The sequence below is a fragment of the Amia ocellicauda genome, chromosome 19, assembly GCF_036373705.1.
Source record: "Amia ocellicauda isolate fAmiCal2 chromosome 19, fAmiCal2.hap1, whole genome shotgun sequence".
Taxonomy (NCBI): Eukaryota; Metazoa; Chordata; class Actinopteri; order Amiiformes; family Amiidae; genus Amia; species Amia ocellicauda.
In genome coordinates, this window is record NC_089868.1 from 25,231,808 (window position 1) to 25,374,460 (window position 142,653).

Sequence of the window (142,653 nt, forward strand, 5' to 3'; positions counted from 1 at the left end):
TACAATACATTGCTTCCTTCCACCACTGCCCTCTTGCCTACTCAGAGGCAGAGCCCCAATAACTAGCAACACCCCTGTATAGTTAGGTAAAGAATATATTAAATAAACCTACCTGTCGGTCAGGAAGCATTTGAGGTTTTGATCTATGAAGCCCAAGACTTCAGACACCAGCCCGAGACACATGGGGGTCAGGGGGCCGGAGGGCATGGCTAGGGGATGTACATCTAGTGTAGATTACTCATTCATTCTTGCATTCATTCAAAAACATTAAAACTAATTGGAACTATACTGCCATCTGTTGGTTATATTAAGTAGTTCGCATGTATAGATGGATTATATATAAACTAATATATATTACAGATTAGATTAATTTGAAACATGTTGATGAACATGTTACCAGATCATATTCATGAAAATTATGTTAACTCTCCCCCACTGACCCTAGGACCTCGCCCAGCTGTGTTCCGGATGTGGACATGCTTAATCCACCCTCCTACGATGTGGCCATCGAGACCACGAAGAGTACCACACAGATGCGTCGCTGCTGCTCCGACTCCCGGCTGCCCACGGAGCCGCTGTTCAGCGAGTCGAGACGGGTCAGCTTCAAGGTGTAGGACCGGAGCAGTGCTGTCCGCTGACGCTGGGCTGGGCAGGAGCCACCGTTCATGGGATCCCTGGAGGTTCCTACCCTTCCCAGGAGCTCTGACCCACATCTGGACAGACTGCAGGACTCAGGACAGGGTGGTTTACACACAGACATACACTGAGACACACAGACACACTGAGACTCACCTACACATACTCACACTCACCACACACACACACACACACACACACACACACACATACAATCACCAATCACGCATGCTCAGAGCAGCAAAAAGTTCAATTAGGTTTAATTGCATTAGACTCAGCATTAACATTGACTTCACCACAAGCTGCCTTTGCGCTGCTAATGACTTCCTGATGGCAGCTGAACCACAATGCAACAGCAAGACCAAACAACCCCTAATGTATGCAATTAACTGCCAAAGCCCTTCTCACATTCTCAGTGTTTCGGTGAGTGTTGTCTCATGCTCTGACCCCCACCTTAAGGCTCAAGGTGGGCAGGCCTGGGCCAGGGGACTCACACCATCTTATAATAATAATAATAATAATAATAATAATAATAATAATAATAATAATAATAATAATAATAATAATATCTTTATTTATAGAGCACTCATCAAGCTCAAAGCACTAAGTGCTGCACCATCAATTAAAAACCACTAAAGTTAAAACAGGATATACGAGGAAATAAATTAAAAAGAACAAGATGCATTAGGAATGTACATTAAAAATGTAAAACAATAAGCTCATGAAAATAATCAGAGAACAAATGCAGCATGTAAAATAAAACAAAAAAACAATGCTTTGCATGTGATTAGTAAAACATTTAAATCAATTCTAAAGTGTACCGGCAACCAGTGTAGAGAGGCTAGTACTGGGGTCGTGTGTGAGGATGTTTTGGTCCTGCAGCAGAATTTCTAAGTTGGTAAAAACATGACTGAACCAGTTTTTTTATATGATTTTCAAAATGTAAATTGGAGTCAACGATCACTCCTAGATTTCTAAAGACTGGTTTAATGTTGGGGGCTTGGGACCCAAGATTCACTTGGAGTCATCTGGAGATCTTCTCAGGGCCGATAATGAGAAATTTTGTTTTGTCTGAGTTCAGCTGAAGACAATTATAGGACATCCGGTGTTTTATATCTGCAATACAGTCCTGTAAAATAGCAACTTTGCTGAAGTCATTAGGTTTGACTGAGAGGTAAAGCTGAGTATCGTCCGCATATCAATTAAAATTTTATTTTTGCTGATGAATGATATGACCCAATGGTAGCATGTATAGTGAGAACAACACAGGCCCCAGTACCGAGCCTTGCAGCACACCTGACCACACGCAAGTACGACTGTGGACCATACATGATTGCCAATACAAACTGAATTCCCTGTAGCTTGATTACTGAATCGGAGGCTGTATTTCCAAAACTGAACCAAATTCAGCATCCAGGTCATCAGAGAGTGCCTGGCAGAGTCTGTGGGACTGAGGGGGGTCACTATGGGGGTCCCCTCAGGACCGCTCTGCCCGCCTGTTCACACCAGAGCACCCGACACCCGAGAGACAGAGAGATTGCCTGAGGCTTCACCCACCTGAGCTGGGAGTGAGTTAACCCAGTTAATGATTCTCTTAATGGGGTCAATTGAAGCAGTTTCCCGAGTCCAGTGGAGACGCAGAGAGTTTAAAAAGCTCACGGGTTGTGGCCTTGAAAGAACAGGTTTAAAAATATTGGCATAGTGTGTTTTTTTCAACGACCTTTTAATATTAAATACAATCATTTCATATGGGTATTTTGATGGTCAGTGTTCCCCTCATGCACTGAGAACTGAAGAGCTCTGTCCTGGAATATCGCACTGCCTTACTTTAAATGTCTGCCAGGCTGTTACTGTTTGATATATCTGCCAAAGACAGAGAGGTTCGCCTTCTGAATGAAAATAAAGTCAACTTGAATTGCTGCCTCGCTTGTAATGTTTCTAAACAAGAGAATGCGGACTGTGACATGATGCTGCTTTGAAACCATATCTTTTTTGTTTCTCTCCATGTTATTTAACCTGTGCATTGCGGTATAAAGTTATTTATTCACACATGCATTCATTGCACTGTGTGTGTGCATGTTCATGACGTTTCCTTTTTAAATTTCTACAAAATGTATTCAATAAAGAGCCAGTTGATGTTCAGGATTACATCTTTCTTTTCATGTTAATTATTGTCCATAAAACACTGAAAAGCGTGTAATCATAATAATAACCCGAACAGGCGACACAGGCAGAGAGTCGGTGTATCTTTCAGATCAGTCAGTGAGTGCGTGTACCAGTCAGTCAATCACACACATGTAGCTGAGGGCAGCAGCATGTCCTCTGGGACGGGGGTGTCTCAGTGGACCAAAGTGTCCCAGGCGCTTCAGCGCAGTGTATCCTGGTGTAACAGTTAATACTAGCAGCAGGAGCAGCAGCAGTCGTGTTTGGCTGCAGCGGCCTGGTTGTAAAGGTCACTGAGAATATGAGACAAAAGCACTTCCATCATCATAAAGATCACCAAGTTTCATTTCCCCATTAGTGTATCAGTCAACAGGATTTAATCAGCGTCGGATACGAGACAGCAGGGTGTGTTGTCTGAGTAGAGCTATAGAGTGTTCGTCACATTTGTGGGACAATTCTGATCAACTTCTTAAACAAGAGATACATTCATTGTTAACTTTTTTTAATGTACAGTTTCAGTTTTCTCTGATAGTTAAAAAATCACAAAACAACCAGTTCCAGATGTCTACCTGCCCTTCGCAAAGGATCTACACACACACAGACACACATCAGTCTAGTCCTCCATATCCTCGTCAAAGTGGCCTGGTGTCGGTCCACAGCCTCTGACAATCTGGAGTCAATAACTATTCTTGCTGCTCTATCAGAAGTGCTGTCACATCTGATGATGTTACTCCTGTGCGTAATGAATCCAACGCCACGTGTGACCATCTTTCGTGCTATGATCAAACCTGTTCACTCAACAGTTTTCATTTCCTTCTCATTTCTCCAAGTCCTACAATTTAACCTCACCGAGTTTTTCTTCCAAATCTTGACATTATGCCTTACCTTGTACATCCATAGTTACTTTCACCACACCAAGATCTGGTGCAGCAAAGTCAGTTTATAAACTGAAAATGAAAAAAACATCTAAAATCATAGCCTAAATGTTGTTATTGTGTGCTGGTGTTACTAAACTAATATAAATATATATGTGATATCAGGCAGATGTGTGGCTTCTTAGAGCCAACCTCAGAAATGTTTTAGCTGAAACAAGGCCTTTAATGAGATATATATACACACACAAAGTTTATACTCTGTTTCAGACATATGTTAATTAATATTTATGATATTTACTTTTTAAAAGCAGTTAGCAGTGGCATCCCATTCGGATGACAAAGTGGAGAGGATGCGGGCAGGGGCGGTTTTATGGTTATATGTAATGGTAGGCTATAATCATGCACCCCCAGTGCAGAGGTGGTCCTGCTGATGGACTCCAACGGGAAGCACCTGGATACACGCAGGCTGTTCCCGGGCCGTCGAGGGACCAGCGCGCCCTGCTTGTGGGCCACAAGAAGGCTAGTGGACTGAATAGCATCAGCCATGAGATGTTCAAACACAGCAGCCCAGAGTTGCAGGAAGCTGTGCTTCAATTATTCAACCTGGTTCTGTGTTCAGGCTGCTTCCCTGACATCTGGACCCAGGGGCTGATCACCCAAATATACAAGAGCGGAGACAAATTCGACCCCAACAACTACCGGGGCATCTGTGTGAGCAGCAACCTGTGGAAGGTGTTCTGCAGTATCATTAATGCCCAGATACTGGCCTTCCTTATCGAGCACAGTGTCCTGAGTAAGAGTCAGATTGTCTTTGTACCAAATCACCGCACTACAGATCATATTTACACCCTACACACCCTCATAGACAAACATGTAAAACAAAAAAGCAATGGTAAAAGATTTGCCTGTTTCATTGACTTCAAAAAAGCTTTTGTTTCCATTTGGCATGAAGGACTATATTATAGATGACTTCAAAGTGGTGTAGTGGTTAAAGTTTATGATGGAATAAAATCAATACAGGGAGAAAACAAGTGTGGAATAAGGATTGGGGAGGTCTGCAGCCCCTGGCCTCACCCTATACGATGAGGAGATCAAATTCCTGCTCTGCGCAGATGACCTGGTGCTGCTGTAGCCCACAGAGCAGGGGCTTCGGCAGCAGCTGGCACTGCTAGAGCAGCACTGCCAGACCTGGGCCACGAAAAAGACCAAAATAATGATCTTCCCACAAAAGCCCAGATGTCAGGAGAGCAGATACCGCCCTGGAACACACCCTGAGCTACGATTACATCGGACTGAATTGACAAATATGAGAAAAAATAAAAATGGCCCTGGCTGCCCAATATGTGGCCGCCTGCCACAGCCTGAGGGGCACAGAGACACAGCAGCACCGGCTGTAAATAAAATGGAAATACTCGTTTGTACTGTACGTCATTGTATTTCAAAAAGGAATCTGGAAATAGTAAACCTATTTGCTTTATTTCTATGTAAAAAAGATCATTTATATTTGAATTAAGTTTTTTTCTGTACTTTAATACATCTTATTGTGATTTATAATTATATTGTTTATTTTCCATATCTGCATGTATGACCAATTGCTTTGATAATACAAATGTGTTTGTCATGGCAATTCAGTACCTTGAGTTGAATGGAATTGAATTGAAAGAATTACAATAATTAAATAAAGAATTAAATCAGAATTAAAATAAAACCCAAACCCGACACGGGCGGGGCTGTTGAGGACACAGACAGGGGTTATATTATAAAAGTTGCTCGTTTATGCCACAGAAAGTGGTTTTCAAGCAAATCCAATTTTCAAAAGGAGGCGCATCCAATTATGGAAACCGGATGATGTGGGCTGGGGCAGCTGCCTGTCTGACTGCGCGCACTTGTGCCGAGTTAGACCGACTTCCTCCGGCAGCTGGGCAGGGTTTCTCCGCAGACGCAGCGCGATGTAAGTGGCTTCATTGTGCCTCATTGTGTTACTTTGTTTCTGCAGATGTTGCGTCTGAATGTGGCTGCTTTTCTGCAGACGTGCTGCGGTTGTGTGCTCAGTGTCGGGGTGGACAGCTGTGGGCGCAGCAGCTCGTCATGTTTGGGGCGCCACGCATTTCTCTGGCTGTTTTTGTGTTGTTTTTCCCAGTTTCTTTGTCCACTGGACGTGTGATTTCCCACACAGTCGAGGTGTTGCGCTGAAGGCGAATGGGAAGAGTGGAGCAAAAGTGATAACGGTTGGGAGGCTGGATTTCATAAACATGGAAGCAATATTAATAAGCACTGTTTAAAAATCTTACGGAGAAACGGTTGATCGGCATTGATCAGAAGTGAACGCATACAGGCGCACATTGTACGTGCGCTGTGAGAAGTTAACGAACAGGGGGGCGACGTGTCGGACGGGACGCCCCTCTTATGCAACAAACAGTCGCGCTGCCGTGTTGACACTTTCTGTTGCTTAATAATAATAATAAGAAGAAGAATAGTAATAATAACTGCATTGTTTAAAGTGATAATAATGTATTCATCTTTCCAAACTACACTTTTAGTACAACGGCAACTAGCACTACAAACTCATTTTCCGAAACGCATGGATTTGCCGATAGTATCTTTATTGAAAGGTGAACTGTACTTGCTTTGCACAATACAAAATGGATACATGTGAGCACTTAACGTTTGCCCGCTAATCGACATGTGTGGGAATACATCTATAATAATAATAATAATGCAAATTATAGCGAACAGTTTTTTTAGATTATGTAAATGACAAGCCACATGACCTGGGTTATCAGCTGGTTATGTATTTTATACTATAATGTGATCATCCAATTACCTCTGGAGGAAAACTATATGATACACAGTGATCCTCAGCCCCTCTCATCTCATGGTGTGGAAGAGAGAACCTTTCCTTTCAAGCTGTTGACTGTTCTGCACCCCCCTCAGCACCACTCCCAGCCCTCCTGCTCAGAGCGACAAGGGAGTGCCACACCGGTATCCACTCCAGACTGCTTTATAGCTCCGATGACAGTGCAGTTATCATAAGAAAGCCCAGCAGCTGCAGCAAACATCAAAGAGCCTCTGCTGGTGCCAGACTAATGATGTTCTGAGTCTCTGCTTCCTGTGTGCGTGCCCAGCAGCCACGCCACCACGGTCAGGGTTTTCATGTGCTAGTCATCATATATATATTCTTTCCTTACAGAGTTGTCCCCGTGTGCCAGCTCTCTTCCTTGTCGGACGTTTCTGAGCCACGCTGCCCCTGGAGGGAGCCAACCTTCTTGTCTCGTGCAGATGGCTCTCCTGTTCCCAGCCAGGCAGTAGTAGGTGCCCTCGTGGTGCCAACCCAGGGCGGGGAGACTGAGGTGCTCGATATCCTGACCGATTGGCACCAGACAACAATACCCGTTATTAAAGCAGCACGAGAGCCAAGGACGGGAAGGAGGTGTTCCTGTTCAGGAAGGGAGAGAACAAGGGGGTGAGGGGCGTATGGGACACAGCTACACACTCGCCTTGCGGTTGTGCTTTCTGACTTACGAGTGTGTGATGAGACACCTGAGTGAAGAGGAAATGCCAGGCTGTCCGTCTGTGGGGGCCGAGTGACCGTGGAGCCCCGGACGCCTCCCCCAGTGCAGAAGAGACGTGGGGTCAGCCACCTGCTTTGACAGCAAGTCAGACTCATTATAAAAGAGTTCCTCCAGTTCACAACCTGTCCGACTTCCTCCAGGAATTACCTCGCGCTCCTCAGGTGGGACCGTGAGCCCCGACGGGCCGGCGCTGCTCCGTGCTGTGGAGTGGAACACGCACAGATTCCAGTTCTAGAGCTCGACCAGCAAACACAGACAGTCGTACAAAAACTGTACAGCTACTCCCATCGGAAACAACAGCCACAAGCACGTGATTCCCGGAGCCCCGCAGACAGGGAGGAAGAGGAGGAGCCGGGGAGTCTCACCCGAGCCCGCCTGCCGGGATGCCGTGCGCACACAACGCGGTGATCTCCGTTGGGGTGGTCTTGATGGTGGCGGGGGTGCTGATGTTCACGTGCCTGAACACCCCCAGCGGCATCTTGCCCAGCGTGGTGGGCATGTTCGGGCTGCCGCTGGGCCTGTTCGGCACCATCCTCATGGTGTTCGGGATGTACATGGCCATGAAGGCGCGCAACGTGGCCACCACGGGTTACTTCTCCCATCACATCGGCAACTGCACCCGCTTCCACGACAACCAGTCAGACATCATCCAGAGGTGGGTGGGGGCTGGGGAGGCGTTCTTATTTATTTCTGTTGTTGGGGGTGAGGGGTTTCTTTCAGTGCCTTGTCAGGGGATGTGAGGGGAGCCATAGGTTCCACATTGAGCTTGATCCAGTGGATCCAGTTGTCTTAGGGCGTTAGTGATGTAAGATCCTCTTTACACTGTGCTGCACTGTGGCCCTGCAGATTGGCATTTAGACACCCTTTAAATGGACGAACGGACACACACACACACACACACACACGCACACACACGTTTGATCAGTGCGTAAGATCCATGTTTTCAGATAGGTGAAGCGTTGAGCCCTACAACCCAGAGTTTGTTGGCTTTGGCGCAGGAGCCCAGGAGATGCCCCTAGTTCGGCACAGTTTATGCAGACTGCTGCACTGCAGTAAACATAACTCCACTCTGAAAACGGCTCCGTCGTCCTGCGGTTCACTGTGGATTCCCGCTCAGACTGGGATCCACTGTCACCAGCTAGAGGTGGCAATGTTGTGGACGGGCACTAAACTAGTTGCCCAGGGTGTTACCAGGTCAATGAGCAAGAGCCAAGGAGCCACACTGAACCAGTCCTGGTTAGTTTTGAGCTGCAGCGCAGGACGTGGGGTGGTGGGGTGTGTGGCCCTCAGGAGCCACTCGGCCGCCCGTCTCTGTGTTGAACCTCTGAGCCATGCAGCAGCAGCCTTGTCCACAGCCCCCCCCGACTCCCAGAGAGAGGCTGTGTTTGTGATACAGGCGGGGCTTCGGGCTTTATAGGAAGTGTGATTTAAAGGGTGCCATTTTGTGACTCAGGAGATTTATATTTAAATCTTGATTGATTGATTTATTTTAATCACGCATTCTTTCAAAAACAAAGACGAAAGACAGGAGCTCCCTTAGAGACACTGATATCTTGTTTCAGTGAGAATCTCGAATCGGCCGGTAGAAGAGGCTCCTTATCTTCAGGATAAACACAGCGACGCTCCCGGCTTGAGCCCAGATTCCTCAGATCCCTGAGAGACAGGAGCCGTGCTGAGTGATTCCAGCGGGCGCTCGGCCTGCCTCCCCACTTCCTGCCTCCACACCGCTTTCCATAAACACCAAAACGACTGTTAACACTGCGCTGTGCAGGGTGCTGAGTCAGCATTTCAGATCCCTCTCCCTCTCTCTCTAATTTGTGCTGCATGGTTCTCATAGCCTGATGAATCCCTCCTGTCTTGACTTTCCAGTTTCGTTTCATTTTTTTCCAAATGATTCTGTTGGACTCCTTCACCCCCTAGTCCACTATGCCCCCCCACTGACTCCGACCACAACAGCGGCTGATCTAAAAACAGCGCTCTGCATCTCACATCGCACACCAAGGCTCTCCAGCTGCCTCTCGGTTACGCCTGGCTCCACTGCCAATTGAAATGACGCATCTCTGTGCCAGCGCTACACAATAGAGTAGACCCGGGAAACTGCAGACACGCACATGCATGCATACACGCGCACCCATGCACGACAACTGGAAAATGAAAACAATACACACACACACACAAAGGGCAGTTTAGTTTCATTCAGTGGAAACACATGCTAGGGGTGTCAGACAGAACAACAGAAAACCCCAGAATGCCGCTGGAAAGGCAACCCTAAAAACGAGGGAAGAGTCTTCTTGCCTGATATCGACTTTCCTTCCCTTCCAGGAGGCTGGAGCGGATGCGGTCTCTAGTGTCGGACAACAGGGAGCGCGCCCCGCCCCCCCCAAGGCACAGCCAGTACAGCGTGTCCGGCCTGCCGCCCCTCTGGGACCTGGACCCGCCTCCATCGTATGAGATGGTGATGAAGAGCACGATGCGCAGCTCTGACCTCTGACTCTGACTCCACACACAGAGGGGCTGTACGGGGGGGGCAGAGAGAGAGAGAGAGAGAGAGAGAGAGAGAGAGAGAGAGACACTCTTCACAGTCTGTTGTGAAACTCAGTGTAACCGTTTGTGTTTAACGTGTTTTCTTGCGATTTTTGGAATCACTGCTGTTCCAAGTCGAATTCCAGTCCAGTTTGGAAAATTGCTCTGATGCGTGTGTCCTTGAGACGCAGTGGACTGGAAAAGAGACGGCCAGGGGCCACACACGCCCGAATACTCGCTCACTCACCATTACCTGCAGGGTCAGGGGACTTTCCTCCCACACATTTGCCCGCAGGTGCCCCGCAGCCCCACACGTTGCCTGGCAGCGCTGCTCTGAGGCTGACGAGTTTAGGAGAAGCACAGCCGACGGGGTGGTATAGTGACACCGTATAACAGCACAGATTCTTGAAACGTGATACGAGCTCTCCAGGAAAGCACAGTCCAGCCGAGAGGAGGCAGAGAGTCAGAGGGGTAAGCAGGTGGAAAACATGTGCCAGTTTACCAGGGTGAACAATTGCCAGGGTTGTTCCCTTAAACAGGTCTCGTACAGTAGCGTTGATGCTGGCTCAGTGCTGGACAGCAGATTGGTGGCCACAGCTCTGCCAGAGACCGGGCTGCATGTGTGTGGGGGTTCAGCGTGGGTGGTGTGTGTCTGTTCCCCAGTGTGTGAGGGTCTCCCACTCCCTTGCCCCCAGGATTTTACCATTGTGTACTTTGGGAGGTCTCCTGTGGCCCTGGCCCCGCTGTGCAGGAGTTGCTCGTGCTCATCCAGGACCAGGGGCTCTACAAGACAGGGGGCCGTGCAATCTGGAGAAAAAAAAGATAATAAAGAGTAGCGGCCCGAATGTTTATTCCTAAGTGCCTCGGACCGCAGCCTTTTATGGACGAACTCCCAGTGGACCCGTGACGGCCGGGCGCGTTCCTCATCAATCAGCCGTGTTGTTTGCAGGGAAGGGAAGGAGGCTGCTGGTATTTGGAGCCTGAGGTAATTCCCTGGCTCGTGCTCAGGGGTTCAGTCAGGGAGGCCGGCCCCCGGCCCTGTCACACGTCATCTTTTGTACCTTTTTTTGTGTGTTTTTGTGCCCTGAGAGGTGCTCCAGCTGTAGACTGTGCCCTTAACATTTTAGAGAGTAATAATCATGATAATTTGGTACAGTGAGCATTTTGCAAGCGCCCAATGCAGAAGACAGGTAGCGCATGAAACCCAGGTCACGTTTTGCCCGCCTGGACGATGAGCGCTGATATGACATGAGCTCATGTGGATGTGGTGCTGAATGTCTGAGCGCCGCTCCCTGCCTTGGCACGGTGCCGCCTGCCTGGCCGTAGGAACACGTCTCTGGGGCAGTAAATCTTTTCTCACTGATTGCCTTTCGCTTCCCTGTGTGTCCGGCTCTGCATCACGTTCCTGTCCTGTTTGTCGTTGCTGTTTTCACTCCGATCGGGCCTGACGCTTGTGCGTCTGTGTTTCCACAGCCCTGCAGACGATTGTATCATTATTTAAACGCACATTTATCAATAAAAACTGGTAAAACAAACATTTAGTGTGTTTTTCTTTCTTGATTCCCTCTGCTAAAGATAAATCTATATAAATCGATTGGCAACTCGTTTCACCCCGTGTGGATCCTGAGAATGGGCTGGCTGTGACCCTGGCTCGGTGACAGGTGCCAGTCATGCATCAGTGCAAGGGGCTCCCTGCTCAGAGGGGCCTCATCCCGAAGGTTCCCTGGAGCCACTGGAATCTGAGCTGTGCAGCATAGGCCCCCCACACCACCCCTGCAATACACAGCGCTCTCCTGGTGGCCGGTGGTGAGCAACAGTGGGGCTGGGTCTCCCAGGGAGGGCACCTCGGTCGGGACAGCCTGCAGCAAGGTCACATTCTCGGGCCACATTAGTGGCGCACTGTAGCGTGCGGCATCACGTCAATTTGCATGGATTACAGTCCTGGCCGGCTGCAGCTCGGCTCGACCAGGCTGAACCAGGTCTCTCTGTTTACCAAGCAACACTTTTACAGTTTTCTCAGAGCGAGCGGCAGGCAACTCCCTCTGCACTGAAATCCTGGGCTTTTCTCCGATTAGTTTTTCCTTTTTGTTGTTGCTGTTGTCTGCCTACCTTCTTCGACAGACACTTCCCCGGTTCTCCGTGTCTGGCTGCCAGGGATCTCACTGTGCTCTCCCTCCGCCCGCCCGCCCCACCCTGCCCGTTTGCCGTGTCTGGAAGAGCCCCTTCCCCAGGCAGCATGGCCGGAGGTAAGCAGTACCGCCACAGCCTGATAGTGCTGGGGCTGTTCCTGGTGGCGATGGGCATGTTCTTCATGAACGTGGAGGAGCCGCAGGTCTACGCCACCTTCTGCGCCGTGGGCGGCCTGATGGTGCTGATCGGCGTCATCTGGAGCATGTGCCAGTGCTACCCCAAGGTAAGGGCTCGGAGGCGCAGCAGGGGACATGTGTTTCAACGTGCTGGCTTATTGAATTGATCTGTGAGGTGTGTCTCTCCATGTATCTGTCCGTCCCTGTTTCGGTCTATATATCTCTCTCCTTCCCTTTTCGTTGAGTCCATCTGTCCCTCCCGTCTGTGTGTCTATCTGTCTGTATGTCTTTGTAAAATGATTATATTTATAGCTGCAACCCTGTGGTCCTGATTTTTCAAAGCTGTTAAAAGATTTACTCAGAGTAAGACCAGCACTTCAGTTAGTCTACCTGTGTCGCTTTTTCAAATTAAGGACAATTTACAGGAGATTTTTTGCAACTATTCTCTGTGAGAACATGAGCTGTAAGCGTGTGACAGGACCGGTTATAAGCATGTGTTAGAAAATCAGCGTTTGCTCAGCAGGCAAAGCACTATAGAGGAGGTATAGGCAGTTTGCACAGCCAAAGACGCTGTCAGAACAACAGAGTTTACAATCCATGAGTTTTACTGGCATGACTGTTCATGTTACTCTTGGCAGTGTGTGTTGGCTCATGTTTATATAAATCTCCAGGAAAGTTTAATGACATTGAGAATAGTGACATGCTTAATAACGTTAAAGAGACCAGAATATATAATATAAATGTGCCTTGTGTTCAGGAATGAGTCATGTAATCCCAAGAGTTTCTGTCCCCTGTTTGTTGCGACTGGTTTCGGGTTTCACTCTGGAGTAGGTCTTTAGTATTTTTGTGTGTGATATTTGTAACATTTGTAGTCTGTTTTGTCAATAAAGCGCGTGGCACATTCCACCACCTCTGTCTTCCAGGTAACCCTGTCTCCGTATTTTGAGGAACAGGACGAGTTCTTGACGTCAGAGAAACTCAAGCTGTGCCCTGGAGCGGCAGAGACAGCAGCCCTGGAGCAGAAGAGGTGCAGTACGGGCCCAGGGGATCATTTACTAGACAAACCCCAGGGTTTTATCACAGGGCAGTGCAGTGCAGAGCAAATGTGTTCAATTCTGGGAAAAGACAAAAAAACATATTGATCTATTAATAAACATTGGAAAGCACTGTGAAATTGAGGTAGAAATTAAAGGAAACCGTGACCAGGACAATCACATTTCCATTCACACTGACCTTGAGTTTGACTCTGTAGGGGGAGGAGAACAAATCACATTCTTGCTATTTAACCCCACGGACCAGGAACATGCACTGGAGTCCGTTCTGTGGCGTTTCTCTGCACAGACAAGCTTGCAATGTTTGAATTTTATGGCAAACCATGTTCAATAATATTTCAAGATATCCAGAATTAATTTAAAGATATCTGAAATATGTTTATAGATATCTGCAATTTAATTTAGACACTTCATTTAGTGATCTCTAAATCACTTCTAGATATCTCCAAATGACTTCCATGTAACTGAACAAGTATACCGGAAGTGATCATCTCAGCCAACATACAGCACGTCATTTACAGGTTTCTTTAAATTAACAGGAAGATACTTTGAAATGATTTGCAGATATATTTAAATGTATTCAATATATCTTTAAATGAATTTCAGATGTCTGTAAATGGAGTAAAACTAGATATCGTCAATTCATTTAGAGATATCTTGAAATGCAAATTATAATTTGGCTTGCCATAATATTGATAGTGATGTTTTGAAGTGGAGTATCACCCTGTGTTGTGTGTTTGTAGCTCCCCAGAACAGCAGACAATGGCTCCCCTGGCAGGCTTTCATACAAAAGCTGACAGTGAAGTACACAGCGATCTGGCCCCCCAGGGCCCGGCGCCGACCCAGGCCCAGACCCAGACCCGGCAGGACCTGGAGAAGTGGGCGTCCGGCCACAGGCAGCCCAGCTGGGAGGACATCGGCATGATCGACTGCGAGTCGCGCCAGAGCAGCGAGGAGCCGAGCGGCGCACAGGCCGAGCCCCGGCCCCCACGGAGGGACTCGGGTTCGGAGCCGGCCGAGCTGTATTATGGGATAGTGGAGGAGCCCTGCCATGTGGGCTCTGACCTGGACAGTGAACTGGGCGACAGGCGCTGAGATTTCTGTCAGGTGTACAGGAGCAGGATACTCTGATTCACAACAGGACTTTTACACGTATATATCATTTATAATTATGATATAATAATATATACACACAAACACTTTAGACAATACATAGGCTACATACTGTTTTTATATAATTACTAGAGTATTTCATTATAATCAGACTTGATATTGCATGGGTTAATAATTCTGCACAATTGTTGAATCCCTCCATCTGAAATGCACATGATGAATGCTGTTCGATATAAATATTTTAAAATAATGTCCTAAGTGTCTTTCTGTGCTGTGTCTCCTTGTGTCAATTACACACTCCAGTGGCGGGGGGTCGGGGGGTCGGGGGGTCGGGGGGTCGGCCACCAGCAGACTGGAAGCAGAGCTGGCGTTGCTGCAGCCTTAATTCAATCATGGAGCAGTACTATCCTTTAACGTCTGGGACACTTCACCCCACCCCGCCTCACTGTCAGCAGCTGGATGTGAGAAGCACCTTCTCGATGGGACTGAAAGCCGTCTTTAAACACAGCCCCGGTGTACTGCGCAGTCCGGCCAGCAGGGGGCAGCGGTGCCCCAGTGTGGCAGCACGGGGGCCTCGCTCCGGGGGGGTGAGAGCAGAGACCACAGAGAGGAAGCGCAAACGCACAGCAGCGCCCCCATGTGGTCCAGGCGACCCAAATGAAACTGAACCCCCGCGATTGAGCTCCTCCGCAGAGACACACACATGCTAACAGGGCGAGTTTTGTGTTGAGTTTTTTCATTTTCTCTCCCTCTGTCTGTATGTAAGCATGCATGTCTGTATGACTGGTGCACGACACTGATTCTCGCCTTTCCGCTGACATGCCCGGTGCGGGTCTGTCTGTCTGTCTGGGGGCTCGGGGGGGGGGGGGGGCGGTTTGCTGATGGCATTTTCTGAAGTTCTGAACTTAATGCAAAACTAGAAGAACCCGTTCAAGGAATTGATGGGGAGGAGGAGGAAGAAAAAAGCGAAGAAAAACGCCGGCCTGATCCCGTGCCTCAGACGAGGCGGGTTGAGCAAGTGAAAGAGTGTGTGGGGGGGGGGGCTCTGTGAAACCCGACTCCGCAGGTAATTCATTAACAGACAGGATCGTCCGATTCCGCGGGGGTGGCGTGACCCCCCAGGACGTCACCAGGCCCCGCCCAGGGGGGGTAGCCCAAACCCACGCGCTTATTGTCCCAGAAACAGATTTTTTGTATATTGGGGGAAATAGCTGCCATTGTATTGAAGTGTCATTATCGCCGCCTGGCGCACACACCTCGGAGCCCCGCAGGAGCAGTGTCGCATGTCGCATGGACTGAGCGAGGGATCGCTGCTGCTGCTCCGGTTTGTCGTCGTGTTTGCTGGGACGTTGAGGGGCATGCCGCGCCGGGGCGCACATTGCGCGCTGCTCTCCGCGCTGCTCTGCGGGGCGCTGGTCCAGCTGGCCGTCCCTGCGGCCTCGGAGGCGGACAGCGAGGATGACGAGCTCATCCTGTCCCTGATCCTGCAGGACGACACGCAGCCCGAGCCCGGAACCGAGCCGTCGGTCCCTTTCTACCGGTGCCACAAGGTAGGAGACCCAGTGGAGGACGGGCTGCCCTCTCTTTGTACGGAGAGGACGGGGGCAAAGATTGTGGGTAGTTTGTTGAGGTTGGGGACGATTAAACCAGATCTGTCTGAAGTAGAAGTCAACAGTCCATATGTTTGACCCAATTTTAAACCAGTCTGGGACAAATCCAGCAGCGCATCCTATTCCCACTGGGTGTAACGGGTACAGCGACACTTGCACTCCAGTATCACAGATCCAGGGCTCGGGTTTTGGGTGGATTAGAGGGATCCAGCTCTCCATCAGGTCGACTTGTGTCTTCTTCACACCCACTGACCACCAAGTGACCACTGGCCTCATCGCAGGCGGTTGGAGTGGTTTATGGGCGGGTGGGTCGGTTTAACCAGAGGTTGATCATCCGTGACAAATGCGCAACAAAGCGGTGCTCTCTGCGCGCTCTCACTGCGGCTCTTTCATAAGTTTGTCATTGTAATTACAGAGACGAGCCTCGGAATTGAGGCAGGCGCTCATTAGTTATTGCGCTGAGAGCGCCTGAATAACTGCGCACTGGCGACCTTTAGTCCCGCCGCTCGGTCCGGTCTGTCGGAGCAGCGCCGCCCTGTGCGCCTTTGGGACGAGGGCTCTGCTCGGCCGAGGGACTTGCTTGGCAAAGGCAACCACTGTTTGACATGGCAGTTTATTGTCTGTTAATGTTGAGGTTTGTTAATGCCTCTCTTTAAGACACTTTGAATGCTGTTCTCATGAATTCCCTGCGTCGGTTTGCTATTGCGTACGAGCTCCTTGCCACACTAATAATACTCTTCACACAAACAACAACCATCACAATAATTTGTATATATAAACGTGTAATGTAAGACGGCTGGGTCTCACCTGTCTGCGCAGGAGGGGTGGAGGCTGCCCGGGCAGTACCTGGTGGTGATGCGGGACGGGACGCATGAGTCGCAGGTGGAGCGCACCGGGCGGCGGCTGAGGGCCAAGGCGGCCAAGCGAGGCTACCTGACGGACATCGGGCAGACCTTCTCCGGGGCCTTCCACGGGTTCCTGGTCAAGATGAGCAGCGACGTGCTGCACCTGGTAACCCGTCTTTATGCAGTCTCCCTTAGTTTTCTTTTTGTGATGTAATGTATTTTATGGAAACGCACAGGACTGCACTCAAAGCTTGTTGTATGTGTATATATATATATATATATATATATATATATATATATATATATATATATATATATATAAATATTTCTATTTCCAATAGCGCTTTCTTTTGAAACAGTTTCCCTTGCACAGGGTTTTACGATCTATTTTTGGAGCTTTTCTTCTTTAATGAATGAAAGCGCTGTAATGTGACTGTCCTGCAGGCTCTGAAGCTGCCTCATGTGGCCTACATAGAAGAGGACTCGTCCATCTTCGCTCAGAGCATCCCCTGGAACCTGGACAGGATTGTGCAGACGCAGCACGCAGCTGGCAAATACACTCCCCCAAGTGAGTACCACTATTTGGCAGCAGGACTGTTGAGTTGTGAAGAAGGAGGAAGTCTGAGGAAATTATTAAAAATAGGGCAAACGAGCATCTCTTCTAATCACGGCAATTTCCGTGGACTCATACAGTCACAAAACATGTAATGGTTTCATCAGTGGCTCATTAACTAATTCAGCACCATGGGAGGATAATGTTCGACATGGAAAAGAAACAACACCCACAGCCCTGAGCTTCGGAAGGCATGTGTCGATCACACAGCTCTGTGACGTGTTGTGGCGAGACGTGTAATGATCTGCAGTGGTATGTTGTGGTTTGTGTGGGCGGAGTGTGGCACGCTGCTAGTTTAATTCCTGGTCATGGAGGGGATTGTGGGGCAGGGGGGTCACAACTCATTTTGCACCCAGAGGAGTGAGGCACAGTCATGATGGTCCGGTGGGAAATGAACCTAAAGGGCTGGGCTGTGCCGGTTAGAGTGTGGTGCAGCAGTGCAGTGCAGGGCCGGGGGAGCGCGGCGCTGAGTGTCTGTGTGTGTTCGTCTCTTGCCAGACGACGGGGGCCAGGTGGAGGTGTATCTGCTGGACAGCAGCGTGCAGAGCGGCCACCGTGAGATCGAGGGCAGGGTCCTCGTCACCGACTTCGACAGCGTGCCCGAGGAGGACGGCACCCGCGTCCACAGACAGGTCAGACCACATGGGACAGACAAAGGGACATGAGCAGAGTGGTGGCGAGACAGGCATGTCAGACACACGGACAGGACAGACAGACAGACATGGATTTTGGCAGTTAGACAGAGAGCTAAGACGCATGGACACACAGATACTGGGACACACAGAGGGGTGGCTGGAGAGACAGACAGGGTGGCCACACAAATGGAAAGACGTGCCACAAGGAAAGACAGAGTACAGAGACACACATGGGGAGGACAGACACACAGATAAGTAGGATAGAGAGACAGACAGACAGGAGAGACACAGGACAAGCTTCAAGCAAACCAATCAGGTTCATGCATAGACATGTTGTATCATTCAGTAATGCCAATGCCATCATTAAGGGCCATTGTTATAAGGACACGAATACGAGTGACCTCTCTCTGTTTCTGCACATCCGCCTCTCTTTCCCTCCCTCTCACCACCCCTCTCTCACATCTTCATCCGACGTCTCCCACTCCTCGTCTCTCCCCCTGCATCCCCATCCCCCATTCTCTCTCCCTCTCTTTCCCCATCTGTCCACCCATCCCCTCGCCTTCCCCCAGCCTAAACCCTCTCTCCGGTCCCTCTCCTCAGGCCAGTCAGTGCGACAGCCACGGCACACACATGGCGGGGGTGCTGAGCGGCCGGGACTCTGGCGTGGCCAGGGGGGCCGGCGTGCGCAGCGTCAGGGTGCTGAACTGCCAGGGCAAGGGCACCGTGTCGGGGGCAGTGGCCGGTGAGAACACAGGCTTACACGATGATACGGATATTGTGACATATTGTAATATCTTATACATGCATTTATGTTGATTATGTTATGAGGATGATGTATGTTCATTCATGTCAGTGTGTGACAAGGGCGAGGGTGTGTTTCAGTGTGTGACGGAGGTGATGGTGTATGTCAGTGTGTGTCGGTGTTGAGGGTGTGTGTCCATGTGTGACAGTGTTGAGGGTGTGTGTCAGTATTGAGGGTGTGTGACGGTGTTGAGGGTGTGTTGGTGTGTGTCAGTGTTGAGGGTGTGTCCGTGTGTGACAGGTGTGAGGGTGTGTGTCCGTGTGTGACAGGTGTGGTTGTGTGTTTGCAGCGCTGGAGTATATCCGGGCCTCCCTGATCGCTCAGCCCTACAGCCCCCTGATCGTGCTGCTGCCCTTCGCTGGGGGCTTCAGCCCCTCTCTGAACGCCGCGTGTCGGGAGTTGGTGAGACGCGGCGCGGTCCTTATCGCTGCTGCTGGCAACTACCGTGATGATGCCTGCCTGTACTCGCCGGCCTCCGAGCCCCTGGTACTGCGGGCGCGAGAGACAGGGGGATAAGTGGGGAGAAAGAGACACACACACTCACACTCTCTCTCTAAAACACCTTGGCACACTCCGTCCCTCTGATTGGCCCCCTGTGCCTCGTCTTGCAGGTGATCACGGTCGGGGCCACGAACTACCAGGACCAGCCCATGATCGTGGGCAACCTGGGGACGAATTTCGGCCGCTGTGTGGACCTGTTCGCCCCTGGGGACGACATCGTCAGCGCCTCCAGCGACTGCCCCACTTGCTTCACCTCCAAGAGCGGCACCTCACAGGCCGCGGCACACGTGGCTGGTAAGACGCAACCCGGGGCTGAGCCGCTGTCCTTGTGGGGGTATTATAGACTCAAACTATCAGATCAACCAACCAATTGCACAACCGTCTCTGTGTTCAGGCATTGCCGCTGTGATCTTTAACGCCACCCCCAACACCACGGCGGTCGGGCTCCTGCAGAAGCTGCTGCACTACACGGTGAAGCACGCCATGGACGCCCATGTCCTGCCACCGGAGCACCGCCTCAGCACGCCCAACATGGTGGCAGGCCTGCCCCCACCTGGCGCCACAGGTCAGAGGTCAAGGGTCACTGGGGGATTAGGGTGAAGACCCCAAGCTGGGTCAAGAGAGCCATCGTTTTTGCATGCGTGTGTGTGTCTGTACTCGATTGTGGTTGTGGGCCCTCGATTATAACGGCTCCTGCTCGCTCTCTCTCTCTCAGGGGAGGAGCTGCTGTGCCGCTCGGTATGGTCCCCCCGCTCGGGCGTGTCCCGCTCCGCCACCACCTCCGCCCACTGCCGCCCCGGTGAGGAGATGTTCAGCTGCTCCAGCTTCTCCCCCAGCGGCCGCAGGAAGGGCGAGCACATCCAGGTACCACCAAACACCGGCAGGCCTGTCTGTCTGTCCGTCCCTCCCCCGCCCGTGTCCTCCTCTCTCTTGGGCCGCGGTTCTCGTCTGCTCTTGTGCAGTAGGGAGGGAAGAGGACGGGCCTCATGGTTCATGGTTCCCTCTGCTGTACGTCACGGGCATGACCTCCATAGCTCACGTGCATTACAAATAAATCAGCCTAATAAATGATAGAGGAAATGGAACCATCAGTCACGATATTTACTGCTCGAACCCTTCAGAGCTCGGGTCGATGTTCACGTCACAATCAGGCTTGACTAGAATATAGTATTGCAATTTCCAGAGCTCTGTATCCACATATTACTCCTGGTATTAAATTTGATGTATAGGAACTCAGCCCCTTGACTAGTAAGGGAAGATTGTAAACTACGAGTTAAAGCTGCTGGTGGCGGTGGTGTCGCCATATTTACAACCTTCATAAACAGGGACAAATGAAGATTCATTCATAGAGCCAGTTAAATATATATTTTAGTCATTTCTGGTTTAAATTGAGATCCCTTTCCTCTATCACTCACAACCCATTCAAGTCAAGGGTTGTATATACTGACCCAGTAGCTTGAAAACTAGAGCCAATCAACAATGTTAAGCATCATTTTTGTTTTTAGTTTATTTCGGAAGCATTTCGGCTGTAGACCGTGTAGGCAGTGTAATCAGTGAGGCCGAGGGTGAAGGTGTCGTTGTTCTCCGTGTCAGCAGGAGCAGGACGGGCAGAAGCAGTGCGTGGCCCACAACGCGTTTGGGGGAGAGGGGGTCTATGCCATCGCCCGCTGCTGCACCTGGGAGGGGGCACGGTGCCAGGTTCATGCCAGCGAGGGGCCGGGGGGCGCAGGGGCCGAGTGCGAGAGCGAGGACCACCTGCTGACGGGTGAGGAGCGGAAATGAGCCGAATGACTCCGTGAGCCTGTTACAAACCAATTCACTCTCTCAGAAACGGATCTGATGTCTGTGTATAACAGATTTGTGCAAGGTCGTATTCTCTGCACTGTTTGTTTTGAAGGCGCTACACTAATCAGTTACTCACTCGACTCCCCCCCGCAGGCTGCAGCTCCCGCTCGTTGTCGGGGGACACATCAGATGCCGTCCGCCCTCTCCACGGCACCCGAAAGGCGTGTTCGGGGGGAGAAGACGTAACCACACACGCTTCCTGCTGCCACGCCCCCCGCCTGGAGTGCCGTGTGAAGGAGCACGCGCCCCCCGGGTTCAGTGAGGAGGTACAGAGTGGGCACAACCTGGCATTGTGGGGTAGAGGGGTTAGATAACTAGACATGGAGCAGGAGTGGGGTCAGTGGACCGGACTGGACTGATCTGGAATGGCTTTTTGACATTAGACATCTGGCATGTTTTGTGGAGTTGGATTACCTCTCTCTCTCTCTGCAGGTGTCCGTGTCGTGTGAGGATGGCTGGACGCTGACGGGCTGCAGCGCGGTGTCGCGGGGCTCCCTGACCCACGGCGCGTACCCGCGGGACAACAGCTGCATGGTTGCCAGCTCGGGAGGGGGCAAGGGCGCCGCAGCCATCGCCACCTGCTGCCGCAACAGCCAATCACAGAGCAGCACGGCCGGCAGCAACCACAAATAGCCCCGGCCCCTCAGGCAGCCTCATCTGAGCTCCAGTCTTCCAGGGCCGTGGGGAATTGTTGTCCCCCATGGTTTTAACACACGTGTATTTTGCTTGGCCATGGTTCGTACCCAGGTGCTCCACACTATACCTCTCCGGGTCCGATCACCACCTCACTTTGCCTTCCTGTTGGTCTCACCACTGTCACAGCCGTTTCCCAACCTTGTCAAACCCAAGACACCCCCATTGAGTTCACACCGTGTGTAGTGGGGACTCTGGGGTGACCGGTCCATCCACTCTAAACATCCTCAGGCTCGCGTTCCTACAGTTATGGGCTCAATTCATCTTCTAACGAACACCTATAGAAATCCACTCAGACACTCCTGTACTTTGCCCGCCAGCAGATATAACTGGACTCACAAAGCGTGGGACAGAACCTCTCCAGAGATTTGTAGATTGACATGCGTCATCATATTCAATTCGATATTTACTTTGGAGGAATCAAGTCAGGGCAAATAATATTGAAAATGATATTGGCATGTATGCTTTTTTATATGGAAACAAAGTAACTATTATTGCGTGAGTGGGTTTTTTCGTTCTCCTTTGTGCGGCATGTCTCAATTATCGCTGGCGGATTGTGTTGTTCAGATCATCTGTGTTGAAACTAAAACCACAATGTTACAGGAGCAGGTGATGCTGCCTGAAGCACATTATGAAACCGGAAGGTCCTGATTTTGGTAAAAACTTTTTGTTTGTTTAGATTATAATTTGGAAATTAAATAAACCAATAAATGACTAAGTTAACCTGCGGAGCTGAGGGGTAGTGAAACAAACTACTAAGTTCATGTAATTTCATTCTTCATCATATTCAGCATGTGTGTTACAATTGTAACCAAAGCCGAAGCCATCGTAAATTAAAATTGTGAAGCTCAAATTATAGATGGACAATAGACAAGGACAGAGAAATTACAGATTTGATAGTTTGCCGCAACACTGCCAAAATGACGACACTATATTGCATAGTCTATGCATGCAGCGAACCAGAGTCCCCATGTGTCCCTTGTAGCATAAAGTTCACTGTGTTTGTACATATTTTGAATTATTTCTATGAATCTTTTTAAATAAATGATTAAAAGAATTACAACAGTGCTGTGTTCCTTTCCCATGACCTCTGCGCCCAGGCCGGTTGACAAAACAAATTAAATCACACAATATTAACGAATCATCAGCTTTGTAAAAGGTTGTGCATTCCAGTTTATTACTTCTTTTTTTTAATCAAATATTCCCATAATCAAACTCTGTTGTACAAATTAAACTGGGTTTAACATGCATTACAGAATCCTGACAGTTCATACTCTCTCAGCAACACGTGAATGTCCGGAGCAAAATTACTTTTACTGAATAAAAACCCGTATGTACGTCAACACCCACCCCATAACCCCCGGCTAAAAACACAGGACCGACGGGCACCTTCTGAAGGAGACTAACTGCGCTGGAGAAGCAAGATCCAAAAGGAACAGAGAAACAGTGTTTATTCAGCCTCCACTTTGCAAAACCCCCCTGAAGTCTGAGATGCACTTACTACTACTCTACTACAACTACTATGACTACATGTTGTCTTCAGAATGTCTGAAATGTCAGAGTTGGCCGCACGATGTCCGAGGAGATGCAGCCAACACTCGTTAGATGAAACGCTTTCCCGCTGGTGGCCTTGGGGTCGTGTGCCGTCCTCGGGGGGCACACAGATCGGCTGTGGAGGGGCGGGTGGGATAGCAGGGTGCCTCTGATCAAGGCACTGAACTGAAACACTTGTGCGGTTTTTAAACCGTTCTGGACGACACATGCCCACTACTGTGCCGATCCTCCAGACAGAGAGGTTTGGTGAGGATCGCCTTATAGAATTCGGCATTTTCACCCAGAGAGAGCAAGGGGATAAAAAGGTCCTTGTATATTCAGGTTTGATCGATTTATTTTTAATGAATGAATGAATGAATGAATGAATGAATGAAGGAAGAGCACCAACGGACAGGGTTTGTGAAGCACAGCGGTGGAGTGAAGGTGAGAAATGATAGCTGCTAGTTTTTAAACCACGTCAGAGGTCCACTAAGAAGAAACACACTTTAGTTTTTTGGTGACCAAAAAGAGGCTGCATACGAGTGTCTCCCCGACTCCCCTGCACAGAGGAATCCCTCCTGAAAACCGCACTCGCACCGCTCAGCTGTGAGGATTGGCAAACTGAGCTCAAATAATCCTTACACAATCGCACACAAGCACACAGAATCTGACACCTAATCCGCTAGAGAGAGAGTGTGTGGGAGGACGAGAAAAGAGATCGAGAGTTTAAAGTTTTTAAAAGTGTGCATAGGACACTTGCTTTAACCGTCGACTCTATTATAAAAACTGTGATGTCACTGTAACCACTTATGTCACCAGCAACCACCCACAGAGAGCGCAGTGACATCACACCTCTCTGATGCCCGCTGCAGGCAACGCCACTGACGCACAACACCGAGCCTCCTTCGTTTCCTTTCTTTGTCATTACACATCATGAGTAAAAATAAAACGGCGAAACCCATGTCGTGACGCAAGCGAATAGTAAGCAGCACCGGGGATTACGCACCTCTGCGGTCTTGGCCTGCATGTGTCTGTGTGCGTGTGCAGCAGCAGGGTGAACTTAAAGGCACTTGCGGTGGACGGTGCCCGGGCGCGTAGTGATGCCCCTCTTGCCGCCCCATCCCTCCCCGCCAGCCCGAGGACAGCCTCTCTCTGTCCGCGGCTCCCTGCCTGCGCTGATAAGGCAGAAAAAGCAAAATAAAGGCAAATGTGTGGAAAACAAAAAACAAAACGTTGGCAAAAGAGAAATCACAGCCCCAGCAGTACGAGACACGGAGCACATCGTCAAAGCTACAGCCCTGTCTGACCTGTGGCATCACAAACAGGAGCGATCAAGGTCCGGGGGAGGATTTTATTTGAATGTTTCCTCTCCTGCAGTTTGACCCAATGTCCCAACCCAATGTCCTTGATTGTGAATTCTTCTGCAATGGCTTTTAAAAGTCACAAGGAGAAACGGGAGATGGCCGAGACTGTGATGGCAACTAAGGACAGACACAGAGCAGCCCCCAGCTGCCCCCCCGCGTACGGCGTGTTCCTGCCAGGGATCATGGAAAACAGCTCGACGGGAATAAGGTGGGGCTGAGGGTCGCGACCCTGCCGGTCTGTATCATTGCACATAAAAATATACTGCAATAATCAAAAACATGATATCTGTAAATTATTTGGCACCTAAAAAACCTGCATTCTCTCAGATCGTGGGCCGTGCGCTTGGCCAGCGGCAGGCCCGGGGTCAGAGTTAATTGCCTATGAACCACGTGGCCCCGGGGCGAGGAGCTGCGGCCCTGCGACACCGTGAGACACGCCCCCCCCGGCGTGACAAAAACAGATGACCTATAAGACAGAAGACCGAAAACCAGTCCTTGCAGAACCAGAGGGGGCGGAACGGACCCCAAGCGGAGCTCGGCTCGCTGCTCCTGCGTTAACGCGGTCCATTTTCAGGCCCGGTACCGAAGGCACCACGACACACACGCGGGACGAATGCTTTGTCGAAACCCTTAAAAACAGACCATCTCACGTCATCGTACATGTTTCCTTTGCTAAGATACCGGCTCAGATCCTTAAAACACACAGATCATGTGAATGTAAAGGTTTTCTACTAAGAACAGGCACCTCAAAATGAGACCCCTGCACACCCAGTGCTCACCCCCCGTCTCGGCCCACCAGCCCCTCTGCTGCTCAGGTCTCCTATAATCTTGACTGTAAAGTGCATAAAAATAAAAAAAATCACATCAGCTCAGAAATGATTCAGCTCCCCGCCGGCCCGTTCCTCCTCCAAGATGAGGCTCAATCCGGCGCCGTCCACTCGCCCCGCAGAGACGCAGAGTCAAAGGATGCTTCTTTAAAATATCTTACATTTGCAATAATATCTATGAAACAAAATCTTTACAATATTATGAATATCTTCTATATTTAATTACACCAGCAAAAAAAATCCAATCAGAACCCCAGCTCCGTCGCTGCGCCCTCCGCGATCCTAAAAGACACATAAGCAGATCTTGGCATCCGTCTTCCCTCGGGAAGGAAGTGGATGCTCTTCTCCAGTCGCTCCTCCTCGTGATGATAAAAGTGTTCGGCCCCGCAATAACAACAACGATGATCCTAATATTAAAAAGTCCGCGGTCGACGCCCCGCGGTCGCTCAGCAGTCGCAGCTCGGCTCTTGCTGACGCAGATTGGAAGGCAAAGATGTTTTGTTTTCTTATTTTCTGTATACATAGTTCTTTTAAGTTTTTATTTTGTTTAGTGTTGGAGAAGTGGCTCCAACCGCGCGGTCGTCTCCGACTCCTCCCCCTGCCCCGAAGGCTGACACGGTCCTCCGATCGGCCGCAACGTCGCACCCCCCGGCGGAATCCACAGCTCCGCTTTGACTTCGCTATCCGTCACGCTCCCTCTGCTGGGTGGTGGGGGGGGTGTGGGGGCAGGAGTTAGGGGTCCACGTCGTCCAGGTCGCTCTTGGAGTCGCCGAGCATCATGGGAGACTCTGACCCCTGGGGGAGAGAGAGGGGAGAGAGAGGAGAAAACCGACACTGGGGTCAGTACAAGGACCAAAACGCACAGCTTGACAGTCAACAGGACCGGACGCAGTGCATCGTGCGTACCTGTCTCAGGCTGCGGTCCGAGTTCTCATTGGCCGGGCTCCCGTCCGAGCCGTTGCTGCTGCCCGACTGCTCCTTCTCGTTCAGGAGGGCAGTGGCGTAGGCCAGGGTGTCCTGGGGGTCAGAGAACAGGGGTGTCAGAGCAAAATCGGTCGTGAGAGAATCTTAATGAGCACAGCGATAGGAGAAATAATCTACATTGACAGTCTCTCACACACAGACCTCGGCTAGGCTGTCTCTTGGACATACCTGTGCTGAAATAGTGCGCTGGAAGGTCTTGGCGGTGGACGTCTCGTTGGACACGTTGCTCTGAGGCGTCCAGTAGTGTTCAGACATCTGCAACGAAAGCACCAGCAGGGACGGTGAACGTGGCGTGAGATCTGGGGAGCTGGCCAACGCCATGCGAAAGCACCGGCAGGCACCTGGGGCCACAGGCAGGGACAGCGGGGCATGCTTTTCATGGTTTCCCCCAGGGGTGGCTTTTGATTGGGTACTACATGGTGTGGGGTAATAATGGTGGGAGCTGCTCTGTTTGAACACACTGCCATTGTGCACAACAAACTAAACACCCAGACGGCGCTCTGACCACGAGGCTCGGGCACAGTGTTGACCACAGGGGCGCGTGTGGACACTATGGCAGCCCTCCCTGCGTGGGGATTCACAGGCACGGTACTCGGCGAGACACAGCTCCAGACCGGGCCCACAGAGGCCGATCCAACCCCGGCTCTTACCTTCTTCTGCAGCCACTGCACAGCCCAGCTCCAGTGACTCGAGTGCTCCTTGAAGTAGTCCTTGGCGGCGGGGCACCTGGGGAGAGACAGGCATTGATTCCCAGCCCTGCAGACACAGCAGCCTCTGTCGATCCGCTAATGATCTCATAAACAGAACGTCCTGCTCCTATAAATGCCGGACACCACGCGTGTTTAACAGCGATATTATTGTTCTGGTGTTGAGACTCACTTCTGGGCCAAGGTCACCAGGAACTTCACACACTGATAGCAGCGGCTGCTGTCCACGTTGTTGCTCTGGTGCATCAGCGCTGTGGAGGGAACAGAGAGAGGCCTTGAGACGAGCACGAGACGGGGACATTGCCAACACAGTTCACATCAGCGACCATTTCAGCCTCTGGACAGTGGATCTGCGTGTTCACCGTGCAGACCCTACAGAAACAGGCGGTGAACAGATGCCTACCCAGCAGGCCCTTCTCCGACTCAAAGGCGTACTTCAGTCTCTGAGACTGCAGGGGGTCCTCCACCACCTGAGGAGAGAGCGCCACAGCGTTTAGCTTCATATTCCAAAGCCAACACTAATGCAATGAGCCGAGGGGCGAGGAAGAGGAGGAGGAGGAGGAGGAGGAGGAGCGTCTTGACTCACCAGGATCTCCAGCAGCAGTTGGAAGATGTTCTTGAGCTCGTGGGTGGGCGCCGTCTCCAGCTGGTTCTGCAGAGGGGGGGACAGGACAGAGTTACAGGGACGCCACGACCACAGAGCGCTGTGTTAGCACAACCCCTCATACAGAAACGGTGAGACGGGAGAGGAGGGACGCGGGACAGACAGCGATGCTGTAAGATCACCGGGACTGTGGTCCTCCCTCCTGGCCACGGGCCCCAGGGGAGAAACGGCCCACAAACACGATACGAGCAGCTCGACAAGCGATGGCCAGTGAATTCAGTGTTATTCACTGTGCTAGCTGCTCTCCCCGTCCTCGTCTCTTTCAGTCAGCCATCGCTTCCAGACCCTCTACCCCGCCACGGTACCTTGATGAGCTGCAGGACGCCCAGAGAGAAGTGCTCGTTGCAGAAGCAGCAGCTGGTGATCATCTCGATCAGGAAGGACAGCGGGCCGGACAGCTCCCGCATCGCAAACATCACCTGAGAGAGAGAGAGAGAGAGAGAGAGAGACGGTCAGAGACAGACAGGCAGACTGAGAGACAGACAGACACAGAGAGCACAGTACAGTATTACCTCCAGCAGGTAGGGCTGTCCCTCGGGTTTGAAGAGCAGGGCCTCGATATCCTCGTGCAGCGGGAGGAGGGGCGCGGAGGCCGGGACGCTCGGGGCTGCGCTGGGCTTGAACGACCCGGGGGCTGCAGGAGGAGAGGCGGGCAGTTAAACACAGAGCTCGGCAAAAACCTGGGCAATGAAAACACAAGGCGCTTATATTTCCACCTCTAGGGACACGTGACTAAAGACAAGACTGACCCACGGTCCGCTGGCCGGAGACATCCGAGTGCAGCACCAGCAGCGCCAGCGTGTTGTGGAGGTGCAGGAACTCGCGGGCCTGGGCTGAGCTCCAGCGCCGGTTCTGCATGAGACACACAGACAAATGTGTGAGAGTCCGTCACACACAGAGACGAATACGTGTCTTTCCCAGAAGGAAGGATGCAGAGACCCAGGACAGGCAGGGGGACAGGGAGCGAAGGGACCAGATGGGCGGATCCGGCTCCGCGGGTTTACCTGGTTGTTCTGCCGGTTGGGTCCCAGGAGGAAGATGAGCATCCGTCTGTACGCAGAGTGAGTCAACAGCAGCTGACAGGACCGGTAACCCTGCAGAGAGAGAGAGATAGAGACAGAGGAGAGACGCAGATTAAAATACAGTCAGCTTCAGAGCCCAGTGACACCAAACATTAATTCACTCCCTGCAGCAGTAAAGACTATTTTTTTAATAAACACACGGCTAGATGCATGTTTTATATACACAGGCCTACAACACTGCTGTCAAGCCCGTGCAATGCCAGTGACATCCGAGTCACACTGAGATCTGACGAGACAGACACGTCTGGCTCCGCACATTCACATGAACCGCAAACCCACCCCCCCCACAGTGCAGGGAGCGCTGTCCAAGTTACCGCCCTCCTCCAGTCCTGCAACTCACCCTCTGGACAAAGTTGCTGAACAGGGAGAAGTACTGGGAGCAGTTCTTGCAGTTCTCCGGGATGTCCTTGTCCAGCAGGGAGAGCAGGGCGTCCAGCAGGGAGTCCAGCCCCTTCTCCTGAAAGTGTAAGGCGCTCTCGAGGGTCTTCTCCAGCACAGTGGCCACCACCACACGCACCTCGCGCACGCTGGACTCCAGGAGGCAGATCCTGCCGGGGATGGAGAGAACGCTAGAGTGTGAGAGATAACACAGATGAGAGGAGGACAGGCGAGTGGCAGGAGCTGCCCGGAGATTAGTGTTAGTGCATCTCATGGGGGCCCCGGGGTGCCTGCGTCCGACACATGGCGTGGCTAACTGGCTAACTCTTGTAGCATCTGAAGTATGTGTGCGTGTCTTGTGTCTCGGTCTGTCTGTGTCACTCCATCTGTGTGTTGCTCCATCTGCGTGTACAACTGTCTGTGTCACTCCATCTGTGTGTTGCTCCGTCTGCATGTACATCTCTATCTGTGTGTCGCTCCGTATGCTCGTGTGTGTTGCTCCGTGTGCGCGTCTGTCTATGCTTGTGTGTGTTTGTGTGTGTGTGTGTCTGTGAGAAAGAGAGAGAGAGAGAGAGAACGATGGGGTGTTTTTAAAGTGTCAGAAAAAGCAGGAGAAAAACTAAAAACCCAGCACAAGTGAGAGTTTTAGAGACTGAAGGAGCCGCACAGCAGCGTCTTGGGACAGTGAAGTCGAGCCCCACATCTCTCAACCTCCTCACACCCAGCCCTGCTGCACCCCTCCCCCCCAGTGTCATGTGACGCGTGAGATCCAGGGGGCAGGCCTGGCTCTGGGCAGCTGCCTTCCCCCTCCCACAATCCCCGGGAACCCCATGGCGTGACAGCGGGGCGGCCCCACCGTTCGATCCGCAGCAGCCAATCTGTGCCTCGGGCCCCGCCCTTTCCGCCGCGTCTAAATATTTACATTCCTGAGCAGGCTGCTGCACGGCCCGGGGGCGGGGGGGCTCCTCCACTCCTCCACTGGGAGAGCAAACAGGGCTGCGGAGAGAGAGAGCTCCCACGAGTGCCGAGCGCACCGAGGCGAGGCCACTACAGCAGCTCGTGAATTTCTGGTGAAGATGTGCGTTTGTGAATTAATCCCAAAGGAGCTCAACAACACAAAAAGCACAAAAACCCGATTCCAAGGGCAATGAGTGACAGGTTGGAGATGGAGATTCTCTAACAGGGCAGATGTAGAGCAAGGCGGAGGGTTATCAGAAAAGCATTCGTCGCCTGTCACTTCCGGCCACACTCACTTGATGAGCTCCCGTCCTTCAGACCCGACCAGATACTCCATCATCCACTGGCACGCCTCGTTGCTCTTGGACAGCAGCACCTCGATGGTGGTGATCCACTCCTCCGTGTCGACCCTACAGGAGGAGAGGGGTCAGGGTTCAGGGGTCATCCACACGCAGGACAGACCAGTGAAAACCAAAACCTCCTCCCCAGTGGAACTGTGCAAAAGCCCAGCCCACCCCCAACCACTGCAGTCCACCCACAACTTCTATAATAAACATTTTTATTCCCTGGTCTCCTTTTGCCCAAAACCCACCTGAGTTTCTTCTTGGTGCGCAGGTAGGTGTGGAAGAGGAACTGGACAGCCAGCTCCAGGCTGACCTTGGCCATGGCCTGGTACGAGGCGTGCTTCAGCTTGGTCTGCAACGCAAGAGGAGACTATTGTTATCCCAGATCAACGCCGCCTGACGCGAGACCCCGTCCCTGCGTCCCGACGGTGTCGAACACAGACCCACATCGTCACACGTTTACACACACAGAAGACGCGACCGCAGAGAGGAAGGACCGGCCAGGCCACCCACCGCGTTGACGGACGCCAGGGACAGCGTGAAGTTGAAGTAGTCGCTGTTGAAGACGTCTCTGTTCTTCATGAACTTGAGGTTCTCGTCCCTCACCATCTGTGGAGGAAGGCAGAGCAGAGACTGGTGAAGCACACCTCTCTCTTATTGAGGGGGGCGACTCCTCGAGTTTCAAAATACTGTGAATCTAAGACAAGTGAAATACTAAGAGACGTGGGGATGGAAAAACACACTTGAACTGGAAAAAGCCCTGCTTGGGTGACTATTACTGTTTAACCCCCGGAGGGGTGACGGTGCAGATTAAGACGTTTCTAGTTTATTTCTGCTGGTCAACATAAATGTCAGAATCTCTTTTTCAACACAAATAACACAAGACAAATTGACACAAAAGAAAGCTGGTAAGATTAATAAACACACAGTAGTAATAGTCTTGTATTTCAACACGGCAACCCCGACTGGCCGATTTCTCCGCAAAGGAGTCCCGAGCCGAAAACACGTTTACCATCAGTGCAAAGTAAGCCATGTAAATGTATTATTATTATTATTAAATATTACTGGTAGTAATAATGACAACAACAATCTGTACATTTTGAAGATGTTTTTATATTTATTCAACACACAACACAAGCCAACCGTCAGATTAGTTTCACTCCTGTTTTGCCGTGTAATTCTGACTAGTTTCTAGACAGGTGCGCTCCTTGCAAAACTTATATCTCTTGAAAAGGTATTTGTAAACATCTGCGTTTTTTGTATTTTAAAAAGAACGTTCTGGGGATTCGTATGAATGTGACTTTCTAAGTGTTTATGAGGCAAGTTAATTCTGAAAACTGGGTTGTTTTGAAAATAAAAATGGTGTCTATAAAAGTTTAGTTTGTTAGCAATGCACATTTCTGAATTCAATGCAAAAATAAATGAATTATAGAATGAAAAACATCAGTGTCTTAAGTTTCTTGTGATGTATAGGTTTCATATTGTGCTTATATGTATTTATATAAAATTAAGTAATTTGCTGCGCTATATTAAGCGCTGTGATTTTGTTTCTAGGCCTGACGCATTGAGCACCCCCTGGGGGCCTAGTGCTCTGAGGGTTAAGAGGAATTAAACTCTGCGCAGGTTAATGCCGCCGGGGGGCTCCACTGGTTCAAAGCGGTTACCTGGTAGATCCTGGCTGGCATCTTCTCCACAAACAGGCCCTTCTTCTCCCCCTTGCGCACCAGCCGGGTCAGCAGGGACAGCCGGTCGTTGTTGGCCCTGGGGGGCCGGGGGGAGGACTGGGGCGAGATCTCCGGGGAGGACGGGGCGGACCTGGGGAGGGACGAGGAGGATATATAGCACCCTATGAGCAAACGCGTTGAACCATACATGCATGCGTGTGCGTGTGTGTGTGCCTTCTCCATGGGGGACTCACAGGGACAGGTCCTCAGCCTCCTGGCGCATCACGCTGACACGGCTTTTCTTGGGCAGGACGGGCGAGTTCTGGTCCGAGATGCGCTGGTAGAACAGCATGTAGGCGTTCCAGTAGCGGCGCCGCACGTCCGGATAGGGGTTGGCTGCAAGACAGGGCGGAACACTCAGTGAGGCCGCAGAGACGGAGACAGGAGGCCTCCTTACCACACACCGAACCCCTCCCCCCAGGCTGAAACGGCACATACACTGATCGTAGACTTTGGGCCGGTATTCTCCCCCGAAGCACTCGTACTCCAGCGTCTCGTCGTTCATGTCGAACTCCTCCACCACGTTGTCGTTGAACTTGTACCAGCGGCCCCGGGCACTGCCTCTGGGGGTGGCGACACAAACAGCACAGGGTGAGACGAAGAGAGACGGAGACACGGAGAGACAGACACACGCGCGTTCCCCTCCCCCGGCACTCACCGGCGGTCCTTGATGAAGGAGTAGTAGTGTCCGGCGTGGGCCTGGCCGCTGTGCACCACCACGCCCACCAGCTCGTAGTTCTCGGAGATGGTCACCTTCTTGCGCGGTGACCCCCCGCCACCCGCCTCGCCGCCCCGGCCGTTCTCGCCGTGGTCAGAGCTGGAGTCCTGCCGGGCCATCCCCGACACGGTGTAGGGCTCCATGTTCAGCACCCAGGGGAACTGAGAACCGACATCACGATATTAAAATCACCATGAGAGGACGAGGACGGCGGGACCGAATTAACCCGATGCGTGGAAGGGACGTCCGTACCCTGATCTGCTCGTCGTACTTGATGGAGCGGCCACTCTCCCAGTCGAAGCCGAAGCGCATCAGGTGGATGACCAGCACGCTGGGGAGGGACTTGATGCAGGTGCGCTTCACCGTGGTGCGCTGGAAAAGGGGACGGGCGGAAACGAGAGATCAGTTCCACTGTGAAAGCGCACGGAAACAACCCAAGAGGAGCCTCCGTTTATGAGTCAATTAACCAATTCACCAATTAAGGTCAGGGTGGGAGCGCACCTTCTCCTTGCACTTCTCGCAGTAGTAGGCATTGCTGCCCTCCAGTACCTCCCCGCGGACGAACTGATCCAGCGAGATCTCCAGGCTCTGGCAGGACGTCACCCCCAGGTTCAGCGCCATGAAGGTCTCCTCCCTCTCGTACCTGTGACCACACATGAGCACCCCACCGTTAAACACACGCCATCTCCGCTCACCACACTTCACGCAACAGGGCGCCGCGACGTTACCTGTGGGGACAGTCTTTGCAGATCTTCTGGTCGGAAAATATCCCCTGGAAGGTGTTCTTGAAGATCTGCTCTCGGCCGATTTTCTGCGTTTTGAAAAAAAGTTTCAATTTTAAAACTGACAGTTCTATTGTAAGCATTCTAATCCACTGGATATGTTCAAGACACGGCAACGGCACGGCAGGCCTGAAGCAAAAGATGGGATGGAGACGCAGCTTGGCCTACCTTGAGGTGCTCGTCCAGCTGATCCACCAGGCTAGTGAAGAACTCGTAGGCATCCTGCTGCTCCCGCACGTACAGCTCCTTGTTCCACATTTTAAAGATCTGCAGGGAGAAGGAGCAGCCGTTGACAAAGGGGGCAGCTAGAACGAGTGGAAAGCACAGCACGGGGGTTTTCCGGTGGTCTTTCTGTTGACCACAGCGGGCCAGGAGAAGGACCTACCTTCCAGAAGTTCTCGGGGACGTAGTACTGCAGCTTGCTCTCCATCAGGTGGCCGAACAGGGACTGGACCTGGTAGAAGACGCTCTCGTCAGGGTTCTCTGTCTCGTCCTCGATGGACAGGAAGGCCTGGACAGAAAACGGGAGGTCAGGGACACGCTGGAGGAAGCGCTCGTGTCCGGAGGGTCTGAGTTAAGAGGAACTGCTGTCCAGGAGTCCAAGACACTTGAGGAAACCCTTACTGAGGTATTGACTCATTCAAAGGGCTTCACTGTTGGAAAATCCCTGGTATCAATGTTTTTCATGTCTCAAGAGTATGTGGCGCAGCTCTGATGCCACCTGGTGGACTGCTCTGGTCAGGACTGGAGGATGTGAAAATAATCCCCCTCCTGCTGTTGACTCTGAGGTGCCTGTAAGTGCAGCGAACGGCGCACACCGATGAACCTGTGTCCACCACAGCCCCGCTCACCTCGGGCAGCCCCGGCTGCATGTACAGCTGCTGGAAGACGGCGTTCATGTAGCAGGTGGCCCCGCCGTTCTTCAGACCCACGAAGCCCGAGACGGAGCGGCTGTCGACGGGGGGAAGGTACTGAGGGGCAGAGCAGAGCGGAGCAGAGTGTTTAACATCCCCCAGGGGCCATGGAATTTACAGACAGTCAGCAATAAAAACATTCAAACAGAAAGCAACAGTGTTCAGTCCCTCAGGACAGACCGGGACAACAACAAATACACAAATGGAAATTGGGCTTCAAGGCATTCAAAACGGAAAACAGGAGACACTTCTTTACACAGAGAGTCGTCACAATCTGGAATAAACTACCCAGCGATGTGGTTGAAGCTGAAAGTTTGGGAACATTTAAAAATAGTCTGGATAGGATCCTTGGATCACTTAGATATTAATGAACACCAAACGAGCACGATGGGGCGAATGGCCCCCTCTCGTTTGTAAACTTGTTCTTATAACGGACACAGATCAGAATAGGCCTGAGCAGAGCGATACACAACTGTGTCACCCTCACACACACACACACACACACACACACACACACACAGCGATACACAAGTGTCACAAGTGTCACCCTCACACACAGCGATACACAAGTGTCAACCTCACACACAGCGATACACACACACACACCGGGGCGGGGGGGCTACTCACGTCAAACTCCTTGGTGAGGGCGGGGTCGGCCTGGTGGTGCATGGACAGCAGCTCCCGTGTGATGATCTGCAGGTTGGTGAGGGAGCTGTCGGCCAGCATCACCAGCACCTCGTAGGCGGCCAGGCGGCTGCTGACCGTGCTGCACCTGAGGGGGAGAGAGGCAGAGGAAGAGGGGGAGGGATGAAGAGGAGCGGGGACACCATCAGTCCCGCTTGTGTCTCAGCGCTATAACGAGTGTGTTCGCAGGGGTGCGGGGGCGCCGGGGGTCTCACTTGGGGTGGAAGTCCTGGCTGAGCGCAGAGGAGCCGGCCGGGTTGTTGCTGTTCAGGATGATGCGCGAGGCTCGGAACAGGAAGTCATCGAGCAGCTGCTGAATGAGGGAGGGGCCTGCGCAGGGAGAGACACATGGTCACTGGGGCTCGGGGGGGGTCACCCGATCGGCGGGGATGTGATGGGTTAACGGAGAGGCGGCGCACCCAGCTGCTCCTTCTCGGCACCGCACAGCGACAGCAGGGTCTTGATGAGCCGCAGGTGGCCGGCCTGCAGCGTGTTGTCCGCCTCGCTCGTCTCCAGCTCCGCCGTCCACGTCGGCTCGAAGTTGTCCAGCCAGTTGATCTCGTCCTCCAGCATGGTGGCCGGGCTGAGCTGCAGGAGCTCCATCTCCGCGGCTGGAGGGAGAAGAGGGAGAGAGAAAAGTGAGAGAGTAGAGGGAGAGAGAGGGAGAGAGTAGAGTGAGACCCAGCATGCCAGGGATGCTCATTTTAAAATGGCAGGGCAGCGTGCAATACGACACCAGGACCGGCATTCGATCGGACCCGGGGCTGGTTCTACTCACAGGTCAGGTCGTCCAGCAGCTGGCAGCGCAGATCGAAGTACTCGGTGCACTGGGACAGCAGCCTGGGGGGACAGAGACAGGGACAGCGCATCAGATGGGGGCTGGACCGGGCCAGGCCGTATTGGGCCGAGCTGGGCGGTGTGGCAGTCGGGCCCCACCTCTGGTTGATGCCCCTCATGATGCTGGTGGGCGACCACAGGGGCAACTGCGCAGTCAGGACGACCTTGAGGAGGAACAGGTTGGGCTTCTGCAGGTCGGGGAACCCAGAGGAGTCGGTCTGGCTCAGCGTGTAGAGCTGGTCACAGGCAACGCGGCGGATCTGAGAGAGGGAGAGAGAGAGAGAGAGAGAGGGGGGTGAGACGGGTACCGACCCGGCACAGCAGGGACAGTCGGGGAATAAACAGCACAGTCCAATACAGAAGGGATTGCATCATCACACGGGACTGGAAACTACGGCAGTGGGAACACAGAACAGGAGCGCAGAGAACTGGACATGCACGTGTTCATTGACAGAAGGACATGCCCACCTCTCCACTTGGGGACCCCAGCAGGATGTCGATGATAAAGTCACTGACGCACGGCAGGTTATAAAATGAACCTGAGAGAGAGAAAATGCACGTTATTTTTGTTTTAATCACAATATAGAGTCTCTATATAGAGTGCGTGTGTATGTTGCGACTCACAGAGCTGCTGGCAGCGCAGTTGCAGGCAGGTGACCAGCAGGGACAGGGCCTCTCGGGCGATGATGGTGTCCTTGATGGACACACAGAGCTGCTTCACACACAGCCCGGCGTGCAGACTGGTGGACTCGCCCTCGCTGCCCGAGCTGCAGTTACTGCCTGAGAGAAGGAGGGAACAGACTGTCATCTTCAGACCCTGCCTTTCATTCGCTCCTGTTCAAGTGTGAGGAGAGCTCCTTCAACACATATCGATCACTGATCAAATCGATCGAGACGACCCCCGCGCCCTCACCTGTGCTGCTGAGCCGGCTGCGCACGCCCTGTGGGAACAGTGAGTTGGTGGTCTCTCGGATAGGCTGGCTGCTGCCCACGAGGTCCAGGCGCCCGGCGGCCGCAGCCCACGTGAGGCGCATGAAGCAGGCTACCGTGGAGGTGAAGTCCGTGACCTCCATCGTCTGTGGGGAGGAGAAAGAGAGAGCTGGTTCAGTCTCGACACTGGGGCGGCGAGGGGAGGCATGGAACGAGGTCCGAACAACAGGACGCCCACCTGGATGGCGACGCGGGCGGCCGGGATGATCTCCTCCACGCGGATGGACGAGCGGTCGGACACGGACATCTGGCGGTAGGAGGACTTCTCAGGCGTGCCGCACAAGGACAGCTGCCGGCTGCTCTGCCGACTGACGTTGCGGAAGGGCCTGGAGGACAGCGTGTCCGGCCCGTCCTTGCCCAACTCCTCGTCCAGAGAGCTGGGCATGGTCTGGCCCACCAGCAGGAATCTGCGGGGACACGGTGCAGGACAACACTGCCAGTCAACGTGAGGACAGGGTCGTGTAGAGGAGGACACGGTGGCGCACACAGAGACACCAGAGTTTAGCACAGACGTCATGCTCACACGGGATGCACTCTGTCAGCAGGGAGTCATATTTATTCACGTCAATGTACTGAAAGCATCTCCACACGATCTCAGCTTCTATACATCTGCCTTCTAGAGTTTTCTGCACAGAGATAACAGATAGCAGGCACAGAGAGGAGAGACACCCACCTGGCCAGCTGTAGGCAGATGGAGTAGACGCCCTGCCTGGTCTCGTAGTCTACCTCGGAGGGGATGGAGTCTCTCTGCATCACGTTGACCACCAGGCTGAGAGAGAAGAGGACAGGAGCCATGGTCAGAGAGCCACAGGGCACAGCAAAGACGGCACCCTCCCCTGCTACCCATAATCCCCTGCACAGAGACCTCCCCTGCTATCCACAATCCCCTGCACAAAGACCTCCCCTGCTATCCACAATCCCCTGCACAAAGACCTCCCCTGCTACCCACAATCCCCTGCACAAAGACCTCCCCTGCTACCCACAGTCCCCTGCACAGAGATCTCCCCTGCAAGGCCTGACCGCCAGATCCTCACCTCAGTCCGCCCGCTTTGAGGAAGTTCTCGCAGAAGGACTTGACGCTGGTCTTGGCCATCTCGTCGTCAGAGGTCGGCATCAGTTTGGAGCTCAGCACCTGCGGGGGGGGACGGGACGGGACGAGACCGGGCAGGACGGCAGAGGAGGACAGGGATTATCATTCAGAACTATGGAAAATGTGGGTGTTTGGGGATGGGGGTCCGGTGCCGTTACCTCCAGGTTGTAGAGAACCCTGAAGGTGGACATGCCCGGCGCGGAGGAGCGGAACAGCGACTCCAGGATGGACGCGGCACTCTGCTGCTGCTGATGCTGCTGCTTGGAGGACAGCGAGGGGGACTTGGAGGCCTGGGAGCCCGAGCCCACGGTGAACAGGATTTTCTAGACAAGCAAGGGAGCAAAGGACAGAGTCAACAGAGGGATGGAGACGGACGCCGAAGGACACCAACAAGAACGATTCAAATAATACAAATAAGAATACATACATACATAAACAGTTGTCATTATAAAAAGCTGTACGAGTCCCTGGTGACCCACAGTATGCACTGCCTCCCCTGATTTAGAACTAAGACCTACAACACATGGCTGCCTTGCACCCCCAGAAGGAAAGAAACCAAACCAAACAGCTGGAAATGGACAGATGTAGACCACAAGGGAGACGGTTCGGGTGAGCAGGAGGCGAGTGAGGGCTACCTGGTGGCTCCAGACGCTGGACTCTTTAGGCACAAAGTTGTCGAGGGCGTCCTGCACCTCGGGGTCCGTGGGGATGAGCAGCAGCAGCTTGCGGACCCTCAGGGTGATCCTGGGAGACAGACAGACAGACACGGCAGGGTGCCAGAGGTGAAGAGCGTGGACGTCGCGGAGGTGAGCATGGACAGAAAGATTGTGCGTCCGGTGTTTATAAAGTGTTTATATAGTCATTGAGCATCCACGTGCTGCACTTGCTCACCTGGGCTCGTCCAGGTTGGCCAGCTGGTAGAGCATCTCAAACACGTTGCACACCAGCGCCATCACCACGCCGGGCAGAGACTTCTCCTGGGGGGACAGCAGCACAGCGGTCACGAGTCTCACAACGGGCCTGTACAGCGCATTCATCTACACATGCCAAGCCACGAGGGAAGCTAAGGTCTTAATATGTACAAGCCGGGCTTGGAGAACGACGACCACTTTAGCCGCCCCCGTCTTTCATCTGAAGGATACAAAACGGCTTAAACTACTGAAATGACTAAAAGACAAGTCACCAAAACAGCCTAACAGCGGCTCTGCGAGTGTGGAAGTGGATGTGGGTGTGAGGGGGGGGTCCGTGGGCCGGCGCCGGCGCTCACCTGCTCCAGGGCGTAGGCAGAGTTGAAGACGCTGCTGCTGCTGCTGCTGCTGGCGCTGGCGGACGAGTCGGCCGAGCTGCCCGAGGGTGTCCCGGTGCCCGAGCTCTTGACCGTCAGGCTCTGCTCGTCTGAGAAGCCCAGCTGGTTCAGCAGCTTCTGGTCCCGGTTCATTGTCAGCTGGGCAGAGAGGAAATACATTAACACAGACGCACACGATTGACAGATTGATATTTCATAACATTCTACTTCAAACACCGTCCCAGAGAAACACATCTACCCACCATACTGTCATTGGCAAATATCTGGACGTTGTCCACGGGACAGCTGAGCTGCTCTGCGATCTTCCACCGGATGCTGCCGATGGTCTCGTTGCTGTGCGCCTGCCACAACAACGACAACAATGACGAATCAGAACACAGCGGAGCCGGACTGTTAAAACTCTACCGTTTGCTCTCTCTGTCTGAGAAATTAATAACCCCCAGTCCGAGTCCAGGATCTGGACACATCGTCTGGCCTTCATTCCAGCCGTGCTCTTAATTACTCAATTGGAACCCATTACTCAATCAGCACGGTGATGTCACATGACTTTTATCTGGTCTCTTCTCCAGCCACATTCAGAGCGAAGTAATAAACCTAGGGGGCTTCTGCCGTCCAGGACTAGAGGGGCCATGATCACCAGATACGCTTGTTACTTTTCTTACGGCTTCCCGAGTAACAGGGTGGGGGGGCAGGCAGTACCTCCAGGGTGAAGGTGTCTTTGGTCGACTCGTAGGTGATGTGGAGGGTAACTGGGTGCCCGTGAAAGGAGGCGCCATGAGGTAGAATAGTCCGAGGAACTGAATACAAATCCTGGAAAGAAAGAGAAAATTGATTAATTGATTCGCCAACTGAGAAACCTGGACACACGGGACTGGATGGCATCTCTCTGGCTCCGCAGAAAGAAGCCGAGTCCTGTGTCAGCAACTTAAAACCCATACTGTTTAAAATCATTAAAAGGTTCTGATTTAGGAAATTATTAGTTCAATTAAAGTATCAATTAAGTAATCGAGAGCTCGGACACAAGGCGAGCACTCCGCGTCTCTTACCTCTATGGTGATGACGTAGCGCTCTGCAAGTAACAGCAATCGCTCGATGATTACAAGCTTTGTTGACCTGCAAGAAAAGAGGACTTTGTTACTAGCATGGCGTGGGCGGTGTGCGTGGTACGCGGGCCCAACATGTGCGGTATGTGGGCCCAGCGTGTGCGGTATCTGTGAAACCGTACCTGGAAGGAGACTGAACTGACGTGGCTACTGTTGGCATGGCGGTGGCGGTCAACATCTTGGTGGCCCTGGTAACAGCGTGTGTGAGAGTTGGGCCCCCGAGGGCCGAGCTGGCAGCCTGAGGAGAGAGGAGACGGTGAGGGGGGGGCCTGCGCACACTGCTTACACAGAAGGGGGCGTCACGCAGCGATCCCTGCTCACCTCCAATCTCTTATAACAGTCGGCGATGAATTTCTTGTGCAGCGACACCGAATCCTGCGAAGATGACAGATAACGTGTCAAAAGAGCGGGGCCGCGTTCAGGGATGCGATCAGGACCGCCGACCCCCCGCTGCACCTGAACACCGCCACCCTCCTCCCCCGCCCGGCTGTTACCTTCTTCATCTTAGGGTTGAGGTTGATGTAGCTGTAGGTGATGATGAGCTGGATGGCTTCGTTGGCGATCTCCTCATCCGGGGACTCCATGGCGATCCTCCAGATGAAGTCCATGCCGGCCAGGTCCAGCCTCTCCACGAACTGGACACACAACAGCATAACGTCACCACACAAACACTGAAGGCCATCAAGCACTACTTTCACAAACCAATGGGGAATCGGGATTGTGTCTGCTCTCATAGAGGCTGAACACTTTAGCTCAGTGGTTCTCAAGATACACATACAGACACACATATATTTGGTCTACTCGGCCACTGTAGACAGTTGTCTTCATGATGAAACCCCAGATGGGCTACAGGCTATAATTCCTTTAGACAGACGGGCTTTGTTTTCATACCAGCTGTGTTCCCTGCCGTTTCAGCCGATGGTCACACAGGTTCACATTCTCAAAGAAGGTCTTGAACAGGTTAAACCCTGAGGCACAGAGAGAGAGAGAGAGAGAGAGATTGCAGTATGAGATACAGGAGTCATGGGAGTGACAGTCTCTCCGCACTTTCACACCCCGTCAAAGGTGCTAAGAGTGCAGGAGAGGAAGAGCGCCCTGCTGTCGAGGACAATCTCAGGGACTCCTCCACCGCCCAAACAAACACAACAACAACAACCTCAAGGCCTGACTTCGTCTGTCTGTGCAAACCTGTACCTGCCCACCTGAGGGGAGGGCAGATGCTTTTCCACTGACTAGGACCATGAATAAAACCTATCTGGGATAAAAATGATAGCCTGAGTTCACTCAGCTCTGCACGTCTCAGCAAGAAGCCACCAATCAGGGGGGAGAGGGCCCAGTGTCTCTGGGTCAAGGGCCCTTACCGTTCATGGTAATCTCATAAGGCTCCAGTTTGAGGATCTTCTCCTTGAACAGCTGCTGCTGAACATCGCTCTCCAGGTCGTGCTGCCCTTTGGTGAACCACTCAAAACACATCTGCGAAGACAGAAAACAAAGAGCCACAGTCAACACTCGAGCTCCGGTGCTGAATCAACGACACAGCGCTGCACACAATGTGTACCGTAGAGACCTGCTTTAACACGCAGTCACTAACATTTACAACAGACGCCACGCCTCCCCCACCTCTCGGTCCAGTTCACACACGTCCAGGCCGGACACAAGGCACTCCCAGATCTCCTTGGCTCGGTTCCACACCAGGTACAGGCTGGCCTCCTGGAGGAAGAAGGCCAGGAACTTCAGGTGGCCCTCCAGGTACTGCAAAAGGTCACAGAAAGGTCACAGAAAGGTTCGGACAGGAGTTCTCATCGGGAGCATTGAAACGAACGCAAGACCACATCGCTGAGGGGAAAAACACTCAAATAACCTCTTAGAGGAGTGAGGCCGACCGCACCGCACCGGCTGCGTACCTCTTGGTATGTGTATCTGCCGTCCACCAGTGTGGAGCCAGACAGGCCAGCGGGCCCCGCCACGGTGACCGCCAGCCGGTGACAGGACACCAGGCTGCCCGTGATCAGCTTGACGATCTCAAAGTTCTTCTTCAGGTCCTGAATGATGCTCTGTGGAGAGGAGGACACGCGATCAGAAGCAGAGACAAACAAAAAAACACAGCAGTAAAGTGTAAAGACCGTGCACCATCGTTCTGCTCTTTTGGTTTCAGGCTCCCACCGCAGTGAGAGTCCCCGGTGACCCACAAGGACGAACTCCCGGGGGCCCAGAGCGGTGAGGGAGGGATCGGAGGGGCGCCCGGCCATGGACTCACCTTGTCTTGCTTCTGGTAGGTTTGCTTGATGAAGGAGCGCGTGATCTCGTGCAGCTGCCGCAGCGCCGGCACCACCCACACCGCCTGCGGGTTGCTCTGCTGGGACGACTGCCAGGGACGACACAGTTTGCACGGACACGCTTAAACATACAGATAATAACGGCAGCTCCGAGAGACACACAGGAGAAATTAACTCATTCACAATAAATACAAAAAATGAATACATGTGTTCAGGGTTAGATGCAGAAATGATTGTGCATTCTTGCTACAATTCCCCCCCAAAAGTGCATACATGAACTTACCATGATGTGGAAACTGGGGAAAGTTCTTATTTGTATGTTTAAGTAAATCAAAGCGTCTGTAAAGAGACACATCATCATCTTTGATTCCCAAAAAATTGGTTTATTTGGTAACGCACTTGTTTTTGAGTCGGATTCTGTAAGTATTTATTTCAAAGAGAAAAGCTTTCCATCAAAGACACGCAAATCCAGCTGCTGTCGAGACCAGGATTTCAAACCATTGACTTTCAAAAGTGCGGTCGACGGCCAATCTGCGTGTGTTCGATCAAATCTCTTCATTTTGGAAATCAAAGAGTAAGAAAAGGACACAAACCAACACGTGAATCAATCATACGGTGACCATTTCTCCCCGTGTAAAACAAATCAGAACCCAGAGGGTGATCAGGCCCTCAGATCATCGATTGCTCAGGCACTGCGGTGATTGATTTGAGATTGGTGCCCAGCTACTGATTGAGAGGGGACCCAGTCGCGTGTCTTACTTTGAAGAGCGAGCCCGGTTTCTTCTTGCCCCAGGACCCGGTGAGAAAAGACACCTGGGTCTCGCTGGCAGACTTTGTTTCCTCCTGTATTAGTATCTAGAAAAATAAACTTCAGTGGCATTTGACTGCTTCTCTGTGCAGTCTACCCGCGCTGCATTGCGGTTTCGTTAAGGTTTACCCAGCAGCCCCAGCGTAAACGTCACCCACAGAGAGGCAGACGCAAAGATTACATTCGAGTAAAATAAGGTTGCTGGACTGCGGATCAGCAAGGCCAGCGATTCTGGGGTATTTTTACACAGGCATCCATCAGTGTTTAAAACAATGCCTCTCTGAAGGATCTATACAGTTTAAGATGTTTAAAAAGTTGTTTTCTACAGGAGACAAGCATGACCCCCCTCCCCTCACACAGTACAGTGTTAAAGAAAATTAAAACTTCAATGTAAACCTGGCTTAAATATATTAATACACTTAAAATGTCTGTGTGCGCGCCTCGGTGTCCTCTCTCTCTGTGTGTGCGCGCGTCTCGGTGTCCTCTCTCTCTCTCTCTCTCTCTCTCTCTCTCTCTCTCTCTCTCTCTGTGTGTGTGCGCATCTCGATGTCCTCTCTCTCTCTCTCTGTGTGTGTCTCTCTCAGAGCTGCAGAGCCCGTCAGCCTCACCTTCTTGATGTCCTCTATGCACTTGATGATGTAGTTCCTCTTCACCGTCTCCTTGACGGCATAGGCGTCGCTCAGGATGGCGAGATGCTCGTCCAGGGCCTGCTGCACCAGGCTGGTGGGCAGGGTGGGCAGGTGCGCCAACTCCCAGAGGACCTCCAGCACCTGTCGCCACACGCAGAGAGAGAGAGACACAAGAACAGTGTCAGGACTCGCTCTATACTCTGAAACAAGAATTCTGAAGTTGGCAAGGTAACAAGGATAATTAATGACAAACTATCGTGTGGAGCTTTAAGTTAATGGTTTGGAAAAATACAACAAATTGATTAAGTAATGAACCTAAAAGTCCGCAAGCCTTGCCAACTGGGATAAATGAGGTACAAGTTCTAGGAGAGCTTTAGCTTCCCCCACACACACCACGCCGCACCACTAACCTTGCCCGTGGTGGCCTCGGACCGAGACTCGCGCCCGATCCTGCCGATCAGACTGAGCAGCTTCTGTCGAACCCGGTCGCTCTCCACCTCCCAGCTCTGTGTGGGGATGGGGGTGTTAAACTATAGTAACTAGAGATCGCGAACACAAAATCACACACACATAAATCGAACAAGAATTGGGATACACAAAGAAAAGAATAATGACTGCAAAATAATAAATTCAGCACAGAAAAACATTTCTAGTTTCCATTCCCACCCTGTTGAAGTGTCCTGCTGCGGGAACGGGCCCTTACCTTCTGGATGAGGACGAACAGGTGGCTGAGCTGGTCGAAGTTGAACTTCACGGCGGCCGCGGCCACGATGGTGTGGATGTTCTCGATGACGGTGGAGGACTGGCCGGACTGCCGAGAGAAAGAGAGATGGAGTCACCAGCGAGGAACACTCAATCTGAATTGTTCTGCATAGGTGGGATAACGTCCCTTCGAGGACCACAGTCGGGCCGGTCTACTACGAACTGCAGGCTGAGCAGCGCTTTTAATTTACTTACATTGAGTTGTGTGATTTGTATTACCCAAAGTACTCGCACTAAAAAATAAATGACTTGACTACTGCAATGCCCTCCTTGCTGCCCTGCCCTGTAAATACACACAGAGGTCGCAGCTCGTGCAGAATAGAGCCGCTACAGCCATCGCAGGAACTGTGACCACATTCCCCCTGCACTGGCTACCAGTTTACACAGGCTACACCGGTCCTCAGGATCTCCGTTAGCTTCCGTCCCACACGGTCTACCCGTCTGCTTCGGTCCGATGATCAAAGACCTGCCTTTGATCAAAGTCTGGGCTAAAGACTCATTTTTTACAGCTGGCTTTTGTTTAAATGTTGTTGTGGTTTCTTTTGTCTGTTTTATATTAAGTTTTAACTCTTAGGGTCTCGTCTTAATTTTTTGGTTTATTATTAACTGAAATTGTTGCTGATTTCCGTGTATAAATAAAAAATATTAAATAATGACAAGCTGTGCAGCACGACACTGCAGAAGAGAGATGTGATGATGAGCTTGTTGGATGCTTACAAACTCGCCCCCTTCATAGCTATTGATTATACTTTATATGAAAATGATAAAATCTTAAATAAATAATAAAATCTGAATGTTGACGTTATCAAAAAATGTAATGGGGGGAAACATAATTCTGGATCAATACTGGACGATGAAGAGATCAGAGGCCATCAGCAGTTTCATTACTCAGCTACAACTAGGCTGAGCATCAGCACTTCATCAACAATCCATCACGGCCGACCTGTCCCAGCAGGGATCCTTCACCCCGAGGACCAGCAGGTCCCCCCGGCACGGCTTATCACCTGTATCCTCCAGATCTTGGACAGCTCATCCAGGGAGAGCTTGCTGCCCAGCAGCTCGATGATGCCCTTGATGCGGTCGCAGTACTGCGCCTGGTCGATGTTTCCTGGGACACAGAAACAGAACAGTCATGGAGGTTTTAAAAGCAATGCCACAGCAGGAACAGGCTGGCAGGCCAGAAAGGGAGCAGTGCGCCAGATAAACAATTTTAAATCTAGAAGAATAATGTGTGAAAAGGATGGACAGGTCATCACTGAGTCAAAATGTCTTCCCTGCATCCGGTTGTTATAGGCAAAACGGCAGCAACAGACAACCGTCCGTTTCTGTGGATTGAAAAAATATACACGAACAAGAGGAATACCTTCCAGCGCTATCGACAAGACCGAGTTCTCCACCAGCCAGTCCAGCAGCCGGTCTGTGTCGATGGCGTTCTTCACCGTCTTGGACACGGTGCTCTCTTCGATCAGCTTCGTCACCTGCAGCACACAGAGGAGAGCGGAGACCTTCAACACACCCCTCTGTGCTTTACGAGGCTCGCAGAAGAAAACAAAACTAAACCCTTTTGACCTCAGCTGACCTCCGGCTCACGGCTGGCTCAGGAGAACGTAAACAAGCATAAACGTGAATCTGAAGCCCTTATTCCTCCCTTGGGACAGATTCCGAGTCGCTGCATACTTTCTACGGTTAAAGTAGGCATTACTCAGAATTAAAGTCAGGGGCGTCTGAACTGGGCTGACGGATTGATCCCTCTCTGCAGCTACGGTTGCCCCACAGGGTACGGGTCAAACCCCACACACACTGCTTGCGGTCATCCACACTGGCCGACAGTATTTACACCCCCTCACCTCCTTCAGGGAGTTCATCTTGGCGCTGAAGTGGGGGGTCTTCAGCATGCGGAGGAGGATGTCCAGCCGCAGGTCGTCCACCACGGTGACCAGCTCGCGCTGGAACCTCATGCACAGCAGCTTGATGGCGGACAGCAGCTCCGGGATACTGACCAGCCGCTGGGCAGAGAAGAAAACAGGAGCCGTCAGAAGGGAGGGATTACCACAGTATGTTCTTCTACAGTATACGAAGGCGGCTGCTGCTCCCGGGTCGCTCTGCCATGGGTCAAAGGTCAAAGTGCGCCTTGCTCTCTCACGGTACCTTGTCTTTCAGGTCCTTCTCCTCCAGGTTCTGCACATAGGTGATCATTTTATGGATGACCGGGTCCAGCATGGGCTGCAGAGGAACACACCAGGGTTTAGACAATCACAAGATACAAGAGCCCGTCGGCACAGAGCGCTGCCCTCTTGCCCAAGCCAAGACACAGATCTCCACCACACACAACACAACAGCACTGGAGCGTGCGTCCTCGCTGTCCTCCACTAACCATCACATGCTCAGGGCAGAACGTACCTGGATGAGACTGGAGTTGAGGTACTCCGCACAGACGCCCAGGGGCTGGACCAGGGCTGAGACGCACTGGAGAAACAAACACACACACCTCTGAGTACAGGCTGATCATCGGGGAACTCACTGCACTCACGCAGCACAGATCATAAAAACAACAACAGATACAGCTCCGTGTGGCACAAGGCATCCTAAGAAGATTGGAGACGGTTCATCCCGGAGGTATCGGTGCCAGACTGTGTGAAATCAGAGGGAACTAGTGTTAAATGTTCATCTGTTTCCTGAAGTGTGTCGATGCGCGAGCGTCTGTGAAACCCGGACTGGTGTCTGCAGCTCTGCGGAGTCATTTATCCAGCTAATGAATCCTCCAACAATTAATTATTTATTAAAATCACGTTTCCGTTTATCTCCCTCGCCGATGTACTGGGGTGATCGAGACTGTGTCCCCCGAGCAGCTGCGATAATTAGTGACGCAGCTGTGACTTGAACTGGAAGCAGAGGTTGTTTTTCTTTCACAAATTAAAAGAGGCGAGAGGCAGCGTAGCTCGATTGCTACGTGGGATTTATCAGTGACGGAGACAGACAGGGAGGCGGAGTCATGGTGTAAATCCTGGCTTGACAGGAGGGGGTTAAAGGTCAACAACGGAACAGAACACAACATGGCCAGGATGCCCATTGGACTCACTGGGGGCAACTGGAAAGATGAACCCCCAAGAGAACAACTTCCTCACTCACCCCAATTTCGATGTCTTCCAAGTTCAGCTTGGTCTGAATGGCAGAAAAGCCTCCCATCTCCCCGAACTGGAACAGAGAATCAACGTTACAATCGAGGGCTTGGCGCCAGAGTCTCACACATGACAATTGACCGCCTGCTGCGCCCCGTGCGAGATGCGAGACCGAACCCTGACCGGCCCCTAACCTCCCTCCGTTCACTCCCCTCCGGTCCACCCACAAAGGCTCATGGGAAGTGGGACAATGGGTGGTTATTTTCTATCAGTGATGTAAACGAGAGGCTCCATCGTTCCTGCTAGGAAACTCATTCCCAGCCGAGGTCTGACCCTGGGTGAGGAGGGGACTCGTGTCCGGCACTCAATAAGGGCAGGGGCAGGTCAGGGGGCCGGGCGCAGAAACGCCGAGACACTCACCCGGTTCACCAGATCGACAAGCCAGCCATGGGGCTCCTGTGTCAGAAACAAAGAAAGGAAGAAGGGAAAAAAAAAACAGTCAAGATCTTCAATATCTTCAAGAGAAAATTCCATTTGCCTTCCGCCGGTCTTTAAAACCTCGGAGGGGGGGAATCAATTCACATGATTCGTTGAAAGCATGAACATATGAACCCTATTTCAAGCGTGTACACCGTGATCATGGCACAAACCATCAGTCAACAAACCGTCTGTATTTAGAAGCCTGCGGTTTATGGTGAACGGGGGGGGAGGTGGCCGAGACCTCGTGACCAAACCAGGACAAAGGGAAGCCTCTGTCACAGGGTACGGCATCGTGTGGGGCTCTGATAGCAATTAGTTTTTTTAATCATTTTGATACTTAAAAAAATAAAAACAGTTGCATTGTTCGAAGCCTTCGTGTGTTAAAAGTCTTGTGCAAGTAAAGCAGATTTAACCTTTTTATTTGATAATCTTCCCGACGTTACGCAGCAGGCTAACTGGCACAAACTCAGGGAAGTTACATAAAGTGTAAGTCCGGCTCTGGCCGCGTCCCCCCCGTCTCTGGGAGCTTCCCTCACAGGGCACTAATACCGCCCAACGCTTGTGCAAGAGACATCTTGAGCAATAAGTTACTCAGCCCAGCCTAGGAACCAATTAGGCTAATCTCCCCCCCAGAAACACACGAGGACTCGAACCCCAGACACTCAGGAATCACTTGCTGACCTACTTGGATCAGCAGAATATAGACTATTTATTTATCTCTCTAGTTACCCTATGATTATGTTTTCTGGATGCTGATTGGTCAGTGATTTGGACGAAACTTAGATGCCATATGTAGCAGGAAGAATGAACCACAATTAAGCACTATAATTTGGGGGTTAGGCTGCAACATAACTTTATTATAGTTATATACAGGGTGGCCCATTTCTATTGGACAAAGTTTGTATATTACTATGAAAAAGCGGTTCGTCTGCATTACTATTTGTCCTCCGTTAGAGGGGAGATCTTGGACACACGAGTGATAGAGATGGTACAACAAGATGACATTAACTGTGTTCAGTACAGCTCTGTGGGTGGAACAGACACACAGACCTGCTGTATAAAGACATGATTCACTATGCTTGTACTTTAATAGAATAAAAACCTGCTTTTCTTTGTCCCATTCTGTCTCATTGCAAACAGAAGCGTGTTGTGTATAGGGGCCCACCACATATATAGAGAAAATAGTCTAATATTTAGATGACAAAGAGGTGGGGGGTGTAAATGAAGCGCTAACCTTCTGGTAGCTGGAGCTGGGCGACACGGCGAACATGCTGTCCTCCCCGAACACCTCGGCCCAGTTCCTCTGGCTGGCTTTCATGCGGTTCTTGAAGTGATACTCGTTATCAGGATTAAAGGCCTGTGGACGGCGGGAGAGGCAGGGTTAGTACGGCATCTAAAGGCAGTCCTTCCCTAAAAACACTCTGACGTGGCAAACTGGCCACATCAGAGTGTCACATCGTCTGGAGACCCCCGCGGCGACACAAGACCCCCGTACCATGGTCAGCACCCCCATCAAGCCCACGGGGATGGGATCCTGTTTGACCCTCTCTGCCACTAGGTCCACCAGCAGCATCAGCATGTTGTAGATCCCCTCGTGGATCTCGGTGCCCCACTTGTGGACAGCGCTCGATGTCAGCAGCTGCCAGGGAAGAGGGCGACAGTGAGAACGGCCCGGCGCCCGAAAACAACCAGAGTATGGCTAACCAGGCACCCATGTGACACCCGAGACACTCCGAGACCTCAGAGAGAGTGACAGGCCAGATCAGACCAGGGAAGAGTCCATACCTTTTTGAAAGCTTCAGGCATGCATCTGTCCACAAATCGTTTACAGTTCTCATCAGCGTCAGCAAGACCTGCGGACGGGACAGGAGGATGGGATTAGAGGCAGGGATCTGGGGACCGAGCACAAACGCATCCAACTGGGGACACACAAGGACGACCAGGGACACCTGTCCACACACGAGAACTGCAGGAGTAGCGTCTCAAAATCACGCACCTATCCAGAGCAAGGCTAGACAAATAAAGGCAAGGCAAATACAGAGATTAATGGCAATAATATTAATAATAATAATAATAATAATAATGGTGTCAATTAATCTTGAAGCTTGCCATCTCGGCCTGCAGACCAGGAAACACGTTTGCATAAAAAGAATGACCTCTATTTCTCAATGTCACAGGCGAAAGAAAACATGCTCATCTGATAAGGAAGTCTCGGAAAAGAAAAACACAGACAAACAATAAACCTGTAACCTTAGCCAGTCTCGGCAGAAGTCTTACAGATCAGAAAACAAGCACAAAAACAACAATAATAAAGGTACAAAGGAACAAATCAGTCAAGTGTCAAGTGTCTGAACAGGCCGACACAGTTCAGAAGCGTTGTGTACTCCGGGTGTGGGAGGCTGCTTACCCAGCCTTGCCAGGCACGTGGAGGCAATGAGGCACTTGCCCAGCGACTCCTCCCGCTTGTAGGGGATGGACCAGTGGTCGGTGAAAACACGGCTCTCCAGCTCGTACAGGTTGGTGGTGGGAAACTCGATGTTCCCCCCCGAGCAGTTCCCGTTCTCGTCATTGCTCCTCTGGAAGAAACCGAGTGAGGGGGAAGAGGTCAGAACAGAGACAAGTCTAGGGCTTTGGCTGAAGATATAAAACGAAAGATGAAGCAGTGATTGTGGCAGAGCAATTTAAAGACTATGCTTTGAAATGGATGCAACTGCAGAGCAAGTTTCATTTCCCTGCAAAACTGGGTGACAGTTCTACAATCTCCGCCGCCCCCGTCAAAAGCACTACAGTAATTTGCAGGTGTGCATATTCACAAAGACTACTTCCTGTTCTCAGTGAAGTTATCAGCATTTAGTACGTGACCCGGCGAGGCCAGCTTGCCAGCTTCCTCAAAACACAAGCTGGAGCGAGAGGCGTTATTTCCAGATCCAACACAACAAACCAAACACAAACACTGCCATCTGAAACCACCGCAGAGGGAAAAGGCACTTCTCACCCCCAGCCAATCAATCACAATTTCCAAGACAACGATTCTCGTTTCAAGGATGCACCACTGAGAGTTTTGTCCTCATCAGCAGTGCTACAACAATAACCAGTGAGTGTAGTGGGGGGGGGGGGGGGGGGTATACGTTTACTTTCTCCCCTGCAGGCTCCTCAGAGCATAACAATGAAAAATCAATATTGTTTAACTGAGCAAGACCACTAAACTGTCTTACAAACAGCTGCACAATTTAACATTCCTGCTGGACAGGAATCTGGGAATAAAAAATATAAAAAATGTGTGTAGTCGATATATTAAGCCAGATAAGCTTGCGCAGCAGAGCCAAGAGTTGAGCAATGCTGAATAACGTTTGCCAGCATACGGCCTCTGTCTAGCCGATTACGAAAGCAGCGGCCCGTGGATGTCGCAAAGGGGTGATTAACTGGCACTCTGGACTTGCAGCATGTGGCCGTTGGGATGCAGTGGCACAACACGGCTTCCAGGACGGAGGGCGGTGGGGTGAGCGCTGCGGGGAAGTTAGTAATCGGATGCAAAAGCTCCAGACCAGCCCTGGGGCAATACGCCCTTCAGGAGGACAAGAAATACACATTGAAGTATGCACTGCAGGGGTTACAAACGCAGCCCTCTCCGGCCGAATGAGATGATCATCGGAGACGCCAAACTGTTTCTCTGCTCCGCTCTCATAATAAACACCAATGATCCATCAGCATGTAAAACTACACAAGAACAACAGAGCAGGGAATGTCAGGGTGCAATATAATCATATGGATCGATTCCAATCCCGAGTCGAGGAAATTCCAACCTCCTGAAACGCGTGAGGCACCACATCGGCCCGAGAGAACGGCGGCGGGGCTGTTGGTACAAGCAATGCAGACGTCCTGTCATCAACACACACAGAAATCTCCACGTCTGGCAGATGCATCCAGAATGACAAATAAGCGTCGTCAATTCCCCGACTCATAGAGCATGCCTTTATAGAAGTTGTTTATTTCCACTAATGACTCCATGGCGCGTTTAGGGGCACCCAGACAGGACCGTATTAGAGTCACGCACATCAAGGCTGATCAAATCACATTCCACTAAGGACTGCCGTTTATGAGGGCAAAGCTAGAGAGCAGCAGGACCTTAATAATGCATTTCAAATTTAGAAATAAAAAGCTGTCCATGAGAATCTGTTCTAAACATGACCTTGGAAAAAACGAGAAACAAACAATGTATTTAACTCTGAGAAATCACTGCTTGCGGCACTTTGTGGGTGTGGGTTTGCTTTAATAATCATATTTCCAAGCTCTCTCTGTTTGACGTTTATCCTTGACAAGCAGAGAAATTACCATAAATCCCGTACCTTCAAAAGTTCATTGTTTTGTTTCAGTCCACCGTGGACACCTGTTAATTATGTGATACTATCATCCCAGCTGGGTGAGATAATGACGGCCTTGTTAGCAAGTTGCCTTTTCATTTAAATGGCATCCATCAAACCAAAGCCACAGAGATTCGTTTCTCATATATATTGTCATATAGACTATTTCAAGGTCCTCTCGGTCATTTCTATCCATCCAAAAACAAAAAACAAAATAATCAAATAAGATGGAAAGGAGCCAGACCCCCCCACACATACATTGGACTTCAGTGAACTGCACCAGAACCGCTAACATACGACACACACGCCAGGCCTACACGTCATCCAATGCAGGTTAATGAGAGTCTTTATAGCGACATTGATGCTTTAATAGTCTCGATGGAGAAGTATCGGGTGGATCAATTTCACGAGCAATCATTGCCCTGGGAGAAATACATCTTTTAAAGCAAGTAATGGAAGAATGACTCAGTTTGTTTTTAATATTTGTCCCCCCGCCCCCCCTCCGATCTGTCTGACTGCAATTAATCAATCCATTTCCCCCCGCCTCTCGCCCAGATCCCCAGGAGACGAGGCACTTCTTAAAGGAGAGTGGCGGCTGGGGGGCAGGTCACCCTCGAGAGACGGGCTGCGCGCCTGGGTCTCCATAGTGATAGGTGGCCTCGACACACTCTCGTCTCCCAGCCCGACGACCCGCGGAAAGAGAAAGAAAGGACAGTGAGAGAGAAAGAGAGAGAGGGAGGAATACAATCCCGAAGTGCAGGCTGCGGCACCGAGTGAGGGGGCAGTGAGAAATGGCAGGATACCCGATCTGGTCTATAAAGACGTGGGTCTGGGCTCGGCGGTCCTGCGCTCATTGGGAAAGATTTAAAGTCCTGATTTAGACATCAGGAAAGCAGCATTCTTCACCGATTGAAATAGACAAAAAGGACAAAGCCAGACTAAACAGGTACGACAGGGGTAATGATCCGTGGCCCTTGGGAGGGAAATGGCCAGGAGCGGCACGCAGGTGATGTCTGCCGATATCTGTGCAGTGCACGTTTAAACTAATTCGCCCAACATCCTAGGTATATCAGTAAAAGTAATTGATTACCCTTCATGGTAACAGAACGGGACATGCAAACCAACGACCCAGGCACTCGTGGATCAGTGTTTAAAGACGACCGTTTTTTGTCCTCCTGGTATGTTCGGCTACATACAATGTCAAAACCTGCCCCTTGCACAAACTCAGATGTGGTCTCCCCCTGCGTGGCCCTGCCACTCGTTGTGAAAGGCCGTAGCATGTTTAATGAGGATTTTCAGAAAAATAAATCAATACATCAATACGTTACCCCCCTGCCTCTCCTTTGGGGAAGCTACGTACATGACAGCACCTGGAAAAAGAGCCTCCTCATCAAAACTGAATACAAATGGATAGTGACCTCATTCACACCAACTGAGAGAGTTTAGAAGAGTGCCAACTGCCAACCCACCACAACAACAAATACACAAAAAAAGTTGTGTAGTGTTTAACCACCCTTTGAACACGCATCTGAACAACTCCAACATCCATCAAAGCAGCAGCAGACATCGAAAAGGAAAGGTGTCTGGCAGTTGGCACGTTTGTTTCCGGAGCAGCAGCACCGAGCGCTTTGCCTTAGTTGGACGAGTTGGCAAAGTGTTGACGGCTCTGCGGAGCGACGGGTCGCAGATCTTAAGCACCACTACTACGCATACCACACCATCCTGGGCTGCTGCAAGGAGCACTGTGACTCCACAGCTATATTTAGCAGCGGTTGCTCTGCTCGTGACCTACGACACGTTTAAATGGCAAAAACAAACACAGAAATTAATGAAGTGAAAACACACAGCACTGCCATGCAACATGAGCAGACGATTCTCAGTGTGACTGCAGCGCTGGCTACCAAGTGGTAACTTCAGAGCATTGAGTGTAATTACAATAAGGATGCACTAGTGTTGCACTCCCTCTTCCTCAGGGTGAAGAATTAAAGAGCCATTAATAAAGGTTAATTAATAATGACAGCTTGCAAATCAGCAACAACAAAAATGAAAAGGAAAGACCACACTTCCTGTGTTACTGATTTACTTTATCTCAGGTTTATTTTATGGTTGAGGTCCTTGTACTGTAACAGGGACCGTTTTAAGCTCCTGTGTTCAGACACCAGAACACCTGTTCACCCGAGTCTCGGCAGGTGCGTTCAGGGCATTCCTGTGCGTAGCACTTCGCATGTCCCGATTCACAGAAGACCCGACACTTTGTTGGTCGGCCGGACCGTTGCTCCTTTATTAAATGCTCGTGGCTCTTCTGCAATAGCTTGAGGCGTGTCCTATGTTTAGCTGCTCAAAGGCCTCCCAGACAAATACATATGCATAGATTGCAAATTGGTTCCAGTAAAAGCTTTTTATCAGAATTAATGCACACGCCATCCCCACGCCAAGGGAATCGTAGGTAAATATGCGGTGGAAGAACACGCTTTTTCTGCAAGCACCCCCCCCCACACTGTTAATGACAAGGACGATGACCGGATTGCATTAATAACAGCTCTTTGGTAAGACAGGTAGGAACACTCGGGTGCCGTCAAAGATAATTGAGCAGATTAGGGATTTCAGGTGTTGTGTGGGACACCCGGGGGGTGGGGGGGTACCCTTCACTTTGCAACTCACAGAAACAGCCCCATCTCTGAGCGTTTCATTTTTAATATTCTCTAACCCCCCCCAACAATCACTGATTCCAATCAAAAAGTCTACAGATAACAGTACTCCCTCTACAGCTGAAATTAACCTTTTTTTTGTAATCCATAAGCCTTATAACATGTACCTACTAGCCAACTAAGGAAAGGGTGTTGTAAGGGACAGGAAGGTGTGGTAGGAATACATTACTCAGAGGAAACTATTTAAATAGCAAACCAAATAAATACATTTGGCAAAAACAAGAATACACTGCTAGTTTTGCAGTGTACAGTGCTTGTAATATAACACTTACATATGTAAGTTAGGTAATTATTTACTGCATTTTCTGCTTCTCTAGAGAAGCCCCTTCACTTCTCTGTCCCGACAGAAGTACAAAAAGTGTTTTCATTGATATTCAGTTTTTTAAAAAGAAGCTACCAACAGGTATAGAGGTAGCTTCAACCATTCAGGTGTCAGTATTGTGTAGTTTAATAAACATCATACGATTCAGTCTGTAAACACCAAATCAGCGATTTCTGTCTTCAGTGGTTGGAGCAGAGGAAGACATTTTGGATGTGCCTGCATGTCACTTACACTGGGGTTTATTTCTCCACTTCACTTTCTAAATTATCCTTAAATATCTAGTGCATGGCGTGTTTGCAGTCATAAAACAGCACTATAATGCCGCCAAGTGCATGTGTATCCTGAATAGATAACCCGCTCACTCTGTTGTGCATCAGACTGCTGCTGGATGATGCTTGTTACTATATAGCATGACAAGGGTGGCGTAACTAGGTTTAAAATTCAACCAACTCAAACCCAAGGAGAACAGTTTTGTAGACCAGGTTAGAGAAGTGTCCCTATAAAAAAAATGTATAAGCACATTAGGGAAATCTATCCCACTACTTGAATCATCATCATAATACAAATCCCATTCCCAAAATTGTATTGGTACACAGTATACATTTTTATACTTCTCAATTACAATTGCATTTGTATTTTCCATTCATCCCTTCATGCCAATATTGTTGCAATCCCTGCACTGGGCTGCTGTTTAGAGGGCCTGTTCCACAGTTAAGGCGCTATAATTTCAATCAACCACCTGCAGATCACAATCTCCCCCGACTGAACAGCTGAAACATCCATAGCATTTAATTGCAAGAAGGGAAACTCGCCTGCGCCCCGCCACCCACCCGGCTCCCGTTTGCCCTGGCATGAGGGCACGAACAGCCCGATGGCATATTGACACAATTACTTATAGCGCCTTCACTGTGCTGCTGGAAAGCGCTCCTGTACACATTACCCTACAGACATGAATAATGGAGCCGCTGTGCCAGCCTTCTCTCCCTCCCTGTCGCGCTGCCGGTGACAGCTGGATACCGCACATCTGCCCGGGATGCTGGCGCCACAGTTCACTGCAGTAAATCAATGCTCACCTCGCCCTCCACCACGTCGTGATAGGCGGGCGGCGGGTCGAAGCCCCCGCTCCCGCTCCCACTGCCGCCACCTCGCCCGCCGCCGCCCTCCCCGTCCCCGCTGGGCCCAGACCCCGAGCCGGGCCCGCTCTCCATCGGCTCGTAGCCGTACCCGAGGCCGGGGCTCTCGTTGGTGAGCAGCGCCACGGCCTCGTTGATGTCGTTCTTGGCCAGGCGGAGGGCCCTGCGGATGGCGCCCGGGTCCGGGAAGCCCATGCACAGCAGCGTGGTCATGTGCTGCTCCTCCTCGGTCTCCATGGCTCGCTCGTCGGGGCGCGTCGGTCACTAGTACGGGGCTCCAGCGCACAGACGCCTGGTTCTGCACGCCGCCATGTTGACAGTCCGCGATCCCCGCACACACCCTGCGCCGATAGGCTGCCGTCAGGGGGCGGGTCCTCCGCACACACCCCGCGCTGATAGGCTCCCAGCGACCGGAGGTGCGTCACGGCGCCCCGCCCAGCCCTTAAAGGTGCAGGCTCACCGGTGTAGGTATCTTAAAGGGATTGATTGATTGATTGATTGATCTGTGTTTGAGCCCTAAATAAACACATGGAAATAAAGCATGTGGCTGAACGACAAGAATGTATCTTATAGATGTAAGGGTCAGTTTTGTCTTTGCTAGTAACACGCATTTAAAATCAACGGATGTTTTTTAACACATGAGTACAATATCTACAATTTAAACCAGGGGTTCTCAACCCTGGTCCTGTAGGAGCCCCTACCTTCTGGGTTTTGTTCCAACCGAGCTCTCAATTACTTAATTGAACCTTAATTGAAGTAACAATCTTCTTAGATTTGAATTGTGTAATAAAATACGTTTTTTTTCAAATAAGTTTTTTATACAATTCTATATTTAACTTATACAAAACGCTCTGATTTAGGAAATCATTAATGCAATTAATGGTAAATTAAGTAATTGAGTGCTTCCAGCAGGTTAGGGGGTCCTGCAGGTCCAGGGTTGGGAACCACTGGTTTAAACCGACACCACATACCCCAGGGCTGTCAGACTCCAGTCCTGGGGGGCCACAGTGTCTGCAGGTTTTTGTTCCAACAGGAGATCCCAATTACTTAATCTCATTATTTATTCAGGCTTATCTTAAGCTGTTTAAAGATTTCATTGCTCATATCTTACACTTTGTTGACGACTCAAAACATTGAACCCACAGAACACGTCAGAGTCAGGAGAGAAACGTTAGATATATCCAGTTAATTGTTTAATGAGACCAAATTACAAAACTGGACTGTAACAAAACCCAGCAGACACTGTGCCCCCCCAGGACTGGAGTCTGACACCCCTGGAGCATGTGGTGTCAGTTTAAACTGCTGTGTCTAACTTCCCTTGATTGGTGGTTCCCAGTCCTGGTTCTGGGGACCCAGTGTCCTGCTAGTTTTAATGAATAATTGGCCTAATTAGAGCTAATTAATCATTTTACACCATTGGAGATGACAGGTTGAATATAAAAGTATATCATTTTTGTAATTTTGTAATGGACACCGATCCCCATGAGCAGGACTGGGAACAGATTTTGCATATTGTTTTATATATGATATTTAATGAACAATAGAGTGAGCGCTGGGTCGCCCCTCTTTAAAAGGCGTGGGCAGCTCCTGTACGGTGACGTCACTGGGCACACAAATCACGTGAAGGAGGCTTCTGTCATGTGACAGGGAAGCGGGGGGAAATGGCGGCCAGAGAAGGAGAAGCAGACGGGATGGAGAGCAGCAGCAGAGCGCCCGGGCCGGCTGCCGGAGCCGGATCCAGCTCCAGCTCCCCACCGCACCCCGAGCAGCACCCGAGCGGGGAGCCCGGGTCCGACCCTGCGGCGGCCGCGCACAAGAAGCCCGGCAGTAACAGTGAGCCACAGCCGTGTCAAGTGCAGGGCACCGTCTGTGTCGAAGCTGTGTGGGCTGTTGTGTTGTCGTTTTACATGTTGCTCGGTTGTGTGTGTCATGTTTTAAATGACGTCACCCACCTGTGATAGAGCTGTTGGCATGCTTGACTTCAAAGTGCGCATGCGTGCTTGCATCCATCCATCCATGCATTGTAGTCTCATTGCCGCTAGTTGCCCTGATAGCTCTGTGTCAGTGAGCTGCCCTGCTAACCCACAGTGTCAGGGAGGCTCACTAGGTATAAGTGATGCCATTAGAGGTATTGAAATGTATCTAGAGTGGCTTCCCTATACGGCACTCGGACAGATCTCATGTCTGCTGAAGGTCGCTGTAAAAGCAGGGCCCCCACAAACCCCTCTGCAATAACTGCGCAACTCTCTCCTGATGTGTGCTTGGTTATTTGAATCTGTTCAGTGAACAGAAACGCAAAAACAGGAACAGTCCGTTTACTGAACTCACACTCGCTCTCTCTCTCGCTCTGCAGATGACGGCGGTGTGGAGACTGCAGAGGAGGCCATTGAGCCGGCGGACCCTGATATCAACGAGCTGTGCAGGGACATGTTTGACAAGATGTCCGTTTTCCTGCAGGGAGAACTCACAGGTGAGGGAGCGCTCGTATGAAGGCACGGCACTCGCATCCCAGCACAGTGGACACATGGTGGGCTCTGACATCAGTGCCAATGCCGCCATGCAAGAGCAACTCCGATCTTGGCCGGGAGAAACCCTGGGAGAAACGAAAAGCCTTGGTTAACAAAATGGCTTTCCCCTAGTTTCTTTGTTTTTGTCTTCTAACTGTGTTCTCTCTGTCCAGCCACGTGCGAAGACTACAAGCTCCTGGAGAACATGAACAAGCTGACCAGCCTGAAGTACATGGAGATGAAGGACATCTCGATCAACATCAGCCGCAACCTGCAGGACCTGAACCAGAAATGTGAGCTCTGTGAACTGCAGCAATCGCACACAGACATGAGGTTAAAATAGAGCGAGAACGCAACAAATGCGATCGATATTGTGTGGAAGTGGAGCAGGAGGAGACTGTCCTGTGTGTAACACCTAATGTTTGTATAGGTTAAAAAAAAAAAAAAAAAAAAACTCAGTGACCTTAATAATTTGTTACTGTTGAGAGTTTAACTGGGATTCCTCTTCTAGATACGAGTTAAACCCGGGAGGTTTCTATAGGTCGGTTTATTCTCCTCTACTCCGCATGTTTCAGACGCCAGCCTGCAGCCGTATCTCGACCAGATCAACCAGATCGAAGAGCAGGTGACGGCGCTGGAACAGGCAGCTTACAAACTGGACACCTACTCTAAGAAACTGGGTAATCAAGATGGCCGATTTGTTCTGTGGGTGTTTCTGCAGTGTGTAGTTGTGCAGTGTAACGGGGGTTGGTACCCTATGAGATCATGCAGAAGGTGATCTACTGTACGTCTTGACATGATTTCTTATCCAGGGAGACGTATGGTTTACACAAGCATTACAAAAGCGAAACAATGTACAATTTAAGTGATAAAAGTGCAGAAGCACAGCTCATATTACATACAAAGCACACCTCCTAGTTCAGAGGAAAGTGGATGATGCAGTGAAGTCCTAGATAAGAGCTAAAGGGAGGAGGCAAAGGAGAAATCGCTGCAAAACTGGGGCTTTACCCAAGTTCATCACACTGTCCTTGAATTTGCAAGGGCTTCATTTTGAAAATTGTTTAACAAAGGAGGAGGGAGAAGCCCAAGAGCAGCTCGCTCGGTGACTCGGTCCATGTGTGTATCTGTTGCAGAGGCCAAGTTTAAGAAGCTGGAGAAGCGGTGAGCCGTCGGGGTCGTGGCGCTGTGGTCTGGATGGTTCTGGGTTCGCTTTGCCTCGGCCCGTTCGGACACGGTCTGGCTTCATCGCGCTTGCACTTCAAAACGATCACAATCTGTGGAAAATTAAAGAGGGGCAGGGAGTCCAGAAGTGCCCTGAAGGGGAACCCTATGTGACGTTGGAGAGCTTTATTTAAAAATGAAATGGTAACTAATTAGTCGATCCCTTCAGCTGATTTCTGGGAACCACATCTCCTGTACACTTGCCCCGCTTTTCCGAGGCCTTGCGCAGGAGGCGGTGTGGCTCGTGTTCTGGTCCCCCGGGGCTCGGCGGCCCCCTGTTTTAACCAGACCCCGGCCTTCGGTCCAACGGCACGGGTGCGTCCGCTGCGTCTCTGCCTGGCGCGTGCTTAAAGACCTCACTCTCTCGATGCACGGGCTGGAGGATTGCTCTCGCTTGTGTAGAGGACAGCTGGTAGGGCTGAGGTTTATGGGCGTTTGTTTTTACTTTTACCTTTCTAAGCTTCACTAACATTTAAAAGAAAAAAGCCTAATACATGCTTTACATCTCCCTGGCTTTATGAGATGCACTGTGTAAAAAGTAGACCATCAGAAAACTATCACTAGCAGGACAGTTTGAGATCCCTACTAATACTTCTACCCAGTTCTGTGGTTTATCAGAGTAATATTTGAATCCCGTGCTTGATTTATTGTATATGAACGTCTTTGTTGCAGTTGAGTGTCGACTGTGATGATAACCACACTCTGCTGTAGTGAGTCCAATGCATCCGTCTGATTAGCAGTTTATTTTCCTGCATCTCTGTGTTTTATGCAGAGTTGATGTCACTGGCGGTAGAGCTGTGTTCTGTACAGACTGCACTGCACTACAGCTGAGGGTAAACTTTCTACCCCAAACCCCTAGTATGTAGGACTGGCATAGATGCTATAATAGTAGTAGTTATAAAAATAACAAATGCAGATATTGTGTAGCCATGCTTGACACACACAATTGCCATTTTTGTTCTTGATCCTGCTTCTTTGCAGACAATAAATTTGTTAATATAAAAGGAAATGAAGTGTGTGTAATGTCTTTCTTTTGGTTTGAGATGGTACAGTGATGCGCTCAGGTGCTGTTAATGGAAGCCACTGGATGAAATTACACGTGGCCGCCTGTGAAGGGTTTATACAGAAGGTGTCTTATGGTGCGGTTTGATTCCCTTCAGCCACAGCGCCGAAGCGGAGGGGGGAAAAGCTGGACGAGATCCCCGGCTCAATAAGCGTCTGGCAACCAATCAGGCGAGAGAGTGCGAGCCGTCTGCCTGAGCTGCCCTGTCCCCAGTGTCTCCGCTGGGATCACAGGAGCGGGAGGTATCTTACAAGTGAGAGGAGTGTTTGTCAATATCCAATTTGCCAGGCATCCCTCTCCCTGGTGGGTGGCTTCAAATCTCAGTAGATACCAGCATCTTCCACCAGGTGGTAGCAGTCCTCCACTGTCCAGACCTAAAGTAAATACTCAATTGAGCTCTTAAATATTGTAGTCTTGTGTCAAAACAGATCCACTACATCGTTCTAGTTTTAATTGAGTGGCACTGGTTACCGCTGGAACTCGAGGGTCAGTCAAGGGTCGTATTTCTGTTTCTCTTTTGATCAAAATTAAATAACATTTTTATGTGCCTGTGCTAATTGATGCATTATTTTCTGTCTCAAACCTTCGGTTTACTTTCGTTAGGTAATTATTGACTTGAATAAGAGCAAAGCATTGTTGTATTGATTGATTGCCAATCCCTCCCAGGCTGGAGGAGTTTAAATCTCCCCTTGGCTCCTTGCCTCCCACTCTCTCCCTCTCCAGTAGTAGCCCCCCAAGAAACCTGATTCCCGCCGGGGGCGCAGCTGATCTTGAGAATCAGAAACCGTGCTGTGGACGAGCTCCCCGTCCTGAAACACGGGGACGTACGTGCTCTGACAGTGATTGACAGGGCAGCGGGGCCACTCTGCTCAGCTTCGTCTGGTTTTTATTAGATTTCCCTTCGCGAAATGCCTTGAAAATAAGCAAAAACCCGATAACAATCTCAAAAATTACTAATATATATATATATATATATATAGATATAATATATATAATTAGTAGATCACATTAGCGTTTTTCTGCACAGCCGGTCGATCATAACAGATAGGGGCTCGGTTCCCCGCCGGTGCAATCTGAATCCAGGAGGGCCGTGTTGAGGTTTATTGTGGTTTAACTTTGCTGTGCCTGCCCCGGGGACGGTGCTTGCTGTGGAAATTCACTGAGCAAGCCCCCCTCAACTCCCCACACATACCGTTACACAATTCAAATTCACAATCGCTAAAGCTCACTCTCTCCCTGTCCTTCAACACAGAGTTGTGTTATCCCCACAAAACCTACAAACACGCCTATAGACCTACTGTATACAAATAAACACCCCCCCTCTCTCTCTCTCTCACACACACTCACCTGTCAAAGCTGTTGCCACCCACACCTGCTGCAACACACTTTAACACACAATGCCTCTCATACAGATTTACAAATATGTCAATATCTAGTAACTGGCACAGATTCCTCAAGGATAAAACTGCAAATAATGAGACAGCTCTTCAGAGCATCACTAATATGGCAAAAGTATGCATCGTTAGGGAACAAAAGCATGTTTTTATGTTCTCTCTCTTATACTTCAAAAACAGTTTCAGGAAGTTGTGGTTTAATTTAGTGGGATTTTGAATGGCTGTTCTGTGCCTCCTGTAGTTCCTGTATTCCTCCACCCTGTGGCAGCAAAGATGATTTATTCCATTGCATTTGGAGCTGCAAACCCCTTCCTGCTCGGACTCCCCCGGGCCGAGGCAACCAGAACTCCTCTGACCCGCGACCCCCACAAGAAAGGATACTCTCGTCTGCCGTGCCCCGCCCCTCGCATCTCCCTCCGAGTTAGTCACATGTCAAGAATGCACACAAATCTGGAGAAGAGAAAAAAAAAACACTGATTCATCTCCACGTGCAGAGTTTTTTATATGATTACTATTTGATTTGATCAGATCTCGAATGCTAATGTAATAAATCTCCAGAAAGCCGTAAATCCTGGCCCCTCTGGTACTGAAGAGACCCTCCCTCGGTGGGCCCGGCGGGTGATGGCACCGCGCTGCTCGTGCCTCCACTGATTAGCCGGCCTGTCAATCCCCACGCTGCGGGGGTGGGTGAAGGGTCTCAGGCGTGCGGGAAGGGTGAGGGCAGAGGTCAGCAATTACCGCATTATGGAGTGTAAATATTTACTGCGCAGCGGAGCACGTGGCTGGGGGATGTTGTGGCTTCGTGCCGGTCCAGGGCTCTCTCCACTTGGACCTCAGCGCTTCACTCAGACATGATTCAGGGCCGAATCACAAGCACGTATACGGGCCTCCTGGACTTCACAGAACCGCACAGAGGGAGCATCTATCTGAATATCGTCTCTCTCTTTCTGTCTGTCAATAGAGACGGGTGACAAATTAAAGGAAAAACCTGAATAAATGAGTGGAGGAACATAACGAATGCAGATGCCTCCAAACAGGTGCACTGCATAATACAATGAAGCAATTAACATGCTATCATGCTCTGTGGCATGTATACAAATGCTGAGCAGCCCAGCTGACCTTGATTTTGGATCAAGATGTCAAGAGGAAAGGATCTAAGTGACTGAAAGAGGGGTCATTATTGGGGCACAAATGGCAGGAGCTTCAGTCACACAGATGCTCAACTGGCTCGTGTTCTGGACAAGTGGGCGAGTGCATGTGTGGGACACCAAGAGAACGGGACAGGCCTGACTGCTGGACCCCTACAGTGAGGGGGTCCGGAGGCTCTGTTATGCTGTGGGGGCATTTTCCTGGCATGGTTTGGATCCACTTGTCCCCTTATAGGGAAGGGTCACTACAAATCATGACAGAGTGATTCTGAGTGATCACCTTTATCCTATGGTGGAACATTTCTCTCCTGATGGGAGTGGTCTCTTCCAGGATGACAATGCCCCATCCACAGGGCACGTGGGTCACTGAATGGTCTGATGAGTATGAAAATGATGCAACTCATATGCTATGGCCTTCACAGTCACCAGATCTCAACCCAACTGAACACCTATGGGAGATTCTGGACCGACGTGTTAGACAGCATATCTACCTATTTATCTATCTATCCGTGTTATTGTTTCATGGATTTGTGAAATAAAGTTCATTTTAAAGCCTAAACCAATCTATTTTTCTATCTTTGTATAGACCTATGAATCTATCAATCAATGTATCTATATATCTAATCTATGTATCTTTCACTGAAGAGCTCCAGCGATGCCACAGTATTTGCACCCTGCAGGCAGCAGCCACCAGCTGTATTTTAGAGTTAATTTTAGGTTTCGGGTTGTGTTTAGGGATGTGGTCAGGCTGGGGGTCAGGGCTGGGGTGAGCGGTTGGGGGTGGGGCTGAGTGCACTGCGCTGGTCCTGGAAAGCAAGTTTCAATGGTGTGTCTAAACGAGCAGAGGATAAACACGTAAAGTGTGTAAAAGAGGGATCAGAGACCGGGCCCAGAGTGCGTAACAAAAACCAACATCAACACACTTCATTCCACACACACGAGAACAATGTGTTTTTATTTTTCTCTGAACCTGTTTAAAGAGCAGACTGATTATGATCAGACTTGTCAGAAGGATTTACAAGTTGCCATAGACAGACACAGGACAGTACAGGTGAGAGTCAGACATCTTGTTGTTCCTAGTTTCAGACAGTCTTAGCATTCCTGATTTTGTTTAACTGCCTTAATTGAAGTTAATCTTGTCTGAAGTTTGCCTTAATTTAAGTCAATTTAGTCCAGCTGTTGAGTTGGTGAAAGTAAATAGGTTGAAGGAAAGGTGATTTAGTCTAGGACTAGCAGGATTTGAGTTAAGTGGGACAGCTGGAGCCAGTTGAAGGTGTCAATTTTGGTCAGGTAGACAAAAGGGAACTTAAAGCTGCTTTTGAGAAAGAGAAAGTCCGGAAATGTTTGTACCTCAATGCCAGGAGTATAAGAAACAAGATGTTAGACCTAGAAGCCACAGTGCTGGCGTGTGACTATGACGTTGTAGGAGTGACAGAAACATGGCTTACAGAAAATGATGGGGATGAATACAAGTTGGAAGGATACACACAGTTTAGGAGAGACAGGCCTACAGAGAGACTGAGGACCTGAACCTTTTCACCCTGGAACAGAGGAGACTACGTGGGGACTTGATCCAAGTCTTCAAAATCATGAAAGGCATCGACCACATCAAACCAGAGGAGCTTTTCCAGATCAGCAGGGACACACGCACCCGGGACACAAATGGAAACTGGGCTACAAGGCATTCGAGACAGAAAACAGGAGACACTTCTTCACACAGAGAGGCGTCAAAAACTGAACAAACTCCCCAGCGATGTGGCTGAAGAGACAATTTGGGAACATTCAAAAACAGACTGGATAGGATCCTTGATCACTTAGTTATTAATGGACACCAAACGAGCACGATGGGGCGAATGGGCTCCTCTCGATTGGACACTGTCTTATGTTCTTATGTCACAGGTGGTTGGCCCGTCTGTAGATAGATGCAGCCTAATTAACTGCCAATTAACCCAATTACCCTCCCATGTGGGACAGCAGTCAGGGAACAATGCGCTAACAAGCCCAGCAACCTGCATCTACTGCTCACGTGCTGACCTTTCACCTCGCCCCCTGGTGCAGTCTGTACTGCTCTGTGCAGACGGCTGAGGGGTTAAGTCAGTTACTGTAGTATCTTCCACATACTCCACACACTCAAATGTAAAGCCAGGTAGTTTTAATTCATTCCAAGTTTGTCCTGTTAGTCATAGAACAGGAAGCTTTTTTTATTTTTGTACATACAATGTATCATGAGCAAGATATCGGCTAGGCCTGCGTCATGGGTCTGTGCAGGTTAACATCCTGCTGAGATGATCGTGTTGTGTCTACTGGAGCGTCTGGCTGTGTGTCACTCAAGCTGTAAATGCAAACATAAGAATGCACCTTAAACGCAATGCAATCGTTCATCTTCCTGTTAACGCTCTCATCGGAAGGATTCTGAGAAGCCGTGGCTGGGATGCGCTTCACGTCATATTTCTGTCTGGACCTGTGATGAATGGACACGGCTCGCAGCTCACAGTGTTTGGTTACAAAGTGGGTGTTTCCTGACGGATTCATGGCATGAACTGTCGTTTCCATATAAAACCATAATCATAAAACCATATCAGATCAGATAAAAAGCAAAAAAACTATCACTGACTACTTACTATGTGATACATCTGCGTCTGTTTGTTCACAGTGCTCGGGTCACGGCTCTTGTACGCGCGTAGTTTTACTGCAGAAGAGGAGACTCACGCACACAGGGGCGTCACAAATGGGAGTCTGCTCTCAAAAGACGCAGTTGCGATTCCCAGCGACACCGAGAGGAGGCTGTAAAAAAAATATAAAAATAATAACAATAATGATGATAAAGTCTTGCTCCGGCCATGTGGGAGGGATGTGATGTGTGGATGTTCGGGGTTTCATTGCAGGCAGGGCCTCTGTGACACAAGCAGATTGAATTAAACGGTCATCACTTCCCATTTCGAGAGCAGAGTGGACCTTTATAGTAACCGTCCCCCCAGCGGCCCCGCTCTGCTCGTAGATCATTGTTTGATCTGGCACAGATATCCACTTACAAGCTGTTCTGTGTCAAACCCGATTCTTGGCTCAGCTCTGGGCACCTGGTTCAGTTTAGGATGAAATGATGCTGTTAGGCCTCTCTCAGGGTTTACTCTTTCTTTTTCTTGCTTTCTTTCATTCTTGCATTTCTTTTTGTTCCGGGGGGGCAGTCGAAGTTGGATGTAACTCTTCAGATGGTTGATTATATCACTTTCAAACTCTGGAACTGCTTGAAGAGCACCAACTAAAGTGTGTGAATGTGCGTGTGTGTGTGTGTGAGTGTGTGAGAGAGAGAGCGTGAAAAGCTTTGCATTGCAGATTTATTTTATTATTCCGTTGCCTGTTTTATGAAGCTCTGCCCTGACACCCAGCGAACTACAGAAAACAACAATAGAAACAAATCAAATGAAAACTCTGGGCTCTCAAGCGTTTCTGTTTATAGGTCATGTCGGCCAGGGCTCTGAGCTGCCCTCTGTGAAAAAACACAAATTTAAACACAGCTCAGCGCCAGGGAGAGGATGTGCCGTGTTGTGCCGAGGAGACCTGGGCTCTGTGTCGCTCAGGGCGGGTTTGTGCTCCGGCTCCTCTTAGACAACAGTGTGTGTGTACAAGAGTCTGGCTGTAAACAGACACAAAAAAGCCCCTTGACTTTCTACTGATTCACACCTGTTTGTAGCGTTTACAATGTAGCATGTAGTCTTCAGGTGCCGGCACAGAGGGTTACACCGAGTGCAGTGCTGCAGGATTGCACACTTAATCGACCAGGAGATCTGAGGAGCCCTGGAGACAGGCTCCTCTCGGGAGCGTGCGACTCCTGTTCTCCTCCTCCCCTCGCACCAGGCTTCTCCACCGGACCCTCGTTTCACGGCATTGTCCCCCTGCCCGCCGGTGTGGGACTCCCACCGGACCTGGCATTTCCACTCCCACTGATACTTTATTATATGATATCTGGTTAAACGCCGCCTGGCCGACGGATTGAAGCTGGGTCTGCTCAGTGTCCGTGGCTGATGCATGATGCTCTGTGCTCTGCCATGTATCCAGTCAGTCACCGCCCATCCGACCTCCTGCGCTACGAAGCTGGGGTCTCATGCAGCGAGATGCACATCAGATCAGACTCGGCTGAGACTTGGAGCCTTCGTCAGGATGAATGCATGAATGAGCGAGAGAAAGAATGATTTAACGGATACACACATAGAGATGCGGAGCTAAAAGCAACCCAGACCACCTCTGACCCCACACGGAGAATCGCTACAATAACACAATCTGTCACCATTGACATGCGGTAACACAAGCTGCTTCACAGCCTCCTAATGGGCTCTCAGCACCAGATCGCTTATTAACTGATGTCCTGCAAATTGCTGAAGAAGCAGACATCCTAATGCTAGGAAGCACGGAAAGCATACATTTACTCAGGCTGATGGGTTCTGCGGCCACGCTGGGCCCTGCGCCGGTGTTTTTGATTAACCGCGTCCGGGATCGCGGGGATCTGGCCAGCACGTCAAAGAGACTTATGCGTTCGTCTGCCTCCCAGTCAACAAAAGCAGCTTTGTTGTTTTCCCCTCTCTCTCTCTCTCTCTCTGTGCTGGGGGTCCCGCCTCATCTGAACCAGAGTGGTCTGTCTGTCATTACCGGGCATCCTGTACAGCACACACTCATTATTCACATTATTCTATTATTTACCTCCCAGATACCTCCAGGGTAGAAAAGCAACACTTTCAAGATTGTTTTAGCCGATGATGAATGAGAGCGCGCCGTGGTCAGGGTCGAACGCTGCAGCCGGGCTCGGATAGTGGCCAGAGGATCCGCCGGGGAGGGCGAGGTAAAACATAAAAAGACACGGCACTTTCACAACCACTCCAAACGATTCCGCAGAGAGATGCCGTATGCTGTTGTGACACAGCTTTCCCTGCGCTTTGGTTTCCAGGCCATCAGGAGAAGAGTTTGGAAGAGAGATGCCACTCCGGTCAGGCCGATCCCCAGGGACTCAGCCAGTCTCCCTCACTGTGGCCCCTGGCCCTGTTGTGATCAGCCTCACTCTGACGGAGTTCAGAGATCAGCCCGTGGGTGTTGTGGCGGCAGAGTGAGTATGCGTTGCTGTGGGGGGGCTGTTCGGACCCTGCCGAAGGGGGCCGGTACAGGTCACACCTGTTGTGTGTGTGCTTGGGCTGTTTGTGTGTGTGTGTGTGTGTGTGTGTGTGTGTCTGGCTGATTTGAAATGCTTTTATCTCATTGATTTCCAGTGTTGTACAAAACAGAAACTGATATCTATCTTTGTGTCCATTGTGCTCCACGTTTCAGGTCAGGGTCCCGCTTAAGGGGTCGCACTGTCCCGGGATGCTGTGTGGTGCTGTGTGTTTCTTCGTGCTACTGTGTTGTGTTGCTGTATTCCTGTGCTGCAGTGTGACGCAGTGTTGTGTTGTGTTGTGTGTATGTGGTGTGTTGCAGTGTGTGCGCTCTCCCCCGGGTGGCCCTCAGTAGGGGGGCGGCAGCGGAGTGTCAGGTGAACGCAGTGTGCTGCCACAATGTTGGGTCGCTGGGGTCCGGGCCAGCACCACCCCCCAGGCCCAGGGCAGAACATGTGGTACAAGTTTCTTAATTACGTTCCAATTTGGAAATGCTTTTTGGAAAACAAATGGCTTGGTTCTCCTCTGACAGAAACACTCAGCGTTCGGCTAATGCGAACCGGCTGGGGGTTCTGTTCGTTCTTTCTTTGTATTTTGCTCTGGTTCTTTTTCTTGCTCTATCTGTTCTCGTTCCAATATACCTGCTTTTCCAAAATACTACAAGGAAACCGAATTGTTATTCAGCCTCCTTTTGGATTTGGGAGGTCGGTAAAGTAGGGCAGCCGGAGCGATCAGTGAGGTTCAATTCACGCTCTTTGAATAAAACAAAGCGGCCGCTCACAACTCCCGCCACTCTCGCTGCACAGTGAAGAGCACTAGAGACTGGCGTTACTGAGCGGGGGGCGGGGGAACCCAGGGGTCCTGTACTGCGTCACACAACTACTACAACTGCAACTAACTGCCCGTTAAAGAGCAACAAATAATTATGAGAAACAGAAATACATAAACCAGCATTTAAAAAGAGAAAGAACAGGAACGTGGTGCTGGGAACCCGGCCGAGTCTTACTTACGCCTGATATTACGAAACACGATAAAAAAAGTCCCTCCCTGGAGGAAACAGTATGTCAGAGACAGAGAGAGGAGAGGACAGGGACGCACACCACTGCAGTAAGATCACACATCACCCAGCGGGGGGGAAATGCCTTATTTTTTTAATTGTGAAATTCAACAGCAGAGATTTCCCGCTCTTAAAATAGAGTTCGTAAGAAAAACCTCCGACTCCAGTTACTGTATCTCTGTCCCCCCAGAGGACCCCCAGCTCAGACGCGCTCCCTGACCCCCCATTCCAGCGCGAGACCCCGTGAACCCCGCTGGCACATCAGCTCTCAGCAGCAACCTGAGCCCGGTCCCTCCGGCCCCGGGGCCCCGCGGACTCACATGGTTTAAATCAGTGCCTGTTGCTTTAGTTTTGCTGCATTAAGCCCTGTTATACAAAGCCTGTTACCACAATACATCGAATTAAGGAGGAACACAACACAAAACCAATCGCATTAAACACAGCCTGTCCCGGGGGGCCGTGTGGAGAGACTGTACGTCCTGTAATCCCCCGCTTGGCAGGGTCTCTCTGTGCTGTGCGCCAGGTCCCTGGCCCCCCAGCTCCCACAGCCCCGAGCCTCAGGTTCCCATTGGGCTGCATGTGAAACTGGTCTCTGGCAAGACCCTTATTATTATTATTATTATTATTATTATTAACGACTGGTGGGAGGGGCCAGGAAGGGCCGTGATGGGTGATTGTGGGCAGTGCCTCGGTCAGGGGCCCTCAAGGTGCTGGAGGAGAGGGGCTGGACCGTCCCCGGATTGGAGAGCTGTCCCTCAAAGCTGGGAGCCCAGAGGGGCCCCCACAGCACTCGAGTTGTGCAATTTGTCGGCCTCAGGAATCCCCCCTCCACCGGCCTTCTGCCACGCATTTGATTGTGTGTTTAGTTATGTTGTTATTCTGCCACTGATTAAAAGTCCCTGGGCAGTTCGTTTCTGGGCCGCAATTAAGATGCAATCCCGTCCAATTGGCCCGACCTGTGTTTAACCAGCCCGGCCTTTGATGTGGCTTCATTGTGTTCCACAAACAAAGAGAGAGAAACTCACTTCTTAATGCATATGAACTGCTGCGGTGAATAAAAAAATAATCTTTCGACCTGCTGAGAGAGAGAGGGAGAGAGAGAGAGAGAGAGAGAGTGTGAGAGAGAGTTTACAGCTGGATGTTTAACTTTCATTCCCTGTTTAATCATCCCTCCGATTGGTTAAAGGTAGCTGTGAAGCACACAGACTGTTTGATATCACGGGTGAAACACACGGGTGTTGAAAAGGATCAGGCGTGTGCCCGTGTTCTTGTTAAAAGTAAAATAAACTACACTCAGATGAACATGTGTGTTAGAAAACATGAAAGGGACTCTTTTATTCATCTGTTTTTCTTTCTGAGCTATAAAATGTCTTGGCAACACATTTCTCCGTCTTGCTCCCCTGCAGACCGATCTAAAGCAGAGCTGCACAGTTTTCAGTCACAAGACCGATCAGCAATCAGAGCAGCGAACACCTCGGCCTGCTGTCCACCAGCACGACAACGACACGCAACGAGGTGCAACAACACAGCTGGTGCAGGAGTCTTAAACAGGGCTTCGAAACAGTCGCCCGGACCGCAACATTTCCAGCATCGCAAGGAATAAAACCGATAAGAACACAGTGACGGAAATAGGTTTATATATTTATTTAGCTACACAAACTACACAACCACCCCCAGCTGCGGAGGACCCGAGATGCACATCTCCCCACACCAAACCTACGCCCCTGGTTGAACACACATGACGAGGGGAGTTGTTCCAGCACACATGTATGAGTCTGGGTTCTGCTCTCCTCTCCACTTCGGTTCAAATCCCCCTAAAATGGTTTTGCAAGAAAAAAAAAACTCAAACCCTCGCTATCAGTACTGCAGCAGCCGTTGTGTTTTGACAGCCTGAAGCCGCTGGCCGGGTCTGTGCACCGGGCTGTTGTACTTGGCAGCCGGGCCGGGACTGGACTCTGCAGCCCCAGTGGTGTTGGGGACCCCTGGGCAACAACACACATCCTGTTTTATTACAACAACACGGAGCGAAAACAAAGAAGGGCTTGAGTGCGTCTGCAGAACCCACTCTGGCGCGGGTCGGACACAGAAACGTAATTATATAGAGTATATTAAAAACCACAACTCTGCCAATCACATGCTCTGTGTTCAGCCTTGCATTCGGGTCTCGGCTGATCGTTATCTCAGACAGACCCCTTCGGCTGTCAGAGAAGAGACGATAAACACAGGAGGGGAAGATGTTTAAGAAGGAGGAGAAGAAGGAGAAGGAATGGGGTGAAGGAGTAGAAGGATCTCTCTTGCCCACGCCGGTGCAGCAGAAACCCAGGCGGCCCTTGAGATTCAGGGCCTTGGTCAGGGAAACACATCCCGACAGATTTATTCAAACATCAGACACAGCTGGTTTTATTTTACATTACAAGGACAATAATAATAATAATAATAATAATAATAATAATAATAATAATAATAATAATAATAAAATCCAGGGCTTCCCAACCTTTTCCATTCCAAGGCCCACTTGATCAACATCATAAATCTTTGAGGCCCAACTACCCACAAAATCGATTCAAAAAGTGTATAGAATTGAATTAAACCCTTTTTTTTAACAATTAATCCATATAAACAAAATAAAACATCCCCTTGTAGTTGTGTTATGTAGAACAGTAATCTTATTTTTACAAGCCTGGAACACAGTAACCTTAATAGTTGGGTTAACTAAAGAAAAAGACTCAGTTCTACAGTGTCAACATTATATATTTTTCAGTATATAATAATAATAATAATAATAATAATAATGGGTAAATTGCAATTAACTTAGTACGGAGCTGCTTACTAACCACGGGATCATCTCCAGTTAGTGCGCTGCTTTCAGTTCGTTCCTAATTAATTATGCATACTAATTTAAATTTACATTGATTCAATGATCCCGGAGATTGGTAGTTCCTCTGTGATATACCACTTTTCAGTTGTACAGGTGTCTTCTGTGCATTTAGCAAAAAATCCCAAACAGCACATGTTTTTCGAGACATTTGTTTATTTTTTTTTCACGTTTGCATTATATTGCACAACACTTTGCACGATGGCAGATAGAGAAACAATAATGCAGAATAACACAGAGTGGTCCATGCATGCTGATAGATGGGGGATAGTACTCTTTCAGAACAAAAAAATAGTTAAATTATCAGTGTAATCGTACATTTTCAAAAGACATTGTTTAAATGTAATACCTGCTGACACAACGGTTTTTAACTTTGTTATATTCCACGACTTTTATTTAAGCATTATACAAATCAAATGTTTTAATGTAGATAGACTACGAGTGACATCTGAAGTCAATGGCTGTATTTGAAGCCGCATACTACCCATACTATACATACAACATACCAACATTTCAGTAATGTACGTGTAGTATGGGTAGTATGCGGTTTCGAATACAGACTATTTCTATCAACAAGAGAAAAATAAATGATGTGATTGTTACGTGACAAACCTTCAAAACCTCCGAAGCTCTGGAGACCGAACGAACCTTCGAACCTTCCAAGACAGGCCTAATTATTATTATTTTTTTAACAAAAAATGTATTCCTACATGAGTGACTATCTTTTGTTTTTAGTATCTTTGATATGTCTCTCACTCAATCTCAATCTGGAACTTCAGTTTCCTAACTTAAACCAGCAGCAGCTTTATGAGCACGAACACCCGGCCGAGATGATCTTAACTTCACAACTTCTTTATTTTTTGGCTTCAAATCTTGGCGGGGGTTGTCTTGTATAGACTGTATAGGACTCTGAAGCTGCTTCCTTTGTCTGTAAAACTCACCTGAATCCCTTTGACTCTTAGCTTTTGCAGATTTCTGACCCCCTGGATTGTCCGAGGATCTGGGATAGAAATGTAAGACGTCATCTGTGGCCAACACTCGCCCTGAACCCTGCTCCCCACTGACGACCTCTGAGAAGAAGATCTTTGGGACATTTATTCCTGTTAGCTGCGGGAAGGACACCTTGCAGCTCAGACACGTCTCTCACAGCGTCTGCTGATTCTGTTTGCCGGCCGGGTCCACTGGAGACAGATACTCAACACCTTCCTTCCCTGCCCGACTCCCAGCGCTGCCTGCTCAACATAGTGCGACCCGGGTCTGTTGTCTGACAGCATTGACTGATCAATCATTGTGTGAACACGGCTTCACCACGGGACTTACATGACATCAATCTGTGTGTCTGCATGTGTGTCACTCAGTCCCAGGGGACATGGACTGACAGCTGAGTGGCAGAAGTGGTTTTGAATGATATGTTTTCTCAAATAATGTGTCAGATTTATATTATTTTAAAATCCTACTGTTTTTCGCTTGCGAACTAGACAGAATTATGCCATTAATACAACAGCCCTGTCCTCCAGCTGTACTGTGCTCTCGAGGGCCGCGCAGTGCATTGGATGTGGGCCTGAACAGGGTGTGTTATAACCTCACAAACCTATTCATTGTGGGCATTACAATTCTCACAGCTGTGACAGACGAAACACGCAGTGACATCATTCGAAAGGCTGCTGGGCCAAGTTCATAAGCTCACTTTGGGGCTTCAGTATTGCCCTCTGAGGGTAATTAGTTTGTCGTCATCCGCCTATGCACCTGACCACATGCCCGTCTGCCAGATAACATGCAGGTGTGTTCATATGGGCCTCTGCGAGTTCTGGCTGTCTGTTTGAATGCGTCCCTCAGCTGGTCTGCGTGGCGTCATGGAAAAGTGACTTCCCGTCACAGATTACTCATCGAATCACGCTGATTGGACTCCAGAAGACACTGACACAATAACGAGAGCGGAGGCGGGTGGGGGTGGAGGCAGGGAGCGCAAATGCACATTAAAAAGTCTGGCTCTCGGGTGAGGCGCCCAAGCGCTCCTGCCACGCCGATACGAGGTTGTGCCTCCTGTCACATGGCCACTGTTTTTCCACCACACCACTGAGACCATCCTGCTGTGCCGACACCAGTGCCAGGAGGCAGGGGGGAGAGCGGACAGGACGTTCCTGTGGACCGGAGTCAGGCAGTGGATCAGAGAGAAGGGCTGTAACGTGAACCTGCCGATCCTGTCCGGCTGCGATACGCGGGCCTTTGAAAAGGCGCGGTGAAATAGAGGAGCGATTGAACGCAGTCCGGCCCACCCTGGCCCTGGGTTGGTGCCACTGCTCCCGGCTGCCAGGCTGCGTTTTAATGGTACAAATCGTCACAGCCTATCTCCGGTGGCCTGTACGTTACAATGCAGGGCTTGTGCAGCTGTGGTTGGCAGGTTTGCGTTAGTCTTGCCACTTATGTGTGCATGTATGTATATGTGACGTTTCAGAGGGAAGAAACCAACAGCGATTTCAACATATCAGTGTCCTGGGGGTCTCCGGCGTGTGGGTCCGGTTCCAAACAATAGCACAGCTGACAGCGTCTGTGGTCATAGTGCAGAAACTAAAAAATACATTTTGGGGAATTAAGTTTTGCCCGTGACAAGGGCTCCTCAGAGCTCCAGCCCACTGATGCACAGCCCAGCGTGTCTCCAGATACCAGCGCTGTGGACAGCCAATAGCCCAGGATGGGCCAAGGCATCCCAGTGAGCAGAACCAGGAGAATGGAGAGGAAGTGACGAGGAAGGCCTGGCAGAGGTTTTGTGATTTTCTGCAATGATTAGACAGAAAACCATGGCGGGGCGTGTGCCAGTGAAGGCCATGCCCGACAAGAACTGCTTGGTAATCCACACCGTGCGTGACTCACAGGCTGCGTGTGAGAGATTTATTATTCCAGGGGCAGATTGTTCTGTGCCGAGCCCCACACCCCACGCAGAAACAGAACAAGAAGCCGGAGAGGAGGACAACAGGCAATAAATTAATGAACATATATACTGCCAGGTTTTCGGACTCACCCCCCCACTTGACTGGCACTCCTGTGTGCCGATCCACGGTTTCACGACTTTCTCATGCCGTTGTCCCGCACAGCTTTTACCGTGTGTTTTTCGAGGGCCATTTCTTATGTATTTGTTTTTCACCATAGCGCTGCCTGTCCTTCACCACGCTGGAATGAGTCTCTAACTACATGTGGCTGCAGTGTTGCTCTCCCCGGGCAAGGCTGGAGCCACACAGGGGTTAGAACACACTGGACGCTTTGTTTCCGAGTAAAATACAACGTTTTACAGTAATGTGTGTGTGGGGGAAAAAAAACACCACAAAAAAACAAACACAAGAGCGTCAGGGACAAGTTTCACCGCACCCACTCTCTCCAGCGCAGGTCCGCAGCATCCTATGCCGACTCAGGGGCGAGGCAGCCTCAGCGTTGGACTGAATTCAGCCTCCTGGTTCAGACTCGGCTCTGGGGAGGATGGGACGGCGGGCTTTTTCGTGGGAAAGTGCAGTTATACGAGGGACCATCGCCGTTGCCTCTCTGGTGCGCCCCAGCCCTGTGTGTGCGGCAGAGCAGACCAGTCACATGATCAGGCTGCGTGGTGTCGGGTGGGATCGTGGTGTCAGCCTGCTATTAGCATTAGTGCTAATTAGCTCATTAGCAGTGCTAATGACAGCAGGGTCAGGCTGTTCCAGAGAGATGCACACGGCCGGGACAGTATTGTGAGTGGAGAGGGGAGAGCAGACACTGTTAATGAGAGGCTATTGACTCTGGACTGCTTCCCAAAAGCCAAACTGCACAATGAAAGCTCACAATGGCAGACAGCAAATAGCACAATTAATGAGAAGACGGACATAGACTGGGTTCATGTCAGGTGATGGCAAGGGAGGCAGAACTATGTGAATTTACAGACAGGTTGATTGATTTTCAGGTGAAAAACATGCAGCTGCTTGAAAAGGACAAAAATACTATCAAATAACTATTACACAAGCTTTTAATACTATTAATAAAAATCATAAGAAAGCCCAGACTCCAGAGCACTGGGAACCGAGGAAGGCGAAGGCACTAATTGGCCGTGTTCAACATTGGTAAAAGCCTCGCACCCCGGGAGAGCTCGGGTGCCCGTGCAATTTTCCCACACCGCAAAACAAGAACATAAAGGCGCCTGTTTCACCGCCCCGGCACCCACAGCAGGCCCTCCTCAGGGGGCTTGCACAACACAATGGAAACAAGTCTGACTGCCGGAGACAGGGGACGCTTTGTGCGGCTGGAATCCCGGCCGTGCCCACGATGGTTAGTGTGGGTTCTGTTCTGGGTGCGGGCCAGCCCTCATTAAAGGCTTAAAGGTACAGAGGAACGGGACAAGCTGGTGATACACAAACACAAACACTCACTCGCATTCCTCTCTCCTGCCAGCGTGCCCGACGGAGAGGAGGGTTTTTTCCTCGGTGGTGAGATTTCCACATTTTAAGAGAATCCAAATGGAAACAATCTACAAATCCCACTGTATTGAGACTTTAAAAGATGTGTTTTACAGCACAGCCATCTTCAAACCTGTCGGGCACTGGGGCGGCTTATCACACGACATGTTATCTACTGGAAGACATTTATCGCCCTGTCAGATAATATATGGAGCCGTGACAATAGGCTTTTTAAGCTTGTGAGAAACATGTGCTACAAGCTGGAGCTCCAGTTGTTATAAGGGGAGGAATTCTGACCACCAATCATGTCGGGGGATTTCTCAGAAACCACCCCTCGGACGAGGCTCGACGCCAGACCACATTCTCATGAAAGACACTGGTCAAAGTTCCCAGTCGTGTTTTGTGGGAACTGTATTTATTTATGAAGAAACGGACAGGGGTTTATTGTGCGATTTTCATTGTTATGATCCCCCCCACCTCCCCATTTTTTAAGATTTGTGGGTTTGCAGTGGAATGCGTTTATGTATTGCTGCACAAAAATGACATTTTTGCAGATTTCCAGTGACTCACTCTCACCGTCCCGCTTCACAATCTTGTGTGTTTGTAGGACACAAAAGCCTGCATCACAAACAATGAAATCTTCCTAAATCCACCCCCCTCGCCTCACACACATCTCCTATATTTAACTTCCCATTCACGAGCCCAGGCGATGGCGTTTATTCAGACACTAACATCACACTGATCTGAACCAGAGCCAAACCAAAACTATTCCTATTAATATGAACCCAGAGACTGACAGGGCAGATATTGAATATGAACATGTGGCACAAGATTATGATTTTAATAAAAAATATTGCGATGTGTTCGACACTGCTCTTCTGGAACCTAAACATATGATTCATATATATAATCTTACAAAGACAAGCCTGCTGTCAATCTTGATAAACACCTCCTGCTGTCAGACACACGGGCGCAGCGATTCACGGACCTGCAGGGCCGTCGCTGGGGCAATTAAACCTCACGGAGTGACAGATATCCACCGAGGGTCACCCCTCAAAAGATTCATTGAGAGACGGTGCCATGGTGCCACATCGGCCCTTTCCCGGCCAACTTGGAAAGCGTTCCCACTGGAAGCTGGAATGCGCCGAGCTAAATCGATCGCATGACGACATTTTCAGCGGCTCGGCGGTCCATAACTGATCCTGGTGGGCTTCTCATATCCACCGTGCCTAATGGATAATGGATGATGGATGACTTGCAGATGGCCCGGCGCTGGAGCAGAAAGCTAAGCAGGGATGAGGACCGGCACCCTTTTAACACATGGACTGAGTATTAAAATAGTTAACCGCCCTCATTGTGGAGTGATTGATAGATTAGTGAGGGACGTCCATTGCAGGTGTTCCTCAGGTGCATCCTATATAGGGTGAGGACTGCATCTCCTCTGCCCCCTGCTGGTGAACACGGGAACAAGCAAGGACGGGGGCAACTACAGCAGGACCTCCACCGTCTCATTTCTGTTATTAGTATTATTATTATAGATGTTCATTAAAGTAAATACAGGCTCTGGAACTGCAAGTCAAGCATAAGTCACGTCTCACAGGACTGGGACGGTTTCACAGCGTTGCAAAGACACACGATATTTTTTATGTGTCTGCCTCGTTTTTAGTTCATTTTTTATTTTTTCTCGTCCTGGTGCCAAATGCTTCTTCGGCCTTTTGGCAAATCTGAGTTACTCCGCTCTTCGCCAGCACGAACACACAGACAAGACACTCTCGAGACACAGGAAACCGGGCCCGGGTCACAAGCAGACTGGATGGTGAGAGTCGGCTGTGATTGATGCCCTTGGCCAAAAGGTCAGTGCCGTTAAGTGCACAGTCAGAGCAGCTACACCGAGCAGACAGGCCGGGCCTTGCTTAACTTAGTTTACATGGCAGGATGCGATGTCTCAAACCTCAGGAGAAGAAAATGTTTCTTGAGAAAACTGTAAGTCATCCAGGGTGAGGGATAATAAACAAACAAACAGACACGTAAACAAATAATGTGTTCAGAGCAGAAGCCTCCTCTGCAAACGAGGAAACTCAACGACTGTATCGCTGACATCTCTAAATGCGACTTGACCCTGTAAAAGACTGAGAAACTCAAATGCATGTGCGGCTCCTGCGAGGTTTATCTGAGCAGGTCGCTCCACTAACGCTGGTGACTAATTGGTTCCTGGAACAGCATCGTGGCGTTTCATTAACGACTCCCACCAACCCGACCACATCGAAGGCAGAGAGGATTACATAACTGCAACTCCTTCCCTGCCCCCCCTGGCCTCGCTCTCTCTCCTCGGCCTCAGATGCTCCGCTTGCGCAACCCGTGAGGAAGCATCGTATGTAAAGAAAAAAGAAAGAGAAGAAGAAAAGCCAGAAACAAATGCCGCAACTTTCTGACTTCCTTTCTGGATGCCAGAGTTGAGAAGATCTGGAGCTGGAATCTCTCCATCTCCCCCTCACCGTCCACACGTCTCCCAGAAAGGCCGGGGACACTTCTCGGTTCCGTTTGGCTTGCAGAAGAGGAGCTCAAAGGGACCCGAGATTATAACCCTGGCTCGGTGGCAGATGCACCTCTAGAGCATCATCGCAAGGGAGCACACATCTATAACAGAATTAGGCCGTTGTCCAGGCCTGTGAGAAGTCCCAGCGTGTGCGTGTGCTTTCCTCCTGTTAAGAGGTACATTTGAGTTTTCCCAGTAGGAACATCTCGGCCGAGACACATGCACTTCCCCTGACATCAGCCCTGTGAAACAGCATAATTCAATCTGAGCTGGAAACAGGAGAGCGCGGACGGCCACTCGATCCCACTGCCCATCTGGCTGAGGTCCGTCTCAACAGTCCTGAGACATCGCATACTGCAGGGATTCGATACTTAAATCAAATATCTGTCTCGCTGCGTTTGTCCATTGCTTTTCATCACCTTGTGTTTTACATAATAGAAACATAACTAGCGTATGAATATATTTCAATTGCTGGATTGAGTCTGCAGCTGAAGAAACAGAAACACAAACAGGAATAATGAGCCGCTTCCGTTCGGTTTCATGCAAACAAAGAGTCCAACTGAACCAGTAATGTCTAAACACGGGAGTGTGGACTATAAGAGGATAGTCTTAGCTTATTATTCAGCAGGTTGACATACCAACGGCCAACAGAGTCATCAGTACCAGACCTGCTGTCCGCGATGTAACCCGACTCCTTCTACAAGCAAGTCTCAAGTGGCTCGTTTCAGTCACATACACCCGGGCCTTTAAATATCCCCCCACAGCCAGCGGTCGCTTGTCAGGAATCAGAACCCCAGAACTCGGCACCTGAAACGGTCCGAGGCAGTCGACACATTGCGGAGCTCGTTTCTCTGGGAGCAACGTGTAACCAAAGACGAAAACGACCAGGAAGAGGAGTCGCTGACAGCCCAGCTTGTGTTAACAGGCACGACTACACAACGCCGTTCTCCAGCCTCCATTGATATCTGATTAATAATCCATTAGTGGCCGCTCAGCTGTCAGCCATGTTTTTAAGAGTCCTCAGTAAAGCCTTCCTTCCCCTTCGAGGATTAATACATCGGATCGCAGGCTGTAATAATATTTGATTTAATTAGCAAGCAACACAAACAGCCGCGCACCTGGCCCTGCGGAGGCCCCTGCGCTGCTCGATGGGGTCGGGGTCTGCCCAGGAGGAAGACACTGGGGGTCTCGGGACGTCTGTCATCAATAATCTTCGGAACGACGTCCCGGGGAGAGACGGTTACCATTTAAAAGCCGTTGCTGGAGCCCCGGTGGGGGGGCGGGGGTTGACAGCACAGTGCGTCTCTGTTCCAGTGAGGTATTATGGGCTGTTCTGTCAGATTGTTGTTTTAGCTTGGTAGACAGAGCGCAATTTGCACAGACGCAATATGCCAAGTCAACAGGGGTGATGGGAGACAGTCCAAGTCCAAGATGGATGCCTCCAGCTCCCCCCATGTGGTACACAACCTGGTATGTTGCCCTTTTATGGTCAGATTATTGTATACAGGGGGCTTTGACTTGCTGGTGAAGATCTAGAATACTTTTAGCCCAACACACTGAAACACCTGATTATTACTGGGAAGCAGGCAGACAGGTTCTCAAAGGTCTTCTCGCTCTCCATTGAGAACCATCACTAGCCAATGCCAAACCCCGGGACCCTTCAGCCCGGTCGGTGACTGCGCGGTCAGCAGGGTGACGGACACCTCTGCCCTCTGATCAATCCCGCAGATATGCATCTCAATTAGTACAGCAAGCGTTCGATCTACAGGAGTGAAAGACCTCAGAGTGCTCCGCATGTGGTTTTCATTGAGCTTCGGATCACAGACTGAAAACTCACTGCAGTACGCTAACTGAAACCGGGTTTACATGCTGTCAGCAGGCAGCGGCCTCTCAGGTTTGCTGGTGTGAATAAGGGATTAACACCTCGAGAGCCAGGGCCCCCCAGAGCCAGTGCGCCCAGGGGGAGGCGAGAGAAGAGCCAATCAGCGCCCGTTGAAGCAAGAACTCTGGGATCCCTCAAGAAACAGCTGGATGGAATCCTTGCCACAATTAGTTATTAGCATGCAACCGAGCGAGCAGGACGGGCCAAGAGAGGCCTCTCCTCCTCATCCATTTGCACCCCCTTCTTGTGTTCCCGTGACGTCCTGGTCAAGCCGTGTTGAATACATTCGTCTCTCTGGCTCGGCATCCGACACGACACTGAACAGCACAGAACAGTGAACTCTCCTGAGGAAGGGGAGAGCACAAACAGATGCCTGCTTTCAGTCCACCCCCCCTCAGAAACATTTAAATGCGTCAGTTCTTCCTGCATGAGGGAGACCTCATGGGCGGCACACACATGAGCACCGTGGTTGTCACCAGGGCAATGAAAACACATGAACACACTCATGTCATAGTATGAACTCTTGTAGATGAGGACAGAGGGAGAGAGAGGGAGGGAAGGAGGGAGAGGAAAAGACAGAGAGAGAGAGGAGGAGAGAGATGCTTCTTTAAACCTCCCCAGAAGCTCCAATTCCTCTCTATTTTATTTGGCAAGTTGTGCGGCTCTATGCGTGGATCGCAGTGATGCGGGGAGACACCGGGAGCGCGCCGCACACACCGTCACACAACCAGCAAAGGGTAATCAGTGTCAGGTCCCCGAGGACTGGAAAAGGCTTCGTCATCTGGAACAGAGGGACGGGGTAAGTCAGGCTTGTGCTGCTGTGAAAACATCCAGCCCACTGACTCACCGGTTCGTAGGAAACGTTACAGTCGAGCCTGGTGATGCGTGGTGTGGTTTGGCAGAGCTTTGGCAAGTGTGCGGAAACAGATAGACCCTTTCTGATGCAGAGCTTCGACAAGCGGTCCTGATGGTCATATCAGCTCTCCACAAGTAGCACATACCTGTACCCGTGTCACTGAATCTGGACACTTGCTATCTGCCTATGAACACTGACATATATATATATACTTTTAAATCAGCAAAACAGTGAGTTGTGAGCCGGACTTAAAATGACTTATCTTGCTGCGTTTGTGGTATTTAGCTGCATGTTTAAATGTCATGTTTGCTGCTCACTGTGTATTTGATCATATGTGGAAGCTTGCTCTTCCTCCATACATTTGCCAAACCCACAGAAGTCACCCCATGTCCTCCGTCATGCTGTACGTTTCTTCACATACTAAACTGTCTACAGCAGTGCCAGCTGGGAAGACCCTTAAAGGGAATCTGGCACGTCCCTCAAATTACGGTTTCATGCATCTTTAAATGTTGTTATAGTGTATAAGTAAGATGTATCCCATCTTCCAAACAGATTCTTGGAAATGTGATCAAAAGTCCATGTTCATGATTACGTTGAAGCCCTACGAATTACTAAAAACATTGTAATATTCTCATAATCACCTGATCGATTGTCTGTGGTTGAAATACAAGCCTATAGTAAAAGGCCTTTGCCGGAGCTGCCATAGTTCGAAACTTTAATATTCTTTAGTCGACGGCTGACGAATCTCCTAAGAAAGGAACGCGTTTTCTGCCGAAATTCACAATAATCTTTCGTCATGTTCCTGTTCTTCTGTGGTTCGACAGTAAAAGCACTGAGTTAATGAAAATCAGAGCAAGAGCACAGCATGTCAAACATTCTTATTTTTTTTTCTTTAGTCAGAACCTCCGCTCAGATAAACTGCAGGAGGATCGAGTGTGTTTGGAAAAGATTGTGAAAGCCATACAATCCTGGTCCATGTGAAGCTGCAGGTGCCCAGATCTCAATTCCTTAATTCGACTGATAATTGTCCCAATCAGAACTTATTAAATCATGTTACACATTAGAGATGTCAAGTTAGATATTAAAGTATACAAGGCACCTGCATTCTCCAACTTTTTGTTGGAGTTAAACCATTTCAAAAGTCAAATGAAGCTAATTATGAAGTTTAATTAAGCTTTCAATTAATTGAGAGTGCAGTTGGATCAATAACCTGCAGCACAGTGTGTCCCCAGGACTCGGGCTGGGAGTCACTGTGCTACACAGACTGCAATTCACTCTCAGAGACATTCAAGGTCGATTACATGTCCCTGGTGTGAAAGAAACTGAACCGAATCTGAAAATAATAAATAGCATGTTTGCATGTGAACCATAATTCAAATTATTTGCAAGTGAACTAGATGTCCTCTTAGAAACCTGGTGACCTGTGACCTCGGAGGACCAGAGACGGGCAGCCCGGGGACGTACAGACGGTCAGACACCGAACCCTGTCAATATTGAGCCCAGACTCACTTAACATAACTGCCGGGTCGGGAGTACTGATGGGGAAACAGAACCCGCGCGGCTCAGGGCTGTTTGGAAGAGGGGATTGTGTTTATGAATAGGAGATGTTGCTTATGCTTCTTAATCCTGCGCATCTGGGAGCCGTTATAGCTAAACGCTCTGATTGTTTAGCTGAGGCTTTTCAACATGCTGGAAATGCATAAACTGTGAGCCGGGGTTGTGTTTATTTACGTAGGCAGGACAGCATCATTGCGGAAATGTCTTTTTTTTTTTTTTCCCTTTTCAGATGAACTGCCTTTTCGCCGTACCTGTGGAAAGCAGTCTTTGTCCATTACCCAGAAGCCTCGGGGAGTGATGTCATATCCCTGCCTTTCCACCGAATTTCCATCGAATACATCAGATAAAAAAGATCCAATAGACTTTAAAAGATATCCTTTTAACCTCCCATTATTTATATCAAATACATACTGTTATCCCCTTCTGGGTCTGAGTTGGAATTCCTTTTAATTGGGAGAGTTTTATCTTCCTGTTTTTTGTTTTTAATTGTGCATACATGAGCCTCTGGGCCTGAAGGGGCTTTAAACCAACCCTTTTGGACTGTTTACAAGCCCCCTCCCTGCCAGCGCCGAGAGGGTTAATGAAAGAATGCGTCTGTGGCCATGAGCCCAGCGATCCAGACTAAACTGTAGGTGGTTATTGAGATATGCCTGCGATTCCCAGAAGAAAGGCAACCCTGTGCAAATACACAGACAAATAAACAAACGCAAGTGTGTCCTGCTGTTCAGTCCAGACATGGGGGGGCTTGGCCTCCTCACTCTGTCCTGCGTGAACGTCTGGCCGGGCCCGACAGCACCAGAGCACCACAATCACAAACCGGGGCTTGGACTGTGTAGCAGATTAAACCACTGGTGATGATCAGTAGGTGACGATCGGGGTGTGACTGGCTGCAGCTGCCTTCACACTGTGGCAGTTCCTGGCGATCACACGGGAGATCTTAAAACGCAAACGTTTCTGAAGAAGACCCCCACACCGTCACGTGACTGCAGCACAGAGTATGAGACCCCTCTGCACACCGAAGCCCAACAGATACCTCACCCTTCGGACCAGCTCCCTGCGGTCACATGCTTTGGTCCAAGCGTTTCCTGTGCCAGGGAGTCACAGAGCTGAGGAAATGAGGAAGACTTTGAGGAGGAAGAGTCACAAACTGGACTCACCTGAGTCAGATTGGAAAAGAAAAAGACAAGATTAGATCGATAGATAGATATAGAAACTGAAAACAGAGCTAAGCAGATAAGGTCTTCCACAATAGGATAGATAAATTAAATAAACAACAGCTTTATTGAATCTAAACTACATCACAAACATTATGCAGGAAATGAAACGTTCAGATGGATTTCCTATACACTCAAAACCCCGTCGCTACGCTTCCTGTAAACGCTAATAAACACGGGACGCTGTGAGAGGAATGAGGCAGCTTTATTGAGCAACTAAGAATACCAGTTTAATTAGATCACGGAGATGTGTGTTTTGTTTAGCCCGGTCCTTTTTGTACACTTCCTTCCAAGTGGAAGCGTATGGACTTGTATTAAATGCAAACAGATTGCGAACAGCTTGTGTGATTAAGCCCCTGGTTCTCCGAAGAAGGGTACCCGGGGTCACCGCCTGCGTGTGCTGAGATAGCGTCTGACTCTCCGCACTGTTATTGTTGGACCAAGACTGCAGCCTGAAAAGTTTGTTTTTGCTAGGGAAGATGAAAATGTGTCATTAGTTATTGAAAATGTTAGTGTGTGTTATCTCCTGGTAGCATATAAGATATATAGTCCACTTCTGATGAGTCAGTAGATGTAAATTCATCTTTGTACCTTCTGACACTGTAGTGAATATCTTACATGCAACCTTTAGAGAATCTACTGTACTGTGGAAATGTCTCTTGCTCTGCATCCATCTGTAATCAAATCAGGACTCAAGTATTTTGTTGCTCTTATTGCATTGTGTTGATGTAATATGTAATGTGCACATTTTGGGACGACGGCGAGGTACCCTGGGTAAGGAAAGGAAAGGAAATAACCCCACTGGTCACACAGATTGCCTTTCTTGAAGCAGAAGAGTGACGCCTGGTATTTTAAATCTTCTCTTCGCCGTACCGGTGGGGCACTTTCGCTCAGGAACCTTTGCATTTCTCGGCAGTTGGTCTAAAGCAGCCAAATGAAATGTCTCGTCTTTAAAATGTATATAAATATATTATTCTGAAAGATGCATCACTGCCGTAGTTCTGTCACTCCTTTGATGCCTCTCATCAAAGCGCGGATCAAGCGGCTCTGTGCGCCACTCGTCCGAACGTCCCCGAGTGAAGAAGAAAGAGAGCGGAAGGTGAGGCGAACGAGAGAGAAGATTGGACTGTGTGGCGCTGAAATCGATCCTAACAGACTCCACTCAGGGTAGGCATGAGAGATGAAAGTACCCAAGCACCCTCTGTTGGCGCAGGAATGGTAAATGTACCCACAACCCAAACCTTTTGACACACCCGCCAATAGCAAATTCACAAACCCAGATTCCTCAGTGCTTCAAGCCAAGGGGGTGGTATCATATTCTGGCTGTTTATTGCGATTGGGGAGACGGCTGATGTTCTGGTGGGATCTGATCCAGGGGCCTCCGTATCGGTTACCGATGGTGAGAGGCCAATTCCCCGGCCTTGAGACCCGTCTCCCGTTCCAGCTCGGCTCCGGGTTCTGCAGTGCGGCTGAATATTTGCTGAGGTTGACATTATTAACATTTCTTTTCTCTTCCCTCGGTAACAAAACAGCAGGCGTGACTCACAGAAATGGAAACCTGTGGAACCTGCCGGATGAACAGGACCTGCTGGGGATGCTGGGTGGCCACCACCGAGACTGGACAGTCCTGGCTCCACACACACATGACTCACAGTTTTGTGGAGGCTACAGTCAGAACAGTTTGTGTGTGTGTGTGTTGTGTTTGCTCTTCCACTGTACTCTGCAGGAAGAGCTTCCAGGGCCCTAAACGAGCTGTCAGACCCAATAAGAAGAGAGGGGTACCTGACGGTTTTCTGTACCCTGAGGGGAAACGTTACCATACTGAAGCTCCCCAGAACAGCGCCACTCGACCCGAGCAAGCCGACTCCAGGATGCTGCTTTCTAATGTATAATATACAATTGCTGCTTTTTCCTAAGTACATTCTAAAAGTTTATTAATGAAATACTTCATTGTTGAAAGAAAAACATAACTTTTTTCCTCTGGGAGAATAAAAAATGACGTCCCTCCGCACTTTCTTTACAAAAAACAGAAAATAAATGACGTTTCTGATGCCTTTGAAACAGGGATTGATTGTAGTGGGTTGTAAAAATACAATCTTCGCAGGGAAATATTTTCAGGCAATTAATGAAGACCCCCGGGAGCTGGCAGGGCCGATGGGTGTCTCGGACCCAATAAAGGCACGCAGCACAAACCGTAAAAATACTTTATTAGGAACAGGATCATATTTTTTATTTTTTATGTGTGCTAGCTTCTACTTGTGGTTTTGAGGAAGCCGTAAAAGTAAAGAAGGGATAAATATAGTGCGTGATAGAGCGGTAATTAGGAAAGGCCCCTGAATTACCTCAGGTTTGGTTCATCAGGGGGCTTCATGAACTTGTCAAAAGCGCTTTGATGCCATTAGGAAGTGGAGCTCAGCCGATGGCAGCAATTAGTTTGGAGGAAAAGTAAAACAGGACAATAATACAAAATATACTCGCTTGCTTAGACTTCCTACCCAGAATTATAGAATGTATTCTGAGCTGCAGTTTGTGTAAAATGTTGAAGTGCTCTACGTTACTTGGGACACAATACTCTAGATCCGGGAACGCAATGTACATTTGATACACCTTGACGTGATACCTTTGCCACGCTTTTCTTGATTCTTGATTCAGCCAATGCATCAACATGTAAGACTAAGGTATACACATATAAACATGTCATTACCAAGCTATTAGCACTGAACTGTTAATTTACAAAGGATTGTACTGTATATGAGATTAAGAACATGAGACAGTGTCCAATCGAGAGGAGCCCATTCGCCCCATCGCGCTCGTTTGGTGTCCATTAATAACTAAGTGATCAAGGATCCTATCCAGTCTGTTTTTGAATGTTCCCACATTGTCTCTTCAGCCACATCGCTGGGGAGTTTGTTCAGATTGTGACGCCTCTCTGTGTGAAGAAGTGTCTCCTGTTTTCTGTCTCGAATGCCTTGAAGCCCAATTTCCATTTGTGTCCCGGGTGCGTGTGTCCCTGCTGATCTGGAAAAGCTCCTCTGGTTTGATGTGGTCGATGCCTATATATACATATACAGCTCTGGAAAAAATGAAGAGACCTCTTAACATTGATTTCTGAACATGGAGTGGTCTCTTAATTTTTTCCAGAGCTGTATATATATAAAATCCTTTGGGGACAGTTATCTGTAACACTTTTACAGACCTGGTTTGGCCAGCACAATATAAACAACAAGCACAAAACACACAGGCGATACTGATCTGCTTCATTCAGCCAAGGTAGGTTTGGCCCCAGAGTGGAAATCCTGTCATAAATGAGCACACAGACACACACCCGGCTCCGCGCTGAGAAGAGGAACCAGGCTGGACGGGCCCGGCAGGCTGGTCGTGGCACAGGGGAAGGGCAGAGAGACATGCGGCGTATCCTTTGCGTTTGCGTCTTACTTTTCACCGACGCCTCCTGAAGCACGGTTTGTCCTGCGCTGAGGTACGTGGAAGGCCTATCTGGAACGAGGGAGGCACTGGGGGTTTAATTTGAATATACCCTGTGGGCATCCCAGCAACCTAATCGAAGTGCAGCAGCTCCGTGGCACCGCCAACACTCGCACGGTTACAGGCCAGAGAGTCTGTGCCTCGTAAGTAACTTTCCAGAGATCCTTCCCAGGGTGCGTCTGCCAGGGGGGGACCGGGCCCGTTGTCTCTCCTACCACACCATGTAATTTCCTCCCATTGTCCCGCAGCGCAGGAGCGGGCGGCTAAAAACGTCCCGCCACTGGAGCATGCACAGCGGCCGCGCTTCCTGACACAGATCGCCCCTGGGACCGCCACCGATGCTCTTTAAAACAAGAGCGCAAACAGGAACAGGGGGGATGCAAACTGGGATGCTTTGGGGCGTGCGCTTCCCTTTCGCATATTATTTTTATATGCACGTGAAAAAAAAGATCCTGTTTCCTAGTAGAAAAGTCAAACACATTCCTGTTTCTTTGTCTGGGGGGCTGTGGGCTTCAGGACTCGTACACAAGAGTGACCTTTGCACTGCACTGCCCTGGCCTAGGCGCTGCCTGCGCACAAATGGAAAGTGCAGAGTCGACACGGGGACATATCTGAACAGGGCTCATTGAGGCTTTTTTTAATCACCGGTTTCCAGTCTTTGTGAATGAGCCGATGTCAAAACCATCTGTGTTTTGATGTTGTTGTTGTTGTTGCTCTCGCACACAGCGGACGCACCTCAGCAAACGGGTCGATCTGCACTTTCCAGCAACTCATCAGTGTGACTGTGAACAATGAGCGTCCGTCCGAACGATACCTGGAAAGGGACCAGCCCGGCCGTCCGGAGGCCAAGTGGTTTCCATCCAGAAGCTGGAAAACAGAGGCAGCCCGGCCGGTCCAGGTCACGTGCGGTCGCTGTGGGGGGACACTCTGCAATTAACCAATTAATGAATAACAAGAGAGCCCTGTTTTACCTGGGGAGAGCAGGAGGGGTGTGTGTGTTTATACTAGTATTTTTTCTCTCACCGCAATAGAAGTCTATCTTATGTAAGTGCATCACAGAGAATGTTGTGTGGTAACAGTTTTTCCTGTGGTTTTTACCATTTGTTTCCCATACCTGGCCACACTTTACCATGATTTCACTTTGTTGTACACCAGGAACATTGTAAAAGGCTGTTGCCAAGTTATTAATACCACCATCGTCCATAGGAGGGCGTGGGTGTCTGTCAGAGGTTTCTCTAGTGTCCAGTGTTGGTTTTCCCTCTTCTTCACACATCTTCATTTCCCAGCATGCATCTGCTGTGGACTCGGCCCACGTGCCTCCAGACAGAGTGGATACATCAGCTCAGGTTAATCGGGTTAATTGAGCTTGGCTGAATGGTTGGCTGAGGCCTGGGCGTTTAACATTGTTCCTCTCCCTCATCCCTCACGAACCTGTTCCTTCGAGGAGCGGTCGTGCGCGCCACACTCTCTGAACTTCCCGTCGTCTTTTTCTCTTTCTTCTCCTGCTTTCATTCTCCTCCAGCTCTCTTTCCCTGGCACCGAAGTGCATTCCTCCTCCTCGGCCCCTCCAGGATACTGACTCACTGAGCAGAGAGAGACGCGGAAATCTAATTTCCCCCGAAGAGCTGCTTCCCACACCATTCGCCGTTCGTCAGAGACGCGCTGACAGACTTCCAGTACCAGCTATTTAAAGATGACCCACTATCACACTTCCCGAATGGCCTGGCAGGGGGAGGTCAATGGCCAGCAAAGCCCAAGTCCGAGCTGGGGGCTGCGCATCTGGACAGAGATCCAGGGCTTTCTGTCTCGGACCAACTTCACGGGAATCTCTCTTCCATTTTCCTTAGTTTTAAAGGCTCGGGCTATGCAAGGTACCTAGTACTGTCAGTAAGAAGAAAGTGTAGAGACAGAGACACTAATTATTATTATTATTTTCCTATGATTATTAATAAAACCATGGAAGGTCAGCTGGGTCTCACTCTAAGGTGGAAAACAGGCCGGATTTATGTGGTGAAATGCTTTGAAGGGAGAGTTGTCCCGCAGCGTCTGGCTTTGCCCCAGGGGTGACAGGCGGGGGCGCCAGGGCAGGATGGAGGCAGGGGTGGGAATGCGATAAGCGCTGTGTGTACTGGGGGGGAACGCTCAATGGCTCCCCCAGATCTGGATGTGTGGGACGTGTTCCGCTGCGAGACCCTCTGCTCGGGGGGGGGGGGGCTGCTGTTCTTGGCTGCAGACTCGTGACACGGAAAAGCCATCAGAGACACCGAGTGCAGCTCCTGCCCAGATCGCAGCCCCCCTAACGCCCACCGCGTCCGTCCCCCCCACATCGCTGCCACCTCGGACACCCTCAGTCCAGCCGTCATTCCACCAACTGTAGTGTACATAATGAATCACTTATAATTATATACATTTGATTGGTATATAAATCATAGTTCTCAACAACCCAGCAACCTTTTAGTTGGCAGGAAGGTTGATAAGAAAATAATATGAATGACTAATTCATTCATTCATTTTACTAGTAGTAGTATATTTATTTTTGATGATGATAATGGAGAGAAAGAAGAAAGATAACAGAGCTGTTGTGGATTTGTACCCGATCTATTGTGCCTGAAAATAAATGAACACAGATTTATGGTACACATTGTTGGACTCGTGGAAAAAGAAAAAGCCGTTCTTCCGGTGTTGAGCAGGAATTTCCCCTCATTAAAAGAATCTTGGAGCGCAGCACTGATGGAAAAACCTGATGGGAAGCTTTCGGTATCGATTAGTGCCGAGACGAACGCGCAGCGGCCGCAGGGTTGGGGGGAACTGAAAGTGCACTAATGAGATGAACAAAGCTGGTACACTGCTGGACTCCCGGCACAACTCTCACGACTGCCTCTCTGCATCATTGCGGGGCGCTTACTTGTGCTCTAAAACACGCCTAATGAAGACAGAGGCAGGACTGCAGCTAACTCACCACCTGCCCACTCTTTGCTTCTGATCTTACAAGTTAACGTATGCTCCCAGCATGCACTGCAGGTTCCGCTCTTCTGTGGCAACTATGAGGGGGTTAGGTCAGCTGATTCAACAGCCCTGTGCACACAACAACCGTCAGCCCCTGAGAGCTGTGCACTGTCAGTCTGCACAGACCCCCGTCTCTCTGGGCCGCTCTTTCTGTGAGTTTCTGCTACGTTCCTCCACACCTTTTTTCATTTTAATCTATATAATGTTTAACATATGAACAGGACTCCCTGGTAATAACTGTGTGTGGGGGGCGGCTATGAACGTGATGTACAGTAATAATGTTTACCACAGTAATTTCTGCATTAATTACACTGTTTCTGACGAGTGCGACTGTCCTTTGTCAGCAGCGTGTAATTGCACGCTTTGTGTTCACAAGGAAATATATAAATACATACACACATGCTTTGGCACCCTTGAACCCACAGCTCAAGTCTCAGTCTCACCTGGCCTTGGCCACAATCTCCCGACACGTGTTTCTGGGCAGGTTCAAGGGAAATAAACACGTTAGAAAATTGCTCCTCGGGAACTCAGTCTGAAGTCATAACAAGCATGGCATCTTGTGTAGTTGTGCGCTCTTTTGATAACACTCACCCTGACAAAATACGGGCTTTGTTGTTTTTTGGTCGCTACTATTACTGATTTAAATTAAACAAAACAATAAAACCTCCTGCCCTCTTTTACAAACCCAGTTGTTATTGAGTCTGCAACGGCACATGCAAACAATTAATTGAGGGGTTAAAAAAAAGAAAGAGAACAAGATTGACAAATAACAGGGCATGTCTGCAATCAACCTTTGCCCCCCTTGGGTGTAGCAGTCTGATTTCTTCGCAGGGTATCAGATGACTGAACAGCCACAGCAGCATCGCCCACGGATCAGACCGAGAACTGCGGCCCCCCGCCACTCCAGTCTGGACCGCCCTGTTCGAAGCGCTGCCGGGACTAGAGGACTGGTCAGCACTACGGGACGAGACAAACGCACAACCTGCAGCGTACGTGCCACACTCACACCAGTGCCAACCAGGCGACGTGCCAGCTGGTACTGGGCGAGTCTTTGTGGCAGTGGAGGGAGTGATTTTTATTGAAACAGCACTTTTTTCGCGGACGGCGGCTCCATCTCGGGGCGCCGTGTCACGTGCCGCTGGTATCCGCGCTCTTGAGTGGTGAGTTAAAGGTCTCGGTGCGTGAGGTCGACACACCGAGAGAGCGGACCCACATGACAGCAGGGAAGTGGAACAAGCAGCTTAGCGCCAGTGATAAAGAGCTAAAGATAGAGCTGGGGCACCTGGGGTGACCGAGGACCTGCAGAGCCGTCACTGCCCTGGGGTGAGAGGAAACGTGCTGAAACGAGCACCGCTAACATCCTGGATAAATCCTGTTCGCACTGCTGGCCAGCTCTGGTTTGCTAGTATACACTTTTTTCTGAAGTATAATCATAACACTACAGTCTCTGACATTACAGTCCCCACCAAACCCCCCAAAAGTTTCACTGAGGGCTGGCTGTGTATCCAGCTTTCCACACACAGCTGAGGAACGGCAGACAGGCAGAGCCCTCGTCTCTCGGCACACAGAAAAGGGAAGCTGCTCTCCCAGTCTGACCCTCTCTGGTGACCCGGGTGTGTGTGTCTCAGAGCATGGGGGGGTCAGGCTCTGATGTCAGAGCTCACCCCTCCCTGGCAGGAAGGAAATCCTGTGGGCAGGGGGCTGTGTACCTGTCGGAGGGCAGAGATTCACACGGCTAGGGAACAGGAGGGGAGGGGGGAGAGGAAAGGGCCAGCCCTGTCACTGAAAACTCAGACACTGTGTGCTAGTCAAAGTGTTTGAGTGAGTCTGTTCTTCTCAATCTCAGTCCCTGACGAGCCTATTCTAGCCTCATCAATCGGACGTCTCTCAGCCGGACGGCCTGTGGACCCTAATACCCAGTAATAAATCGGACTTTAAGTCTGCCTGACCATAAAACAAGGAGCAGACTGCGGCTCCTGCAGAGTGACATGACAACGAGATGCATTTCAGCAGCTCATGACAGATAAGCCCCCCAGAGCTGGGGGACTGTCAGCTGACAGATAGTGATGGCGATATGGAGAACAGGCACCCGGGAGAGCAGCGACGGTCTCTCACCCGCAGTCCCGCTTACTCCGCACTGCCGAGAGATGCTGCTGCTGCTCATTCACAGGTTTAATGCTAATCTCGGGAGGTGGGGGGTGAAGTGTTTATCTCTGAGTCGGCACAGAATGAGTCTTTGCTGGTTTCTTGACTAGCCTACGACCTGCTGTGTTGTTCCCTGATTTTAACTTTGTAAAAACAGCTCCACGAGATCAGCATTCACCTCAGATCTGTTCAAAACGATAATCACGATAATCATAGTGTAAAATATGAATATCGTCTTCTCTTCTGCCTGGGAGTCATCAGCGTCCAGGTGGATAAACCTCAAAGGACAAACTGCCCCAAATGCAAGTGAACACACAAATAACTGCACCCCCATCAGTCGCCCCGCACTCGACACGAGGGAGGGAGGAAACAAGCTTGGGAGAGAGGCTGCCAGGCTCTGGTTTGAGATGCAGGAAGAGGGAAGAAGAAAGAGAGGGTCGAAAGCAGTGGGAATCTGTTTAGCATCACTGCTAGGGGAGGCATAGCTGGAATAGTTCCTGCCCGTGATTGCTGCGATCCGAGATGCAGAGCAGGTCCCCATTCCTCACCCCCCCCCCCACCAACCGTAAATATCCTGACCCAAACACCGGTGATGGATGAGGTCCGAGCAGCGAGGACTGTGCCTCAGGTTTCTGTCGGGGAGATTAGGCCTCAGAAATGCTTTGAGCTCCGGTCCGACACCCACCTATCACCCCCCACATCAGCAGACTTCATGACGATGTTTATCGCCGCTCTCCACTGCGGTCGGCATCCAGAGCGAGGCCGACACCGGGCCGGGCAGGTATCTGGTAGGAACTTTATGACGGATGAACTACAGCACGCCCTCGTCCTCGTTGGGTGGGCTTTTTTTTTTTTCTAACACACAAACATACAGAGACAGAGAGAATGTGTTTCTCATCACGTCGTCTGACGGAAATCTTCCCAAAGCTTCTCACAGACGTTGGAAACACTCTCGTAACGGATCCTCTAACCTCAGATCCATCACTGCATTAACATCGCTGACAAACCGGGAGTGTTTACATTCCCTCCGATGCAGCTTCAGCAACAGCAGCCCGGCCTCTATCGCCTGTGTCGAAACCCTCCTTCGTTATGAAAACAGTGCGAGTCGTTGTCTTACAGGGGGTGATAAAGGCTGTGGGAAAACTTTGTAAATAAACAGATAAACCTGCCTGTGGAAGCAGTACAAAAGCACTGGTCAGATGGAAACGTCGGACAGCCGTTCAGGAATGACACATGGTGCGGATGCATGGAAATATCTCCGTCAGAGAGTGACCCCCGCGCCCCCAGGCCCTGATAGTGTGAAACAACACCAACACATCTTCCTCATGCCAGAGGGAAGGTCGCACAAAGAGTTTAATTTATCTCTCCGACATCTCGCAGCTCGGAGGGCAACAGCCCTCACGTCAGAGTTATGGCAGGACGCACTCCCGGGTCAATCAGCCATCGGTTAACGCCCCAGCATGCCCAGTTCAACGGGAGTTTAGGCGACACCCCAGTGAAGCTGTCACTGAGGTGACCAGAGCGCAGGATATGAAGCTGTTCCCAACGGACCCCAGGACCAGAGACGGACGGGACTTCATACCGAACGCGTCGTATTCTGCTCAAGATGCAGAGTTGGATGATTCAGTTTGCAGGAATCTGAACGCAAAGCCACATCACAGAGTTGTTTATTATGCTCTTAATGATGTTAAATGGTCAATTCAGTAAGGTTGACTAAACAAAGAACAGCACTTTGGCAGGCGAGATGTGATATTTTTATTTTATATTTTTGGGCTCTGAGCGCAGAAAGGCACAGCGGTTTCCACACACATCTCGGCTGTAACCTGTTGCATGTGCTGTTTGGACCACAGCCTCACTAGGGAACAAACGAGCTTCACCAAGTGTCTCGCAATAAAGCTAAGCAAGGATTTCCTCCTCGGTAACGCCTGCCAAACGAGATCAGCTCCTTCCACAGCCGTGAGGGAGTGATGCTCCACTTACTGCTTTAATTAACTGACTGTGCTGGGAACAGAGGAGAGGGGAGAGAAAGAAAGAGAACTACATCTAGCGGATGAAACAATTACAATTAATGACATCGGTCCTTTTTATCTTGACGAACATCTGAGTAAATAACCGCCACCCCCCGGCTCCGCTGTCTCTGTGTGCTGTCAAAACAAACACGACCAAACAGGAACAAACAGACAACGACGGCACGAAACCAGCGGCGGCCAAATATAGTCCCAAAAACAAACCCACCTAAAAATAAGCAGATTAATAAATCTTTGGTTCTGTCACCCCTTCCTGAGTTTATCTTGCAGTCAGCGCAGTGGGTGGCTTGACCAACATTCATACATTTCATTCAGGGCTTGTGTATGATGACCTCGTGTACACCGAAAAGTTTGCAGCACGTGGGACGGTGAAGCGTGATCCTCCAATCCAGAAACAGGACCCAACAGCAGATTGGGAGACTGTGGGCAAGGAGGCGACACCCTCTTTGTATTCGTACGACTGCACTGGTGTAACGTGGTCAATATTGCGTCGTTTTTAATCGTACGGCACTAAACGCTGCATCTGCATTGCATTGGAGGAAAAGAACGTTGACCGCCAAACCCTGACCTTTCCTGGAAGTTCGGGGGGGGGGGGGAAGGCAACACAACAAACAAGAAACACACAAACACAGCGGGCTTTGATTTATTCCTCCTTTATTATTTGATTACAACCGCATGTTGTCAGGGAACTGACGTCCGTGTCTCCTTATGGAATCAGATAAACCCAATTATGTTTAAATAGGGCCAATAATCCGGATTTCTTTCACCACTTCAAAAATAAAAACACAGATTTGGGAAAATCAAATATTTATTGTCAACTAGTGCGTTCAGTCGATCGTGCCCCCCTAACGGCGGTGCAGCCCGTTGCTCGGTCTTGACGTCAGGAGGACGTCAGTCTGATTAAAGCCGAGGTTCAGGAGTCGCCTGTGGGAGCCAGAGGAGCAGCTCTGTGTTCTCGATGGGGATCAAAGCATGTTTCTGTTCGTTAAACGCTTTAAGGAAAACTTCCTTCATCTGAAAGGTTATACCCAGAATGCACCTCACTTCGACGGAAAAAAATTAAAACAGATTTCACCAGCTCCTGGGTGAAATTTAGAGGAGGCTGTCACGCCCCCCCCCCCATCTCTCTCTCTCTCTCTACCACATCCCCTGCTCTCTTCCCTTCTCTCTAACTCTCTCTCTCTCTCCCCCCTGCTCACACTCTCTCTCCCTATCGCTCCAACTCTTTTCTCCGCCTGCTCTCTCTCCCCCTCTCTCTCTAACTCTCTCTCTCTCTCCCTCTGGCTGTGTTCAGGGTTTTTATTGCTGCCGAAACCCGAAATCCACTCCAGATGTGCCTGGCAGCCACTCTGCCAAGGTCAGAGCCAAGTTGGGGTGATGCAGTTGACCCCCGGTGACCTCTTGATATCCCACTAGGATGGATGGAAGGAGCCATCAGCTCGGCCTGTCACTACAGATTAATCCCCAGCCCTCCCCTGACTGATGGACCCCTGAGGTCCGTGGCGCTGACTGGGCTGTGACACCTGGTTTCGTTTTCACGGTGCTTTTATGGCAGAAAAGCGAGCCACGGTCCGCCTGGAGGCAGCTGAGCACGGACCCCTGTGAGCGCGTAATTAAAATCCTCGCTGTCGCAATAAACTGTATACGGGATTTATTATTGTAATTAAAAACAATAAATTGTACTTTCACTTGTAAACCTGTTTTAATTTAAAAGCAATAGTTGTAACGATGAATGAAACCTTTACAATTGCCGTTTAATCTATATTTATCCTCGGCGTACAATGTGGCACACTTTAAAAATTAATTACTGACTAATTAAATTGTAATTCTTTCCTGCAGCCGCACTCAGACGTCAGGTTGTGCCCATATGAAGCCACAGACTTCTGCGCCGCTTCCTTGTGCACGGAGAGCGCAGGGGGTTTACTGTCCAGCAGCAAAGCATCAAGGGAAATTGACGCTGATGGCTGAGGAATGCCATGGGGTTCGTGTGATTTGTTGCCCGGCTCTGCTTCGTCAACCGGGTCGCAAGTCAACAGCTGCTCAGAACAAAAGGGTTCAGAAGGAACAGATCTGCAGGCGAAACAGCCACGAGCGCATTCCCAGCAGGAACAAACTAAAAGAGAGAGACTGGATTTCCAGGGACTATTTTAACCCTGTTTCCAACCTATAATATACAAAACAAATATAAAGCAAGCTACACAACGGGATTGAGCATCGAGGAGATCTGTAGGAGATGGTAGCGTGACTTTAAATGTGTATGATATTGGCAGGACAGTTAAGACGCAAACTGTAAGAACTGGAACGACAGATGCTGAACCCAAATGTAATATGTCACACTAATTGAGAATAATTCAGGGTTTTTCTGCAGTTATCAAAAGAGTGTCCAGTCTCTCTCTCGCTCTCTCTCTCTCTCTCTCTCTCTCGTGTCTGTGTACCAGTTTTATGAACAGCCAGGGGCGACAGGGGAAGTATAACCCCAACCCCCCCCATCCCTCCCTGGGACCGGTCCACTGGCTTGCAGGAATCTGCTCGTCAGTCTGCAGAAGGGGACCAGTCTTCTCCACAGAGCAGTATGTGAGACACAAACAGTGACGGCCTGCAGCCAGGGCCCGCCGCCGCCGCGTTTATGATTACAGAGTGGCGGGCGGCTCGCTCTGTGAACCGGCAGATAACGATACGGGGCGCCGGTGAGTTGACAGCGCCTTGCCGCTGCTGAAAGAGCCCAGACCAGAACCAGCGTCCGCTCTCGGCACGAGGGGCGTTACTGTGGACCCCCGGCCATCTGTCACTTGCTGGTCCTGGCGTGGCTCGCTTGTGTTTACAGGGTGTATTTGATGGGAAAACATGGCAATTACCTTCACGCTAATAAACACATAATTAACACAGGAGAAAAACTAAACAAGGGCTGCACACCCGTCCGTCCACAAGAGAGCGTGTTCATGAGCCGAGGGGGGCGTTCGTGTGAGGAGGTGACACAGTTACAGGAAGGAGGACTGAAGTGAGAGAAGGGACCTGACCTGAGCTTAAGATTTCCCTCTCAACAATTCTGTCTCTCTCATTTTCTCCCGGTGTCCTGATCGAGTGGATCATCGCTCTTCACTGTTCCGTTTGTGAGTCAGAATCGTTTCAACTTTGAAACCATATAATCTGTATAATACGACACAACCACACACACACACACACATGCAAAAGAAAAAAAACAAGGTGGTAACTTCGTGCATTCAGGCATGAGCGACGCGCTGCTGAAGTCAGAGCAATCGAACTGGGTGATGAAGAGCTGACTCACAGCCAAGAAGCTGCAGACGCACTTTGAGAAAGTAAACATTAGATAAGATCCCAGGCGAAGGGTATCGGTTTATCGGGGGACAACATTACAGTGTTTAGAGATAAATGATGTGTCACAGGGAGCTGGTTTCACAACACAATCTGAGCAGGACTCTTGTCAACCCCTCGTTATCATGTGCAGCAGTCTGGTGTCCATAGAGAGAATCGGTGCTCTGCTTTTTAAGAGTCCTGTCCTCTAATTTGACATCAAAGCGCCTCTCCCATCTTCCTGCACCCAGCGAGGTTTTATTATTGTGGATGTGAACTTCAGAGTGACCTTGCAGGGGCTGCTTCCTGTCCGAGGGTCAGAGGTTTTGTGTGCTTCTTCCACCCTTCAGTGGCAACCCCCCCGCCCGATGCACACTCACCCATCTGAGACAGCGGACGGTACATCAGCTGGACTTACTGCACGGCTGCAGTGCTGTTTTATAGTCTCTGTCAAGACTTCCCATAATGCACCAGATCAGCATATTGGCTATAGCTGCTGTTCCAAAGCCACAAACACACACAATCTCTCTTTCTCTCTCACAAACACACACACTGCTGTAAAAGGGAACTCGTGGGGGCTCAAGCCCAACTCAGCAGACTAACATAAAAGGAGACAGAAGGGTGACACAAGGCAGAGCCGTGCCATAAACCCTGTGCTGCTGCTCTGTGTTTACAGTGAGCGCCGGACCGAGCTGCACCCCGACAGCGTCGACGACAACAATACGGATTTACAAGCTGCACGACCAATAAAACTCCTCCAGTCCTCCACAGCGCTTTTATGGGGAATTTCTTCCAGCAGTGACCCGCCGAAGTGATTGTCTACAGCAACCCCTCCCCCCAGACGCAGCGCTGTGGAAAGGAAATGGCACCCAACTGTCCCATAAAAATAAAATACACCTTCATATACATATATATGTATATTCCTTCTCCACTCATATACAACTGCATAAATTATTGGGGTGACCTCAGCGCTTTACACAATCTCCAGATTTTAACCCCGCACCCCAAGACTCCCGAGGGCCAGCAAATGAAAAGCAGATGTGACTTTATTAATCTGTGCCGGGACTCTGGTGACACGCCGGCTCTCGGCCACTCAGAGGAGCACAGTTTCGGGGGTCTTCATCCTCAGCCCTGCGTTCGCCCCACATTAATAACAGATTCGCTCCAGTTTAAATGAGTCGCAATCAAGTCCAGACTCATCGAACCCGTTCCATTAAGGGACTACAGCGCAGAGAGCTCGTTAACGGTGTTCTACTGCATAATTACGCAGGCGGCCGCATCCAAGAACTGCACTGGGAGCTGAGACTGAGATAGACTGAGCCTGGTCCACAAACAACACCAAGAAAACAGAAAAGAGTGAAGGGGAGAGAGAGAGTGCAGGACAAAAAGTAAGTGTCAAAAGTCCCCCTGTGAGTCTCGCCACCCTGACGGTCGCAGTGAAACTCGAGCCCTCCTTTCCTGACGGCTGGTAAATAAGGCCGTACAAAATAAATCCTGTTAATTTACTGGTTGTGCTAATTTATTGCCTCTCTGGGTCGGGACCCATAAACAACCGGCGCAGGGAGCGGGGTCTGGGGAGCGCAGCTGGGTTGCCTTTCGGATGGTGGGGGGGTCATATCCGGGTGACGAGCGCTTTATGGCCGTCGGAGGATTCCTCTCGACGGCAGCTGCGAACAGGGAGCTGCTAGGCACGACAACAGTGCCACACGGGATGGAGCGCACCATTCATTCAGAGGGGGGCCTCGTCATCCACTGGAAAACTACGTTTCATGTTCGCAAACGATTTTAAGGTTGGGGGTCTTCCACAAATACCGAACGAGGGGAGCACCGTGACTCCAATCAGGTGGACAAACATTTCCTATCATGGTGAAGAAAGAGACACAAAGAAAGAAAGAGATGGAAAGTAAAAGCAGCACAGGGCTGGAGTTGTAACTGCTGTGATTACCTCCGCAGACGTGTGTCTGATCACTTGATGGACTACATCCCCTGCCTTCTCCCAGCCGTCAATCAGTCAATCAGACCGCACTTCATCCAATTAACTAATTAAGGCCAAGATGCTGCCCCACAGTGGCGGAGCTCGTCCTAATTCTGTCAGTTTATTTTCATTTAATTATATTTCATTTAATTTTCTCCAAAGCTTTAACTTCGCACCCGTCACCTTCCTGGAAGTGGAGGCATGAGAATGGGAAGGAGAGCAAAGTCACCAAGTGTAATATATTTCGTGGAGGCGTTTTTCTTTGGTGATTCAGTCCGAGATTAACTTCCAGGAAAAGGCCAGATATCTTACTGTTGCCCCATGGTTCGGACACTGTGAGTGTGTTTACACTGACTTGATGCGTCTCCCAGGGAAAATAAACGTTGATGACATTATTTGGGGTGTGGACACTGATACAGTCACCTCCAAAATAATTGCCCCCCTTGATAAAGATCCCTTCCATATAGGCTACTGGCAGAGAGGTGGCATCTAATTGTAATTGTCGTAGACCCCCAGATAAAGGTTTATCAGGTTTACCACCATCACACTGGTTGTGAACTTCTTAATTATTGCCCTTACAGTGGTTAGTGGTCACAATTCAGTTCCTTAAGACTGAGATATACTTAAAAAAGGAGAATGTTAATGCAGATATCATTTGGTTTGATTTTATCTATAAAATTCGTCAGGAGAGCCAATAATCGTGACACTGATCTTTTTGAGAGAAAAATAAATACAAGTTTTTGGATTAGCAATTGGATTAGTATCAAAATATATAGTTTTCTCATATTTGTGAGCACGAACTATAGCTCTTTACCCCTGTTGTTTATTTATACAGTGCTTTTTTGTTAATCTTTCTCAAGGGTGCCAATAATTGTGGAGGCCACTGCACACAACAGAGAACGGGTTTTACACTGTTCAATCTCGCACACATCTGGCAGATGACTGTCATGCAGAGGGAGGCCTCACTCAGGGTCTGGACAGCGAGACGCCGCGGAGCGCAGTCATCTGCAGAGGAAGGCATTGACCTATTCACCGCTGCAGCAAGGGCCTTTAAACCCGGAGTCCAGCCCACCATGTGACACAGGACTGGGGGGATATTACTGCAGAAACACACACACACACGATGAAGTGGGAAAGGAAACTAATTAAACTTAGACCTCTGTGCTGCACTGGTGAAAGGAGACGTACGTTTGGCTGATTATTCTGTGATGGGAGTATCGGCTCAGATTGACCTCTGTGTTGTTTGTATCTCCCACTCTCAGAGGAGACAGTTTCTCTCCCCATCAAGAATCACTGAAGGAGCTTCCTGTCTCACCACGGACTGCAGGGCATTCAGGAACTAATTGATACATGATAAATGGGTGGACGTATTGGACAAATGGATCTTGTGTCTGTGACCAGCGCTGAGGAGTTAGTAGAAGACAGCTACCATCCAGTTATCGATATTCAGGAACATAGCCTTTGTTAATTTGCTCAGGGTTTTAAAATGCACTTTCATTGCTCGATACTCTTAAGTGCTAGTGGGCCTTCTGGTTAAACCCACTTGCCAAATCCCCAGGTGCGACAGAGCAGAGTCACCAGGAATCGGTCTGGATACGCACTGACCCTTTTCTTAACCGCCAGAGTGTGAACCCTGAGTCCTATAGGAGTTCAGTGATCATGTCATTCATCAGCCCCTTTATAAAAAAAAACACACAGCCTTTTTGGTCTTTGTTGTGTTTTGATGGGACTCTTGAAACGTCTCCTGGATTATATCTCCGGCCCGGCGACTCGCGGCCTGATTCCCTTGGTGCTGATAGCGGCCCCGGTTCACACAAACGCACACAGACCTTTATTTTCCTCCTCTTTTTTACAGCAATGTTTGCGTTGCACAGACTGTGGCCCAGGGTAGAGGAAACTATGCGCAAAACAACAGATGAGATCATGCGTCTCCCGTCCAGCGCGATTATTCAGCCACACTACCTCACTCAGCCGAGAGGTGCCAGAGCAGGCGGCAATAACAGGGCACAGTATCTGCGACTTCAGATTAATAGAGAACATAAACCCCGGTGACAAAGCAATAATCCTGCCATTTTCATAAATTGAAAACAATACAGAACAGTAAAAAAGGAAAAAAAGAGGCAGACAGAGATCCTAGGCCCTAAAATAGCAGCTGGTGCCTCGAGTAATTAGGTTTAAAAGGCTCAGTATTGTTGGTACATATTATTAAATCCTCTTTTTTCTAGGCTCTATCCATCAGCAATGTTGACAATGTTCGGAGTCAAACAAAGGCAGGGAAATACCCGTCAGCCTGTCAGATCACAGCAGCAGAGGGAGGCGGATTGTGTGTCTGAGGCCGGCCGTGCAATCGCTGACAGCTGCCACTCAAACTCCGGGCACGCATGAGACAGGAGAAACCAGGACCGTCAAATAAGCACTCCGCGGTACTGTACGTGCAACGCTGTGCGGCAGGACGAGAAACACTTTCTGCACACGTTTTTGTACAAATGCAAACACAAAACTTACAGAGCAGAGACGCAGAAAAACAAGCTGCTCATTAAACCCTCAGAAGGTCCCTAAAATATAAACAAACTAAATAAATGCATAAAAATTTGTAAATGCTATCGCTGTGTTAATGTTTATGCCTCTATAACGTATACAGTTATTTGCCTGTTCAATTTCAACTAGTGTGAGATATAGCACTGTATGTTTACTAATACTTCATTAGAGCAGTTTGTCTGAGAACCATGTTTATCTAATTTACTAATTAATTTCCTTCAAAATAATGTATTAATTGTCCATTTTAAGTTTTGTTTCACTTCTTTATTTTATTTATGTATGTCCCCCCCTGACAAGACTGCAGGACTAAATGGTAAGGTATGGTGTATAATGTTTACAACATGCTTTACATTAATCACTGAACTTCACAGAGGAAAGCAAATAACAGAGAGAGAGGGAGAGAGTGGCAAATGAAAGTAAAACCGCAGTGCTCTGTCACTTGATACGGCTGAACTTTACCGCGGAGATGGTAAACAGCAAAGTGTCATAAACAACAGGGACGACTGGCCGGCTGCAGCAGCATGTTTGTGTTACAAGATATATGGCGGCCCTTGAAACGGAGCAGTCCCTGTTGGGTCTCTGCTAAAACAGTTCCCCGGGCCTGCAAGAGAAACGCTGGCTGCTGGAAATGAATCCCGAACGCTCTGGGAATAGCCCTGATTGATTTTCCTGCTCGAGCTGGAGATCGCAGTCAAGGGCCGTGTTTGCATTTTCCTGCCCCCCACTGAACACACACACTTTGTTTTCAAACCGCCTCACAGAAGATGACAAAGGTTTTTTTTTAGTACAGCGCTAATGGTTTAGGCCGGCTCCGAGTCAGCCTCACGCTCGGACAGCCACCTCTCCGTCTCCACGACACACTTCGACGCTGTGCGAATATCCATGTCAGATTTGTGGAGCCTTAACCTGCCCCTGAACTCTCTACCCCTCCATAAATTCTGCCCCACAAAGAGAGGAGAGAGAGTTTGGTATTAAGAAAAAAACAGGAAAAACGCACACAGTCAGCATTCTGTCTGAAAGCAGCAAAGCACAAAGTCTGCGCTTCCTTCTGCTCGGTTCCCTCCGGAGGGGCGCTGTGTGTTTTGCAGTTTAACGGCCGCTCCACGTCGGCCAACTGGCCTGCTCTGTGCTTGGGCCCCCAGCCTGATCCCGTCCTCCAGACTGGGCGAGAGGGCAGGCCGGGGCCGCTGTAACTCGAGCGGAACCAAAAAATCGTACTTTCATGCCACGTTCCCCTCTGATATATCACCCCGGCCCGTCACGGGCTCGGGGGGGAGGATTTATATGGCTTCGCTTCACTTCTAAGCAACACTGTTTACGTTCTGGAGAGGAATACCCCAAGATGTGCGGAGGCCTGGGTGACCCACTCTCTCTCCGAAACAGGGGAAAAGAGAAACACAAACAGTAGCACCCTTAAAAATATTACAGGGGTGGGGGGGGGCAGATACACAGAGCGCCAAAGTTACACAGAGCGCAGGTCTCGGCCAAGAGTTTTAAAACTTTATATTTTCCACCCGAGCAGAACAGTAGCATTTTAAACGACTTACAGTCACTTTCACTTTGAGTCCAGAGGGGAGTGTGAATGGCTTCTGTTGGCGGGACGGGTATGCTGTGTGTGTGTGTGACTGAGTGAAAGAAAAAGTGTGTGTGTGAGAGTATTGCACATGCCTATTACAATACAAAGGTTTAATAATGTATTCTCGTTTTGACATCTGTTTCATATGTACTGTACATATAAATGTGTGTGTGTGAAAAAGAAGATGGACTCAGGGTTTCCCGTCATTTCTAATAAATATAATTTTTAATCCTCAGCACTTACAGCACTTCTTGTGGTTCACATCTCAGCTCTGAGTAAATACCCAGCGTGCCAAGACCATGTAAAAACACTGCAGTGGTTTTAAACCATCCTTATAAGATTGCTTTTTTAAAAGGGAGATCTTAACAAGGTTTGCAGTTTCAAAACAGAAGACATTAGTATTCGGTATTAGTATACCCCCTCTATTCCCCCACGCAGATCGCAATCCCTTACCCAGTCCACTCCTCTGTTTATCTCCATGTTTAGTGTTTTTCTCCCGGCGTCAGTCTTCGTACGGTCGAGACGGTAAGTGAAGCATCTGGGCTTCAGTTTGGCTCCGGCGAATTGAAGTCCATGCCAGTGCAAGAGATACAGGGTGTCAGTTTTCCTGTAGGAGACAAAGGTGTGTTACCCTCTTAACAGATTGTTGCCTGCGAATACATAATGCTAGCCAGTGTTGCAGTGACTTCAGAAGCACCTCGAGAGAAGCCCTTCAGACCGGGGGTGGCATTGATTTTGGGAAGGGGATTGATCTCCATCAGTGCTTTTAATTGCTTCTCCAAGTGCTGGCATGTCATGTTTTGCTGCAGTCCTGAGGATATGGTTGAAGGTGGGTGGAGAAACCCTTGTGAAGACGTCACACTGTTTGTCAGGGCAACTCGAGGGATAGCCTGACGTTTACTGGCAATGTGTGACAATTGTTTGACACAGACTTTTGTCTTTGGCATCACTTTCAAGGTGTCCCTGCCCTGCTGGTAACTAACGTGTTAACAATTGCATGCCTAACCGGTGTCCAGTTGTGGGATGGACAACAATAATGGACAGAACAACAAAAAGGTATTTATAAGAGGCAGCCTGGCAGAGAGTTGCATCATTTGACAACATATAGAAAAATGCAGTTGTTGGTTTATCGTTATTTCCTGGCTCCCTGATTTCGGCATAACCGGCACTGGATTCAGATCTCGCAGGGGTTAACTTCCCTTTAATAGACCACCATTGTACAGGGACAAAAAACCAAACACAAAACACCAAAGAGCAAATAAAGAGACCCTCTGACATACACTTTCAACAGGAAATTAAGAGGAAGGGAGCAGATGTGTTGAGAAAAGGAGGGGGAAAAAAAGCTACAGATGATTATCTCTGTCGCATCGGAAGAGTGTAATCGGTTTCTCCAGATTAAAATGAAAAAGGGTACAAGGAGAATGAAGGAAAGCCCGTGTTGTTTCTGGGTTTTGAAGTGGAGATACATCATGATTTCTGACCTTACAACAGCTGAAATAATTGAGATTGATGTTGTTCTTGCAGGCCTGGCGTTCATGCTCGCACAACCACAGACATCCTTACAGTGTAAGTAGTGTGGGAGAGCCGAGCTGGTGATCTGACAGCCCCGACCCGACTGCATCTCAGATGACACTCACAAGGAACCTACCTTTAAAAAACAACACACACACACAGCCTGCATCTGCTTCCTATTAGAGTTGCCCATGGTGGCACACCGAGCGACAGGAAGGGACTGATGCCTGGCAGCCGCGACGCTGGGATCCGACTGACAGCCTTGCTTTGACAGCCGCTGATTCCCGAGTTGATCATGGTCTCAGCACTGTGTGTCACGAGACATGGGCTACGCAGAGCAACCAGTGGGGTTCCTCCAGTCAATCAATCAAGATGACTTTTATATGGTCCTTTTTATGCATTTGCATCATAATGTACGATCGAGTGCTTAAAACTGAACAGAAGAGATGCCACGATCCAGTCTGTCAAGTCTTGTTCCCCAAGCCCCTTAAAACATCGCTTTGCAACCCTGGTGTTGTCAGTTTTTTTGTGGTTTATCTTAGTTAACAGCTGACTAATTAATAAGGTCCAATTAAGTTCCCAATTAGGCAATTTACAACTTGCAGAAAACTACTGATCTACAGTAGAAATATCAACGAGGAACTGCAAATTTTAGTCAATTATACTTAATTATATTTAATCTCTAACCATGAGAACCAAATAACATGAAAGGGATTCTCAAATGCTTAGTTACACTTATAATTTTCTTACACAACAGAATAAGCGGTGGTTTAAAACAACTAGAGGCTTGTGTTGCCTAAGCGGTTTCGTTATTCAGTGCTTCTTGATGGGTGATTCACTCTTCACGCACGTTTTAAAACAGTGACCCAGTGTTCGTCTCCTAGTATGGCGGGATTCCTCTCCAGTTCAGAGGTCTGCTGTGATGGTGCGCTGAGCCCCTTGGCCTGTCCTGTGCTCCTAATTCACTTTGCATGTTGTTTATCAAAGAGTCCCTCAGATAAATCACACAGACCTGCGCAAACCGGCCAGAAAAGAGTTACGTGGTCATGCACGGGGCAATCCCAGTGGAATACACACAGTGTTTAACACACCAGTTATTCAGATGACATCATAGCCTAGTGAGCACTGGGGGCTACAGAGAGGTCATGTAGGGAGGAGTATTGGAGTTAAGGAATGGCATTCATATAAATACATCATCATTTAATTATTTTGTGTTGTTGTTTCCTGGCCATGGATCTCGTGATCTGCAGATGTGTGTGTCAGCTGTCAATCCAGGTGGAGTTGGTGCAATAGTGTGTTCACGTCCAACTGGGCCACTATTATTCTTCTTTAAATTATTTATTTGTTGTTGCATTCCCTCAGAAACAGTGATTACAGCTATTAGGATATAATCAATAATACTTGTTCCAGGTTACCAAATGCCCGCACAGCTGTGTGGCTTTGGGTGTCTCAGGATCTTGTCGTTCTCATGATGAAACCTCTGCCACCTGCACGTGGGTCAAACTAGCCCTAACAGGACAATGGGCTTACAGTCCTATAACCCGTACTGCAGCTGCCACTCATTGTCGGGGTGAGAAGAGACGAAACGCTGGACCGGGCGACGCACGCAGCTCACAGGTGTGGTCGTCACTTGTCTACAAACCACACGGCTCAGCCACAGAGGGTCATTAACCGGCCAGATGATGTGATCTTCCAGACCCGTGTTGGCTCAACACTTCAGGATTAAAGAGCTAAATCCGCCCAAAACCAAATACTGGTTTCCGTTGAGTAGACGCAAAAAGCCACAAGCAAATAGACAAACAAATAAAGAAATAATGAGCCAACACGGACAAATTAGACGGCTCTCTGGCTGTGGCCTTGGCTGTATCTGAGAGACAGAGGGTAGGAGATCTGGGCTCATTCTCCTGAATCTATTCGGCCTCCAATAGACGCCCCCTGTTAACTCCCGGCTCCGTCATCTCCTATGTGATTGAGTCAGAATATCCCTCTTCTCACCTGCTGGCCTGGCCTCACTTAAAATAAACATCTCTGGCCATTAAACCTTCAAAAAAATACCAAAACACAAGAAAAACGTTGTACCTATTACACATTCTTCCCTTGCCGAAGCACAGGGCTTGAAACGGGGTGCTTCAAGGAACTTGCCCCCAGAGCAAACATCAACCTTTCCCTGGGTAAAAGCAGGATGTGGTGTATCCTGTTCAAAGACCTGCATACTTTGTGTGTTTTTCTTGGCGTCCCCGTTGCAAAGCATGCTGGGGTAGAGCTGCAGCTGACATTAACAACCCAGCCGAAGCCCATCTGTATGAAATGACTCCATTCAGCACTGCCCAGCCCAGGCCATCCTGGCAAATGCACCCGGTCCTAGTTGCACACTGCAGAACCAGCCTGTAGCACTTCGCCATTTATAATTTAATTAGTTTGTTGGGAGACAAAATGAAAACAAATAAACAACGAAGTGTTTGTGTAATTTTATGCGGAATGTATTTACAGAGAAAGCTGCTACTTTTGGCACATGGCTCTGTAGCACCGGCCGTGCCGACAAGTGCCAGAGAAACGAGGGCAGTGCTGTGACTCCCGGGCCGACACAATTCATGGCTTCTGCTTCCCCTCACGTCCTCCAGGACAGAAAAGGCTCCTCATTATTTTCTATTTACATGTTTTTTAAACAGCGAGGAAATGTAACCGACACTTTGTTTTGTGTACCATTTGTTTTTGGAACTAATGTGCTGCAGCAAACAATTAACACAATTAGGCATTTATGAACAGAAACACATGTCCTTCACAACTTCACAACACACACGCATGCATACAAACATACCCACATATAATCACACTCTCTCTCTCTCACACACACACAAACATACTCACACTCAATCATTCTGTCTGTCTGTCTCTCACTCACACACACCGGCTGCGTCCCTCTCCACGGGACCAGCCTGGTTCAGCCCAGATCTGCACAGGCAGAGGGACCGGACCCGGCGCACAGAAAAAGCATATCTCCTCCCTCGGCACAGATCGAATTATATCACTGGGCCTGTCGGCCATCGCTCAATCAAACAATAATACTTGACATCACCAAGGAAGGGACAAGGTGTGTCAAGTTGCACTTAACCTAACTACTATTGAGTGGAAATCAGATTGGGTCCTGTTAATTACAGGAAACTATAGAGAAAGGGATAGAGTCACAGCGAGACCCACACAAACCACTTCATGCTCTTGAAGGATGGCAGTGTATGTAACTCAGTGGGACATACAGAACGACTGCAGCCATTGGTTGCTCTCCACGGCACAAAACAAAACAAGGAAGTGCGGTCCGGTGTCGGGTCTGCCTCAGCGAGCTGTCCATCTGTTCCCCTGGGTTCTGTTGGATGCACAACGCTTCGATTCTCATGTGCACTTCACCCCTGGCCAGTGGCCCAATGGGGTTAAAGAGATGAGGAAATGAGTTTCTGCACGTCTGTGTCTGAGGATCAGTTCGTTATCAATCAGTTATCTCTGTGTAACAGCAATACCCACCCAGCCACTGATATTCACAACAATGAGGGTAATTATAGCCGTCTGACAAGCCAGCGAGTGTGGGACGCTTTTCTCGCTCCTTTACTTCTCAGTGTATCAGCGGCTGGAACATGTTGGGGTGAAATTAAGAAAGATTACAACAAAAGACAGTGTTTGAGTGGGATAATCACAGCCAGCCTCGTTTCTGCAGCTATCTTTAGGCCTGTTGAGCCAGAGCCAGGGAACACATGCGGCTGCAGAATTATTTCTGATCCGTATTTATTTTTCAAAACATCTGCTGACAAAGATACTGCCGATAATCGTAATAATATGTCGGTTGCAAAACGATCCTTGGCCCTGTAAGAGCGCTGGGGGGGAATAAGAGGTGTAATGAAGTCCTGCAAAACGTCTGTCCGCATTTACGTCTAAACATTTTTTTAAATTTAATTTTTCAGGTTACTCGTCCCCTATATGGAACGTTGCGCTTAATCGAAAGCATCGAGGGAGAGAGAAAAAATAGAGAAAGATTTCTGGTAATAACTAACAGCCTCTGAGCTCCTCTGGCTGCTGCAAGAATGTTTATTTAGACGGATGAGCCAAAAACAGCCAGCTGGTTTGAGTTGCGAACAATACGGGAGACGCTGAGCACATGTGTTATGAATTTAGGAAGAAATACCCCCAAAAGATGCAGAGTTATCGGCCACTTATGGGGTGCCTTGGTTAATTTCCTGGGCACTCCATTCTCTTGGTTGTGCGGCGCTCGTCCTGCAGAGGAACACGGGCCCCCGGAGGGACCCCACAGGGTCCCCCGCCTGCTTGGCATGCATCACGCTAGGACAGAGTGAGAGCAAGAGTGGACCGGCCACAGGGCTGCACCAAGTGTCCAGACTGCAGCAAAGACCGTGAGGAAGAAGTCTGTCCCTCACAAACACACACACACATAGAGACAATACAGAGGTTAAGATGGCAGACTCAGCTCAATGTGTTGTTTATTCTCCAAAACCTACAGGCACCTTCTGAAGTATCCAGGCCTCAAACCACATCATAACCATAACCCTAACCGTGAACCGCTAGCTTGAGGGCATCAACACAACTCTGTGAAGAGGAGACACTGGAGATTCGCTCAATGTAGACTTGGCTCTTCAGAGGAAAAGCAGCATCTAGAGACGGGTTCATACGATTAAAACAAAGAGACAACAGGATTACAGTAATCCTATGAAAAAACACCGGGCTACTGTTCCTCTCCAGAGACTGGGGACGGCAAAGCAATGTAAGCATGAATAAGGCAAGGATTTAAAAGATTTCTGTAATTGCAATCGATGGAATGGCGTTTCATGTGGTTTTGGTGCTGGATACCAATCCTGATCTGTGGGAGGGAGGGAAAAAAAAGGGGAAAAATGTAGCATTCCTCTGAGAATCAGGTTAGAGCAACAATCCTCTCTCCTGACTCAGCAGATTGTAAAGTCGCTCCTTAGAAAAATACGAGGGGGTTCGTTGGTGGGGGCGGGCTGTGGCCGTTCCTCGTTCCAGCTCCAACCCCACGAGCTCGGCATCTCCTTTCAGACCACAGCCGTCCAGGTTAAAGAGTATGAGAACCGGCTTCCCTCTGCCTGTAAACTCGGGATAATATTTGCAAAAGCTTAAGCGCGTCTTGAATTTATTTATGCAATCAGAGCGCTTCACATCTGCCCCCCCACCAGTCCTCTCTGAAGCTGGGCAAATAACACGGAGAGCATTAAAATTAGCTTATGAAATTAGTGAGTTTGCAGAGCTGGCGGGCGAAGTGGAAAGAGCCGGCACCTTTGGCATCGCGAGCTGGAAGACCTTCAAAGGGCTGCTTGTCGAGTTTTTAATAATTTTTTTTTTCCCCTTCGGTGGAAAAGAGAAGAGAAAAAAGCGACACAGGAAGTAGGAACGAAGCTCACAGGGGTATCGGTTGACTGAGGGACCGGCAGTGAGTCAGGGCCCGTTGGCATCATGGAGAGTTTGTAAGTGCAGAACCCGTCCCTCTTGGGTTTGAGGGAGAGATGAGAAACAACCAATCAGACTCCAGTCTCCCAGATGACATCATGTAGTTGTCCTCGCTGACCTGCGTGAATCCTGTGCGTGAGAAGAGAGCTCGGCCAGGCCCAGCGTGGACACGGTTGGCTCTGAGGCTCTGTGGTCCAGGAGTCTGGGCATGGACATCAGGCCCATTGTAGCCCACAGCACCACCCGACAACCCTGGCAGTAGTGGTGTTGTTACTGCGGCCCACTGAGGGCTCCAGCACACACAGGTGCGTCCACTTCAACTGCTCTCTTGCCGATCTGGCTTTATCTTGGCCCGGCTCAGGTCTGGTCAAGTGTTTTCTTGACCAGGCCTACAGTTTACATATATAAAAGATAAACAGTGAAAAGTTAAAGCTACTGATGTGAGATCCAAGTGGTCTGTGGTGAGAATCTGGAAGGGCTGCCGTGTTTACTTCATTCAGAAACGGGGACCGGTGAACAGTTCAAAGCTCACAATGGTTGTGTGAGTTCACCTGTTAGAGTATCTAATTCTTAAGCAGTGAGAAAGCAGTTACACAGACTAACATTAAACAAACTTCTGTTGTACATTACAGAGCAACTACTCGTTCTGTAGGTAAGAGTGGCCGACAGGTTCTTGTTTATACTCGAGGGTTAGGTTTTCCTCTTTCAATTCAAGGATGACATTTGACACAGAGAACTGTTTGTTGTATAAATCATGACAATTGCATACAGACTTTTCTTGTACATACATTGTAATAGTTCGACAATGTGGTGCTCTCAGACAAAGGGGACCTGGGGGGACAGGCAGGGCAGCCATATCAGGCCCTTTCTGTCAGAACTGGGGTGGGAGGGATGATTAACACAGAAGGGAATGGGGACATGAGACCACAACACAGATCCTCCTTTTCACCCTCAACTGTTTATAGGCCGTCACTCCCCTCCCTTTCGTCCAATACAGCTGCCATTTGTACAAGAGGGGGGACACATCGCTAGCATGCATGTTACACTATATTACATATATCCACACACACACACTGAACACTGCACCAACACATAACCTCATTATATGGCTGCACACAGGCCTTTAAATCAGCCCATGGCCAGAGCAAACCAAACCGAAGGGACGGCTGATGCTTCAGACTGTGACACCACAGTGGGTTTGCACATCTGCCGGCACATGAAAGTGCCGCAGTCTGCGTCTCACAATGGCCACGGTGTTGGCCGAGGCGGAAGCCGCTGTGGCACTTCAAATACATGGCGACATTAAAGAGCGGTCCTCCTTCCCCCGGCTGTGTCCCGCTGCCTGGGAGCGGGCAGGATGCACAGCAGTCCCTCCACACCAAACAACACACACACACCAGCAAAATAAACAGGCCTCTCGCTGCAGAGCAGATCATAATTTCAACAGCGCCGTTATTACAATATCAAAGCTGATCTGAGGACGACTTTGAAGTGAAACAAAACTCCCTCAGTCAGCGGTTTCCACAGTCGGCTGTTTTGTTAATGTTCGCCTTGGCTGATCCGTTTCAGCTTCCTTTCCTTCTGCACAAAAACAGTGAAACATGCATACAGTATCAAACACAACAATGTGACTCACAGTGCGTTTCTAACCATAACATTCGCAGCTCTGGCCTTGACTGGCATGGCTGTTCGAAAGAGTTTACAGCCTCTTGGACGTGTGTCAAAGATCGGCCATCTAAGTGTAGCGGATAAATTCAGTACACAGATCCCACTGGCTCTGCATGTGGGAAAATCTAAGCTGCCCATCAGGTATCTTCTCATAGTATAAAAATACCCCTGGTGGAGGAAGTGCGTGCGGTTGGGAGCAGCCGTCGGTGGAAGACAGAGAGGGGAAGTCAGTTGAGGGCTGCTGTTATCCCAACGACACGAGAAGGAAGCGCTGATAGGGCCGAGCTGAGATTGCGCCCTGGGAAATGCAGCACCACGCCCCTCTGGGACATCAACCTCACAGTGTCTTCAAGTACTGCCTGTGAATGAGGTCCGGGGGTCAAAAGGGCAGCCCTCGTTCAGTCACAGGTCCCTTGCTGTCTCCCAATCTGCGGGACAAGTGCGCACACTGTGTATGGAAAGTCTAGCATCAGACCCCCGATCTGGGCTAGGCTGCCCCCTAGCTCTCAGTTGTGTTTGATTTCTGTTGTTGTTTTTAGCTGTCCATCACTGGAACCACAGGACGCCTTGCTCAGTCACTGAGGAACTGGGCTTCGATCCTTGAGTTTATCCTTGGAGAAATCGGAGAAGAAAAAACAGCATCGGACCACCATTACATTGTCCTCCACATCAGGGAGAAGCCATATTGGAAAAAGGAGAATAAAAACAAAACAACCATGTGCATTTGGCTTCACTCCCATCATGCACTGAGCACATCTCATCAATCGACTTCACTTCTTAGTAGATCTGAATATAGGCCGAATCAAAGGGCTTCCTAACACGTGTCCGTGGGGTCTGTAACTACAGGTCTCTGTGGGACCGTGGTCAGACCCTGAATTAGGGATCAGGTGGGTTCCGTGCAGAAGCACCAAAGGTATCGTGTGTCCGAGCACCATTCGGGAACAGTCCACCCAAGTGAGGACTGACTACTCATGACACATTAACAGGCAGTAAATTGCTTTGCTGCTCTGTGCTGCTGCTCCCTGCGTGTCTGTACATATTCATGGATACCAAAGGATTTCAAAGGAGAGGGATCCTGCCGGCATTCCCAGATGCTGATGGGCACCGCCCCGCATAGCGAAACATCATTAATACATTCAACACATTTATTTCCACAGTTACGCACTGAACGTATCGGGTCCTTCAAAATATAGCAGCCTGAGCCATAATCTACAGCATAATTATCCGTCAACACGCGCCCGGGGGAAACCGCGAGGTGAAGCTAATTGCACCGACATCAGGACAGATTTCACTGTGCTTTGGAGACTGCCATCTTCTGCTGCCAACAATGTGTCTCAAGAACAATTTGAGCTCGCCGTAACCAGAGCTCTGTAGATTTTGACATCCGTTGGGCTTTACACTTGACCTAGCACACACTGATCTGTAACAACGAAATCTGCACTCGCTTTAAAAAAAATAAAACAAAACATTCATATAAACCAGTTGGCAGGATTGCTAGGACCCGAGGGTAGCTCAGTGTAGCTGCGCGGCTCCCTTTACAGGAATCGACTTTGCAAAAGGATGAAAATGGACCTAATGACAGAGTAATTGGGACTCAAAGATAAGCTTCACCACACTGGTATTCAGTTGTGTTACGAATGGGTTTCTTGATATATTTTATGTCACTTCAACACATACTTATTTGAGAAGCCAGATACTGGGAATTTTCAACACTGTCTGCTGCTGACTATGTGGATGATACCTGACTGATGTATTGTGTGTGTGTGTGTCTGAGAATGTGAATGTGCGTGTGTGAGAGAGAGACAGATAGTGTGTGTGTGTGTGTGCATGTGTGTGAGAGAGACAGAGTGTGTGTGAGAGTGAGTGAGTGTCAGGCAGGCAGGGGATTGTGCGTCTGTGTGTGAGTGAGTGTCGGGCAGGGGATTGTGTGTGCACAAAGCAACAGGAGCGCAGTTAATAAAACACAGCCAGACCAGAACGTATCTGAGACTCGGAGGTGACGGTATGATTCATGCCCTGCTAGAGGAGATTCTCTCTGAAGGGAAGGCCTGGGGGTTTTGTCATCTTAGGGCCTAAAGCCTGGAACTCAATTACTTAAAGCTGAGGGTCTGAGTCTGAACTTCTGACACGAGAATCAATTATCCTGTATTGTGTAAAGATTGTCTCACAGTCAACTAACTAGATGACCTCTGAAAGTTATGTAGCGATAATGTTTGTTAATCTGCTTCCACATTATTACTACTACTACTAGTTTACTATAGTATTTTTACATATACTATGTATATGTTTTCTAGGTCCATTCTCTTCATTCTCTTCAAGACTCTGAATTGGGTGACTGGTGGATGGATGTTGGAGGTTTGACTGGAAGAAACCTGTCTTTCCTAGGGCTTTGTGGACAATATGTGTGAGAAACACAGATTCATACATATGAAATTCATAACTGTATTGTTTAAGAGGTTTGAGATTCAATTGGCAGCCTGTTGTCTGAAAGCTATCTCAGGAAAGATGTTTTTTTTAAACTTCATGTGGTGCCGAAGAATGAGAGTGATGGGAGAGTGCTTTAGTCCTCATCTGTGGCCAGTTACCTGTGTGAGAGATTATTAGGCTGACCAATTCAACACACAGAGGTTTGAGTGCTGCCTTGTGATTAATCTGTCAGTCCGGTACCGATCATAGGAAATGTGCTGCTACTGTCCCCCGCTTAATGAGGGCAATTGAGAAATCGCATTTATCTTGACTGACGCACTTATGGGGCCAATCTAATAATTCTCTGAGACAGAACACATCAAGTCGCCGTTTCTGAGCATGTTTTTCATATCGCACTTCAATCGCATGTCCCGCCGTTGTTCTCGCGCAGTACTTCTGGGCCCAATTTGTGAGAGGCGATTAGATCTGCGTTGGGAATCAGGTAAATGGCTGCGCTTTAAAGTGAAAAAGGAAAACAGGAGAGTGCAGTTACACGTGGAGAGGCAGGGGCTCCCTGGTGAAAGATCCCTTTGTGGCTCCTGGACACATCCTCTACTTGTCTTGAGAGGAACAACAGTCACGCCCAACCCGGAAACAGGAATGCGCTGTATTTGTGTTAGTGCTTCCTTTTCTTGTAGAGGAAGCGTCAAAGAGGTTCCCCCGGACTGCTGGCTTTAATAGCCGCAGTCAGGGAGCGGGACGTGGGGGACGGGGGAGATGGGGCAGGCTGGGTCTCGTCTGTGGGGTTGAAATCCTACCAGCAGGAGCATCAGGGGTCGGCAAGGTGACAAGGAAAGTGTGCATTTGAAATCGCCTTGCTGGAGTCATCCCTACCCAAGGAAGCAACACAACTCTGAGGTACAGCGGAGTGTTGTGTATCGACTCCAGACACTGGACAGGGCAATGAATGTCTAATGCTGCCCAACAATGCCATCATACAGAAGCACGTCGTTGCAAAACACAATCGTCCTAGAAGGTTTCCAACAAATACAGAGGTTTCTACGGTTCTCAGGATCTAAACCTTCCCTGACGTAGAGCATCCAAATCTTTACTGGAGTGAACAGTTAGAAATGTTACCCACACGTATTACTGACACGGATTGCAATGCGACAGACTCTCCTCGCACAATCAATGTTCTACATGGTAAAAAAAAACATCTCCAAAAGCAATTTGTACCTGCCTTTTAAAAACGTGTAGGAAATCTTTACATTGGTGCAAATTTGGTGCAAAGCCGGTTAGTGTCCCAATCGCTGCCAGTTTTGCTACTGTGTGATGGTCTGTTGTTTGCTTTGCAGTAACACAATCTTGCCAAGCCACTGCATGTAATCCAATCACAGCGCTGGTGTAAAGTAACGATGCTTAATTGGGCAACTATAAACCTGTACAGTTGGTTTACAGCTGGCCGTGGATCACACACGACGCCTGAGAGAAGCTAATTGAATTCCACTTTTGTTATTTTTCACAAAGATTTGCATTTTACTGCCCATTTTACAACCCACTTGGAAAGACGGAGGTATTATTTTTGAACTGTGTGATCTTATAAATCACTGGAGTAAATTCTTCATGTGTAAATGGTTTTCCTTCTGCGCTCCATGAACGTCCTCTCTTCATCAGCAGCACGATTCTGCAGAGTTTACAGTGGGGGTCGCAAACAAACAGGGGCAGAGAGAGTAAACTGTGTCAATGAACACAACCCGAAACCCATCTGTCTAATTACTGTACAATTTTCAAATTACTGTTGTAATCGAGATGAACGTGTCACACAGTCAGAGCGATACTCAGCTATAATTAGAATTTGCGCGTTTGAAAATTCATGTTTCGTTTCGCTGTCAGCGCCGGCAGTTTGAAGCGTCATCTTCTCTCTCGCGTGGCCAAGTCGTGTTTCCAGGCGCTCTGCTGGAAACCCTGAGCTCAAGTTCTCGTATCAGGTGTTACTGGACAACCTGTCGGTGCAACTGGAGCTCAGCACTGCAGAGAGGATCGCATGCAGAATTAATAAACCGGGAGAGAGAGAGATAGAGAGGGAGGGAGGGAATGAAGCAATGAAAGTGTATAATCTGAGACAAGCACAACACTGGGACGACTCATCCTAAAAGTTGTGCGTCTGTGTGTGTGTGTGTGTTGAAATGATTCCATCAGCCTCAGTGGTGCATACGCACCTGAGATGAGACACTGGAGGGAGACAGGAGTATTTATATCCTGGAGTTGCTCTCGCGTCCACACACTGAGAGTCCAGGTGCTGCAGAGACGAAGACAGATCACAAAGCGGACAGCCAGGCCCCCCTGATGGGATCCTTCACCCAACAGTCATTACTTACAAGTGAAATATTAGAGCTTTTCAAATGCAGAGGGATTCTGTCTGGGGATCCTTCGAATGTATTTATTTTTAAATACTTTTTTGGTGATGAATCTGCCACTGGAAAAAAACACTCAAAAAAAATATCTAAAAGTTGAATTCATGGAACTGCAACAGGGAAATTAATCTGATAGTGATGGACTGTATAAACTGCCTTTCAGGTCTTCTCTTGTGCCACCAAAAATGATCCTTAAAGCAGTTACAGATGCAAGTGTGAAAACAGGTTCAAATTCTGTGTGTATTTTAACAGGGATTCTCACTAAATGTTGCGTTTATTTAAAACGTTTTATTTGCGGAACTATGGAAAATAAAAATTATAACAATAGAAGCCCTTTCTTGAAGCTCAACCTCTTTTAAATCTGCAACATATCCCACCTCAGTTAACCCAGTAGGCATCACACCACTGGTTTGCGTTCTTGCCGGGCCACGTCCCAGGCCCCTCCATGCTGCGGCCCTTTGCCCTGGTCCCGGCCCCTGCTCTCAAACGGCCTCTCTTCCTGTTTAGGGATGGGAGCGTCGCCGAATGCGTCACTGCAGCCCGGTGCCCGGCTTCATCCTGCCCCTTCGGACCGACCGAGACCCTCCCGCTGTCCTTCCCTCATTCTAAACACAGGGGCTGAGACACCGCCTGGCCCTGGACATCAAACACACTCTGGCCCTGTCCACCCATGTCATCTGTACTCACCATGAGGATCTCTACCCCCGATAAAGAACAGGACTGGGTGAAACCATCTCTGACGTGACTGATCTCAGCCTCTCGTCTCTCCAGGCCGGTCCGTAAATCGGTCAGAGGGCTAATGGGTTCAAGCTGTAAACTCTCACACCATGTCTGGAGCAATCACCTGGAGGGCACCAGCACCACTCCCTGCCCCAGATGTCCTGCACACACTCAGAACCAGTGCCAGGAACCGCAATAACAGAAACAAAAATGAAGGAAAAAAACAAAACAACTAAGCTCATGCCTTTCCTTTTGTCCCCATTTTTTTCAAGCATATTTGGATGAAAAGATAACTGTAGATGAGAAAAGTGAGGCACGGAGAGGACAGACGAAGGCCAAACAACGCCATGATGAAACACAAACCACACAATGTAGCTTCGGCCAAACACACATCAATGAAGACATTTTAAGCCAGCCCAGTAAGATACTCTCCCAAGGGCTTCTCTGCTTCAGGTCCAGGGTTTGTCATGGAAGTTTGTTACTTTAGTCTCTTATCAAATACCTGAACATCTATCTTTTAGAATATCTCAATGACTAGTGTGTTTTAAGAAATGTCCACTGACTGATGAGAATATAAAGTGCTGCCATAATTAATTGTCCTCAGTTTTTTGCTTGGTTACCCATCGTCCTCCGCGATTCTGGGGTGCGAGGGTAACAATCTGAGTGACAAAAAATGGCTGAGGACCCGGATTTAGCACTGTGTCCCAGTTGAGACGGTCAGCCAGGGAAAACAACCGCCTGCCGGGAAATGCAGACAAACATCTCTGTTCCTCCTGGATGTCCACAGCAGTGGGAATTTCCTGCCAGGCTGAAGTCCACAGGAACAATAAAGCACACCGCTCAAATGGCAGGTAAAACATAAAGCAACCCAGTTCTGGTTCTAGTTCTAGTTTATATTATTATAGGTAATTAGCATTCACATTAGAAACTTTATTACTGAAGTCTAAAGATGGAGAATTGGAAAGACTAAGAGGGTCATCGGTTTTACATTAAATCTTTCACCTTGTTTTTTGTTTATATATATACAGTACTGTCAAAAGCTTTAGGCAGGTGTGAAAAAAAATGCTGTAAAGTAAGAATGCTTTCAAAAATAGACATGTTAATAGATTATATTTATCAATGAACTCAATGCAAAGTGAGTGAAAGGAAGAAAAATCTAAATCAAATCCAGATTTGGTGTGACCACCCTTTGCCTTCAAAACAGCATCAGTTCTTCTAGGTACACTTGCACACAGTCAGGGATTTTGTAGGCATATAGTCAGGTATATGATTAAACAATTATACCAAACAGGTGCTAATGATCATCAATTCAATATGTAGGTTGAAACACAATCATTAACTGAAACAGAAACAGCTGTGTAGGAGGAATAAAACTGGGTGAGGAAACTTACTGCTGCAGATGAAAGACACATCATGCTTACTTCCCTTTGCAATCGGAAGATGTTCAGCAGTGCCATTAGCTCAGAAAACAGTGGGACCCTGGTACACCCATCTACTGTCCGGAGAAGTCTGGTCAGAAGTGGCCGTCATGGAAGACTTGCGGCCAAAAAGCCATACCTCCAACGTGGCCAAGCGACTCAACTATGCATGAAAACACAGGAACTGGGGTGCAGAAAAATGGCAGCAGGGGCTCTGGACTGATGAGTCAAAATGTGAAATATGTGGCTGTAGCAGAAGGCAGTTTGTTCACTGAAGGGCTGGAGAGCGGTACACGAATGAGTGTCTGCAGGCAACAGTGAAGCATGGTGGAGGTTCCTTGCAAGTTTGGGGCTGCATTTCTGCAAATTGAGTTGGGGATTTGGTCACAATGAATGGTCTCCTCAATGCTGAGAAGTACAGGCAGATACTTATCCATCATGCAATACCATCGGGGAATCATCTGATTGGCCCCAAATGTATTCTGCAGCATGACAATGACCCCAAACATACAGCGACAGTCATTAAGAACTATCTTCAGCGTAAAGAAACACAAGGAGTCCTGGAAGTGATGGCATGGCCCCCACAGAGCCCTGATCTCAACATCATCGAGTCTGTCTGGGATCACATGAAGAGAGAGAAGCAACTGAGGCTGCCTAAATCCACAGAAGAACTGTGGTTATTTCTCCAAGATGTCTGGGCCAACTTACCTGCCAAGTTCCTTCACAAACTGTGTGCAAGTGCACCTAGAAGAACTGATGCTGTTTTGAAGGCACCAAAGGGTGGTCACACCAAATATGGATTTGATGTAGATTTTTCTTCTGTTCACTCACTTTGCATTTAGTTAATTGATAATTACAATCTATTAACATGTCTATTTTTGAAAGGATGCTTACTTTACAGCATTTTTTCACAACTGCCTACAACTTTTGCACAGTAGTGTATGTGAGAGAGAGAGAGAGAGAGAGAGAGAGAGAGAGAGAGAGCGAGCATGTGTGTTTGTGTGTCAGTTTGCAGCTCTTGAGGGGGGCTGGCACTCATCAGAGGCCCTGATTGGCTGGCAGCGAACAGTGTGTAATTAAACCCTTGTGTGTGAAACTGCAATCCCTGTGTCAAAACAGGTTAAACGCCCTGTCAGATCCTCCCATGAAAACCATGATTCCTGCCTGTGTTCACAGTGCGGTGACGCCATCGCAGATCAGGCCTGACCTCCAGAGCCGCAGCTGAGCCCGATTAAAACGGCCGACACGGATCCCAGCGGCCTGGTGATCGGACACGGGCTTGGGGGGCGACACCCTGGGGTCCACACTAGACAGCTCACCGGTATTGCCCCAGCCTAGCATATCTGGCTTTTGCACACCCCCTCCAGCGAACATGTGCTGACCACCGCCCTGGAGAGAGATAGCTCAGCATGGGGCAGTGAGAGATTTGCTGAGAAAGAAAGAAAGAATGGAGAACAGAGAAAAAAGTTACGGAAAACAGAAAAAGAGCGGTGATAAATAAACCACTTAGGCAAAGCAAACAGTGTCAGCTCCTCTGCGGCCCGCTCTTCTAAATATCCCCCTTTTCTCTGTATAACTTACATAAATAAATACGCAGGATAAACAATGCTGCAGCAACAGAACCAACACAGACCGCAGCGTGTATACAGAGGAAGTAATAAACAGGACAGTCAGGACGGTCCTATGATTGAATCTGGGAGATGTGTGCCATTATTGTGTCAGCCCAGACCATCTGGTTACCAGCCTTTCATCGGCACAAGAGCGAGATAAGTACTCAGCACCCGGCGACCTGTTCAGCCCAACTCGGCCGGACCTGCCATTGTGAGCGTAGCCCGACTCCACAGCCGCACAAAGACGTTTTAAAATAGGTTTTATGGCTTTCCTCCCTTTCACTCTCTGTAAAATTGAATGACCTAATAACCAAAAATACACCACTTGTTGACAATGTGTTTTGAATTATTATAGAGGATGATGTAAGTGTTTACATCACACATATTTTTTAATATTCTGCTATCTTGCTATCTCTTTTAATATCTGCTATCGAACGTCACCCTGGATTACATAACAGCCAAAAAACAGAGCATTAAAATAAAATAAAACGTGTTTCTCTGAACATAGATATCTGACAGATCCAGAGTTGTGAGACAAAAAAGAATAATAATTTTTTTCCTTGTTCAACGATGCAGAAAGTGTAATTTGTGTCGGGACTTTAGGAAATATCTGTGAAAGATGATGTAATTGGCTCAGCTATAGCAGGTACATATAATGGGGGTGGGGGAGTTGAATTAAAAGTCAGTATTGTTTCTCTGTGGAACATTTCAATATAGTGATGTCTGAATGCGTCTCCCTGAACTCTGCTGCAAATGTTCCAGAGTCCATATTTCATATTTGAATTATCCACCCCCCACACACAGAGAGAGAGAGAGAGAGAGAGAGAGAGGCCACATCACCCGCAGAACTGATGAGCCATTGTCTCTCGCATTGTCTCGGCCAGTTCGCCTCCCCCAGCCCAGCAGCGCATCAAAGGGCTCGGTTGTTCCGCCCCGGGTCCGGCCGGAGCTGCAGACGTCTGGGGCGGCGCTGGGTTGAGGTTCAAGGGGCTCTCCGTGGCGATGGGTGTCTGTGGCGATGTCTGCCGTCCCCCGCGTGTGGACGAACTGCAATGCGGCCTCCTCTGCTGTCTGTTCAGAGAGCTTTACCAAAAAACAGACAGGTTGTTAATAAACAAATGCCAAGAAACCCAGGCAGAAAACCCAGAAAGATTAAATGAAATGCATATTAGGATTAAATTAAACTAAACACGCGATTGAGTAATACAGACACCCTGGAGTGACATGACGTATTTAACAGAAAGTGCACATTATAATTAATATATATTATCATAGCAGCTCTACTGGCAAGTCATAACTTGTGTCAAAGTGTTCCTCTTGACAATACCTGCCCACAGAGGGGGGGCTCTCAGCCAGGTGTGGAAGCCACATAACTCACAGAAGTGCCCCGCAGTGACGGCCCGGCGAGTCGACGCCGCACGAGGCTCAGAGCGATGAAAAATATTGCCCTGAACTAACGGGCCCCCGTTCCTTCTGTTTTGACAGAGTACGGCCTGACGCAGACAATAAAACGGCAATAAAACAAGTCCTGGAGGTGCCGTTGGATCTCCCGTTCGTTCGGGGACCGGGGGAATTATTGGCCCCCTCTCGCGCTCTCTCGGGTTACATCATGCACTTTGGCCCGCTTTGGCAGATGATGTCACCGTTGTGATAACTGTTCGGAACAAACTGAGCTCCCTTGGCGCTGACCCACATGCCTCTCCGGTCGTGGAGAGCGTCTGCCTTGGGGAGGGACGTGAATGCACGGCTTTCTCCCCCCAATACGGGGAAGCAACTGAATATAAGATATGTGCCACATGGAATAGACTTTGCTGATGTCAGCTGTAACACTCCCAGGCCTCGTTAAGCATTTTACAAATCTCATCATATTTTATAGTCTGTTAAGTCGGTCCCCGTCAGCAGTGAATACATCATTTTCTCATTATAAAATGTTTATAATAAAAATAATAATCGTATTTATTAATCTGTGAAGCGGGGCTGTCGGATGTGTAATTATGCACAAGCAAGCGTGACCCGTTTCAATCTACACGTGTGTTGTGACCTAATCAATGAAGAGCGAAGCCACACCATGTGGGTCAGCCATGTCAGACGTGGAGGCAATGAAGAGGTTAATAACAGACCCTGTAACCGCACGGCAAATTTAAATGATGAGATGTGATTTGTGCCGCTTTCCTGTATAAAGGGAGGGTGATTACTGTGTCATACCAGGACACATGTGACCTTACACTCCTCCAATCAGTGCAAAAGCCTCTCGGGGGGGGCAGACGTTACTCAGCCCTTCGGGTCGGGTTAGAGAGGTGTACGTCAGTCTGCTGTCATAGCAAAGCATCTGTCTCTCCAGCTCAAAAGTGCTTTCAATCCCTGGCACCACTAGGCCCTGCATGTCCTCACAGCGGTGGATTCTGGAGGATGCTTGATTGATTGAGAAATAAATATTTTAAGGCTGATCATAAAAAAGAAAAAAAACAAAACAAAAAAAAACTGCCTATTGCCACATAGTTTGATCCTTACGACACAAACACACAAATCAATCCAGGAAGAACAGTGGACATTTTTGGGCTCCCATCAGGAATCTTAACCTCAACGATTTCATTATATGAGTGGCGGCTTTTCTTTGTTCTCACAGACTTCCAGACCGATATAAAGACACACGACCTCAGAAACAAACAAACATCACGCAGCTGGAAATGCACACCTGGCAGAAGAATAAGTAATTCACTGCCCTGTGGTTTCGCCTTCGACACAACTGGACAAATCTAATGTCGGGACGAACACGAAAGCCTGCTTCTGCCCGTCATCTGATTAAGCAACGAAAGAGATCTAAACAGACTGTTCTCAAGAAGAAACAGTCCTGCCGCAGCACATTAATCCATAATGTGTTTATAGTGCCGAACAAACATATGATTTCAGTTGTGCAAATATGCCTCTATCTTTAAGAGGGATTTACTTTTATGGCCTCGTCTCCCCAAAGGAGGAAACGCAGGGTATTACAACTGCATGAATAAGTCATATCGCATTCAGGGCCGAGGATTTATAAACAGGAAAGCTGGCAGGATGGGGTCCAGTCTAGTATCTCCCCACAGTCCTCTCTGTCCATTTTAGCTGCATTTCAAATTCACGAGGCATTCAAAGCAACTCAGCATCACAAGACTGCCTGCCTCGCTTACTGTTTTTGTGCAGATCTGAAAGGGGCAGGTGAGTTCTGAACCCGGCTCCACGCTGTCCGATCCATTACCCATAATGCTGCTTTTGTGGTCGCTGCTCGGTACCGCAATCTTTCCTAAAAGACGACGCGAGAGATTTAGTGGCTACTTTAACAATGTGTCATATTCAAGGCTGCAGTTTTACATCTTATTTAAATTTGCGTTTCGATCCTATTGAAGTCTGAGGCGACAAACGCACGGCCAACCCAAATAAACACAGAATTCCCGGAGATATTTTTTAAATTCAGCATTCCACCGAGAAACAAGAAGCTGGGCATTACAAATAATATGAATTTTTTGTATTAAAATTAAAATAACAAAAGTGTACTGGTATCTTTATACTGCCAACCCCTGATAGAAACACTTCACCACAGAAATATCATATTACAAAAAGTGGATGAAGCCTAAATATTGTTGCATGTTTTGTATATTATTTACTCACCTTTTTATAAACCACATACAGTCCCAGTTCCCCAGTCTGTCAAACCCCATCTCTCTCTGATTGACAATTTAAATCAAATGACTGGAAGGTTTTTATGCTTGTATGTTTGTTTATCCCCCTCACAAAAATATTTTTTTAAAACAATAAGCATACTTTGTATCATCTGGCCTTAATACAAGACAGAAAATAAACACAGGCTTACGCTCGTGACTGTGATTAATGTGGGCAGAGTGTTTCAGCTCTTCTGAATGTGTCAACAGCAATTGATCTGATAAGTCTGTTGCACAAATCATAAGCAAAATGTTCCCAGAAGCAAACAAATGAAAACCACATTCACTCTCCCATCCACCCCTTGCAAATTCACAGAAACTCCAGTGGCTTTGAGATGCTCAAGGCAGGCCTGCAGAGTGGCCTGGATGGGGACGCTTTGTCTGATCAGGGGAACGGGCACCAGCTTGGTTTCGATGCTGGGAGAAGTGGCAACAACACATATGGGTTGAATAAGACAGAAGACCCACAAGACAACCACTCGGCATTCCACTGGCTAGTCCACCGCAACCTACTGGTCTACTTACTACTGGTCCACCACAACCTACTGGTCTGCTTACTACTGGTCCGCCACAACTTACTGGTCTACTTCCTACTGGTCCACTACAACCCACTGATCTACCTACTATTGGTCCACCACAATCTACTGGTCAACTTACTACTAGTCCACCACAACCTACTGGTCCACTACAACCCACTGATCTACCTACTATTGGTCCACCACAATCTACTGGTCAACTTACTACTGGTCCACTACAACCTACTGGTCCACTACAACCCACTGATCTACCTACTATTGGTCCACCACAATCTACTGGTCAACTTACTACTGGTCCACTACAACCTACTGGTCTACTTATTACTGGTCCACCACATGGGTTGCATGCATGAGTCATTACCACCGAGGGCAGGATGACACCTTAGTGCTCACCATCAGCACAAAACCAACTGGCACCAGCACCCTGCTAGTACACAGTAAACACCTTCAACTGCTGAGACGAACATGGGCCTGACTTCAGTGACTCCACTCGAGTCACATGTAGGGAGTAGAACAGCCTGTTGTTTTTTAATGGATATGATGCACTTCTCCTTTTGTATATCTTTTCTCTATTACTACCCCAAAGACACACTTGGATGGTGCACTGAGCGTGGTTTGCTTTGTTCTTTTCCTCATCACTCTCATCCTCGCTCTCCAGCCAAGAGTAAATGAGCTCACGGTCTTTTCAAAGCATGGCGTTGCAAAAGGGTTACCCCTTTCCAAAAAGCCAAGATTTGTTTGCTTCTTTTTCTTGGCAATCACACTGACAGGTCATCCCAGAAACCAGCCCAGTGAAGGTTAATTAAGCGTGTGATGTGCGTGGTTCAATGGGGATTTCAAAGTCACTGCCATCTCTGTGAGCCTTCAAAAAGAGAAACTTAAAAAAAAAAAAAAAAAAACAACCCTGACGGAACTGCCACAGGCCGCTGAGACTCGGAGGGTATCCATGTCAGAGTCTGTTAAGCCGTGAAATCTCAGAGAACAGAGAAGCGGCGCATTTGTCATTTTCTCGCCCCGGCTTTCTGACCTCTGTTCTCACAGTTCTCGCCATTCCAGAGAACGCAAACACTGCAGCCATTCGCCAATAACTCAGATGCCACCTGGGAGGAACAATGCTGGTGTCTGTGCCGCACGGTGAAGTGAGATCACTCCTCAGTAAATATGACCCCTGCGTAACAAATAGCACATTATTAAACCATTAGGAGTGACCCGCTCAGCAATTTTACTTAGCATTTCTGTTTCACTAGATCGGCGAAACAGAATGGAAAAGACAAGATGCCGGCGAAAGTGTACGGCGCACTCAATAGACAGTGGGGCCATTGTCTGAACACAAAAGCTGCCTTTAATTAAAGCCCATTGAAAGACTTCACAATTTTTCCCAAAATACATGTTCAGAACGTTAAAACTGCAGCAGCATCCTGTCCAATATCAGGGGCACTGTCACAAAACGAATCCTGCACTGGTTAGATGAGATGATTCCCAGACGGATACAATGTGTTCTTGGTTACTTGCAGCGTTGGTGGCTTTGCATGGATATCCGCATTTGGTAGAAAATAAAGGATACAATTAAAGAACGGTTAAATTGAAAAAAAATGCAACAAAGTGTCCATGATACATTGATCTTAACCACGGGCCTCTGAGGGCCCCGTAATGTTCTAGTAAAGTACAGGCACATCCGGGCCCCGAGAATCACAACGCAAGACAAACCAACAAAGACATAGAAGTAAAAATTACAAAAGCTAATATTGTTCTGAGCGTTATTGCAAAAATGTGTTGATACACTATAAATCATACAACCACAACAACCCGGCCTGCCTTTTAGTCAGCTTCCTCTGCATAGTTAGTAGGCTATGCATCGTTTGCAGCATCACAATAAAACTGTACCACTCAGTTCCATGCTATAATTAACGAAAACAACTATTTAATTAGTCACTATTTATCATGCTCTACTAGGACATTTCACACTAACGACTGCGTCAAGGTTGACACATTCGGGGAGACATTTCTCTGCTAATTAAAAGCAGACGAACAATCAACGAATGGCTCCTCCTGACTGAGCAATTCCACGGTGACCACGCTTCGTATTACAGAGACTGCGCAGACAAAACACCATCGCTCCGCTCCCAAGCAGGAATAACAGCGTCTTGTGGAGAGGGATGGTGCGTTATGTTCCTCAGCGCACTTTGATGTTTTGACGATGCATCCCAGCAATGGTTCGTGCCGACACCTTTCTGTGGCCGTTAATGCACATGTACTGCATCTCCTTCTTAGGAGTTATCTTTAAGGCAGCTATTCCTCTCTGTGTCAGATGGTCTCTACTGTCCACATGTCTGTTCAATGAAGAGAAGGCCCTCATAACTCAATTCTTGACATTCATACTTTTATTTTTTCTCCCACCAATGGCTGCATCCTGTTAGTCAGATATGTATTCACCTACACCAACAAATAGGTTTGGGCGACGTTAATCAGATTAGCCGAAAGTGAGTGCCCTTTCGCAAAGCCCCAACGCAACAGTGAGCTTCGGGGCGAGAGTTCAAAGGTCACAACCTGTCCCATTTGTGACAACAGACTCTCTAGGCGTAAGGCCCGTTTCCTGTCTGTGTTCATGTCTACTAGCTGGAGTTTTGAACCACTGAACTTTAAGAGACAGTGAAGAGAAAAAAAAAAAAAGCACGTATTACTGTATATAAACTCAACAGCTCAAATTACCGTCCATAAATGCGCAACATTGTGCACGTGCCATTTAAAAGTAACTATAACACCTGGAATTAATAACCATGTAGGCTTCCAAATGTGACCCTAAATCCTACACAGCATGTTATATAAACAAGCATCTTAGCCCATTAGTATATTGGCAACTGGGAACAGGATCTCTGTAACAATCAGGATGCTGATGACATCACGCGGAGCACAATATAAGGGCCACCGGCTGTTGGGAGGTCCTGGCCTGGCACATAGCTTCACAGAATGATGTCATCAATGTGGAGCACAGGGAAAAGGGCCTGTCTAATGCAGTGCCTGTGAATAATTGACACTACATTGTGTTCTGAAACAAGGCAGTATTTAGGTCTTTAAGAGAATGAGTCACGGGCTGCTCACAGTTCAGCTTCACAGGTAGAAGACCTCCAGGCAGGCTGGGCTTCCTGGTCAACACCTCGAGCAGCATGAGTGATGTTCTACCAAGTTGTGTAGATACAATTAGTAATTTCACATAATGACAGCAGTCTGCATCATGTTCCCACCGGACTGAACGTAATGGTTCATTCATTGGCCGCTGCTTGACTAAAGGAGAACTGCATGACTTTCACTGGATTCACTTTCGTCTGCTAATCAGGATTTGGAGAGGCTAATTCCTCGGCACTTCAGTCTTTTGAAGAGGAAGGAGAAGCGGAGAAGAGGAGGCCCTGTGCAGCACTGTTATTATTATTATGATTTATTTCTTAGCAGACACCCTTGTCCAGGGTGACTTAGAAAATAAGAGCTATACAAAGTGCTATAATACAGTGCAGTTCAAGGTATAATACATTTTACAAATTCAAATTTACACAAATGTATATGAGATATACAGTAAACAATATGTAAGGTCTTACATCCTAGAATGAAAAAGCTGATAAGTGGACAAGGACATGCAGGACATGCCAGGGGACATGTGAAACCCCAGCTAATCCTAAATCTTCTCAAATTCCATGCGATAACTACTACAATTTTTCATTTCCTCTGAGGGAGGAGAACCTCACGACAAACTTTTTGGCTCGAGGGCCACACTGAGTTTTTGAACCAAGTGAAGGGCCACACACTATATGCATGAAAAACATGAGAAGCCTTTGTTATTTTTCACATTGACACACAACTTCTACTGTACAGTAGATGTACACTTCTGTCACTGAACCATCTCAACCCTTGTTTTATTGTGGATATTTTTTTTTTTTTTCCAAGAGAATGCAGAAACACTGACAAATGAAAACAATGAAACAACAAACAAATGGGTCTGGTCACCTCTCTTGGCAAGGGCATCAAAGTCAGGTCTCATTCTTGACGTAGAGATCCTCAGAACAGCTGACAAGTGGTAATTTGTTAAATTTGACCTGTGACGGGATTTGTTGTAGTTCATGACAGAGAACGCTTGTTCACACATATATGTGGACCCGAAGTCGGCCAGCCAGTCGTCAGCTTTACCAATAGTATCCATGAACATACACATCTCCTCTCTCAGCTCCCACACACGGCGAAAGAATTTCCCCAGGCCTAGCCAGTGCACATTTGAATGATACAACAAGTCCTGGTGCTCTGCCTCTGTGTCATTGAGCAGCTGAATGAACTGACGATGGTTAAGCCCCCTTGCCCGTATCACATTTACAAGTTTCACAACCACTTTGACAACATGTTTGAGCTTTAAAACAGTTTTACAGAGGGCTTCCTGGTGAATAATACAGTGAAGAAATATAAATTCCTGCGAGTTTGGGCTTTCTTCTTTTACTTTGTTTTTAGTAGACCAGTGTTCTTACCAGTTAGATTTGGTGATCTGTCTGTTGTGACGTTTGTCAGTTTACTCCACGGTAAATTCATTTTTTCCAAGCAGGCAGACACCATGTCATATAAGTCCGATCCCCGGGTTGTTCCCATCATCGATTCCATTCCAAGAAGTTCCTCTGTTATTTCAAATTGATCATTTATTCCTCTGACAAAAAATAAAAGTTGAGCAGTGTCTCTGATGTCAGTACTCTCATCCAGTGCGACAGAAAAAAGATTGAAGCCATCTGCTTTTGTTTTTTTCAGCTCGGAGGTTAGCTCCTCTCCCATCACCGCTACACGCCTAGTGATGGTTCGGCGCGATAAGCTAATTTTCTCGAATTGGCTTTTACTATCGGGACAAAGTATGCTAGCAGTCTCCACCATAGTCTTTCACAAACTCCCCTTCAGCAAAAGGCTTGCTATGTCTTTGCAATTTTATGTGCCACTATATAGCTTGCCTTAGTTACCACTTCTTGAGTAGAGGTAGAGCACTGTTCTGTAAAAATATGTTGTCCTTTTAAGATCGTGCCAAGTTTAGAGGCCTTGCTGGCCTTTTCCTGAGAGGACAGATTATATGCGTAGTTAGCATACTTGGCTGAAAAATGAGAACTGAGGTTGTATTCCTTAAAAACTGCAATACTGTCTTGGCATATCAGACACACCGCCTTCTGTCCAACATTAGTGAAGAAGTATTTTGGTGTCCATTCCTCCTTGAACACACTAATTTTTCACGTCAACGTTGTCAAGCACCAAGGTGACAGTGCGCGCTTTTTGACTGAGTGACTGAATGTAGGCTTAATACAGCGACTTCTATGGTACAGCACCGTCTATCGGATCTTGTTTGTATAGCACAGAATGATTTTTACATTTTTCAACAAACAAATCGCAACTCAAAGATAATGAGATTTCCATTACATTTTAAAAATGTCTCGCGGGCCATACTTTGCCCCCCTCAGCCCTAAACCCTCATTGCCTCTCGGAGGACCACCATGGATAGGACAGCAACATTAGAATGAATCATTCCTTTATTGGTTTATAAACATTGTCTCATTCAATTCAAAAACCCAATTTGCAAAACTAATTAAAACCTATATTAATCAAAGGCCCAACAAAACTCTAATACTACTCATAACACAAGCACATTATTTTTGACAATAATCAAAATGCAGAAGCATGAAACAATGCATAAAGAAAATAAAAAATGTGTTCCGTCCAAAACGCGTACACAACAAGTCTTCCATTTCAGCCAAAGCAGTCTGCGTCAATTTCATAAAGCCCCATCGACCCATGTCCAACCCCTCCTGGGGCGCTGTCCACATCCTCCCCAGACTGGACCACAGCACACGGATCTCACATAGATCGTCCAGAAGCTACGAATGAGTAAAGATTAACATCACTATACAAATTCAATACACCCAAATAATTCAGCAATGGCAGCCTCCTGGCCCTTTAACACTAGTAGCGATGTGTAAGAGTGGCTGCAGTACCCGGCTGACTGTGAGTCCATTCACTTACTTACACAAAAGTACGTTTTTAACCCTTTATCAGGTTCAGAAGCGATATTATTGTAATGCCTGTGTGCACCCAGTCATTAAAATGACAAGCGCTTGTTCTAAAAAGAGTTGGAAAAACCAGCAAGTGCAACTCAAACCAAATAAATGTGCACTTTAAACCTATCCCCCATCATGCTACCACATGGCTTATTTACACAAACAATGATGTCTATCAGTTATATTGATCTTAGTGCAACCCCCCATATATATATACACACACACACACACACACACACACAGTATCATTGTATAAGAATTTGCATTCGAAAGGCTCTTAAACTCAAAAAAGGTGCCTGAAATAGATCAGTTTCTCAGCAAATTCCAGAGGGAAGGGGAATGAGACAAGACTAAGGACAGACAGCACACCTCGGAAAGGCGAGCACCAATCTTATATAGAACATGAAAGACTGGTAGGAAGTGCACTGGCACATGTGTCTGTACTCTATACATCAGTAAACCTATACTTAGCTTCGGGGAGAAATGCTCAGAAAAACAGCCACTGATGCATCCGCAGCACAGTGTCTCCGTGTCTATCCAGCTGCAATGTTCTGCAACAATGTCCACTGCCAAAATCAGCAGCACTGCCATCTATCTGGCTCCACCGCCAATTCTGCAACACTGTTCATCCATCTAGCTCTGCAGCACTGTCCATCTCTCTGGCTTGGCTGCCAATTCTGAAGCACTTTCCACATCTCTGGATCAGCTGGCATTTCTGCAGCAGAGTCCATCACTCTAGATCTGCTGTCAATTCTGCATCAATGTCCATCTCTCTGGCTCTGCTGTCAATTCTGCAGCACTGTCAATCTCCCTGGTTCCGCTGCCAATTCTGTAGCACTGTCCATGTCACTGGATCTGCTGCCAATTCTAAAGCATTGTCCATCTCTCTGGCTCTGCAGCACTGTACATCACTCTAGCTCTGCAGCCAATTCTGAAACACTGTCCATCTCTCTGGCTCCACTGGTATATCTTCAGCAATGTCCATCCTTCTGGCTCCACTGCCAAATCTGCAGCACTATCCATCCCTATGGCTCTGCAACACTGTCCATTGCTCTGGCTCCACTGTCAAATTTGAAGCACTGTCCATCCCTCTGGCACCACTGCAAATTCTGCAGCACTGTCCATCTCTCTGGCTCAGCTGGCATTTCTGTTGTGCTGTCCATCTCTCTGGCTGCTCTGCCAATTCTGCAGCACTGTCCATCTCCCTGGCTCTGCTGCACTGTACATCACTCCAGCTCTGCAGCCAAATCTGAAGCACTGCCCATCGCACTGGGTCTTCAGCACTGTCCAACTCTCTGGCTCTGCTGCCAATTCTTCTGCACTGTCCATTTCTCTGGGTCCACAGTCAATTCTTCAGCACTGTCTATCCCTCTTGCTTTGCAGCACTCTCCATCTCTCTGGCTCCACTGCTAATTCTGTAGAAATGTCCATCTCTCTGGTTCCAACGGCAATTCCGCAGCACTGTCCATCTCTCTGGCTCTGTAGCACTGTCCAGCTCTCTGGTTCCATTGGAAATCCTGACCACTGTCCATCTCTCTGGTTCTACTGCCAATTCGTCAGCACTGTCCATCTCCCTGGTTCCGCTGCCAATTCTGTAGCATTTTCCATCTCTCTGGCTCCACTGTCAAATTCAGAAGCACTGTCCATCTCACTGGATCTGCAGCCAATTCTGTAGCATTGTCCATCTCTCTGGCTCTGCAGCACTGTACATCACTCTAGCTCTGCAGCCAATTCTGAAGCACTGTCCATCCCTCTGGCTCCATCGCCAAATCTGAAGCACTGTTCATCGCACTGGGTCTTCAGCACTGTCCAACTCTCTGGCTCCACTGCCAATTCTTCAGCATTGTCCATCTCTCTGGCTCAGCTGGGATTGATACAGCACTGTCCATGTCTCTGGCTCCGGTGGCAACTGTGCACCACTGTCCATCTCTCTAGTTCCACTGCACTGTCCATCTCTCTAGTTCCACTGCCAATTCTGCACCACTGTCCATATCTCTGTCTTCGCTGCCAACTGTGCAGTAATATAAATCTGTGCGGCTCCAATGGCAACTGTGCAGCACTGTCCATCTGTGTGGCTCCGATGGAAATTCTACATCACTGTCCATCTCTCTGGCTCTGCTGCCAATTCTTCTGCACTGTCCATTTCTCTGGGTCCACAGTCAATTCTTCAGCACTGTCTATCCCTCTTGCTTTGCAGCACTCTCCATCTCTCTGGCTCCACTGCTAATTCTGTAGAAATGTCCATCTCTCTGGTTCCAACGGCAATTCCGCAGCACTGTCCATCTCTCTGGCTCTGTAGCACTGTCCAGCTCTCTGGTTCCATTGGAAATCCTGACCACTGTCCATCTCTCTGGTTCTACTGCCAATTCGTCAGCACTGTCCATCTCCCTGGTTCCGCTGCCAATTCTGTAGCATTTTCCATCTCTCTGGCTCCACTGTCAAATTCAGAAGCACTGTCCATCTCACTGGATCTGCAGCCAATTCTGTAGCATTGTCCATCTCTCTGGCTCTGCAGCACTGTACATCACTCTAGCTCTGCAGCCAATTCTGAAGCACTGTCCATCCCTCTGGCTCCATCGCCAAATCTGAAGCACTGTTCATCGCACTGGGTCTTCAGCACTGTCCAACTCTCTGGCTCCACTGCCAATTCTTCAGCATTGTCCATCTCTCTGGCTCAGCTGGGATTGATACAGCACTGTCCATGTCTCTGGCTCCGGTGGCAACTGTGCACCACTGTCCATCTCTCTAGTTCCACTGCACTGTCCATCTCTCTAGTTCCACTGCCAATTCTGCACCACTGTCCATATCTCTGGCTTCGCTGCCAATTCTGCACCACTGTCCATATCTCTGGCTTTGCTGCCAACTGTGCAGTAATGTAAATCTGTGCGGCTCCAATGGCAACTGTGCAGCACTGTCCATCTGTGTGGCTCCACTGGCATTTCTACATCAATGTCCATCTCTCTGGCTCTGCTGCCAATTCTTCTGCACTGTCCATTTCTCTGGGTCCACTGTCAATTCTGTAGAAATGTCCATCTCTCTGGTTCCACCGGCAATTCCGCAGCACTGTCCATCTCTCTGGCTCTGTAGCACTGTCCAGCTCTCTGGTTCCATTGGAAATCTTGAGCACTGTCCATCTCTCTGGTTCTACTGCCAATTCGTCAGCACTGTCTATCCCTCTGGCTTTGAAACACTCTCCATCTCTCTGGCTTCGCTGCCAATTCTGCAGCACTGTCCATCTCTCTGGCTATGCAGCATTGTCCATCTCTCTGACCCTGCTGCCATTTCTGCAGCACTATCCATCTCTATGGCTTCGCTGTCAATTCTGCAGCACTGTCCATCCCTCTGGCTCCATCACCAAATCTGAAGCACTGTCCATCGCACTGGGTCTTCAGCACTGTCCATCTGTCTGGCTCCACTGCAAATTCTGCAGTAGTATCCATATCTCTGGTTCTGCAGCAATCTCCATCTCTCTGCCTCCACTGCCAATTCTGCAGCACTGTCCATCTCCCTGGTTCCGTTGCCAATTCTGAAGCATTGTCCATCTCTCTGGCTCTGCAGCACTGTACATCACTCTAGCTCTGCAGCCAATTCTGAAACACTGTCTATCTCTCTGGCTCCACTGGTATATCTGTAGCAATGTCCATCCTTCTGGCTCCACTGCCAATTCTGCAGCACTACCCATCCCTCTGGCTCTGCAAAACTGTCCGTTGCTCTGGCTCCACTGTCAAATCTGAAGCACTGTCCATCTCTCTGGCACCACTGCAAATTCTGCAGCACTGTCCATCTCTCTGGCTCAGCTGGCATTTCTGTTGTACTGTCCATCTCTCTGGCTCTGCTGCCAATTCAGCAGCACTGTCCATCTCATTGGCTCCACTGGCATTTCTGCATCAATGTCCATCTCTCTGGCTCTGCTGCCAATTCTGCAGCACTGTCCATCTCCCTGGTTCCGCTGCCAATTCTGTAGCATTGTCCATCTCTCCGGCTCCACTGCCAATTCAGCGAAACTGTCCATCTCTCTAAATCCGCTGCCATGTCTGCAGCACTGTCCATCTCTCTGGCTCCACTGCTAATTCTCCAGAAATGTCCATCTCTCTGGTTCCACAGGCATATTCCACACCACTGTCCATCTCTCTGGCTCTGCAGCACTGCCCAGCTTTCTGGTTCCATTGGAAATCCTGACCACTTTCCATCTCTCTGGTTCTGCTGGCATTTCTGCAGCACTGTCCATCTCTCTGGCTCTGCAGCCAATTTTTCAGCACTGTCCATCTCTCTGGCTCCACTGCCAATTCTGCAGCACTGTCCATCGCTCTGGCTCCATTGCCAAATTTGAAGCACTGTCCATCTCTATGGCTCTGCTGCCAATTCTTCAGCACTGTCCATTTCTCTGGTTTCACTGTCAGTTCTGCAGCACTGTCTATCCCTCTGGTACTGTAGCACTCTCCATCTCTCTGGCTCCACTGCAAATTCTGCAGCACTGTGCACCTCTCTGGCTTCACTGCCAATTCTGCAACAGTATCCATCTCTCTGATACTTCAGCACTGTTCATGTCTATGGCTTTGCTGCCAATTCTGCTAGCAGTATCCATCTCTCAGGCATCGATTCCTATTTGGCAGCACTGTCCATCTCTCTGGCTCCACTGCCAATTCTGTAGAAATATCCATCTCACTGGCTCCACTGCCAATTATGCAACACTGTCCATCTCTCTGGCTCCACTGCCAATTCTGTAGAAATATCCATCTCATTGGCTCCACTGCCAATTATGCAACACTGTCCATCTCTCTGGCTCCACTACCAATTCTTCAGCACTGTCCATCCCTCTGGCTGTGCAGCACTGTTCATCTCTCTGATTCTGCTGCCATTTCTGCAGCACTATCCATCTTTATGGCTTTGCTGCCAAATTGGCAGCACTGTCCATCTCTCTGGCTCCATTGCCAATTCTGCAGCACTGTGCATCTCTCTTACTCAGCTGGGACTCATGCAGCACTGTCGATGTCTCTGGCTCCGCTGGCAACTGTGCACCACTGTCCATCTCTCTGGTTCCGCTGCCAATTCTGCAGCACTGGCCAGTTCTCTTTGGTCTACTGCACTTTCCATCTCTCTGAGTTCGGTGGCATTTCTGTAGCACTATGCATCTCTCTGGCTCTGCAAACAATTCTGAAACATTGTCCATCTCTCTGGCTTGGCAGCCAATTATGCAGCACTGTCCAACTTTCTGGCTCTGCAGCATTCTCCATCTGTGTGGCTCCGCGGCCAATTCTGCAGCACTATCCATCCCTCTGGCTGCACTGCTAATTCTGAAGCACTGTCCGTCCCTCTGCCACTGCAGCACGGTCCATTTCTTTGGCTCCACTGCCAATTCTTCACCATAGTCCATCTTCTCTGGCTCTGCTGGCATTTCTGCAGCACAGTCCAACTCTCTGGGCTCTGCAGCACTGTCCATCTCTCTGGTTCTGCAGCACTGTCCATCTCTCTGGCTCCGCTGCCAATTCTGTAGAAATGTCCATCCCTCTGGCTCCATTGCCAAATCTGAAGCACTGTCCATCGCACTGGGTCTTTAGCACTGTCCATCTCTCTGGCTCCACTGCCAATTGTGCAGCACCATCCAACTCACTGGCTCCACTACCAATTCTTCAGCACTATCCATCCCTCTGGCTATGCAGCATTGTCCATCTCTCTGACCCTGATGCCATTTCTGCAGCACTATCCATCTCTATGGCTTCTCTGCCAAATTGGCAGCACTGTCCATCTGTCTGGCTCCACTGCCAATTCTGTAGAAATGTCCATCTCTCTGGCTCCACTGCCAATTCTGCAGCACTGTGCATCTCTCTGGTTCTGTAGCACTGACCATCTCTCTGTGTCCACTTGCAATTCTTCAGCATTGTCCATCTCTCTGGCTCCACCGCCAATTCTGAAGCACTGTCCATCCCTCTGGCTCCATCGCCAAATCTGAAACACTGTCCATCGCACTGGGTCTTCAGCACTGTCCATCTCTCTGGCTCCACTGCTAATTCTGTAGAAATGTCCATCTCTCTGGTTCCACCGGCAATTCCGCAGCACTGTCCAGCTCTCTGGTTCCATTGGAAATCCTGACCACTGTCCATCTTTCTGGGTCTGCTGGCATTTTTGCAGCAGTGTCCACCTCTCTGGCTCTGCAGCATTGTCCATCTCTCTGACTTGCAGGGGATGTCTCCACCAGGCCACGGGTGGTTTGTCTGGTGAGGAGAGTTTTGTCTTCCACCTATGCTCCTCTCTTCCTCCTCCAGCAAGCCGCCCGTGCATTCCCCTCATCTTTCCCTGGCTGCGTCTTTCTTTGCTTCTACCACTCCTGTGATCTGCGAGGAAGACTCCATTTTAACCAGTGGTCTCCAAAGTCGGGTGGAGTCAATATGTATGAGGCTACTGGCCAGTTGGGAGATGTTTTTAAGCTGGTACAGGTGATTGCGTTTAGTGAATAGCTCAAAACTAATAATTTGTAGATTATTGACACGTGAAACAAAATTGCAACAAAACAATATACTATCCACAAAAATACGAATCGAATAAATATTGATCAACAAAACCCACCTTAAATACAAGACCCAGGCTCGTCACCTCCCATGACACTACCAGACGTTAGTGTTGACATAATTAGTGCGCGGCACATAATGAGAGATTATTTACACGGCGATATTTCAGCTCATTACTGTCAAGGGGCAAGAAAAACTCCACAAAATAATTAAAATGAAAGAAAGCAAAAGAAAACAGTCCTCGAGTCGTGTTGACATTTCCTCGCCAATTCACATTTTTAGGAGTCCTTTCTGGCCCCCTCTCATTACAGTCCGAATTAATTCAATTCCTGCCTTTGATAGTTGTGATGCGGGGACACACCCCGAGCCTAATGCCTCACAGGTGTGCATTTGGCATTCCCAAACCGTTTCCATATGGCCGCACAGCTCCACCTCATTAGGACGGCCTTTCGGGAGCTGCAGCCCCCGAAGCCAGCCATGTATGGGCCCCACCTCGATGGGTATCGGGGCCTCAAGGAAGACCCACAAGGAATGTAAAGGAGCATTTATTCCACAGAACACATTTCCAGAATGTGGGATCAGATCAATGGGAAAACAAAGCAACAACAAAATACAAATCAAAAACTTCCATTTCAGTGGGATGAAGCTATGGAGAAAGCTTGTAAACCTAGTATTGTGTAAGCAGTGCAGTTGCATAACAACGCTATGAACAATTGTGGTTTTGCAGGACCTCAGCCCCTTGTCAGTCCCAAGCCTTGCCAGGAGTAAACAGTGCAAGTGTCAGGCAGGATGCGTGTGCAGATGCATGACGTGCCGGGTGACCGCGGCCTGCGAAAAGGCAATCAGAGTACAACACGACCATAAATCAATTACACGTAACCCAACATCTCGGTCAAATGGTGGTTATGAGTCTTCCAATGCCGAGAGATCTGAGAGTCGTTTTAATTCTGTAGCCGCGACTCCAGCCATTCATTTCCAAATACATGAGACTAACAATTTCCTCCACGTCAGATATTCCCTGCTCTTGCTCCTCCCCTCTTCTCAGTCAAATGGCAAGTTCTCAGGCAGAGCGGCCTTCACTGCGGTTTTCCCATCACCTCTGGCTGGTTTCCCACTCCAAGAATGACTTGAGCTAAAGGTTACGTGGTCTTGAACAAGGTTTTCAAATGGTTGGTGGCGGGAGAAAGAGCAGGAGGTTGCACACATTGCTAAAGAGCGAATACGATACAGTAACACACATCACCGGCCCAATAAAGCATGCTTTGCTGAGCAGGGGGGCCACGATGCTGCTCTTCCCACGTGCAGGCGACCCGTGCAGGTCTCGGCCGTGCTGCCACACACTGGGTCCCCATTGTGCGTTCACATCCCCCTCTCGCTCGGTCAGAGATCCTTCGTCCAGGAAAGCCACATAAATTAACCATAAAGTGTTTACAGCTCTTCAGCAAGGCATTAGTTAGGTATCACTTTCACTTTTTTATTTTTGCAGATGAAATCAATAGCCAGTTAAAGTGTGACATCTGACCCTAAGAACTGGAGACAGACAGTGTCCTCTTGCCTGGACATCCAGTGGCGTGTGATGCAGCTCAATTGGCCATGGGGGGGCACAGCCAGTGAACTGGGCAGTTTGGGGGGGAAGACGAGGCTGAAGGAGTAGTAGACCTCTTGCTGCTACGCCTCGCTCATTGTGTCATAAGAGAGACTTGTCAAATGAGTATCACACCGAAACAACGGGCACGTGTGTCTCGTGTCACCCTGTGCGCTGATACTTTAAACAGGACTCCATGATTAGACTGCAGGTCTTCCAGGTTCTTCAAAGGCAGACACCTCCTGTGGTTGGTTCAGTGTCTGTTGTTTGCAAACTCCCACCCACCATTTATCTGTCTTCCCTTTCCTTTTTTCTTTCTTTGCTGCAACATGGAGCGTAAGGAAATGATTGATCTGTAAAGCATCTGCAGATGGGTAAACACAGCTCCTCAGAGTCATTTTATTGGTATCAAGTCATGTAGTCAATTAGACCCTCATCTGGCTTTCAATAGCCTAAATCTAAAGGACAGTATGATGTCTTTAATAGAGAACTGCACTCGCACTATCTTCATGCTGAGGAATGGGGCTTAGTTACTGCTGTTTTTTTATCTGTAATTGGGCACACACAATCCTTTCTACTCCCATCTTGAATCTGTAGATATAATCCTCTAATACCCCAACTTATTCAGAAGGGTTTAGATTACTTCTAATGATCATTTGAAACTGACAGAAATAGAACCGTTGCTTTGTGTGTTGTTGCTGTGATGGGAATGCCAATGACTAATCTCCGATGATGACAACGGTGAAAAACATGCACGTAA

At 49.0% G+C, this 142,653-nt stretch overlaps 5 protein-coding genes across 8 annotated transcripts; 4 read left to right on the forward strand and 1 right to left on the reverse strand.

Moving 5' to 3' along the window:
• Positions 1-5,520: 5,520 nt before the first annotated feature.
• LOC136714279 (uncharacterized) lies at positions 5,521-11,304 on the forward strand. The gene is made up of 3 exons (XM_066691673.1): positions 5,521-5,625; positions 6,865-7,901; positions 9,569-11,304. Exons 2-3 carry the CDS (start codon positions 7,630-7,632, stop codon positions 9,735-9,737), a joined length of 441 nt encoding a protein of 146 aa, XP_066547770.1. The 5' UTR covers positions 5,521-5,625; positions 6,865-7,629; the 3' UTR covers positions 9,738-11,304.
• A 418-nt stretch (positions 11,305-11,722) lies between these two features.
• On the forward strand, positions 11,723-14,490 carry bsnd (barttin CLCNK type accessory subunit beta). Its single transcript, XM_066692431.1, has 3 exons — positions 11,723-12,182; positions 12,999-13,102; positions 13,871-14,490. The coding sequence occupies exons 1-3, from the start codon at positions 12,006-12,008 to the stop codon at positions 14,220-14,222; spliced, it is 633 nt and encodes a 210-aa protein (XP_066548528.1). The 5' UTR covers positions 11,723-12,005; the 3' UTR covers positions 14,223-14,490.
• An 831-nt stretch (positions 14,491-15,321) lies between these two features.
• On the forward strand, positions 15,322-22,841 carry pcsk9 (proprotein convertase subtilisin/kexin type 9). Of its 2 annotated transcripts, none has more exons than XM_066692173.1 (12): positions 15,322-15,790; positions 16,670-16,861; positions 17,140-17,263; positions 17,807-17,940; positions 18,544-18,685; positions 19,035-19,231; positions 19,357-19,540; positions 19,641-19,811; positions 19,962-20,110; positions 20,843-21,011; positions 21,185-21,357; positions 21,524-22,841. In XM_066692173.1, exons 1-12 carry the CDS (start codon positions 15,524-15,526, stop codon positions 21,722-21,724), a joined length of 2,103 nt encoding a protein of 700 aa, XP_066548270.1. In that variant the 5' UTR covers positions 15,322-15,523; the 3' UTR covers positions 21,725-22,841. The 2 variants fall into 2 exon arrangements, with proteins under 2 accessions (XP_066548270.1, XP_066548269.1); XM_066692172.1 differs by having other exon boundaries at positions 15,324-15,790; positions 20,840-21,011.
• A 92-nt stretch (positions 22,842-22,933) lies between these two features.
• On the reverse strand, positions 22,934-57,712 carry usp24 (ubiquitin specific peptidase 24). 3 transcript variants are annotated; one of them, XM_066692170.1, is made up of 67 exons: positions 57,311-57,712; positions 51,254-51,422; positions 50,632-50,699; positions 50,342-50,485; positions 50,081-50,203; positions 48,787-48,822; positions 48,377-48,442; positions 47,648-47,713; positions 47,396-47,470; positions 47,095-47,253; positions 46,611-46,725; positions 46,252-46,355; positions 45,189-45,296; positions 44,896-44,991; positions 44,465-44,626; positions 43,808-43,903; positions 43,030-43,137; positions 42,677-42,826; positions 42,393-42,524; positions 42,134-42,245; positions 41,664-41,740; positions 41,267-41,407; positions 41,094-41,147; positions 40,895-41,010; positions 40,716-40,782; positions 40,369-40,479; positions 39,912-40,010; positions 39,631-39,807; positions 39,255-39,340; positions 38,999-39,107; positions 38,522-38,686; positions 38,308-38,405; positions 37,947-38,042; positions 37,452-37,680; positions 37,197-37,359; positions 36,908-37,063; positions 36,752-36,822; positions 36,383-36,543; positions 36,225-36,286; positions 35,866-36,057; positions 35,662-35,776; positions 35,390-35,534; positions 34,700-34,819; positions 34,234-34,359; positions 34,017-34,115; positions 33,795-33,877; positions 33,568-33,709; positions 33,319-33,438; positions 33,007-33,227; positions 32,787-32,911; positions 32,543-32,684; positions 32,289-32,439; positions 31,138-31,233; positions 30,873-30,976; positions 30,577-30,690; positions 29,286-29,493; positions 28,868-28,957; positions 28,613-28,715; positions 28,376-28,497; positions 28,169-28,282; positions 27,786-27,851; positions 27,603-27,669; positions 27,372-27,450; positions 27,143-27,218; positions 26,661-26,747; positions 26,415-26,525; positions 22,934-26,303 (listed from the first exon to the last, which is right to left on the reverse strand). In XM_066692170.1, exons 1-67 carry the CDS (start codon positions 57,605-57,607, stop codon positions 26,241-26,243), a joined length of 7,905 nt encoding a protein of 2,634 aa, XP_066548267.1. In that variant the 5' UTR covers positions 57,608-57,712; the 3' UTR covers positions 22,934-26,240. The 3 variants fall into 3 exon arrangements, with proteins under 3 accessions (XP_066548267.1, XP_066548266.1, XP_066548268.1); XM_066692169.1 differs by having other exon boundaries at positions 29,286-29,514; XM_066692171.1 differs by lacking the exon at positions 43,808-43,903 and having other exon boundaries at positions 29,286-29,514.
• Positions 57,713-58,958: 1,246 nt separating this feature from the next.
• Positions 58,959-62,107, forward strand: bloc1s2 (biogenesis of lysosomal organelles complex-1, subunit 2). Its single transcript, XM_066692260.1, has 5 exons — positions 58,959-59,203; positions 59,724-59,840; positions 60,051-60,170; positions 60,453-60,557; positions 61,011-62,107. Exons 1-5 carry the CDS (start codon positions 59,032-59,034, stop codon positions 61,040-61,042), a joined length of 546 nt encoding a protein of 181 aa, XP_066548357.1. The 5' UTR covers positions 58,959-59,031; the 3' UTR covers positions 61,043-62,107.
• Positions 62,108-142,653: the final 80,546 nt, after the last annotated feature.

What these genes read in the sequence shown, in the direction of transcription:
- LOC136714279 (XM_066691673.1), top strand. Translation starts at nt 7,630, where the DNA reads ATGCCGTGCGCACACAACGCGGTGATCTCCGTTGGGGTGGTCTTGATG. An exon ending in CAGTCAGACATCATCCAGAG is followed by an intron (nt 7,902 to 9,568) that starts GTGGGTGGGGGC and finishes CTTCCCTTCCAG; the next exon opens with GAGGCTGGAGCGGATGCGGT.
- bsnd (XM_066692431.1), top strand. Translation starts at nt 12,006, where the DNA reads ATGGCCGGAGGTAAGCAGTACCGCCACAGCCTGATAGTGCTGGGGCTG. An exon ending in TGTGCCAGTGCTACCCCAAG is followed by an intron (nt 12,183 to 12,998) that starts GTAAGGGCTCGG and finishes TCTGTCTTCCAG; the next exon opens with GTAACCCTGTCTCCGTATTT. An exon ending in GCAGCCCTGGAGCAGAAGAG is followed by an intron (nt 13,103 to 13,870) that starts GTGCAGTACGGG and finishes GTGTGTTTGTAG; the next exon opens with CTCCCCAGAACAGCAGACAA.
- pcsk9 (XM_066692172.1), top strand. Translation starts at nt 15,524, where the DNA reads ATGTCGCATGGACTGAGCGAGGGATCGCTGCTGCTGCTCCGGTTTGTC. An exon ending in CGCCGGCCTCCGAGCCCCTG is followed by an intron (nt 19,232 to 19,356) that starts GTACTGCGGGCG and finishes CTCGTCTTGCAG; the next exon opens with GTGATCACGGTCGGGGCCAC. An exon ending in CCCCCGGGTTCAGTGAGGAG is followed by an intron (nt 21,358 to 21,523) that starts GTACAGAGTGGG and finishes CTCTCTCTGCAG; the next exon opens with GTGTCCGTGTCGTGTGAGGA.
- usp24 (XM_066692169.1), bottom strand. Translation starts at nt 57,607, where the DNA reads ATGGAGACCGAGGAGGAGCAGCACATGACCACGCTGCTGTGCATGGGC. An exon ending in AGATGAACTCCCTGAAGGAG is followed by an intron (nt 46,726 to 47,094) that starts GTGAGGGGGTGT and finishes TGTGTGCTGCAG; the next exon opens with GTGACGAAGCTGATCGAAGA. An exon ending in TGTTCGTCCTCATCCAGAAG is followed by an intron (nt 44,992 to 45,188) that starts GTAAGGGCCCGT and finishes ATCCCCACACAG; the next exon opens with AGCTGGGAGGTGGAGAGCGA.
- bloc1s2 (XM_066692260.1), top strand. Translation starts at nt 59,032, where the DNA reads ATGGCGGCCAGAGAAGGAGAAGCAGACGGGATGGAGAGCAGCAGCAGA. An exon ending in CAAGAAGCCCGGCAGTAACA is followed by an intron (nt 59,204 to 59,723) that starts GTGAGCCACAGC and finishes CTCGCTCTGCAG; the next exon opens with ATGACGGCGGTGTGGAGACT. An exon ending in CACCTACTCTAAGAAACTGG is followed by an intron (nt 60,558 to 61,010) that starts GTAATCAAGATG and finishes TATCTGTTGCAG; the next exon opens with AGGCCAAGTTTAAGAAGCTG.